At 44.3% G+C, this 144,179-nt stretch overlaps 3 protein-coding genes across 5 annotated transcripts in view; all 3 read left to right on the plus strand.

Annotated features, from left to right (window-relative positions):
• The window catches only part of LOC139402794 (DDB1- and CUL4-associated factor 10-like), a 25,472-nt gene extending 14,010 nt beyond the window's left edge, over nt 1–11,462 (plus strand). Inside the window, exons 6-8 of one of the 2 annotated variants that reach the window (XM_071146710.1) lie at nt 4,802–4,980; nt 9,520–9,686; nt 10,927–11,462. In XM_071146710.1, the coding sequence (XP_071002811.1) occupies nt 4,802–4,980; nt 9,520–9,686; nt 10,927–11,131 (551 nt within the window). In that variant the 3' untranslated portion in view covers nt 11,132–11,462. The remainder of the gene's footprint in view (nt 1–4,801; nt 4,981–9,519; nt 9,687–10,926) is intronic. The other variant, XM_071146711.1, reaches the window with a different exon arrangement.
• Nucleotides 11,463–26,976: 15,514 nt separating this feature from the next.
• Nucleotides 26,977–68,414, plus strand: LOC139402796 (ubiquitin-conjugating enzyme E2 D2-like). Its single transcript, XM_071146713.1, has 7 exons — nt 26,977–27,098; nt 39,681–39,744; nt 39,955–39,986; nt 40,127–40,204; nt 63,883–63,988; nt 64,302–64,395; nt 66,885–68,414. Exons 1-7 carry the CDS (start codon nt 27,075–27,077, stop codon nt 66,928–66,930), a joined length of 444 nt encoding a protein of 147 aa, XP_071002814.1. The 5' UTR covers nt 26,977–27,074; the 3' UTR covers nt 66,931–68,414.
• A 7,850-nt stretch (nt 68,415–76,264) lies between these two features.
• LOC139402798 (beta-mannosidase-like) lies at nt 76,265–111,646 on the plus strand. Of its 2 annotated transcripts, XM_071146714.1 has the most exons (17): nt 76,265–76,694; nt 79,284–79,378; nt 79,721–79,826; nt 80,165–80,338; nt 82,568–82,691; nt 83,332–83,501; nt 85,035–85,148; nt 87,837–87,988; nt 89,037–89,154; nt 89,254–89,340; nt 89,660–89,827; nt 97,197–97,415; nt 97,508–97,672; nt 98,678–98,822; nt 103,158–103,300; nt 107,314–107,577; nt 110,187–111,646. In XM_071146714.1, the coding sequence occupies exons 1-17, from the start codon at nt 76,479–76,481 to the stop codon at nt 110,412–110,414; spliced, it is 2,688 nt and encodes an 895-aa protein (XP_071002815.1). In that variant the 5' UTR covers nt 76,265–76,478; the 3' UTR covers nt 110,415–111,646. The 2 variants fall into 2 exon arrangements, with proteins under 2 accessions (XP_071002815.1, XP_071002816.1); XM_071146715.1 differs by lacking the exons at nt 103,158–103,300; nt 107,314–107,577 and having other exon boundaries at nt 76,283–76,694.
• The last annotated feature ends 32,533 nt before the right edge of the window (nt 111,647–144,179 follow it).

The raw sequence follows: 144,179 nt of genomic DNA on the forward strand, positions 1-144,179 counted from the left end.
TGGTGGTTCTACAAGGCTGCTATAAGGAGGAGATCCAGGCAAAAGAGGGTGAAGGAGCTGACCTCCAGCTCCATGGTGGTTCTACAAGGCTGCTATAAGGAGGAGATCCAGACAAAGGAGGGTGAAGGAGCAGGCCTCCAGCTCCATGGTGGTTCTACAAGGCTGCTATAAGGAGGAGATCCAGACAAAGGAGGGTAAAGGAGCAGGCCTCCAGCTCCATGGTGGTTCTACAAGGCTGCTATAAGGAGGAGATCCAGACAAAGGAGGGTAAAGGAGCAGGCCTCCAGCTCCATGGTGGTTCTACAAGGCTGCTATAAGGAGGAGATCCAGACAAAGGAGGGTAAAGGAGCAGGCCTCCAGCTCCATGGTGGTTCTACAAGGCTGCTGTAAGGAGGAGATCCAGACAAAGGAGGGTAAAGGAGCAGGCCTCCAGCTCCATGGTGGTTCTACAAGGCTGCTATAAGGAGGAGATCCAGACAAAGGAGGGTAAAGGAGCAGGCCTCCAGCTCCATGGTGGTTCGGTACTAAGTCTACTAATGATAATGACATATTATTATAATGATGATCGTAACAATAATTGTAATACCAAGAAGACGATCAAGGAAATGGAGGATATCGGAGTGAGAGCTGTGTGGATACTGTGTGACGAGCTTCTGCCCAGTTTGGAACAGTGTAAACAACAATAAATAAATATATATAAGTAATACCAGTCCGTTCTCACGAAAAAACAAAGTGCAAAGCCTTTATTACACCAAACCAAGAGATTTAAAACAGCCGAATCGGTGAAATGACTTTATCCAACATTTTGCCGTTACATGAGGATCAGAGCTCCACGTAATCATTATTATTAACCTAATACTCTATTCATATAATATTAACCTAATACTCTATTCATATAATATTAACCTAATACTCTATTCATATAATATTATTAACCTAATACTCTATAATATTACTAACCTAATACTCTATTCATATAATATTAACCTAATACTCTATTCATATAATATTATTAACCTAATACTCTATTTATATAATATTAACCTAATACTCTATTCATATAATATTATTAACCTAATACTCTATTCATATAATATTAACCTAATACTCTATTCATATAATATTATTAACCTAATACTCTATTCATATAATATTAACCTAATACTCTAGTCATATAATATTAACCTAATACTCTATTCATATAATATTATTAACCTAATACTCTATAATATTACTAACCTAATACTATATTCATATAATATTAACCTAATACTCTATTCATATAATATTATTAACCTAATACTCTATAATATTACTAACCTAATACTCTATTCATATAATATTATTAACCTAATACTCTATTCATATAATATTATTAACCTAATACTCTATTCATATAATATTAACCTAATACTCTATTCATATAATATTATTAACCTAATACTCTATAATATTACTAACCTAATACTCTATTCATATAATATTAACCTAATACTCTATAATATTACTAACCTAATACTCTATTCATATAATATTATTAACCTAATACTCTATTCATATAATATTAACCTAATACTCTATAATATTACTAACCTAATACTCTATTCATATAATATTATTAACCTAATACTCTATTCATATAATATTAACCTAATACTCCATTCATATAATATTATTAACCTAATACTCTATAATATTACTAACCTAATACTCTATTCATAGAATATTAACCTAATACTCTATTAATATATTATTAACCTAATACTCTATAATATTATTAACCTAATACTCTATTCATATAATATTACTAACCTAATACTCTATAATATTACTAACCTAATACTCTATTCATATAATATTATTAACCTAATACTCTATTCATATATTATTAACCTAATACTCTATTCATATAATATTATTAACCTAATACTCTATTCATATAATATTAACCTAATACTCTATTCATATAATATTAACCTAATACTCTATTCATATATTATTATTAACCTAATACTCTATAATATTACTAACCTAATACTCTATTTATATATTATTAACCTAATACTCTATTCATATAATATTATTAACAAACAGGCAACAGAAGTAAGATCTGTCTTTCTGTTGATTTATAAATGGATCATTTATAAAACCAGGCACGTTGAACAGTATTGATTATATATGGATCATTTATAAAACCAGGCACGTTGAACAGTATTGATTATATATGGATCATTTATAAAACCAGGCACGTTGAACAGTATTGATTATATATGGATCATTTATAAAACCAGGCACGTTGAACAGTATTGATTATATATGGATCATTTATAAAACCAGGCACGTTGAACAGTATTGATTATATATGGATCATTTATAAAACCAGGCATGTTGAACAGTATTGATTATATATGGATCATTTATAAAACCAGGCATGTTGAACAGTATTGATTATATATGGATCATTTATAAAACCAGGCACGTTGAACAGTATTGATTATATATGGATCATTTATAAAACCAGGCACGTTGAACAGTATTGATTATAGACCTCATTAAGATGGGGTTTCCTCTCTCCCCAGTTGTTGTTGTTGTTGTTGTTGATAATTAGGCTACTGTAAAGGGCTGTTTCCTCATCTCTGCTGCCCCCGCTGCCACATTGTTCCCAATCTGCTGGGGAACTTTGCTACTATGCACGTGACAAAGAGAAAGGTGCCAACAGCGCACTGGAGATTACGTTTCAGAACCGCAGACGGCGCCTGTATCCAACGCAGGAGAAAGCGCATTTGTTATAAAATAATATACATTTATTTGTGTTGTACCGTTGTTCTTACGTAATGTAAATATGTGCAATTTCAGTATCACTTGTCTTAGAGTGAGGGGCTGTGCCTTCCCCGTGGCCTCGGCAATGGATCAGTCCATTGAGACAGGAGCCAATCGGCCTCCGCAATAGGTTAGTTCAACTGAGACAGGAGCCAATCGGCCTCCGCAATGGATCAGTCCACTGAGACAGGAGCCAATCGGCCTCCGCAACGGATCAGTCCACTGAGACAGGAGCCAATCGGCCTCCGCAATGGATCAGTCCACTGAGACAGGAGCCAATCGGCCTCCGCAATGGATCAGTCCACTGAGACAGGAGCCAATCGGCCTCCGCAATGGATCAGTCCACTGAGACAGGAGCCAATCGGCCTCCGCAACGGATCAGTCCACTGAGACAGGAGCCAATCGGCCTCCGCAATGGATCAGTCCACTGAGACAGGAGCCAATCGGCCTCCGCAATGGATCAGTCCACTGAGACAGGAGCCAATCGGCCTCCGCAACGGATCAGTCCACTGAGACAGGAGCCAATCGGCCTCCGCAACGGATCAGTCCACTGAGACAGGAGCCAATCGGCCTCCGCAACGGATCAGTCCACTGAGACAGGAGCCAATCGGCCTCCGCAACGGATCAGTCCACTGATACAGGAGCCAATCGGCCTCCGCAACGGATCAGTCCACTGAGACAGGAGCCAATCGGCCTCCGCAACGGATCAGTCCACTGAGACAGGAGCCAATCAGACCTCCGTCTTGTGCACCTTGAACATGTTTCGTAATCGACTAATGAAATCTGTCGACCAAACAATTTACCAGTCGACTAAATGGGGTCAGCCCTAGTTGACTGTCAGTGTGTTACGTTGTGTTGACTGTCAGTGTGTAACGTTGTGTTGACTGTCAGTGTGTTGTGTTGACTGTCAGTGTGTTGTGTTGACTGTCAGTGTGTTGTGTTGACTGTCAGTGTGTTGTGTTGACTGTCAGTGTGTTACATTACCCCTCTATGTTAAGTAATGTGATGTGTAGACTAAGGCTTTACGACAGCGGTCACAGCAATGACAGCGGTCACAGCAATGACAGCGGTCACAGCAATGACAGCGGTCACAGTAATGACAGCGGTTACATTTTATTGGTTATGACTGTCTTTACCCATAACTACACATAACTAACCTACGCGGTTAGGAGGTTGTGGTGCCAGCCCTCGTGTTAACACTAACCTACACAGTTAGGAGGTCGTGGTGCCAGCCCTCGTGTTAACACTAACCTACACGGTTAGGAGGACGTGGTGCCAGCCCTCGCGTTAACACTAACCTACGCGGTTAGGAGGTCGTGGTGCCAGCCCTCGTGTTAACACTAACCTACGCGGTTAGGAGGTCGTGGTGCCAGCCCTCGTGTTAACACTAACCTACGCGGTTAGGAGGTCGTGGTGCCAGCCCTCGTGTTAACACTAACCTACGCGGTTAGGAGGTCGTGGTGCCAGCCCTCGTGTTAACACTAACCTACACGGTTAGGAGGTCGTGGTGCCAGCCCTCGTGTTAACACTAACCTACACGGTTAGAAGGTTGTGGTGCCAGCCCTCGTGTTAACACTAACCTACGCGGTTAGGAGGTTGTGGTGCCAGCCCTCGTGTTAACACTAACCTACGCGGTTAGGAGGTCGTGGTGCCAGCCCTCGTGTTAACACTAACCTACGCGGTTAGGAGGTCGTGGTGCCAGCCCTCGTGTTAACACTAACCTACGCGGTTAGGAGGTCGTGGTGCCAGCCCTCGTGTTAACACTAACCTACGCGGTTAGGAGGTCGTGGTGCCAGCCCTCGTGTTAACACTAACCTACGCGGTTAGGAGGTCGTGGTGCCAGCCCTCGTGTTAACACTAACCTACGCGGTTAGGAGGTCGTGGTGCCAGCCCTCATGTTAACACTAACCTACGCGGTTAGGAGGTCGTGGTGCCAGCCCTCGTGTTAACTTCATGTTGCTGCCCCTCTTCCCTCTCCCAGGTCTCTCCCCCAGGAATAGTTTGGAGGTGTTGACTCCAGAGATCCCAGGAGAGAGAGACAGGGGGAACTGCATCACGTCTCTCCAGCTTCACCCTAAAGGCTGGGCTGCCCTCATACGCTGCTCCTCCAACATGGATGACCAGGAGGTGAGTCACCTGACCCCCCAAAACCCCCAGGAGGTAACTTTCACCACACTGCACCCCGACATCTACACGCACCTCTCCCTACATTTACACACCTCTCCCTACATCAACACACACCTCTCCCCTACATCAACACACACCTCTCCCCTACATCAACACACACCTCTCCCTACATCAACACACACCTCTCCCCTACATCAACACACACCTCTCCCCTACATCAACACACACCTCTCCCCTACATCAACACACACCTCTCCCCTACATCAACACACACCTCTCCCTACATCAACACACACCTCTCCCTACATCAACACACACCTCTCCCCTACATCAACACACACCTCTCCCCTACATCAACACACACCTCTCCCCTACATCAACACACACCTCTCCCCTACATCAACACACACCTCTCCCTACATCAACACACACCTCTCCCCTACATCAACACACACCTCTCCCCTACATCAACACACACCTCTCCCCTACATCAACACACACCTCTCCCCTACATCAACACACACCTCTCCCCTACATCAACACACACCTCTCCCCTACATCAACACACACCTCTCCCCTACATCAACACACACCTCTCCCTACATCAACACACACCTCTCCCCTACATCAACACACACCTCTCCCCTACATCAACACACACCTCTCCCCTACATCAACACACACCTCTCCCTACATCAACACACACCTCTCCCCTACATCAACACACACCTCTCCCTACATCAACACACACCTCTCCCCTACATCAACACACACCTCTCCCCTACATCAACACACACCTCTCCCTACATCAACACACACCTCTCCCCTACATCAACACACACCTCTCCCTACATCAACACACACCTCTCCCCTACATCAACACACACCTCTCCCTACATCAACACACACCTCTCCCCTACATCAACACACACCTCTCCCTACATCAACACACACCTCTCCCCTACATCAACACACACCTCTCCCTACATCAACACACACCTCTCCCCTACATCAACACACACCTCTCCCCTACATCAACACACACCTCTCCCCTACATCAACACACACCTCTCCCTACATCAACACACACCTCTCCCCTACATCAACACACACCTCTCCCCTACATCAACACACACCTCTCCCCTACATCAACACACACCTCTCCCTACATCAACACACACCTCTCCCTACATCAACACACACCTCTCCCCTACATCAACACACACCTCTCCCCTACATCAACACACACCTCTCCCTACATCAACACACACCTCTCCCCTACATCAACACACACCTCTCCCTACATCAACACACACCTCTCCCCTACATCATCTACTTCATGATTCTTCTTTCTCGTAACGCCAAAGTCTTGTGTGTTACAACCTGAATGTAAAATGTATTAAGTTGAGGTTGTGTTTCTCTCTGGTCGACACACAATAACCCCATAATGTCATGTTCTCCAAACTCATTCAAATTATACCATGGCTTCTTGGACACTTGTTTCTGATTGGCCTGAAGGGCGTTCTAGAACCTGCATTCTTTCCCTATAGAACATTTACTCCAGTAAAAGTGAAAATCACCCAGTTAAATAATACTTCAGTAAAAGTCTATAAAGTATTTGGTTCTAAATATACTTAAGTATGAAAAGTAAAAGTAAATTATTTCACTTTTCTTATATTATGCAAAGCAGATGGCGTGATTTTTAATTTTTAATTTAATTTAATTTACAAATAGACAGGGGCACGTTCCAACCCTCAGACATCATTTACAAACTAAGCATTTGTGTCTTCCAGATCAGAGGCAGTAGGGATGACCAGGGATGTTCTCTGTTTAGTGAGTCCTCCAAATCAGAGGCAGTAGTGATGACCAGGGATGTTCTCTGTTTAGTGAGTCCTCCAGATCAGAGGCAGTAGAGATGACCAGGGATGTTCTCTGTTTAGTGAGTCCTCCAGATCAGAGGCAGTAGGGATGACCAGGGATGTTCTCTGTTTAGTGAGTCCTCCAGATCAGAGGCAGTAGGGATGACCAGGGATGTTCTCTGTTTAGTGAGTCCACCAGATCAGAGGCAGTAGGGATGACCAGGGATGTTCTCTGTTTAGTGAGTCCTCCAGATCAGAGGCAGTAGTGATGACCAGGGATGTTCTCTGTTTAGTGAGTCCTCCAGATCAGAGGCAGTAGTGATGACCAGGGATGTTCTCTGTTTAGTGAGTCCTCCAGATCAGAGGCAGTAGGGATGACCAGGGATGTTCTCTGTTTAGTGAGTCCTCCAGATCAGAGGCAGTAGAGATGACCAGGGATGTTCTCTGTTTAGTGAGTCCTCCAGATCAGAGGCAGTAGGGATGACCAGGGATGTTCTCTGTTTAGTGAGTCCACCAGATCAGAGGCAGTAGGGATGACCAGGGATGTTCTCTGTTTAGTGGGTCCACCAGATCAGAGGCAGTAGGGACGACCAGGGATGTTCTCTGTTTAGTGAGTCCTCCAGATCAGAGGCAGTAGTGATGACCAGGGATGTTCTCTGTTTAGTGAGTCCTCCAGATCAGAGGCAGTAGAGATGACCAGGGATGTTCTCTGTTTAGTGAGTCCTCCAGATCAGAGGCAGTAGGGATGACCAGGGATGTTCTCTGTTTAGTGAGTCCTCCAGATCAGAGGCAGTAGGGATGACCAGGGATGTTCTCTGTTTAGTGAGTCCACCAGATCAGAGGCAGTAGGGATGACCAGGGATGTTCTCTGTTTAGTGAGTCCTCCAGATCAGAGGCAGTAGTGATGACCAGGGATGTTCTCTGTTTAGTGAGTCCTCCAGATCAGAGGCAGTAGTGATGACCAGGGATGTTCTCTGTTTAGTGAGTCCTCCAGATCAGAGGCAGTAGGGATGACCAGGGATGTTCTCTGTTTAGTGAGTCCTCCAGATCAGAGGCAGTAGTGATGACCAGGGATGTTCTCTTGATAAGTTTGTGAATTGGATCAATTTCCTGTCCTGCTGGCCATTCAAAATGTAACTAATACTTTTGAGTGTCAGGGACAATGTAACTAATACTTTTGAGTGTCAGGGACAATGTCTGGAGTAAAAAGTAATTTTATTTTCTTTAGGAATGTAAAAGTAGTGAAAAATATAAATAGTAAAGTACAGATATCCCCCAAAAAACTACTGAAGTAGTACTACTAAAGTATCTTTACACCACTGAATATCCCTTTGAGCATGGTAGAGTTATGAATCACACATTGGACGGTGGCCGAGTTTCAGTGTTGACTTAAGTCTAGTTAAGTCTATGGTAAGACCTGAAAATGGTTGTCTTAACAATGATCAACAACCAATTTGACAAAGAGTTTCAACAATTTAAAAAAAGAAAAATAGTAATTGGTAAATGTTTCAGAATCCAGGTGTGGAAATGTCTTAAAGAAACGTACCCAGAAAGACTCTCAAACGTACCCAGAAAGACTCTCAAACGTACCCAGAAAGACTCTCAAACGTACCCAGAAAGACTCTCAAACGTACCCAGAAAGACTCTCAAACGTACCCAGAAAGACTCTCAAACGTACCCAGAAAGACTCTCAAACGTACCCAGAAAGACTCTCAAACGTACCCAGAAAGACTCTCAAACGTACCCAGAAAGACTCTCAAACGTACCCAGAAAGACTCTCAAACTTACCCAGAAAGACTCTCAAACGTACCCAGAAAGACTCTCAAACGTACCCAGAAAGACTCTCAAACGTACCCAGAAAGACTCTCAAACGTACCCAGAAAGACTCTCAAACTTACCCAGAAAGACTCTCAAACTTACCCAGAAAGACTCTCAAACTTACCCAGAAAGACTCTCAGCTGTTTTAGCTGCCAAAGGGGCTTGACAGAGTATTGACTGAGCTGTGTGAATACTTATGTAAATTCGATATTTCTGGATTTCGTTTTCAATAAATTTGCTAACATTTCTAAAAAACAGGTTTTCACTTTGTCATTATTATGTGTAGATGGGTGAGTTTATTTTTTAATTCCGGCTGTAACAACAAAATGTGGAATAAGTCGAGGGGTGTGAATACTTTCTGAAGGCCCTGTATCTCCACCTTGCCCTTTGATTGGCTCGGTGGACGTTTCATTATTGCTTGTACCAATCAAATCCTCTCAGATCTCCACAAGGGCTTTGGGGTCCATTTAAGATTGCACTTGGACATGCTCTGTCTGTCAGCATTGATGAGCAGGTTACGTTTAGTCTCTAACCCTCTTCTGTTTCTCCACTCTTCCTCTGTCTTCCTGTTATCCTCCCTCTCTTCTCCCCCTCCCTCCCCCTCTCTTCTCTTCCCTCCCCCTCTCTCCTCTTCTCTCCCCCTCTCTCCTCTTCTCTCCCCCTCTCTCCTCTTCCCTCCCCCTCTCTCCTCTTCCCTCCCCCTCTCTCCTCTTCCCTCCCCCTCTCTCCTCTTCCCTCCCCCTCTCTCCTCTTCTCTCCCCCTCTCTCCTCTTCTCTCCCCCTCTCTCCTCTTCTCTCCCCCTCTCTCCTCTTCTCTCCCCCTCTCTCCTCTTCTCTCCCCCTCTCTCCTCCTCCCTCCTTTTCTCCCCTCCCCCCCTCTCTCTCTCCTCTCCAGTGGACATGTGTGTATGAGTTCCAGGATGGCTCCCCTACACGTCCCCCCGTCTCCCCGCGCTGTTCTCTACGTCTGACCCACTACATCGAGGAGGCTAACGTGGGGAGGGGCTACATCAAGGAGTTGTGCTTCAGTCCTGACGGGCGGCTCATCTGCTCCCCCTACGGGTAGAGAGTATTATGACATCTGCTCCCCCTACGGGTAGAGAGTATTATGACATCTGCTCCCCCTACGGGTAGAGAGTATTATGACATCTGCTCCCCCTACGGGTAGAGAGTATTATGACATCTGCTCCCCCTACGGGTAGAGAGTATTATGACATCTGCTCCCCCTACGGGTAGAGTATTATGACATCTGCTCCCCCTACGGGTAGAGTATTATGACATCTGCTCCCCCTACGGGTAGAGAGTATTATGACATCTGCTCCCCCTACGGGTAGAGAGTATTATGACATCTGCTCCCCCTACGGGTAGGGGGTATTATGACATCTGCTCCCCCTACGGGTAGAGGGCAAGGTGCAAGGTGCACTTATTGTCATATTGCTTAGCCTATCAGAGGGAAAGGTGCACTTATTGTCATATTGCTTAGCCTATCAGAGGGCACGGTGCACTTATTGTCATATTGCTTAGCCTATCAGAGGGCACGGTGCACTTATTGTCATATTGCTTAGCCTATCAGAGGGCACGGTGCACTTATTGTCATATTGCTTAGCCTATCAGAGGGCACGGTGCACTTATTGTCATATTGCTTAGCCTATCAGAGGGCACGGTGCACTTATTGTCATATTGCTTAGCCTATCAGAGGGCACGGTGCACTTATTGTCATATTGCTTAGCCTATCAGAGGGCACGGTGCACTTATTGTCATATTGCTTAGCCTATCAGAGGGCACGGTGCACTTATTGTCATATTGCTTAGCCTATCAGAGGGCACGGTGCACTTATTGTCATATTGCTTAGCCTATCAGAGGGCACGGTGCACTTATTGTCATATTGCTTAGCCTATCAGAGGGCACGGTGCACTTATTGTCATATTGCTTAGCCTATCAGAGGGCACGGTGCACTTATTGTCATATTGCTTAGCCTATCAGAGGGCACGGTGCACTTATTGTCATATTGCTTAGCCTATCAGAGGGCACGGTGCACTTATTGTCATATTGCTTAGCCTATCAGAGGGCACGGTGCACTTATTGTCATATTGCTTAGCCTATCAGAGGGCACGGTGCACTTATTGTCATATTGCTTAGCCTATCAGAGGGCACGGTGCACTTATTGTCATATTGCTTAGCCTATCAGAGGGCACGGTGCACTTATTGTCATATTGCTTAGCCTATCAAATCCCCGGGATTGGGGTCTATTTGGAGCTCGGACACAATTTTCCACTTTTGTAATCAAGTTTTGTCCCAGCAGGTACGGAGTACGGCTGCTGTCCTTCGATGAGAACTGTATGGAGCTGTCTGACTGCCTTCCCGTCCAGACCAGCTGTCTCCGAGAGGTGCGGTCCATCTACTCCCACAGTGATGTGGTCCTGACCACCAAGTTCTCCCCAACCCACTGCCAGCTGGCGTCAGGCTGTCTCAGTGGCCGCGTCGCCTTATACCAGCCCAGGTTCTAACAGCGGGGCTGTCCCGAATGGCCCCCCCCCCCCTATTCCCTATGGGCTCTGGTCAAAAGTAGTGCACTATTTTAGGGAATAGGGTGCCATTTTTTGGGGGGGACACTCCGGTAATCAAGTAGACCTTTATTCATTAGGCGCCAAACGGAAGAAACCGGAAACGAAGGGACTACCTTGAACTTGGTTTTGCTACCGTTATACCCCGATGCAATGGGCACCAACCTTTTCTGAGTCAAGAACACTTTGTCAAAACCAACCCGAGCTCAACCGCCACAACGTTTATTTTAAAAAATGTAACATTAACCTAATAAAAAGTTACATTTTCACAGCATATTGTCTCTCTGGCTTGACCTGGCTGTATTGTTCACACCATATTATGTCTCCCAACTCAAGCTTTGATGAGAAATTAGATCAGTCGGTGTAGCGCTGAGCAGGAACTCTGAAATGATTATCCTTATTGTACTGGATTTATGGTATCTGATGGTTTCAAGACAACTGGCGGCTCTGGGGGGGGGTTCGAATCATGATGTGGGGGAGGGACAAGGTCAAATCATGGTGTGGTGGGGGAAACAAGGTCAAATCATGATGTGGTGTGGGGGGGACAAGGTCAAATCGTGGTGGGGGAAACAAGGTCAAATCATGATGTGGTGGGGGAAACAAGGTCAAATCATGATGTGGTGGGGGAAACAAGGTCAAATCATGATGTGGGGGGGGGGGGAACAAGGTCAAATCATGATGTGGGGGGGGGGGGGAACAAGGTCAAATCATGATGTGGTGGGGGAAACAAGGTCAAATCATGACGTGGGGGGGAAACAAGGTCAAATCATGATGTGGGGGGGGGGGAACAAGGTCAAATCATGATGTGGTGGGGGAAACAAGGTCAAATCATGATGTGGGGGGGGGGGGGGACAAGGTCAAATCGTGATGTGGGGGGGGGGAACAAGGTCAAATCATGATGTGGTGGGGGAAACTAGGTCAAATCATGATGTGGTGGGGGAAACAAGGTCAAATCATGATGTGGTGGGGGAAACAAGGTCAAATCATGATGTGGGGGGGGGGGGAACAAGGTCAAATCATGATGTGGGGTGGAAACAAGGTCAAATCATGATGTGGGGGGGAACAAGGTCAAATCATGATGTGGGGGGAAACAAGGTCAAATCATGATGTGGTGGGGGGGGGGGAAACAAGGTCAAATCATGATGTGGGGGGGGAACAAGGTCAAATCATGATGTGGGGGGGGGGGAAACAAGGTCAAATCATGATGTGGGGGGGGGGAACAAGGTCAAATCATGATGTGGTGGGGGAAACAAGGTCAAATCATGACGTGGGGGGGAAACAAGGTCAAATCATGATGTGGGGGGGGGGGGGAACAAGGTCAAATCATGATGTGGGAGGGGGGAAACAAGGTCAAATCATGATGTGGTGGGGGAAACAAGGTCAAATCATGATGTGGGGGGGGGGGGAACAAGGTCAAATCATGATGTGGGGGGGGGGGAACAAGGTCAAATCATGATGTGGTGGGGGAAACAAGGTCAAATCATGACGTGGGGGGGAAACAAGGTCAAATCATGATGTGGGGGGGGAACAAGGTCAAATCATGATGTGGTGGGGGAAACAAGGTCAAATAATGATGTGGGGGGGGGGAAACAAGGTCAAATCGTGATGTGGTGGGGGAAACAAGGTCAAATCATGATGTGGTGGGGGAAACAAGGTCAAATCATGATGTGGGGGGGGGGGGGAACAAGGTCAAATCATGATGTGGGGTGGAAACAAGGTCAAATCATGATGTGGGGGGGGACAAGGTCAAATCATGATGTGGGGGGAAACAAGGTCAAATCATGATGTGGTGGGGGGGGGGGAAACAAGGTCAAATCATGATGTGGTGGGGGGGGGGGGAACAAGGTCAAATCATGATGTGGGGGGGGGGGGAAACAAGGTCAAATCATGATGTGGGGGGGGGGGGAAACAAGGTCAAATCATGATGTGGGGGGGGGAACAAGGTCAAATCATGATGTGGGGGGGGGGGAAACAAGGTCAAATCATGATGTGGGGGGGGAACAAGGTCAAATCATGATGTGGGAGGGGGGAAACAAGGTCAAATCATGATGTGGTGGGGGGGGGCAAGGTCAAATCATGGTGTGGGGGGGGGGACAAGGTCAAATCATGATGTCAGTGATCTTCAGGTCGTGAAGTCGGAGCTCGAGAAAGACGTCCGAGTTTCTGATTTGGAGTTCTGAGTTGGGTGACCGTTCAAAGAGAATTTTTTCCAGTCAGATCTCCTTTCCAGTTGTATTCAATGCACTGAAATCGTAAGTCAGAGATTTCCGAGTTCCAAGTTGTTTTGAACACAGCATTTGTCTCAGTGGGAGGGAGACAGCAGCAGATGGTCCACCTCTCACGGTCCCTGCTCTCTCCTTTCCTCCGGTGAGACCGGCCAGAGAGAGGGGACACCCGTCTTCTACCTTATGGCCTTTCCTCCGGTGAGACCGACCAGAGAGAGGGGACACCCGTCTTCTACCTGATGGTCAACTCTAGTGAGACCGACCAGAGAGAGGGGACACCCGTCTTCCACCTGATGGTCAACTCTAGTGAGACCGACCAGAGAGAGGGGACACCCGTCTTCTACCTGATGGTCAACTCTAGTGAGACCGACCAGAGAGAGGGGACACCCGTCTTCTACCTGATGGCCTTTCCTCCGGTGAGGCCGACCAGAGAGAGGGGACACCCGTCTTCCACCTGATGGTCAACTCTAGTGAGACCGACCAGAGAGAGGGGACACCCGTCTTCTACCTGATGGCCTTTCCTCCGGTGAGGCCGACCAGAGAGAGGGGACACCCGTCTTCCACCTGATGGTCAACTCTAGTGAGACCGACCAGAGAGAGGGGACACCCGTCTTCCACCTGATGCCCTTTCCTCCGGTGAGACCGACCAGAGAGAGGGGACACCCGTCTTCTACCTGATGGCCTTTTCTCCGGTGAGGCCGGCCAGAGAGAGGGGACACCCGTCTTCTACCTGGTGGCCTTTCCTCCGGTGAGACCGACCAGAGAGAGGGGACACCCGTCTTCCACCTGATGGCCTTTCCTCCGGTGAGACCGACCAGAGAGAGGGGACACCCGTCTTCCACCTGATGGCCTTTCCTCCGGTGAGACCGACCAGAGAGAGGGGAGACCCGTCTTCCACCTCATGGCCTTTCCTACGGTGAGACCGGCCAGAGAGGGGACACCCGTCTTCCACCTGATGGCCTTTCCTCCGGTGAGACCGACCAGAGAGAGGGGACACCCGTCTTCCACCTGATGGTCAACTCTAGTGAGACCGACCAGAGAGAGGGGACACCCGTCTTCCACCTGATGGCCTTTCCTCCGGTGAGGCCGGCCAGAGAGAGGGGACACCCGTCTTCCACCTGATGGCCTTTCCTCCGGTGAGACACCGACCAGAGAGAGGGGACACCCGTCTTCCACCTGATGGCCTTTCCTCCGGTGAGACCGGCCAGAGAGAGGGGACACCCGTCTTCCACCTGATGGCCTTTCCTCCGGTGAGACTGACCAGAGAGAGGGGACACCCGTCTTCCACCTGATGGCCTTTCCTCCGGTGAGGCCGGCCAGAGAGAGGGGACACCCGTCTTCCACCTGATTGCCTTTCCTCCGGTGAGACACCGACCAGAGAGAGGGGACACCCGTCTTCCACCTGATGGCCTTTCCTCCGGTGAGACACCGACCAGAGAGAGGGGACACCCGTCTTCCACCTGATGGCCTTTCCTCCGGTGAGACCGGCCAGAGAGAGGGGACACCCGTCTTCCACCTGATGGTCAACTCTAGTGAGACCGACCAGAGAGAGGGGACACCCGTCTTCCACCTGATGGCCTTTCCTCCGGTGAGACCGACCAGAGAGAGGGGACACCCGTCTTCCACCTGATGGTCAACTCTAGTGAGACCGACCAGAGAGAGGGGACACCCGTCTTCTACCTGATGGCCTTTCCTCCGGTGAGGCCGACCAGAGAGAGGGGACACCCGTCTTCCACCTGATGGTCAACTCTAGTGAGACCGACCAGAGAGAGGGGACACCCGTCTTCCACCTGATGCCCTTTCCTCCGGTGAGACCGACCAGAGAGAGGGGACACCCGTCTTCTACCTGATGGCCTTTTCTCCGGTGAGGCCGGCCAGAGAGAGGGGACACCCGTCTTCTACCTGGTGGCCTTTCCTCCGGTGAGACCGACCAGAGAGAGGGGACACCCGTCTTCCACCTGATGGCCTTTCCTCCGGTGAGACCGACCAGAGAGAGGGGACACCCGTCTTCCACCTGATGGCCTTTCCTCCGGTGAGACCGACCAGAGAGAGGGGAGACCCGTCTTCCACCTCATGGCCTTTCCTACGGTGAGACCGGCCAGAGAGAGGGGACACCCGTCTTCCACCTGATGGCCTTTCCTCCGGTGAGACCGACCAGAGAGAGGGGACACCCGTCTTCCACCTGATGGTCAACTCTAGTGAGACCGACCAGAGAGAGGGGACACCCGTCTTCCACCTGATGGCCTTTCCTCCGGTGAGGCCGGCCAGAGAGAGGGGACACCCGTCTTCCACCTGATGGCCTTTCCTCCGGTGAGACACCGACCAGAGAGAGGGGACACCCGTCTTCCACCTGATGGCCTTTCCTCCGGTGAGACCGGCCAGAGAGAGGGGACACCCGTCTTCCACCTGATGGCCTTTCCTCCGGTGAGACTGACCAGAGAGAGGGGACACCCGTCTTCCACCTGATGGCCTTTCCTCCGGTGAGGCCGGCCAGAGAGAGGGGACACCCGTCTTCCACCTGATTGCCTTTCCTCCGGTGAGACACCGACCAGAGAGAGGGGACACCCGTCTTCCACCTGATGGCCTTTCCTCCGGTGAGACACCGACCAGAGAGAGGGGACACCCGTCTTCCACCTGATGGCCTTTCCTCCGGTGAGACCGGCCAGAGAGAGGGGACACCCGTCTTCCACCTGATGGTCAACTCTAGTGAGACCGACCAGAGAGAGGGGACACCCGTCTTCCACCTGATGGCCTTTCCTCCGGTGAGACCGACCAGAGAGAGGGGACACCCGTCTTCCACCTGATGGTAACTCTAGTGAGACCGACCAGAGAGAGGGGACACCCGTCTTCTACCTGGTGGCCTTTCCTCCGGTGAGACCGACCAGAGAGAGGGGACACCCGTCTTCCACCTGATGGCCTTTCCTCCGGTGAGACCGACCAGAGAGAGGGGACACCCGTCTTCCACCTGATGGCCTTTCCTCCGGTGAGGCCGACCAGAGAGAGGGGACACCCGTCTTCCACCTGATGGTCAACTCTCGTGAGACTGACCAGAGAGAGGGGACACCCGTCTTCTACCTGGTGGCCTTTCCTCCGGTGAGACCGACCAGAGAGAGGGGACACCCGTCTTCCACCTGATGGCCTTTCCTCCGGTGAGACCGACCAGAGAGAGGGGACACCCGTCTTCCACCTGATGGCCTTTCCTCCGGTGAGACCGACCAGAGAGAGGGGACACCCGTCTTCCACCTGATGGCCTTTCCTCCGGTGAGGCCGACCAGAGAGAGGGGACACCCGTCTTCCACCTGATGGTCAACTCTAGTGAGACCGACCAGAGAGAGGGGACACCCGTCTTCTACCTGGTGGCCTTTCCTCCGGTGAGACCGACCAGAGAGAGGGGACACCCGTCTTCCACCTGATGGCCTTTCCTCCGGTGAGACCGACCAGAGAGAGGGGACACCCGTCTTCTACCTGATGGTCAACTCTAGTGAGACCGACCAGAGAGAGGGGACACCCGTCTTCCACCTGATGGCCTTTCCTCCGGTGAGACCGGCCAGAGAGAGGGGACACCCGTCTTCCACCTGATGGTCAACTCTAGTGAGACCGACCAGAGAGAGGGGACACCCGTCTTCCACCTGATGGCCTTTCCTCCGGTGAGACCGACCAGAGAGAGGGGACACCCGTCTTCCACCTGATGGCCTTTCCTCCGGTGAGGCCGACCAGAGAGAGGGGACACCCGTCTTCCACCTGATGGTCAACTCTAGTGAGACTGACCAGAGAGAGGGGACACCCGTCTTCTACCTGGTGGCCTTTCCTCCGGTGAGACCGACCAGAGAGAGGGGACACCCGTCTTCCACCTGATGGCCTTTCCTCCGGTGAGACCGACCAGAGAGAGGGGACACCCGTCTTCCACCTGATGGCCTTTCCTCCGGTGAGACCGACCAGAGAGAGGGGACACCCGTCTTCCACCTGATGGCCTTTCCTCCGGTGAGGCCGACCAGAGAGAGGGGACACCCGTCTTCCACCTGATGGCCTTTCCTCCGGTGAGGCCGACCAGAGAGAGGGGACACCCGTCTTCCACCTGATGGTCAACTCTAGTGAGACTGACCAGAGAGAGGGGACACCCGTCTTCTACCTGGTGGCCTTTCCTCCGGTGAGACCGACCAGAGAGAGGGGACACCCGTCTTCCACCTGATGGCCTTTCCTCCGGTGAGACCGACCAGAGAGAGGGGACACCCGTCTTCCACCTGATGGCCTTTCCTCCGGTGAGACCGACCAGAGAGAGGGGAGACCCGTCTTCCACCTCATGGCCTTTCCTACGGTGAGACCGGCCAGAGAGAGGGGACACCCGTCTTCCACCTGATGGCCTTTCCTCCGGTGAGACCGACCAGAGAGAGGGGACACCCGTCTTCCACCTGATGGTCAACTCTAGTGAGACCGACCAGAGAGAGGGGACACCCGTCTTCCACCTGATGGCCTTTCCTCCGGTGAGGCCGGCCAGAGAGAGGGGACACCCGTCTTCCACCTGATAACCTTTCCTCCGGTGAGACACCGACCAGAGAGAGGGGACACCCGTCTTCCACCTGATGGCCTTTCCTCCGGTGAGACCGGCCAGAGAGAGGGGACACCCGTCTTCCACCTGATGGCCTTTCCTCCGGTGAGACTGACCAGAGAGAGGGGACACCCGTCTTCCACCTGATGGCCTTTCCTCCGGTGAGGCCGGCCAGAGAGAGGGGACACCCGTCTTCCACCTGATGGCCTTTCCTCCGGTGAGACACCGACCAGAGAGAGGGGACACCCGTCTTCCACCTGATGGCCTTTCCTCCGGTGAGACACCGACCAGAGAGAGGGGACACCCGTCTTCCACCTGATGGCCTTTCCTCCGGTGAGACCGGCCAGAGAGAGGGGACACCCGTCTTCCACCTGATGGTCAACTCTAGTGAGACCGACCAGAGAGAGGGGACACCCGTCTTCCACCTGATGGCCTTTCCTCCGGTGAGACCGACCAGAGAGAGGGGACACCCGTCTTCCACCTGATGGTAACTCTAGTGAGACCGACCAGAGAGAGGGGACACCCGTCTTCTACCTGGTGGCCTTTCCTCCGGTGAGACCGACCAGAGAGAGGGGACACCCGTCTTCCACCTGATGGCCTTTCCTCCGGTGAGACCGACCAGAGAGAGGGGACACCCGTCTTCCACCTGATGGCCTTTCCTCCGGTGAGGCCGACCAGAGAGAGGGGACACCCGTCTTCCACCTGATGGTCAACTCTCGTGAGACTGACCAGAGAGAGGGGACACCCGTCTTCTACCTGGTGGCCTTTCCTCCGGTGAGACCGACCAGAGAGAGGGGACACCCGTCTTCCACCTGATGGCCTTTCCTCCGGTGAGACCGACCAGAGAGAGGGGACACCCGTCTTCCACCTGATGGCCTTTCCTCCGGTGAGACCGACCAGAGAGAGGGGACACCCGTCTTCCACCTGATGGCCTTTCCTCCGGTGAGGCCGACCAGAGAGAGGGGACACCCGTCTTCCACCTGATGGTCAACTCTAGTGAGACCGACCAGAGAGAGGGGACACCCGTCTTCTACCTGGTGGCCTTTCCTCCGGTGAGACCGACCAGAGAGAGGGGACACCCGTCTTCCACCTGATGGCCTTTCCTCCGGTGAGACCGACCAGAGAGAGGGGACACCCGTCTTCTACCTGATGGTCAACTCTAGTGAGACCGACCAGAGAGAGGGGACACCCGTCTTCCACCTGATGGCCTTTCCTCCGGTGAGACCGGCCAGAGAGAGGGGACACCCGTCTTCCACCTGATGGTCAACTCTAGTGAGACCGACCAGAGAGAGGGGACACCCGTCTTCCACCTGATGGCCTTTCCTCCGGTGAGACCGACCAGAGAGAGGGGACACCCGTCTTCCACCTGATGGCCTTTCCTCCGGTGAGGCCGACCAGAGAGAGGGGACACCCGTCTTCCACCTGATGGTCAACTCTAGTGAGACTGACCAGAGAGAGGGGACACCCGTCTTCTACCTGGTGGCCTTTCCTCCGGTGAGACCGACCAGAGAGAGGGGACACCCGTCTTCCACCTGATGGCCTTTCCTCCGGTGAGACCGACCAGAGAGAGGGGACACCCGTCTTCCACCTGATGGCCTTTCCTCCGGTGAGACCGACCAGAGAGAGGGGACACCCGTCTTCCACCTGATGGCCTTTCCTCCGGTGAGGCCGACCAGAGAGAGGGGACACCCGTCTTCCACCTGATGGTCAACTCTAGTGAGACCGACCAGAGAGAGGGGACACCCGTCTTCTACCTGGTGGCCTTTCCTCCGGTGAGACCGACCAGAGAGAGGGGACACCCGTCTTCCACCTGATGGCCTTTCCTCCGGTGAGACCGACCAGAGAGAGGGGACACCCGTCTTCTACCTGATGGTCAACTCTAGTGAGACCGACCAGAGAGAGGGGACACCCGTCTTCCACCTGATGGCCTTTCCTCCGGTGAGACCGACCAGAGAGAGGGGACACCCGTCTTCCACCTGATGGCCTTTCCTCCGGTGAGACCGACCAGAGAGAGGGGACACCCGTCTTCCACCTGATGGTCAACTCTAGTGAGACCGACCAGAGAGAGGGGACACCCGTCTTCCACCTGATGGCCTTTCCTCCGGTGAGGCCGACCAGAGAGAGGGGACACCCGTCTTCCACCTGATGGTCAACTCTAGTGAGACCGACCAGAGAGAGGGGACACCCGTCTTCCACCTGATGGCCTTTCCTCCGGTGAGACCGGCCAGAGAGAGGGGACACCCGTCTTCCACCTGATGGTCAACTCTAGTGAGACCGACCACCGAGAGAGGGGACACCCGTCTTCCACCTGATGGCCTTTCCTCCGGTGAGACCGACCAGAGAGAGGGGACACCCGTCTTCCACCTGATGGTAACTCTAGTGAGACCGACCAGAGAGAGGGGACACCCGTCTTCTACCTGGTGGCCTTTCCTCCGGTGAGACCGACCAGAGAGAGGGGACACCCGTCTTCCACCTGATGGCCTTTCCTCCGGTGAGACCGACCAGAGAGAGGGGACACCCGTCTTCCACCTGATGGCCTTTCCTCCGGTGAGGCCGACCAGAGAGAGGGGACACCCGTCTTCCACCTGATGGTCAACTCTAGTGAGACTGACCAGAGAGAGGGGACACCCGTCTTCTACCTGGTGGCCTTTCCTCCGGTGAGACCGACCAGAGAGAGGGGACACCCGTCTTCCACCTGATGGCCTTTCCTCCGGTGAGACCGACCAGAGAGAGGGGACACCCGTCTTCCACCTGATGGCCTTTCCTCCGGTGAGACCGACCAGAGAGAGGGGACACCCGTCTTCCACCTGATGGCCTTTCCTCCGGTGAGGCCGACCAGAGAGAGGGGACACCCGTCTTCCACCTGATGGTCAACTCTAGTGAGACCGACCAGAGAGAGGGGACACCCGTCTTCTACCTGGTGGCCTTTCCTCCGGTGAGACCGACCAGAGAGAGGGGACACCCGTCTTCCACCTGATGGCCTTTCCTCCGGTGAGACCGACCAGAGAGAGGGGACACCCGTCTTCTACCTGATGGTCAACTCTAGTGAGACCGACCAGAGAGAGGGGACACCCGTCTTCCACCTGATGGCCTTTCCTCCGGTGAGACCGACCAGAGAGAGGGGACACCCGTCTTCCACCTGATGGCCTTTCCTCCGGTGAGACCGACCAGAGAGAGGGGACACCCGTCTTCCACCTGATGGTCAACTCTAGGTTGACCGACCAGAGAGAGGGGACACCCGTCTTCCACCTGATGGCCTTTCCTCCGGTGAGGCCGACCAGAGAGAGGGGACACCCGTCTTCCACCTGATGGTCAACTCTAGTGAGACCGACCAGAGAGAGGGGACACCCGTCTTCTACCTGGTGGCCTTTCCTCCGGTGAGACCGACCAGAGAGAGGGGACACCCGTCTTCCACCTGATGGCCTTTCCTCCGGTGAGACCGACCAGAGAGAGGGGACACCCGTCTTCTACCTGATGGTCAACTCTAGTGAGACCGACCAGAGAGAGGGGACACCCGTCTTCTACCTGATGGCCTTTCCTCCGGTGAGAGGCACACTCGATTTAGCAACAGATAAATAAAATGGGGATGCACACTAATGCACAGGGCCTTCTGAATCAAGTGCACCTGTCTACCAACAACGCAACACTAATGCACAGGGCCTTCTGGATCAAGTGCACCTGTCTACCAACAACGCAACACTAATGCACAGGGCCTTCTGAATCAAGTGCACCTGTCTACCAACAACGCAACACTAATGCACAGGGCCTTCTGGATCAAGTGCACCTGTCTACCAACAACGCAACACTAATGCACAGGGCCTTCTGAATCAAGTGCACCTGTCTACCAACAACGCAACACTAATGCACAGGGCCTATGGAATCAAGTGCACCTGTCTACCAACAACACAAAACTAATGCACAGGGCCTATGGAATCAAGTGCACCTGTCTACCAACAACACAACACTAATGCACAGGGCCTTCTGAATCAAGTGCACCTGTCTACCAACAACGCAACACTAATGCACAGGGCCTATGGAATCAAGTGCACCTGTCTACCAACAACGCAACACTAATGCACAGGGCCTTCTGGATCAAGTGCACCTGTCTACCAACAACGCAACACTAATGCACAGGGCCTATGGAATCAAGTGCACCTGTCTACCAACAACGCAACACTAATGCACAGGGCCTATGGAATCAAGTGCACCTGTCTACCAACAACACAACACTAATGCACAGGGCCTATGGAATCAAGTGCACCTGTCTACCAACAACACAACACTAATACACAGGGCCTATGGAATCAAGTGCACCTGTCTACCAACCACACAACACTAATGCACAGGGCCTTTATCGTTGGCTTTTCTACAGAAATGTTTGTTGATCGACTAGGAAGACCAGTTGGCCACCTCTGTTCTAATGGCTACATCCCCGGATGAGCTGCAGCTGTTCTGTGGGTCTCCTGTCAGACGGACAGACACTGACTGGGGGGTGCTGGAGTCTGGTGGACTGTAGACCTCATGAACAGAGAAGAGAATAGGAGAGGTTAAAGGATGAAGACACTGGCTCTCCTGCACCTGACTTCTACACCAGTAGATCACAACTCTCTGCTCTCCTGCACCTGACTTCTACACCAGTAGATCACAACTCTCTGCTCTCCTGCACCTGACTTCTACACCAGTAGATCACAACTCTCTGGTCTCCTGCACCTGACTTCAACTCCAGTAGATCACAACTCTCTGCTCTCCTGCACCTGACTTCTACACCAGTAGATCACAACTCTCTGCCCTCCTGCACCTGACTTCTACACCAGTAGATCACAACTCTCTGCTCTCCTGCACCTGACTTCTACACCAGTAGATCACAACTCTCTGCTCTCCTGCACCTGACTTCTACACCAGAAGATCACAACTCTCTGCTCTCCTGCACCTGACTTCTACACCAGTAGATCACAAGTCTCTGCTCTCCTGCACCTGACTTCTACACCAGTAGATCACAACTCTCTGCTCTCCTGCACCTGACTTCTACACCAGTAGATCACAACTCTCTGCTCTCCTGCACCTGACTTCTACACCAGTAGATCACAACTCTCTGCTCTCCTGCACCTGACTTCTACACCAGTAGATCACAACTCTCTGGTCTCCTGCACCTGACTTCAACTCCAGTAGATCACAACTCTCTGCTCTCCTGCACCTGACTTCTACACCAGTAGATCACAACTCTCTGCCCTCCTGCACCTGACTTCTACACCAGTAGATCACAACTCTCTGCTCTCCTGCACCTGACTTCTACACCAGTAGATCACAACTCTCTGCCCTCCTGCACCTGACTTCTACACCAGTAGATCACAACTCTCTGCTCTCCTGCACCTGACTTCTACACCAGTAGATCACAACTCTCTGCTCTCCTGCACCTGACTTCTACACCAGAAGATCACAACTCTCTGCTCTCCTGCACCTGACTTCTACACCAGTAGATCACAAGTCTCTGCTCTCCTGCACCTGACTTCTACACCAGTAGATCACAACTCTCTGCTCTCCTGCACCTGACTTCTACACCAGTAGATCACAACTCTCTGCTCTCCTGCACCTGACTTCTACACCAGTAGATCACAACTCTCTGCTCTCCTGCACCTGACTTCTACACCAGTAGATCACAACTCTCTGGTCTCCTGCACCTGACTTCAACTCCAGTAGATCACAACTCTCTGCTCTCCTGCACCTGACTTCTACACCAGTAGATCACAACTCTCTGCCCTCCTGCACCTGACTTCTACACCAGTAGATCACAACTCTCTGCTCTCCTGCACCTGACTTCTACACCAGTAGATCACAACTCTCTGCCCTCCTGCACCTGACTTCTACACCAGTAGATCACAACTCTCTGCTCTCCTGCACCTGACTTCTACACCAGAAGATCACAACTCTCTGCTCTCCTGCACCTGACTTCTACACCAGTAGATCACAAGTCTCTGCTCTCCTGCACCTGACTTCTACACCAGTAGATCACAACTCTCTGCTCTCCTGCACCTGACTTCTACACCAGTAGATCACAACTCTCTGCTCTCCTGCACCTGACTTCTACACCAGTAGATCACAACTCTCTGCTCTCCTGCACCTGACTTCTACACCAGTAGATCACAACTCTCTGCTCTCCTGCACCTGACTTCTACACCAGTAGATCACAACTCTCTGCTCTCCTGCACCTGACTTCTACACCAGTAGATCACAACTCTCTGCTCTCCTGCACCTGACTTCTACACCAGTAGATCACAACTCTCTGCTCTCCTGCACCTGACTTGCAGTTTATCTGGGGTTTATTCACTAGGAACCAAACGGAAGGAAACAGGATGAAACAGGGAGGAACTATCTGAATTTGTCCAATAGAAACTCATGAGAAACTCATTTTACTCATGAGTAACCCTCTAGTGATCGATAGGAGCATGTTTTACTCATGAGTAACCCTCTAGTGATCGATAGGAGCCTGTTTTACTCATGAATAACCCTCTAGTGATCGATAGGAGCCTGTTTTACTCATGAATAACCCTCTAGTGACCGATAGGAGCTTGTTTTACTCATGAATAACCCTCTAGTGATCGATAGGAGCCTGTTTTACTAATGAAAAACCTTCTAGTGATCGATAGGAGCCTGTTTTACTCATGAATAACCCTCTAGTGATCGATAGGAGCCTGTTTTACTCATGAATAACCCTCTAGTGATCGATAGGAGCCTGTTTTACTCATGAGTAACCCTCTAGTGATCGATAGGAGCCTGTTTTACTCATGAGTAACCCTCTAGTGATCGATAGGAGCCTGTTTTACTCATGAATAACCCTCTAGTGATCGATAGGAGCCTGTTTTACTCATGAATAACCCTCTAGTGACCGATAGGAGCTTGTTTTACTCATGAATAACCCTCTAGTGATCGATAGGAGCCTGTTTTACTCATGAAAAACCTTCTAGTGATCGATAGGAGCCTGTTTTACTCATGAATAACCCTCTAGTGATCGATAGGAGCCTGTTTTACTCATGAATAACCCTCTAGTGATCGATAGGAGCCTGTTTTACTCATGAATAACCCTCTAGTGATCGATAGGAGCCTGTTTTACTCATGAGTAACCCTCTAGTGATCGATAGGAGCCTGTTTTACTCATGAGTAACCCTCTAGTGATCGATAGGAGCATGTTTTACTCATGAGTAACCCTCTAGTGATCGATAGGAGCCTGTTTTACTCATGAATAACACTCTAGTGATCGACGCTTAACGTCATCCCATCTAGCTATATTAGGAGGTCGACGCTTAACGTCATCCCATCTAGCTATATTAGGGGGGTCGACGCTTAACGTCATCCCATCTAGCTATATTAGGGGGTCGACGCTTAACGTCATCCCATCTAGCTATATTAGGGGTTTGACGCTTAACGTCATCCCATCGAGCTATATTAGGGGTTCGACGCTTAACGTTATCCCATCTAGCTATATTAGGGGTCGACGCCTAACGTCACCCCATCTAGCTATATTAGTGGTCGACGCCTAACGTCAGCCCATCTAGCTTTTTTAGTGGTCGACGCTTAACGTCACCCCATCTAGCTATATTAGGAGGTTGACGCTTAACGTTATCCCATCTAGCTTTTTTAGTGGTCGACGCTTAACGTCACCCCATCTAGCTATATTAGGAGGTTGACGCTTAACGTTATCCCATCTAGCTATATTAGGGGGTTTGACGCTTAACGTTATCCCATCTAGCTATATTAGGGGTCGACGCCTAACGTCACCCCATCTAGCTATATTAGGAGGTTGACGCTTAACGTTATCCCATCTAGCTATATTAGGGGGTTCGACGCTTAACGTCATCCCATCTAGCTATATTAGGGGGTCGACGCTTAACGTCATCCCATCTAGCTATATTAGGGGGTTCGACGCTTAACGTTATCCCATCTAGCTATATTAGGGGGTCGACGCCTAACGTCATCTCATCTAGCTATATTAGGGGGTCGACGCTTAACGTCATCCCATCTAGCTATATTAGGGGGTCGACGCTTAACGTCATCCCATCTAGCTATATTAGGGGGTTCGACGCTTAACGTTATTCCATCTAGCTATATTAGGAGGTCGACGCTTAACGTCATCCCATCTAGCTATATTAGGGGGTTCGACGCTTAACGTTATCCCATCTAGCTATATTAGGGGTCGACGCTTAACGTCATCCCATCTAGCTATATTAGGGGGTTGACGCTTAACGTCATCCCATCTAGCTATATTAGGGGGTCGACGCTTAACGTCATCCCATCTAGCTATATTAGGGGGTTCGACGCTTAACGTTATCCCATCTAGCTATATTAGGGGGTCGACGCTTAACGTTATCCCATCTAGCTATATTAGGGGGTCGACGCCTAACGTCATCTCATCTAGCTATATTAGGGGGTTCGACGCTTAACGTCATCCCATCTAGCTATATTAGGGGTCGACGCTTAACGTCATCCCATCTAGCTATATTAGGGGGTTCGACGCTTAACGTCATCCCATCTAGCTATATTAGGGGGTTCGACGCTTAACGTCATCCCATCTAGCTATATTAGGGGGTTGACGCTTAACGTCATCCCATCTAGCTATATTAGGGGGTCGACGCTTAACGTCATCCCATCTAGCTATATTAGGGGGTTCGACGCTTAACGTTTTCCCATCTAGCTATATTAGGGGGGTCGACGCTTAACGTCATCCCATCTAGCTATATTAGGGGGGTCGACGCTTAACGTCATCCCATCTAGCTATATTAGGGGGTCGACGCTTAACGTCATCCCATCTAGCTATATTAGGGGGTTCGACGCTTAACGTTTTCCCATCTAGCTATATTAGGGGTCGACGCCTAACGTCACCCCATCTAGCTATATTAGTGGTCGACGCCTAACGTCAGCCCATCTAGCTTTTTTAGTGGTCGACGCTTAACGTCCACCCATCTAGCTTTATTAGGGGGTCGACGCCTAACGTCAGATAACACTGAATTTGTCCTTCCGTCAGGTTATTTACCCTGTTATACAGCGTCAGTTGCCCAGTTGGGGGCAAACTCGGGGAAGATTTGCTTTTTCCAACATTGCTTGTAATTCTCTCGGAGTGAGGATGGCGCTGAAAAGGATCCACAAGGTAACGGGCTCACTAGGTTGCTTTAGTGAAAACCAAAAAAAACGTTCGTTAGCTCGATTGTTGATGTACGTCGTTAGCTATCGCTAGTTAACGTTTTTAATGATGGCTAAAGTTAGCTATAGCTAGCTAACGCCCCGTTCCCATATCCAAATAGTATTTTGTCTTTCCATCTGTACCATCGGTTTGTTGACACTAGACTGGCTAACTCGTTAGGTAGTATGTAGCTACCTAGCTAGTACCATATGTATTACTAGTTATTTGGGTGTCAAACTACTGATTTCAGCACCTAAAGAATAGCCTGTAATTTATACATTATGATTTTTTTTTGTTGATACAATCTAGTTAAGGGGACGTCTAGCTAACGTTAAGGGGACGTCTAGCTAACGTTAAGGGGACGTCTAGCTAACGTTAAGGGGACGTCTAGCTAACGTTAGGGGGACGTCTAGCTATCGTTAGGGGGACGTCTAGCTAACATTAGGGGACGTCTAGCTAATGTTAAGGGACGTCTAGCTAACATTAGGGGAATTTCAGTCGTCGTTGTTGTTGTGCTGCCAGCTAGATGTTAGCTGAACGGTAGATAGCCATCACAACCAGACCTAGTTAACAGTTACCGGTAACGAAACGTTAGTAAAATGTACATGTAAGAGACGGGGTAACTAGCTAGGTGGATAAAACGTTAGCTAGGTGGGTCACTAACAATGTAACTGAATATAAATGTGTGTATCTAATTCTTGTACTCTTATCTGAACCTGCTCCTCTATAAGCCACTAGCCAGCGACACATCAGCCGTTTTGATGAGGTTGGGCCATTGATATCCCAATGGAGAGTCCCCTGGGGTGGGTTTGGGGGGGCACATGAATACAGGCATCACTGGTTATCACTCACTGTTACACATCAGCAGGTGTAGTTAACGGTTCATATTTGATTTAAAGTCATTTTAAAACAGTGTTAAAGGGGCTTAAATTAAGTCACATAAATACAACATAGGTAATGCCACACAAACTCCGTGGTCGGCGGTTGTTTGGACGTACTGCGTTGGAGGCGGCTTATGGTAGAGAAATGAACATTAAATTATCAGGTAACAGCTCTGGTGGACATTCCTGGAGCCAGCATTCCAGTTGTACGCTCCCTCAACTTGATTGGACTGTAGCATTGTGTGCATTTTATTTTCCCCCAGCTGCAAAGAGCTGCAGTTAGTTCCAGAATCGGTGGCAAGATGTTAGTCCCAAATATTCCCAAAACTAAATGCATTGTATTTAGGACTAAACCCTAATAAACCTGAACAAAATCTTGTTATTGAACAAATTGAGGTGACTAAACTGCTTGGAGTAACCCTGGATTGTAAGCTGTCATGGTCAAAAAACATATTGATACAACAGTAGCTAAGATGGGGAGAAGTCTGTCCATAATAATGTGCTGCTCTGCCTTAATAAATTCCTAGTCTGGCCATCAAACCATCACGGTCACCTAATAATCCCCAGTTTCCAATTGGCTCATTCACCCCCCCTCCTCTCCCCTGTAACTATTCCCCAGGTCGTTGCTGCAAATGAGAACGTGTTCTCAGTCAATTTACCTGGTAAAATAACGAATAAATAAAAAAATAACACTAGCAACAAGGCGGGTCCTACAGGCCCTAGTTTTGTCGCACCTAGGCTACTGTTCAGTCGTGTGGTCAGGTGCCACAAAGAGGGACTTAAGAAAATTACAATTGCCTCAGGACAGCACAGCTGGCCCTTAAAAGTACACAGAGAGCTAACATGAATAATATGCATGTCAATCTCTCCTGGCTCAAAGTAGAAGAGATTGACGTCATCACTACTTTTTTTTTTGTAAGAAGTGTTGACAAGCTGAATGCACAGAGCTGTCTGTTTTTAAAATGCTAGCATACAGCTCAAGACACCCATGCATACCCCACGAGACATGCTATCAGAGATCTCTTCACAGTCCCCAAGCTAGAACAGACTATGGGAGGCGCACAGTACTACATAGAGCCATGGTTGCATGGAATTCTATTCCACAGTACTACATAGAACCATGACTACATGGAATTATATTCCACAGTACTACATAGAGCCATGACTACATGGAATTCTATTCCACAGTACTACATAGAACCATGGCTACATGGAATTCTATTCCACAGTACTACATAGAGCCATGGTTACATGGAATTCTATTCCACAGTACTACATAGAGCCATGACTACATGGAATTCTATTCCACAGTACTACATAGAGCCATGGCTACATGGAATTCTATTCCACAGTACTACATAGAACCATGGCTACATGGAATTCTATTCCACAGTACTACATAGAACCATGGCTACATGGAATTCTATTCCACAGTACTACATAGAACCATGGCTACATGGAATTCTATTCCACAGTACTACATAGAACCATGGCTACATGGAATTCTATTCCACATCAAAATATATAAAAAACTGGTATAAATGCACCTTATGGAACAGCTGTGACTGTGAAGAGACCCACACACACAGGTACATACATACGCATACATTGTAGTATTGCTGTATGGTGGTATTATACATGTTGTATTGTAGATATGTAGTGGTGTAATAATGTCATCTGATCTACTGTGTTTGGACCCCAGGAAGAGTAGCTGCTGCCTTGGCAGGACCTAATGGGGATCCATAATAAACCCCAGGAAGAGTAGCTGCTGCCTTGGCAGGAACTACTGGGGATCCATAATAAACCCCAGGAAGAGTAGCTGCTGTCTTGGCAGGACCTAATGGGGATCCATAATAAACCCCAGGAAGAGTAGCTGCTGTCTTGGCAGGAACTAATGGGGATCCATAATAAACCACAGGAAGAGTAGCTGCTGCCTTGGCAGGAACTACTGGGGATCCATAATAAACCCCAGGAAGAGTAGCTGCTGTCTTGGCAGGAACTACTGGGGATCCATAATAAACCCCAGGAAGAGTAGCTGCTGTCTTGGCAGGAACTAATGGGGATCCATAATAAACCCCAGGAAGAGTAGCTGCTGTCTTGGCAGGAACTAATGGGAATCCATAATAAACCCCAGGAAGAGTAGCTGCTGTCTTGGCAGGAACTAATGGGGATCCATAATAAACCCCAGGAAGAGTAGCTGCTGTCTTGGCAGGAACTAATGGGGATCCATAATAAACCACAGGAAGAGTAGCTGCTGTCTTGACAGGAACTAATGGGGATCCATAATAAACCCCAGGAAGAGTAGCTGCTGTCTTGGCAGGAACTAATGGGGATCCATAATAAACCCCAGGAAGAGTAGCTGCTGCCTTGGCAGGAACTAATGGGGATCCATAATAAACCCCAGGAAGAGTAGCTGCTGCCTTGGCAGGAACTTACGGGGATAAGTTCCTGCCAATAAAGTTAGTGCTAATAAATGCAAATTGTCATGCTGAGACAGGAAACGGCCTTCACCAAACTGTTCCCACAATGCTGTAGCGTTAAGATGTCCCTTCATTGTAACTAAAGTGTCAAGCCCGCATCTGCCAAACTCAGATTCATCCTTTCGACTGCCAGGTGGTGAAGTGTGATTCATCACTCGAGAGAACACGTTTCCACTGCTCCAGAGTCCAATGGCAGCAAGCTTTTACAACCCTTCAACAGTGTAGGTACAGCAATAGGTTGTCTTGGATGGCCATGACTAGACTGCAGTGTAGGTACAGCAATAGGTTGTCTTGGATGGCCATGACTAGACTGCAGTGTAGGTACAGCAATAGGTTGTCTTGGATGGCCATGACTAGACTGCAGTGTAGGTACAGCAATAGGTTGTCTTGGATGGCCATGACTAGACTGCAGTGTAGGTACAGCAATAGTTGTCTAGGATGGCCATGACTAAGCTGCAGTGTAGGTACAGCAATAGTTGTCTAGGATGGCCATGACTACAGTATGTAAACATTATTAATAGGGGCAGCAGGTAACCTAGTGGTTAGAGCTTTGGGCCAGTAACCGAAAGGTTGGTGGATCGAATCTCCGAGCTGACAAGGTAAAAATCTGTCTTTCTGCCCCTGAACAAGGCAGTTTAACCCACTGTTCCCCGGTAGGCCGTCATTTTAAATACGAATTTGTTCTTAACTGACTTGCCTAGTTAAATGAAGGTTAAATTTTTTTTTTTATTAACAGAGCTGTCCCCAACTAAAACATTTTGGTAGACCAATGACCAAATGTTCTTTAGAACAATTGATTGGTCATAATTTTCTATCATGTATTTTTCCATATTTACACGTATCCTATGTGTTTTAATCCAATCAACTATATGCACTGAGGTTGTCTGATGCTTTAAGCACACTGTTTGATTAAATAATTAAGACACACAAATGACTAGAGGGAGTCTGACCCGCAATTGATTTGATTGGGCCTGTGGGTCTGGCTCAGACTTGCTGCACCATGTTAAAAAGGACTGCTAGTGACCAGCACCCATTGTCTCCGTCTCTCCTCCCTGCTGCAGCAACCACCACATCCAGCACTTGGATGTTATCGCGCTGGCCGTGTTGCTGAAGCTGCAACACAACTTTTCAGTCAGAAATGGCTCTAATTATCATCCTGAAATCCCTCATTTGTTAAGGAAAAACATTCCGTCAACCCTGACTCTCTTCACGTGTAACGTATGCGTCACATGCCCGTGATCAATAGGGCCTGACCTATAGCCTATCATAATCGTATCAATACATTTGTTATAACAAACTCTGAACATCGTAACATTTTGTTACCTTACAGATTGGTTAAATTGTTTGCGACATGTTGTGGTCGGTGCTCACGGAATCAGTAGGCTATTAAACAAACACTCAAAACAGAAGCAGGTTCTGTCATCTTTCATACAGAGCTTTCAGAAAGCAGTCAGACCCCTTTGGGTTTTTCCCCATTTTGTTACCTTACATTCTTATTCTAAAATGGATTGTGTCAAGGCACAGCTCTGTTGAAGGCAGAGTCAGACAAATGGATTGTGTCAAGGCACAGCTCTGTTGAAGGCAGAGTCTGACAAATGGATTCTGACAAATTGTCAGACGGTTCTGTCTGCTACCGCACGGCAAGTGGTACCGCAACGCCAAGTCGAGGTCCTGCTGCTACTCGCTGTTTATTATCTATGCATGGTCACTTTATCCCTACCGACATGTACATATTGGCTCAACTAATAGTCTCCACATTGACTCTGTACCGGTACCCCCTGTATATAGCCTCCACATTGACTCTGTACCGGTACCCCCTGTATATAGCCTCCACATTGACTCTGTACCGGTACCCCCTGTATATAGCCTCCATATTGACTCTGTACTGTAATAACCTGTATATAGCCTCCACATTGACTCTGTACCGGTACCCCCTGTATATAGCCTCCACATTGACTCTGTACTGTAATAACCTGTATATAGCCTCCACATTGACTCTGTACCGGTACCCCCTGTATATAGCCTCCACATTGACTCTGTACCGGTACCCCCCTGTATATAGTCTCCACATTGACCCTGTACCGGTACCCCCTGTATATAGCCTCCACATTGACTCTGTACCAGTAGCCCCTGTATATAGCCTCCACATTGACTCTGTACCGGTACCCCCTGTATATAGCATCCACATTGACTCTGTACCGGTACCCCCTGTATATAGCCTCCACATTGACCCTGTACCGGTACCCCCTGTATATAGCCTCCATATTGACTCTGTACTGTAATAACCTGTATATAGCCTCCACATTGACTCTGTACCGGTACCCCCCTGTATATAGTCTCCACATTGACCCTGTACCGGTACCCCCTGTATATAGCCTCCACATTGACTCTGTACCAGTAGCCCCTGTATATAGCCTCCACATTGACTCTGTACCGGTACCCCCTGTATATAGTCTCCACATTGACTCTGTACCGGTACCCCCTGTATATAGTCTCCACATTGACTCTGTACCGGTATCCCCTGTATATAGCCTCCACATTGACTCTGTACTGGTACCCCCTGTATATAGCCTCCACATTGACTCTGTACCGTAACACCATGTATATAGCCTCCACATTGACTCTGTACCGTAACACCATGTATATAGCCTCCACATTGACTCAGTACCGGTACCCCCTGTATATAGGTTTCACATTGACTCTGTACCGGTACCCCCTGTATATAGCCTCCACATTGACTCTGTACTGGTACCCCCTGTATATAGCCTCCACATTGACTCTGTACCGTAACATCCTGTATATAGCCTCCACATTGACTCTGTACCGGTACCCCCTGTATATAGCCTCCACATTGACTCTGTACCAGTACCTCCTGTATATAGGTTTCACATTGACTCTGTACCGGTACCCCCTGTATATAGCCTCCACATTGACCCTGTACCGGTACCCCCTGTATATAGCCTCCATATTGACTCTGTACTGTAATAACCTGTATATAGCCTCCACATTGACTCTGTACCGGTACCCCCCTGTATATAGTCTCCACATTGACCCTGTACCGGTACCCCCTGTATATAGCCTCCACATTGACTCTGTACCAGTAGCCCCTGTATATAGCCTCCACATTGACTCTGTACCGGTACCCCCTGTATATAGTCTCCACATTGACTCTGTACCGGTACCCCCTGTATATAGTCTCCACATTGACTCTGTACCGGTATCCCCTGTATATAGCCTCCACATTGACTCTGTACTGGTACCCCCTGTATATAGCCTCCACATTGACTCTGTACCGTAACACCATGTATATAGCCTCCACATTGACTCTGTACCGTAACACCATGTATATAGCCTCCACATTGACTCAGTACCGGTACCCCCTGTATATAGGTTTCACATTGACTCTGTACCGGTACCCCCTGTATATAGCCTCCACATTGACTCTGTACTGGTACCCCCTGTATATAGCCTCCACATTGACTCTGTACCGTAACACCATGTATATAGCCTCCACATTGACTCAGTACCGGTACCCCCTGTATATAGCCTCCACATTGACTCTGTACCGTAACATCCTGTATATAGCCTCCACATTGACTCTGTACCGGTACCCCCTGTATATAGCCTCCACATTGACTCTGTACCAGTACCTCCTGTATATAGCCTCCACATTGACTCTGTACCGGTACACCCTGTATATAGCCTCCACATTGACTCTGTACCGGTACACCCTGTATATAGCCTCCACATTGACTCTGTACTGGTACCCCCTGTATATAGCCTCTACATTGACTCTGTACCGGTACCCCCTGTATATAGCCTCCACATTGACTCCGTACCGGTACCCCCTGTATATAGCCTCCACATTGACTCTGTACCAGTATCCCCTGTATATAGACTCCACATTGACTCTGTACCGTAACACCCTGTATATAGCCTCCACATTGACTCTGTACCGGTACCCCCTGTATATAGCCTCCACATTGACTCTGTACCAGTACCCCCTGTATATAGCCTCCACATTGACTCTGTACCGGTACTCCCTGTATATAGCCTCCACATTGACTCTGTACCGGTACCCCCTGTATATAAACATTGCACCATCTCTACAGTGAAGCGTGGTGGCAGCATCATGCTGTGGGGATGTTTTTCAGTGGTAGGGACTGGGAGACTAGTCAGGATTGAGGGAAAGATGAACGGAGAAAAGTACAGATCTCCTTGATGAAAACCTGGTCAGGACCTCAGACTGGGATGAAGGTTCATCTTCCAACAGGACAATGACCCTAAGAACACAGCCAAGACAATGCAGGAGTGACTTTGGTACAAGTCTCTGAATGTCCTTGTGTGGCCCAGCCAGAGCCCGGACTTGAAGCCAATCTACTGTCTCTTGATAGACCTGAAAATAGCTGTGCAGCAACGCTCCCCATCCAACCTGACAGATCTTGAGAGGATCTGCAGAGAAGAATGGAAGAAACTCCCCAAATACAGGTGTGCCAAACTTGTAGCGTCATACCCAAGAAGACTCGAGGCTGTAATCGCTTTTTTTTAAATTGCGCGTGTTTGTAAAACCCTGTTTCTGGCTGTAACGTAACAAAATGTGGTCTGAATACTTTCCAAATGCATTGTATATATGGATGATTTCTAAAGCCAGGCACATTTAACAGTTAGGCTGTTGATTCTAGACTTCATTCATTTGGTGTCCTCTCTCCTCAGTTTTCTTAGACAGTTAAAAGTCGTGTTTTCTCATCTCCTAACTCCGCTGCTTCCTCCATCACATTGTTGTCAACAGTCAAAATGGTGGTTGGCTTTGCACTGCTCTACTGTTGACCAGGACCCATAGGGTAGTGCTCTACTGTTGACCAGGACCCATAGGGTAGTGCTCTACTGTTGACCAGGACCCATAGGGTAGTGCTCTACTGTTGACCAGGACCCATAGGGTAGTGTACTACTGTTGACCAGGGCCCATAGGGTAGTGCTCTACTGTTGACCAGGACCCATAGGTAGGACCCATAGGGTAGTGGACTACTGTTGACCAGGGCCCATAGGGTAGTGTACTACTGTTGACCAGGGCCCATAGGGTAGTGGTCTACTGTTGACCAGGACCCATAGGGTAGTGAACTACTGTTGACCAGGACCCATAGGGTAGTGTACTACTGTTGACCAGGACCCATAGGGTAGTGCTCTACTGTTGACCAGGACCCATAGGGTAGTGAACTACTGTTGACCAGGACCCATAGGGTAGTGTACTACTGTTGACCAGGGCCCATAGGGTAGTGTACTACTGTTGACCAGGGCCCATAGGGTAGTGTACTACATTGACCAGGGCCCATAGGGTAGTGCTCTACTGTTGACCAGGGCCCATAGGGTAGTGTACTACTGTTGACCAGGACCCATAGGGTAGTGTACTACTGTTGACCAGGACCCATAGGGTAGTGTACTACTGTTGACCAGGACCCATAGGGTAGTGTACTACTGTTGACCAGGACCCATAGGGTAGTGTACTACTGTTGACCAGGACCCATAGGGTAGTGTACTACTGTTGACCAGGACCCATAGGGTAGTGGACTACTGTTGACCAGGACCCATAGGGTAGTGTACTACTGTTGACCAGGACCCATAGGGTAGTGCTCTACTGTTGACCAGGGCCCATAGGGTAGTGTACTACTGTTGACCAGGACCCATAGGGTAGTGTACTACTGTTGACCAGGAACCATAGGGTAGTGTACTACTGTTGACCAGGACCCATAGGGTAGTGTACTACATTGACCAGGGCCCATAGGGTAGTGTACTACTGTAGACCAGGGTCTATAGGGTAGTGTACTACTGTTGACCAGGACCCATAGGGTAGTGGACTACTGTTGACCAGGACCCATAGGGTAGTGTACTACTGTTGACCAGGACCCATAGGGTAGTGAACTACTGTTGACCAGGGCCCATGGGGTAGTGTACTACTGTTGACCAGGGCCCATAGGGTAGTGTACTACTGTTGACCAGGACCCATAGGGTAGTGTACTACATTGACCAGGGCCCATAGGGTAGTGTACTACTGTTGACCAGGGCCCATAGGGTAGTGTACTACTGTTGACCAGGACCCATAGGGTAGTGAACTACTGTTGACCAGGACCCATAGGGTAGTGCTCTACTGTAGACCAGGGTCTATAGGGTAGTGTACTACTGTTGACCAGGGCCCATAGGGTAGTGTACTACTGTTGACCAGGACCCATAGGGTAGTGTACTACTGTTGACCAGGGCCCATAGGGTAGTGTACTACTGTTGACCAGGACCCATAGGGTAGTGTACTACTGTTGACCAGGACCCATAGGGTAGTGTACTACTGTTGACCAGGACCCATAGGGTAGTGTACTACTGTTGACCAGGACCCATAGGGTAGTGGACTACTGTTGACCAGGACCCATAGGGTAGTGTACTACTGTTGACCAGGACCCATAGGGTAGTGCTCTACTGTTGACCAGGGCCCATAGGGTAGTGTACTACTGTTGACCAGGACCCATAGGGTAGTGTACTACTGTTGACCAGGACCCATAGGGTAGTGTACTACTGTTGACCAGGACCCATAGGGTAGTGTACTACATTGACCAGGGCCCATAGGGTAGTGTACTACTGTTGACCAGGGCCCATAGGGTAGTGTACTACTGTTGACCAGGACCCATAGGGTAGTGCTCTACTGTTGACCAGGGCCCATAGGGTAGTGTACTACTGTTGACCAGGACCCATAGGGTAGTGTACTACTGTTGACCAGGACCCATAGGGTAGGGGACTACTGTTGACCAGGACCCATAGGGTAGTGTACTACTGTTGACCAGGGCCCATAGGGTAGTGTACTACTGTTGACCAGGACCCATAGGGTAGTGTACTACTGTTGACCAGGACCCATAGGGTAGTGCTCTACTGTTGACCAGGGCCCATAGGGTAGTGTACTACTGTTGACCAGGACCCATAGGGTAGTGTACTACTGTTGACCAGGACCCATAGGGTAGTGCTCTACTGTTGACCAGGACCCATAGGGTAGTGTACTACTGTTGACCAGGACCCATAGGGTAGTGTACTACTGTTGACCAGGACCCATAGGGTAGTGCTCTACTGTTGACCAGGACCCATAGGGTAGTGGACTACTGTTGACCAGGACCCATAGGGTAGTGTACTACGGTTGACCAGGACCCATAGGGTAGTGGACTACTGTTGACCAGGACCCATAGGGTAGTGAACTACTGTTGACCAGGACCCATAGGGTAGTGCTCTACTGTTGACCAGGACCCATAGGGTAGTGCTCTACTGTTGACCAGGACCCATAGGGTAGTGTACTACTGTTGACCAGGACCCATAGGGTAGTGCTCTACTGTTGACCAGGACCCATAGGGTAGTGGACTACTGTTGACCAGGACCCATAGGGTAGTGCTCTACTGTTGACCAGGACCCATAGGGTAGTGTACTACTGTTGACCAGGACCCATAGGGTAGTGTACTACGGTTGACCAGGACCCATAGGGTAGTGGACTACTGTTGACCAGGACCCATAGGGTAGTGTACTACTGTTGACCAGGACCCATAGGGTAGTGGACTACTGTTGACCAGGACCCATAGGGTAGTGTACTACTGTTGACCAGGACCCATAGGGTAGTGTACTACTGTTGACCAGGACCCATAGTGTAGTGTACTACTGTTGACCAGGACCCATAGGGTAGTGTACTACTGTTGACCAGGACCCATAGGGTAGTGTACTACTGTTGACCAGGACCCATAGGGTAGTGAACTACTGTTGACCAGGACCCATAGGGTAGTGTACTACTGTTGACCAGGACCCATAGGGTAGTGTACTACTGTTGACCAGGACCCATAGGGTAGTGTACTACTGTTGACCAGGGCCCATGGGGTAGTGTACTACTGTTGACCAGGGCCCATAGGGTAGTGTACTACTGTTGACCAGGACCCATAGGGTAGTGTACTACTGTTGACCAGGGCCCATAGGGTAGTGTACTACTGTTGACCAGGACCCATAGGGTAGTGAACTACTGTTGACCAGGACCCATAGGGTAGTGCTCTACTGTTGACCAGGGCCCATAGGGTAGTGTACTACTGTTGACCAGGACCCATAGGGTAGTGTACTACTGTTGACCAGGGTCTATAGGTCTGTTTTCTGTAAATGTGAACAGCACAACAACTTTCCGTCATGGTAGAGGTCATGGTAGAGGTCATGGTATGCTTTACCTCATTGTATAGGTGGTGTTGAATGACCGTCTGACTGGTTCTTGGAGAAATGGCATCTTCCTTTCACAAGTACACCCAGTTGGGTTGTATTCACTACTAGTATGCACCAAATGGAAGAAAACAAACAGCAACGGGAGGAGGGACTACCTGAACTTTCAAATACAAAACACTTGTTTTCCTTTTGCCAAACGTTTTGCTACTGAGTATGTAGTAGGTGTAGGTTACTTTGGGCTGATAGCCTGTCACTGGGATTATAGCCTGTCACTGGGATTATAGCCTGTCACTGGGTTTATAGCCTGTCACTGGGATTATAGCCTGTCACTGGGTTTATAGCCTGTCACTGGGATTATAGCCTGTCACAGGGCTGATAGCCTGTCACTGGGCTGATAGCCTGTCACTGGGATTATAGCCTGTCACTGGGCTGATAGCCTGTCACTGGGCTGATAGCCTGTCACTGGGATTATAGGCTGTCATTCATTCTTCTTTGTTCTCAGACTGGAGCTCACCGTGTTGCTTTAATCATTCAAAATGTCTGCCTCTGGTTTAGAGCTAAGTGTTCCTGGTCTCTCTTGTTGCTTGGTTTAGAGCTCAGTGTTCCTGGTCTCTCTTGTTGCTTGGTTTAGAGCTAAGTGTTCCTGGTCTCTCTTGTTGCTTGGTTTAGAGCTAAGTGTTCCTGGTCTCTCTTGTTGCTTGGTTTACAGCTAAGTGTTCCTGGTCTCTCTTGTTGCTTGGTTTACAGCTAAGTGTTCCTGGTCTCTCTTGTTGATTGGTTTAGAGCTAAGTGTTCCTGGTCTCTCTTGTTGATTGGTTTAGAGCTAAGTGTTCCTGGTCTCTCTTGTTGCTTGGTTTAGAGCTAAGTGTTCCTGGTCTCTCTTGTTGATTGGTTTAGAGCTAAGTGTTCCCGGTCTCTCTTGTTGATTGGTTTCGAGCTAAGTGTTCCCGGTCTCTCTTGTTCCATTGCAGGAGCTGAATGATCTGGCTCGTGACCCTCCAGCGCAGTGCTCAGCAGGACCAGTGGGAGATGACAGTAGGTGTCTTAGACTTTATAATTTTATGGAACTGTTGAAGGCAGTTATTCTTCATCTTGGTCCTGGAGAACCAAAGGGCTGAATATTTTAGTTTTTTGCCCAAAAGCACTAATACACCTGATCAAAGGTGCGTTAAGAGACACTGGTTAAAGATTTACAATGACCCTGAATGTGTACTAACTCTCCTTCTCCCCCTCTCCTTCCGCCAGTGTTTCACTGGCAAGCCACGATCATGGGACCTGTGAGTACCAGTCACGTATCCCACTAGAACGGGAGAACTCTAAAGTCTTGAATGTCTGTTTTGACGAAGGTATAACATTTTCCTGGACGTACAGGTGGTTGGATCAGTCGTCATGACAGACGCTCTTTCTCTCCTTTCAGAATGACAGTCCATATCAGGGGGGCGTTTTCTTCCTCACCATTCATTTCCCCACAGACTATCCTTTCAAACCCCCTAAGGTAAGGGTCCATGTCCCTTCACATAGGTTTGGAAAGGGGCTCGTTCCTAAGTCCCTGTCAGTGGTTACACTTAGGGACATTTTTATTGTTCTGGACTGCAGCCTCGTGATGCTGCATGTAGTTAATGTTGTGTGGTAGGAGGGGGTGATTTACTAGTTAATGTGTGGTAGGAGGTGTGATTTACTAGTTAATGTGTGGTAGGAGGGGTGATTTACTAGTTAATGTGTGGTAGGAGGGGTGATTTACTAGTTAATGTGTGGTAGGAGGGGTGATTTACTAGTTAATGTGTGGTAGGAGGGGTGATTTACTAGTTAATATGTGATAGGAGGGGTGATTTACTAGTTAATATGTGGTAGGAGGGGTGATTTACTAGTTAATGTTGTGTGGTAGGAGGGGTGATTTACTAGTTAATGTGTGGTAGGAGGGGTGATTTACTAGTTAATGTTGTGTGATAGGAGGGGTGATTTACTAGTTAATGTTGTGTGGTAGGAGGGGTGATTTACTAGTTCATGTGTGGTAGGAGGGGTGATTTACTAGTTAATGTGTGGTAGGAGGGGTGATTTACTAGTTAATGTGTGGTAGGAGGGGTGATTTACTAGTTAATATGTGATAGGAGGGGTGATTTACTAGTTAATATGTGGTAGGAGGGGTGATTTACTAGTTAATGTTGTGTGGTAGGAGGGGTGATTTACTAGTTAATGTGTGGTAGGAGGGGTGATTTACTAGTTAATGTTGTGTGATAGGAGGGGTGATTTACTAGTTAATGTTGTGTGGTAGGAGGGGTGATTTACTAGTTAATGTGTGGTAGGAAGGGGTGATTTACTAGTTAATGTTGTGTGGTAGGAGGGGTGATTTACTAGTTAATGTGTGGTAGGAGGGGTGATTTACTAGTTAATGTGTGGTAGGAAGGGGTGATTTACTAGTTAATGTTGTGTGGTAGGAGGGGTGATTTACTAGTTAATGTGTGGTAGGAGGGGTGATTTACTAGTTAATGTTGTGTGGTAGGAGGGGTGATTTACTAGTTAATATGTGATAGGAGGGGTGATTTACTAGTTAATGTGTGGTAGGAAGGGGTGATTTACTAGTTAATGTGTGATAGGAGGGGTGATTTACTAGTTAATGTGTGGTAGGATGGGTGATTTACTAGTTAATGTGTGGTAGGAAGGGGTGATTTACTAGTTAATGTGTGGTAGGAGGGGTGATTTACTAGTTAATGTGTGGTAGGAAGGGGTGATTTACTAGTTAATGTGTGGTAGGAGGGGGTGATTTACTAGTTAATGTGTGGTAGGAGGGGTGATTTACTAGTTAATGTGTGGTAGGAGGGGTGATTTACTAGTTAATGTGTGGTAGGAAGGGGTGATTTACTAGTTAATGTGTGGTAGGAAGGGGTGATTTACTAGTTAATGTGTGGTAGGAGGGGTGATTTACTAGTTAATGTTGTGTGGTAGGAGGGGTGATTTACTAGTTAATGTGTGGTAGGAGGGGTGATTTACTAGTTAATGTGTGGTAGGAAGGGGTGATTTACTAGTTAATGTTGTGTGGTAGGAGGGGTGATTTACTAGTTAATTTTGTGTGGTAGGAGGGGTGATTTACTAGTTAATGTGTGGTAGGAAGGGGTGATTTACTAGTTAATGTTGTGTGGTAGGAGGGGTGATTTACTAGTTAATGTTGTGTGGTAGGAGGGGTGATTTACTAGTTAATGTTGTGTGGTAGGAGGGGTGATTTACTAGTTAATGTGTGGTAGGAGGGGTGATTTACTAGTTAATGTTGTGTGGTAGGAGGGGTGATTTACTAGTTAATATGTGGTAGGAAGGGGTGATTTACTAGTTAATGTTGTGTGGTAGGAGGGGTGATTTACTAGTTAATATGTGATAGGAGGGGTGATTTACTAGTTAATATGTGATAGGAGGGGTGATTTACTAGTTAATGTGTGGTAGGAAGGGGTGATTTACTAGTTAATGTGTGGTAGGAGGGGTGATTTACTAGTTAATGTGTGGTAGGAGGGGTGATTTACTAGTTAATGTGTGGTAGGAAGGGGTGATTTACTAGTTAATATGTGATAGGAGGGGTGATTTACTAGTTAATATGTGATAGGAGGGGTGATTTACTAGTTAATATGTGATAGGAGGGGTGATTTACTAGTTAATGTGTGGTAGGAAGGGGTGATTTACTAGTTAATGTGTGGTAGGAGGGGTGATTTACTAGTTAATGTGTGGTAGGAGGGGTGATTTACTAGTTAATGTGTGGTAGGAAGGGGTGATTTACTAGTTAATATGTGATAGGAGGGGTGATTTACTAGTTAATATGTGATAGGAGGGGTGATTTACTAGTTAATATGTGATAGGAGGGGTGATTTACTAGTTAATGTTTGGTAGGAGGGGTGATTTACTAGTTAATGTGTGGTAGGAGGGGTGATTTACTAGTTAATGTGTGGTAGGAGGGGTGATTTACTAGTTAATATGTGATAGGAGGGGTGATTTACTAGTTAATGTGTGGTAGGAGGGGTGATTTACTAGTTAATGTGTGGTAGGAGGGGTGATTTACTAGTTAATGTGTGGTAGGAGGGGTGATTTACTAGTTAATGTGTGGTAGGAGGGGTGATTTACTAGTTAATGTTGTGTGGTAGGAGGGGTGATTTACTAGTTAATATGTGATAGGAGGGGTGATTTACTAGTTAATGTGATAGGAGGGGTGATTTACTAGTTAATGTGTGGTAGGAAGGGGTGATTTACTAGTTAATGTGTGGTAGGAGGGGTGATTTACTAGTTAATGTGTGGTAGGAAGGGGTGATTTACTAGTTAATATGTGATAGGAGGGGTGATTTACTAGTTAATATGTGATAGGAGGGGTGATTTACTAGTTAATGTGTGTTAGGAGGGGTGATTTACTAGTTAATGTGTGGTAGGAGGGGTGATTTACTAGTTAATGTGTGGTAGGAGGGGTGATTTACTAGTTAATATGTGATAGGAGGGGGTGATTTACTAGTTAATGTGTGGTAGGAGGGGTGATTTACTAGTTAATGTTGTGTGGTAGGAGGGGTGATTTACTAGTTAATGTTGTGTGGTAGGAGGGGTGATTTACTAGTTAATATGTGGTAGGAGGGGTGATTTACTAGTTAATGTGTGGTAGGAGGGGTGATTTACTAGTAAATGTGTGATAGGAGGGGTGATTTACTAGTTAATGTGTGGTAGGAGGGGTGATTTACTAGTTAATATGTGGTAGGAGGGGTGATTTACTAGTTAATGTGTGGTAGGAGGGGTGATTTACTAGTTAATGTGTGGTAGGAAGGGGTGATTTACTAGTTAATGTTGTGTGGTAGGAGGGGTGATTTACTAGTTAATGTGTGGTAGGAGGGGTGATTTACTAGTTAATATGTGATAGGAGGGGTGATTTACTAGTTAATGTTGTGTGGTAGGAGGGGTGATTTACTAGTTAATATGTGATAGGAGGGGTGATTTACTAGTTAATATGTGGTAGGAGGGGTGATTTACTAGTTAATGTGTGGTAGGAGGGGGTGATTTACTAGTTAATGTTGTGTGGTAGGAGGGGTGATTTACTAGTTAATGTTGTGTGGTAGGAGGGGTGATTTACTAGTTAATGTTGTGTGGTAGGAGGGGTGATTTACTAGTTAATGTTGTGTGGTAGGAGGGGTGATTTACTAGTTAATGTTGTGTGGTAGGAGGGGTGATTTACTAGTTCATGTGTGGTAGGAGTGGTGATTTACTAGTTAATGTGTGGTAGGAGGGGTGATTTACTAGTTAATATGTGGTAGGAGGGGTGATTTACTAGTTATTGTGTGGTAGGAGGGGTGATTTACTAGTTAATGTGTGGTAGGAGGGGTGATTTACTAGTCAATGTGTGGTAGGAGGGGGTGATTTACTAGTTAATGTGTGGTAGGAGGGGGTGATTTACTAGTTAATGTGTGGTAGGAGGGGGTGATTTACTAGTTAATGTGTGGTAGGAGGGGGTGATTTACTAGTTAATGCGTGGTAGGAGGGGGTGATTTACTAGTTAATGTGTGGTAGGAGGGGTGATTTACTAGTTAATGTGTGGTAGGAGGGGTGATTTACTAGTTAATGTGTGGTAGGAGGGGTGATTTACTAGTTAATGTGTGGTAGGAGGGGGTGATTTACTAGTTAATGTGTGGTAGGAGGGGTGATTTACTAGTTAATGTGTGGTAGGAAGGGGTGATTTACTAGTTAATGTGTGGTAGGAGGGGTGATTTACTAGTTAATGTGTGGTAGGAGGGGGTGATTTACTAGTTAATGTGTGGTAGGAGGGGGTGATTTACTAGTTAATGCGTGGTAGGAGGGGGTGATTTGCTAGTTAATGTGTGGTAGGAGGGGTGATTTACTAGTTAATGTGTGGTAGGAGGGGTGATTTACTAGTTAATGTGTGATAGGAGGGGTGATTTACTAGTTAATATGTGGTAGGAGGGGTGATTTACTAGTTAATGTGTGGTAGGAGGGGGTGATTTACTAGTTAATGTTGTGTGGTAGGAGGGGTGATTTACTAGTTAATGTTGTGTGGTAGGAGGGGTGATTTACTAGTTCATGTGTGGTAGGAGTGGTGATTTACTAGTTAATGTGTGGTAGGAGGGGTGATTTACTAGTTAATATGTGGTAGGAGGGGTGATTTACTAGTTAATGTGTGGTAGGAGGGGTGATTTACTAGTTAATGTGTGGTAGGAGGGGTGATTTACTAGTTAATGTGTGGTAGGAGGGGGTGATTTACTAGTTAATGTGTGGTAGGAGGGGGTGATTTACTAGTTAATGTGTGGTAGGAGGGGGTGATTTACTAGTTAATGTGTGGTAGGAGGGGGTGATTTACTAGTTAATGCGTGGTAGGAGGGGGTGATTTACTAGTTAATGTGTGGTAGGAGGGGTGATTTACTAGTTAATGTGTGGTAGGAGGGGTGATTTACTAGTTAATGTGTGGTAGGAGGGGTGATTTACTAGTTAATGTGTGGTAGGAGGGGGTGATTTACTAGTTAATATGTGATAGGAGGGGTGATTTACTAGTTAATGTGATAGGAGGGGTGATTTACTAGTTAATGTGTGGTAGGAAGGGGTGATTTACTAGTTAATGTGTGGTAGGAGGGGTGATTTACTAGTTAATGTGTGGTAGGAAGGGGTGATTTACTAGTTAATATGTGATAGGAGGGGTGATTTACTAGTTAATATGTGATAGGAGGGGTGATTTACTAGTTAATGTGTGTTAGGAGGGGTGATTTACTAGTTAATGTGTGGTAGGAGGGGTGATTTACTAGTTAATGTGTGGTAGGAGGGGTGATTTACTAGTTAATATGTGATAGGAGGGGGTGATTTACTAGTTAATGTGTGGTAGGAGGGGTGATTTACTAGTTAATGTTGTGTGGTAGGAGGGGTGATTTACTAGTTAATGTTGTGTGGTAGGAGGGGTGATTTACTAGTTAATATGTGGTAGGAGGGGTGATTTACTAGTTAATGTGTGGTAGGAGGGGTGATTTACTAGTAAATGTGTGATAGGAGGGGTGATTTACTAGTTAATGTGTGGTAGGAGGGGTGATTTACTAGTTAATATGTGGTAGGAGGGGTGATTTACTAGTTAATGTGTGGTAGGAGGGGTGATTTACTAGTTAATGTGTGGTAGGAAGGGGTGATTTACTAGTTAATGTTGTGTGGTAGGAGGGGTGATTTACTAGTTAATGTGTGGTAGGAGGGGTGATTTACTAGTTAATATGTGATAGGAGGGGTGATTTACTAGTTAATGTTGTGTGGTAGGAGGGGTGATTTACTAGTTAATATGTGATAGGAGGGGTGATTTACTAGTTAATATGTGGTAGGAGGGGTGATTTACTAGTTAATGTGTGGTAGGAGGGGGTGATTTACTAGTTAATGTTGTGTGGTAGGAGGGGTGATTTACTAGTTAATGTTGTGTGGTAGGAGGGGTGATTTACTAGTTAATGTTGTGTGGTAGGAGGGGTGATTTACTAGTTAATGTTGTGTGGTAGGAGGGGTGATTTACTAGTTAATGTTGTGTGGTAGGAGGGGTGATTTACTAGTTCATGTGTGGTAGGAGTGGTGATTTACTAGTTAATGTGTGGTAGGAGGGGTGATTTACTAGTTAATATGTGGTAGGAGGGGTGATTTACTAGTTAATGTGTGGTAGGAGGGGGTGATTTACTAGTTAATGTGTGGTAGGAGGGGGTGATTTACTAGTTAATGTGTGGTAGGAGGGGGTGATTTACTAGTTAATGCGTGGTAGGAGGGGGTGATTTACTAGTTAATGTGTGGTAGGAGGGGTGATTTACTAGTTAATGTGTGGTAGGAGGGGTGATTTACTAGTTAATGTGTTGTAGGAGGGGTGATTTACTAGTTAATGTGTGGTAGGAGGGGGTGATTTACTAGTTAATGTGTGGTAGGAGGGGTGATTTACTAGTTAATGTGTGGTAGGAGGGGGTGATTTACTAGTTAATGTTGTGTGGTAGGAGGGGTGATTTACTAGTTCATGTGTGGTAGGAGTGGTGATTTACTAGTTAATGTGTGGTAGGAGGGGTGATTTACTAGTTAATATGTGGTAGGAGGGGTGATTTACTAGTTAATGTGTGGTAGGAGGGGTGATTTACTAGTTAATGTGTGGTAGGAGGGGTGATTTACTAGTTAATGTGTGGTAGGAGGGGGTGATTTACTAGTTAATGTGTGGTAGGAGGGGGTGATTTACTAGTTAATGTGTGGTAGGAGGGGGTGATTTACTAGTTAATGTGTGGTAGGAGGGGGTGATTTACTAGTTAATGCGTGGTAGGAGGGGGTGATTTACTAGTTAATGTGTGGTAGGAGGGGTGATTTACTAGTTAATGTGTGGTAGGAGGGGTGATTTACTAGTTAATGTGTGGTAGGAGGGGTGATTTACTAGTTAATGTGTGGTAGGAGGGGGTGATTTACTAGTTAATGTGTGGTAGGAGGGGTGATTTACTAGTTAATGTGTGGTAGGAAGGGGTGATTTACTAGTTAATGTGTGGTAGGAGGGGTGATTTACTAGTTAATGTGTGGTAGGAGGGGGTGATTTACTAGTTAATGTGTGGTAGGAGGGGGTGATTTACTAGTTAATGCGTGGTAGGAGGGGGTGATTTACTAGTTAATGTGTGGTAGGAGGGGTGATTTACTAGTTAATGTGTGATAGGAGGGGTGATTTACTAGTTAATATGTGGTAGGAGGGGTGATTTACTAGTTAATGTGTGGTAGGAGGGGGTGATTTACTAGTTAATGTTGTGTGGTAGGAGGGGTGATTTACTAGTTAATGTTGTGTGGTAGGAGGGGTGATTTACTAGTTAATGTTGTGTGGTAGGAGGGGTGATTTACTAGTTAATGTTGTGTGGTAGGAGGGGTGATTTACTAGTTCATGTGTGGTAGGAGTGGTGATTTACTAGTTAATGTGTGGTAGGAGGGGTGATTTACTAGTTAATGTGTGGTAGGAGGGGGTGATTTACTAGTTAATGTGTGGTAGGAGGGGGTGATTTACTAGTTAATGTGTGGTAGGAGGGGGTGATTTACTAGTTAATGTGTGGTAGGAGGGGGTGATTTACTAGTTAATGCGTGGTAGGAGGGGGTGATTTACTAGTTAATGTGTGGTAGGAGGGGTGATTTACTAGTTAATGTGTGGTAGGAGGGGTGATTTACTAGTTAATGTGTGGTAGGAGGGGTGATTTACTAGTTAATGTGTGGTAGGAGGGGTGATTTACTAGTTAATGTGTGGTAGGAGGGGGTGATTTACTAGTTAATGTGTGGTAGGAGGGGTGATTTACTAGTTAATGTGTGGTAGGAAGGGGTGATTTACTAGTTAATGTGTGGTAGGAGGGGTGATTTACTAGTTAATGTGTGGTAGGAGGGGTGATTTACTAGTTAATGTGTGGTAGGAGGGGGTGATTTACTAGTTAATATGTGGTAGGAGGGGGTGATTTACTAGTTAATATGTGGTAGGAGGGGTGATTTACTAGTTAATGTGTGGTAGGAGGGGTGATTTACTAGTTAATGTGTGGTAGGAAGGGGTGATTTACTAGTTAATGTTGTGTGGTAGGAGGGGGTGATTTACTAGTTAATGTGTGGTAGGAGGGGTGATTTACTAGTTAATGTGTGGTAGGAGGGGTGATTTACTAGTTAATGTGTGGTAGGAGGGGTGATTTACTAGTTAATGTGTGGTAGGAAGGGGTGATTTACTAGTTAATGTGTGGTAGGAGGGGTGATTTACTAGTTAATGTGTGATAGGAGGGGTGATTTACTAGTTAATATGTGGTAGGAAGGGGTGATTTACTAGTTAATGTGTGGTAGGAGGGGTGATTTACTAGTTAATATGTGATAGGAGGGGTGATTTACTAGTTAATGTTGTGTGGTAGGAGGGGTGATTTACTAGTTAATGTGTGGTAGGAGGGGTGATTTACTAGTTAATGTGTGGTAGGAAGGGGTGATTTACTAGTTAATGTGTGATAGGAGGGGTGATTTACTAGTTAATGTGTGATAGGAGGGGTGATTTACTAGTTAATGTGTGGTAGGAGGGGTGATTTACTAGTTAATGTGTGGTAGGAAGGGGTGATTTACTAGTTAATTTTGTGTGGTAGGAGGGGTGATTTACTAGTTAATGTGTGGTAGGAAGGGGTGATTTACTAGTTAATGTTGTGTGGTAGGAGGGGTGATTTACTAGTTAATGTTGTGTGGTAGGAGGGGTGATTTACTAGTTAATGTTGTGTGGTAGGAGGGGTGATTTACTAGTTAATGTGTGGTAGGAGGGGTGATTTACTAGTTAATGTTGTGTGGTAGGAGGGGTGATTTACTAGTTAATATGTGGTAGGAAGGGGTGATTTACTAGTTAATGTTGTGTGGTAGGAGGGGTGATTTACTAGTTAATATGTGATAGGAGGGGTGATTTACTAGTTAATATGTGATAGGAGGGGTGATTTACTAGTTAATGTGTGGTAGGAGGGGTGATTTACTAGTTAATGTGTGGTAGGAAGGGGTGATTTACTAGTTAATGTGTGGTAGGAGGGGTGATTTACTAGTTAATGTGTGGTAGGAAGGGGTGATTTACTAGTTAATGTGTGATAGGAGGGGTGATTTACTAGTTAATGTGTGGTAGGAGGGGTGATTTACTAGTTAATGTGTGGTAGGAAGGGGTGATTTACTAGTTAATGTGTGGTAGGAGGGGTGATTTACTAGTTAATGTGTGGTAGGAAGGGGTGATTTACTAGTTAATGTGTGGTAGGAGGGGGTGATTTACTAGTTAATGTGTGGTAGGAGGGGTGATTTACTAGTTAATGTGTGGTAGGAGGGGTGATTTACTAGTTAATGTGTGGTAGGAAGGGGTGATTTACTAGTTAATGTGTGGTAGGAAGGGGTGATTTACTAGTTAATGTGTGGTAGGAGGGGTGATTTACTAGTTAATGTTGTGTGGTAGGAGGGGTGATTTACTAGTTAATGTGTGGTAGGAGGGGTGATTTACTAGTTAATATGTGATAGGAGGGGTGATTTACTAGTTAATGTGTGGTAGGAAGGGGTGATTTACTAGTTAATGTGTGGTAGGAGGGGTGATTTACTAGTTAATGTGTGGTAGGAAGGGGTGATTTACTAGTTAATATGTGATAGGAGGGGTGATTTACTAGTTAATATGTGATAGGAGGGGTGATTTACTAGTTAATGTTGTGTGGTAGGAGGGGTGATTTACTAGTTAATGTTGTGTGGTAGGAGGGGTGATTTACTAGTCAATATGTGGTAGGAGGGGTGATTTACTAGTTAATGTGTGGTAGGAGGGGTGATTTACTAGTAAATGTGTGATAGGAGGGGTGATTTACTAGTTAATGTGTGGTAGGAGGGGTGATTTACTAGTTAATATGTGGTAGGAGGGGTGATTTACTAGTTAATGTGTGGTAGGAAGGGGTGATTTACTAGTTAATGTTGTGTGGTAGGAGGGGTGATTTACTAGTTAATGTGTGGTAGGAGGGGTGATTTACTAGTTAATATGTGATAGGAGGGGTGATTTACTAGTTAATGTTGTGTGGTAGGAGGGGTGATTTACTAGTTAATATGTGATAGGAGGGGTGATTTACTAGTTAATATGTGGTAGGATGGGTGATTTACTAGTTAATGTGTGGTAGGAGGGGGTGATTTACTAGTTAATGTTGTGTGGTAGGAGGGGTGATTTACTAGTTAATGTTGTGTGGTAGGAGGGGTGATTTACTAGTTAATGTTGTGTGGTAGGAGGGGTGATTTACTAGTTAATGTTGTGTGGTAGGAGGGGTGATTTACTAGTTAATGTTGTGTGGTAGGAGGGGTGATTTACTAGTTCATGTGTGGTAGGAGTGGTGATTTACTAGTTAATGTGTGGTAGGAGGGGTGATTTACTAGTTAATATGTGGTAGGAGGGGTGATTTACTAGTTAATGTGTGGTAGGAGGGGTGATTTACTAGTTAATGTGTGGTAGGAGGGGTGATTTACTAGTTAATGTGTGGTAGGAGGGGGTGATTTACTAGTTAATGTGTGGTAGGAGGGGGTGATTTACTAGTTAATGTGTGGTAGGAGGGGGTGATTTACTAGTTAATGCGTGGTAGGAGGGGGTGATTTACTAGTTAATGTGTGGTAGGAGGGGTGATTTACTAGTTAATGTGTGGTAGGAGGGGTGATTTACTAGTTAATGTGTGGTAGGAGGGGTGATTTACTAGTTAATGTGTGGTAGGAGGGGGTGATTTACTAGTTAATGTGTGGTAGGAGGGGTGATTTACTAGTTAATGTGTGGTAGGAAGGGGTGATTTACTAGTTAATGTGTGGTAGGAGGGGTGATTTACTAGTTAATGTGTGGTAGGAGGGGTGATTTACTAGTTAATGTGTGGTAGGAAGGGGTGATTTACTAGTTAATGTGTGGTAGAAGGGGTGATTTACTAGTTAATGTGTGGTAGGAGGGGTGATTTACTAGTTAATGTGTGATAGGAGGGGTGATTTACTAGTTAATATGTGGTAGGAAGGGGTGATTTACTAGTTAATGTGTGGTAGGAGGGGTGATTTACTAGTTAATATGTGGTAGGAGGGGTGATTTACTAGTTAATGTGTGGTAGGAGGGGTGATTTACTAGTTAATGTGTGGTAGGAGGGGTGATTTACTAGTTAATGTGTGGTAGGAGGGGTGATTTACTAGTTAATGTGTGGTAGGAGGGGTGATTTACTAGTTAATGTGTGGTAGGAAGGGGTGATTTACTAGTTAATGTTGTGTGGTAGGAGGGGTGATTTACTAGTTAATATGTGATAGGAGGGGGTGATTTACTAGTTAATGTGTGGTAGGAGGGGTGATTTACTAGTTAATGTGTGGTAGGAGGGGTGATTTACTAGTTAATGTGTGGTAGGAGGGGTGATTTACTAGTTAATATGTGATAGGAGGGGTGATTTACTAGTTAATATGTGATAGGAGGGGTGATTTACTAGTTAATGTTGTGTGGTAGGAGGGGTGATTTACTAGTTAATGTGTGGTAGGAGGGGTGATTTACTAGTTAATGTGTGGTAGGAAGGGGTGATTTACTAGTTAATGTGTGATAGGAGGGGTGATTTACTAGTTAATGTGTGGTAGGAGGGGTGATTTACTAGTTAATGTGTGGTAGGAAGGGGTGATTTACTAGTTAATGTGTGGTAGGAGGGGTGATTTACTAGTTAATGTGTGGTAGGAAGGGGTGATTTACTAGTTAATGTGTGATAGGAGGGGTGATTTACTAGTTAATGTGTGGTAGGAGGGGTGATTTACTAGTTAATGTGTGGGAGGAAGGGGTGATTTACTAGTTAATTTTGTGTGGTAGGAGGGGTGATTTACTAGTTAATGTGTGGTAGGAAGGGGTGATTTACTAGTTAATGTTGTGTGGTAGGAGGGGTGATTTACTAGTTAATGTTGTGTGGTAGGAGGGGTGATTTACTAGTTAATGTTGTGTGGTAGGAGGGGTGATTTACTATTTAATGTGTGGTAGGAGGGGTGATTTACTAGTTAATGTTGTGTGGTAGGAGGGGTGATTTACTAGTTAATATGTGGTAGGAAGGGGTGATTTACTAGTTAATGTTGTGTGGTAGGAGGGGTGATTTACTAGTTAATATGTGATAGGAGGGGTGATTTACTAGTTAATATGTGATAGGAGGGGTGATTTACTAGTTAATGTGTGGTAGGAGGGGTGATTTACTAGTTAATGTGTGGTAGGAAGGGGTGATTTACTAGTTAATGTGTGGTAGGAGGGGTGATTTACTAGTTAATGTGTGGTAGGAAGGGGTGATTTACTAGTTAATGTGTGATAGGAGGGGTGATTTACTAGTTAATGTGTGGTAGGAGGGGTGATTTACTAGTTAATGTGTGGTAGGAAGGGGTGATTTACTAGTTAATGTGTGGTAGGAGGGGTGATTTACTAGTTAATGTGTGTTAGGAAGGGGTGATTTACTAGTTAATGTGTGGTAGGAGGGGGTGATTTACTAGTTAATGTGTGGTAGGAGGGGTGATTTACTAGTTAATGTGTGGTAGGAGGGGTGATTTACTAGTTAATGTGTGGTAGGAAGGGGTGATTTACTAGTTAATGTGTGGTAGGAGGGGTGATTTACTAGTTAATGTTGTGTGGTAGGAGGGGTGATTTACTAGTTAATGTTGTGTGGTAGGAGGGGTGATTTACTAGTTAATGTGTGGTAGGAAGGGGTGATTTACTAGTTAATGTTGTGTGGTAGGAGGGGTGATTTACTAGTTAATTTTGTGTGGTAGGAGGGGTGATTTACTAGTTAATGTGTGGTAGGAAGGGGTGATTTACTAGTTAATGTTGTGTGGTAGGAGGGGTGATTTACTAGTTAATGTTGTGTGGTAGGAGGGGTGATTTACTAGTTAATGTTGTGTGGTAGGAGGGGTGATTTACTAGTTAATGTGTGGTAGGAGGGGTGATTTACTAGTTAATGTTGTGTGGTAGGAGGGGTGATTTACTAGTTAATATGTGGTAGGAAGGGGTGATTTACTAGTTAATGTTGTGTGGTAGGAGGGGTGATTTACTAGTTAATATGTGATAGGAGGGGTGATTTACTAGTTAATATGTGATAGGAGGGGTGATTTACTAGTTAATGTGTGGTAGGAAGGGGTGATTTACTAGTTAATGTGTGGTAGGAGGGGGTGATTTACTAGTTAATGTTGTGTGGTAGGAGGGGGTGATTTACTAGTTAATGTTGTGTGGTAGGAGGGGTGATTTACTAGTTAATGTGTGGTAGGAGGGGTGATTTACTAGTTAATGTGTGGTAGGAGGGGTGATTTACTAGTTAATGTGTGGTAGGAAGGGGTGATTTACTAGTTAATGTGTGGTAGAAGGGGTGATTTACTAGTTAATGTGTGGTAGGAGGGGTGATTTACTAGTTAATGTGTGATAGGAGGGGTGATTTACTAGTTAATATGTGGTAGGAAGGGGTGATTTACTAGTTAATGTGTGGTAGGAGGGGTGATTTACTAGTTAATATGTGGTAGGAGGGGTGATTTACTAGTTAATGTGTGGTAGGAGGGGTGATTTACTAGTTAATGTGTGGTAGGAGGGGTGATTTACTAGTTAATGTGTGGTAGGAGGGGTGATTTACTAGTTAATGTGTGGTAGGAGGGGTGATTTACTAGTTAATGTGTGGTAGGAAGGGGTGATTTACTAGTTAATGTTGTGTGGTAGGAGGGGTGATTTACTAGTTAATATGTGATAGGAGGGGGTGATTTACTAGTTAATGTGTGGTAGGAGGGGTGATTTACTAGTTAATGTGTGGTAGGAGGGGTGATTTACTAGTTAATGTGTGGTAGGAGGGGTGATTTACTAGTTAATATGTGATAGGAGGGGTGATTTACTAGTTAATATGTGATAGGAGGGGTGATTTACTAGTTAATGTTGTGTGGTAGGAGGGGTGATTTACTAGTTAATGTGTGGTAGGAGGGGTGATTTACTAGTTAATGTGTGGTAGGAAGGGGTGATTTACTAGTTAATGTGTGATAGGAGGGGTGATTTACTAGTTAATGTGTGGTAGGAGGGGTGATTTACTAGTTAATGTGTGGTAGGAAGGGGTGATTTACTAGTTAATGTGTGGTAGGAGGGGTGATTTACTAGTTAATGTGTGGTAGGAAGGGGTGATTTACTAGTTAATGTGTGATAGGAGGGGTGATTTACTAGTTAATGTGTGGTAGGAGGGGTGATTTACTAGTTAATGTGTGGGAGGAAGGGGTGATTTACTAGTTAATTTTGTGTGGTAGGAGGGGTGATTTACTAGTTAATGTGTGGTAGGAAGGGGTGATTTACTAGTTAATGTTGTGTGGTAGGAGGGGTGATTTACTAGTTAATGTTGTGTGGTAGGAGGGGTGATTTACTAGTTAATGTTGTGTGGTAGGAGGGGTGATTTACTAGTTAATGTGTGGTAGGAGGGGTGATTTACTAGTTAATGTTGTGTGGTAGGAGGGGTGATTTACTAGTTAATATGTGGTAGGAAGGGGTGATTTACTAGTTAATGTTGTGTGGTAGGAGGGGTGATTTACTAGTTAATATGTGATAGGAGGGGTGATTTACTAGTTAATATGTGATAGGAGGGGTGATTTACTAGTTAATGTGTGGTAGGAGGGGTGATTTACTAGTTAATGTGTGGTAGGAAGGGGTGATTTACTAGTTAATGTGTGGTAGGAGGGGTGATTTACTAGTTAATGTGTGGTAGGAAGGGGTGATTTACTAGTTAATGTGTGATAGGAGGGGTGATTTACTAGTTAATGTGTGGTAGGAGGGGTGATTTACTAGTTAATGTGTGGTAGGAAGGGGTGATTTACTAGTTAATGTGTGGTAGGAGGGGTGATTTACTAGTTAATGTGTGGTAGGAAGGGGTGATTTACTAGTTAATGTGTGGTAGGAGGGGGTGATTTACTAGTTAATGTGTGGTAGGAGGGGTGATTTACTAGTTAATGTGTGGTAGGAGGGGTGATTTACTAGTTAATGTGTGGTAGGAAGGGGTGATTTACTAGTTAATGTGTGGTAGGAAGGGGTGATTTACTAGTTAATGTGTGGTAGGAGGGGTGATTTACTAGTTAATGTTGTGTGGTAGGAGGGGTGATTTACTAGTTAATGTGTGGTAGGAGGGGTGATTTACTAGTTAATGTGTGGTAGGAAGGGGTGATTTACTAGTTAATGTTGTGTGGTAGGAGGGGTGATTTACTAGTTAATTTTGTGTGGTAGGAGGGGTGATTTACTAGTTAATGTGTGGTAGGAAGGGGTGATTTACTAGTTAATGTTGTGTGGTAGGAGGGGTGATTTACTAGTTAATGTTGTGTGGTAGGAGGGGTGATTTACTAGTTAATGTTGTGTGGTAGGAGGGGTGATTTACTAGTTAATGTGTGGTAGGAGGGGTGATTTACTAGTTAATGTTGTGTGGTAGGAGGGGTGATTTACTAGTTAATATGTGGTAGGAAGGGGTGATTTACTAGTTAATGTTGTGTGGTAGGAGGGGTGATTTACTAGTTAATATGTGATAGGAGGGGTGATTTACTAGTTAATATGTGATAGGAGGGGTGATTTACTAGTTAATGTGTGGTAGGAAGGGGTGATTTACTAGTTAATGTGTGGTAGGAGGGGTGATTTACTAGTTAATGTGTGGTAGGAGGGGTGATTTACTAGTTAATGTGTGGTAGGAAGGGGTGATTTACTAGTTAATGTGTGGTAGGAGGGGTGATTTACTAGTTAATGTGTGGTAGGAGGGGTGATTTACTAGTTAATGTGTGGTAGGAAGGGGTGATTTACTAGTTAGTATGTGATAGGAGGGGTGATTTACTAGTTAATATGTGATAGGAGGGGTGATTTACTAGTTAATATGTGATAGGAGGGGTGATTTACTAGTTAATGTGTGGTAGGAAGGGGTGATTTACTAGTTAATGTTGTGTGGTAGGAGGGGTGATTTACTAGTTAATATGTGATAGGAGGGGTGATTTACTAGTTAATATGTGATAGGAGGGGTGATTTACTAGTTAATGTGTGGTAGGAAGGGGTGATTTACTAGTTAATGTGTGGTAGGAGGGGTGATTTACTAGTTAATGTGTGGTAGGAAGGGGTGATTTACTAGTTAATATGTGATAGGAGGGGTGATTTACTAGTTAATATGTGATAGGAGGGGTGATTTACTAGTTAATGTGTGTTAGGAGGGGTGATTTACTAGTTAATGTGTGGTAGGAGGGGTGATTTACTAGTTAATGTGTGGTAGGAGGGGTGATTTACTAGTTAATATGTGATAGGAGTGGGTGATTTACTAGTTAATGTGTGGTAGGAGGGGTGATTTACTAGTTAATGTTGTGTGGTAGGAGGGGTGATTTACTAGTTAATGTTGTGTGGTAGGAGGGGTGATTTACTAGTTAATATGTGGTAGGAGGGGTGATTTACTAGTTAATGTGTGGTAGGAGGGGTGATTTACTAGTAAATGTGTGATAGGAGGGGTGATTTACTAGTTAATGTGTGGTAGGAGGGGTGATTTACTAGTTAATATGTGGTAGGAGGGGTGATTTACTAGTTAATGTGTGGTAGGAGGGGTGATTTACTAGTTAATGTGTGGTAGGAAGGGGTGATTTACTAGTTAATGTGTGATAGGAGGGGTGATTTACTAGTTAATGTGTGGTAGGAGGGGTGATTTACTAGTTAATGTGTGGTAGGAAGGGGTGATTTACTAGTTAATGTGTGGTAGGAGGGGTGATTTACTAGTTAATGTGTGGTAGGAAGGGGTGATTTACTAGTTAATGTGTGTTAGGAGGGGGTGATTTACTAGTTAATGTGTGGTAGGAGGGGTGATTTACTAGTTAATGTGTGGTAGGAGGGGTGATTTACTAGTTAATGTGTGGTAGGAAGGGGTGATTTACTAGTTAATGTGTGGTAGGAAGGGGTGATTTACTAGTTAATGTGTGGTAGGAGGGGTGATTTACTAGTTAATGTTGTGTGGTAGGAGGGGTGATTTACTAGTTAATGTGTGGTAGGAGGGGTGATTTACTAGTTAATGTGTGGTAGGAAGGGGTGATTTACTAGTTAATGTTGTGTGGTAGGAGGGGTGATTTACTAGTTAATTTTGTGTGGTAGGAGGGGTGATTTACTAGTTAATGTGTGGTAGGAAGGGGTGATTTACTAGTTAATGTTGTGTGGTAGGAGGGGTGATTTACTAGTTAATGTTGTGTGGTAGGAGGGGTGATTTACTAGTTAATGTTGTGTGGTAGGAGGGGTGATTTACTAGTTAATGTTGTGTGGTAGGAGGGGTGATTTACTAGTTAATATGTGGTAGGAAGGGGTGATTTACTAGTTAATGTTGTGTGGTAGGAGGGGTGATTTACTAGTTAATATGTGATAGGAGGGGTGATTTACTAGTTAATATGTGATAGGAGGGGTGATTTACTAGTTAATGTGTGGTAGGAAGGGGTGATTTACTAGTTAATGTGTGGTAGGAGGGGTGATTTACTAGTTAATGTGTGGTAGGAGGGGTGATTTACTAGTTAATGTGTGGTAGGAAGGGGTGATTTACTAGTTAATGTGTGGTAGGAGGGGTGATTTACTAGTTAATGTGTGGTAGGAGGGGTGATTTACTAGTTAATGTGTGGTAGGAAGGGGTGATTTACTAGTTAGTATGTGATAGGAGGGGTGATTTACTAGTTAATATGTGATAGGAGGGGTGATTTACTAGTTAATATGTGATAGGAGGGGTGATTTACTAGTTAATGTGGGGTAGGAAGGGGTGATTTACTAGTTAATGTTGTGTGGTAGGAGGGGTGATTTACTAGTTAATATGTGATAGGAGGGGTGATTTACTAGTTAATATGTGATAGGAGGGGTGATTTACTAGTTAATGTGTGGTAGGAAGGGGTGATTTACTAGTTAATGTGTGGTAGGAGGGGTGATTTACTAGTTAATGTGTGGTAGGAAGGGGTGATTTACTAGTTAATATGTGATAGGAGGGGTGATTTACTAGTTAATATGTGATAGGAGGGGTGATTTACTAGTTAATGTGTGTTAGGAGGGGTGATTTACTAGTTAATGTGTGGTAGGAGGGGTGATTTACTAGTTAATGTGTGGTAGGAGGGGTGATTTACTAGTTAATATGTGATAGGAGTGGGTGATTTACTAGTTAATGTGTGGTAGGAGGGGTGATTTACTAGTTAATGTTGTGTGGTAGGAGGGGTGATTTACTAGTTAATGTGTGGTAGGAGGGGTGATTTACTAGTTAATATGTGATAGGAGGGGTGATTTACTAGTTAATGTTGTGTGGTAGGAGGGGTGATTTACTAGTTAATATGTGGTAGGAGGGGTGATTTACTAGTTAATGTGTGGTAGGAGGGGTGATTTACTAGTAAATGTGTGATAGGAGGGGTGATTTACTAGTTAATGTGTGGTAGGAGGGGTGATTTACTAGTTAATATGTGGTAGGAGGGGTGATTTACTAGTTAATGTTGTGTGGTAGGAGGGGTGATTTACTAGTTAATGTGTGGTAGGAGGGGTGATTTACTAGTTAATGTGTGGTAGGAGGGGTGATTTACTAGTTAATATGTGGTAGGAGGGGTGATTTACTAGTTAATGTGTGGTAGGAAGGGGTGATTTACTAGTTAATGTTGTGTGGTAGGAGGGGTGATTTACTAGTTAATGTGTGGTAGGAGGGGTGATTTACTAGTTAATATGTGATAGGAGGGGTGATTTACTAGTTAATGTTGTGTGGTAGGAGGGGTGATTTACTAGTTAATGTTGTGTGGTAGGAGGGGTGATTTACTAGTTAATGTTGTGTGGTAGGAGGGGTGATTTACTAGTTAATGTTGTGTGGTAGGAGGGGTGATTTACTAGTTCATGTGTGGTAGGAGTGGTGATTTACTAGTTAATGTGTGGTAGGAGGGGTGATTTACTAGTTAATATGTGGTAGGAGGGGTGATTTACTAGTTAATGTGTGGTAGGAGGGGTGATTTACTAGTTAATGTTTGGTAGGAGGGGTGATTTACTAGTTAATGTGTGGTAGGAGGGGGTGATTTACTAGTTAATGTGTGGTAGGAGGGGGTGATTTACTAGTTAATGTGTGGTAGGAGGGGTGATTTACTAGTTAATATGTGATAGGAGGGGTGATTTACTAGTTAATGTTGTGTGGTAGGAGGGGTGATTTACTAGTTAATATGTGATAGGAGGGGTGATTTACTAGTTAATATGTGGTAGGAGGGGTGATTTACTAGTTAATGTGTGGTAGGAGGGGGTGATTTACTAGTTAATGTTGTGTGGTAGGAGGGGTGATTTACTAGTTAATGTTGTGTGGTAGGAGGGGTGATTTACTAGTTAATGTTGTGTGGTAGGAGGGGTGATTTACTAGTTAATGTTGTGTGGTAGGAGGGGTGATTTACTAGTTAATGTTGTGTGGTAGGAGGGGTGATTTACTAGTTCATGTGTGGTAGGAGTGGTGATTTACTAGTTAATGTGTGGTAGGAGGGGTGATTTACTAGTTAATATGTGGTAGGAGGGGTGATTTACTAGTTAATGTGTGGTAGGAGGGGTGATTTACTAGTTAATGTGTGGTAGGAGGGGTGATTTACTAGTTAATGTGTGGTAGGAGGGGGTGATTTACTAGTTAATGTGTGGTAGGAGGGGGTGATTTACTAGTTAATGTGTGGTAGGAGGGGGTGATTTACTAGTTAATGCGTGGTAGGAGGGGGTGATTTACTAGTTAATGTGTGGTAGGAGGGGTGATTTACTAGTTAATGTGTGGTAGGAGGGGTGATTTACTAGTTAATGTGTGGTAGGAGGGGTGATTTACTAGTTAATGTGTGGTAGGAGGGGGTGATTTACTAGTTAATGTGTGGTAGGAGGGGTGATTTACTAGTTAATGTGTGGTAGGAAGGGGTGATTTACTAGTTAATGTGTGGTAGGAGGGGTGATTTACTAGTTAATGTGTGGTAGGAGGGGTGATTTACTAGTTAATGTGTGGTAGGAGGGGGTGATTTACTAGTAAATATGTGGTAGGAGGGGTGATTTACTAGTTAATGTGTGGTAGGAGGGGTGATTTACTAGTTAATGTGTGGTAGGAAGGGGTGATTTACTAGTTAATGTGTGGTAGGAAGGGGTGATTTACTAGTTAATGTGTGGTAGGAGGGGTGATTTACTAGTTAATGTGTGGTAGGAGGGGTGATTTACTAGTTAATGTGTGGTAGGAGGGGTGATTTACTAGTTAATGTGTGGTAGGAGGGGTGATTTACTAGTTAATGTGTGGTAGGAAGGGGTGATTTACTAGTTAATGTTGTGTGGTAGGAGGGGTGATTTACTAGTTAATATGTGATAGGAGGGGGTGATTTACTAGTTAATGTGTGGTAGGAGGGGTGATTTACTAGTTAATGTGTGGTAGGAGGGGTGATTTACTAGTTAATGTGTGGTAGGAGGGGTGATTTACTAGTTAATATGTGATAGGAGGGGTGATTTACTAGTTAATATGTGATAGGAGGGGTGATTTACTAGTTAATGTTGTGTGGTAGGAGGGGTGATTTACTAGTTAATGTGTGGTAGGAGGGGTGATTTACTAGTTAATGTGTGGTAGGAGGGGTGATTTACTAGTTAATGTTGTGTGATAGGAGGGGTGATTTACTAGTTAATGTGTGGTAGGAGGGGTGATTTACTAGTTAATGTGTGGTAGGAGGGGGTGATTTACTAGTTAATGTGTGGTAGGAGGTGTGATTTACTAGTTAATGTTGTGTGATAGGAGGGGGTGATTTACTAGTTAATGTGTGGTAGGAGGGGTGATTTACTAGTTAATGTGTGGTAGGAAGGGGTGATTTACTAGTTAATGTGTGGTAGGAAGGTTGATTTACTAGTTAATGTGTGGTAGGAGGGGTGATTTACTAGTTAATGTGTGGTAGGAGGGGTGATTTACTAGTTAATGTGTGGTAGGAGGGGTTATTTGCTAGTTAATGTGTGGTAGGAGGGGGTGATTTACTAGTTAATGTGTGGTAGGAGGGGTGATTTACTAGTTAATGTGTGGTAGGAGGGGGTGATTTACTAGTTAATGTGTGATAGGAGGGGTGATTTACTAGTTAATGTGTGGTAGGAGGGGTGATTTACTAGTTAATGTGTGGTAGGAGGGGGTGATTTACTAGTTAATATGTGGTAGGAGGGGTGATTTACTAGTTAATGTGTGGTAGGAGGGGTGATTTACTAGTTAATGTGTGGTAGAAGGGGTGATTTACTAGTTAATGTGTGGTAGGAAGGGGTGATTTACTAGTTAATGTGTGGTAGGAGGGGTGATTTACTAGTTAATGTGTGGTAGGAGGAGGTGATTTACTAGTTAATGTGTGGTAGGAGGGGGTGATTTACTAGTTAATGTGTGGTAGGAGGGGTGATTTACTAGTTAATGTGTGGTAGGAGGGGTGATTTACTAGTTAATGTGTGGTAGGAGGGGTGATTTACTAGTTAATGTGTGGTAGGAGGGGTGATTTACTAGTTAATGTGTGGTAGGAAGGGGTGATTTACTAGTTAATGTGTGGTAGGAAGGGGTGATTTACTAGTTAATGTGTGGTAGGAGGGGGTGATTTACTAGTTAATGTGTGGTAGGAGGGGTGATTTACTAGTTAATGTGTGGTAGGAGGGGTGATTTACTAGTTAATGTGTGGTAGGAGGGGTGATTTACTAGTTAATGTGTGGTAGGAGGGGTGATTTACTAGTTAATGTGTGGTAGGAGGGGTGATTTACTAGTTAATGTGTGGTAGGAGGGGGTGATTTACTAGTTAATGTGTGGTAGGAAGGGGGTGATTTACTAGTTAATGTTGTGTGGTAGGAGGGGTGATTTACTAGTTAATGTGTGGTAGGAGGGGGTGATTTACTAGTTAATGTGTGGTAGGAGGGGTGATTTACTAGTTAATGTGTGGTAGGAGGGGTGATTTACTAGTTAATGTGTGGTAGGAGGGGTGATTTACTAGTTAATGTGTGGTAGGAAGGGGTGATTTACTAGTTAATGTGTGGTAGGAGGGGGTGATTTACTAGTTAATGTGTGGTAGGAGGGGTGATTTACTAGTTAATGTGTGGTAGGAGTGGTGATTTACTAGTTAATGTTGTGTGGTAGGAGGGGTGATTTACTAGTTAATGTGTGGTAGGAGGGGTGATTTACTAGTTAATGTGTGGTAGGAGGGGGTGATTTACTAGTTAATGTGTGGTAGGAGGGGGTGATTTACTAGTTAATGTGTGGTAGGAGGGGGTGATTTACTAGTTAATGTGTGGTAGGAAGGGGTGATTTACTAGTTAATGTGTGGTAGGAGGGGTGATTTACTAGTTAATGTGTGGTAGGAGGGGTGATTTACTAGTTAATGTGTGGTAGGAAGGGGTGATTTACTAGTTAATGTGTGGTAGGAAGGGGTGATTTACTAGTTAATGTGTGGTAGGATGGGGTGATTTACTAGTTAATGTGTGGTAGGAGGGGTGATTTACTAGTTAATGTGTGGTAGGAGGGGTGATTTACTAGTTAATGTGTGGTAGGAAGGGGTGATTTACTAGTTAATGTGTGGTAGGAGGGGTGATTTACTAGTTAATGTGTGGTAGGAGGGGTGATTTACTAGTTAATGTGTGGTAGGAGGGGTGATTTACTAGTTAATGTGTGGTAGGAGGGGTGATTTACTAGTTAATGTGTGGTAGGAGGGGGTGATTTACTAGTTAATGTGTGGTAGGAAGGGGGTGATTTACTAGTTAATGTTGTGTGGTAGGAGGGGTGATTTACTAGTTAATGTGTGGTAGGAGGGGGTGATTTACTAGTTAATGTGTGGTAGGAGGGGTGATTTACTAGTTAATGTGTGGTAGGAGGGGTGATTTACTAGTTAATGTGTGGTAGGAGGGGTGATTTACTAGTTAATGTGTGGTAGGAAGGGGTGATTTACTAGTTAATGTGTGGTAGGAGGGGGTGATTTACTAGTTAATGTGTGGTAGGAGGGGTGATTTACTAGTTAATGTGTGGTAGGAGTGGTGATTTACTAGTTAATGTTGTGTGGTAGGAGGGGTGATTTACTAGTTAATGTGTGGTAGGAGGGGTGATTTACTAGTTAATGTGTGGTAGGAGGGGTGATTTACTAGTTAATGTGTGGTAGGAGGGGTGATTTACTAGTTAATGTGTGGTAGGAGGGGTGATTTACTAGTTAATGTGTGGTAGGAAGGGTGATTTACTAGTTAATGTGTGGTAGGAGGGGTGATTTACTAGTTAATGTGTGGTAGGAGGGGTGATTTACTAGTTAATGTGTGGTAGGAGGGGTGATTTACTAGTTAATGTGTGGTAGGAGGGGTGATTTACTAGTTAATGTGTGGTAGGAGGGGTGATTTACTAGTTAATGTGTGGTAGGAGGGGGTGATTTACTAGTTAATGTGTGGTAGGAGGGGTGATTTACTAGTTAATGTGTGGTAGGAGGGGGTGATTTACTAGTTAATGTGTGGTAGGAGGGGTGATTTACTAGTTAATGTGTGGTAGGAGGGGTGATTTACTAGTTAATGTGTGGTAGGAAGGGTGATTTACTAGTTAATGTGTGGTAGGAGGGGTGATTTACTAGTTAATGTGTGGTAGGAGGGGTGATTTACTAGTTAATGTGTGGTAGGAGGGGTGATTTACTAGTTAATGTGTGGTAGGAGGGGTGATTTACTAAATATATTAGTATTTTGTTGAATTAATATTTGTCTCTCTCTCTCTCCCCCAGTTAGCGTTTACCACAAGAATTTACCACCCCAATATTAACAGTAACGGCAGTATCTGTTTGGATATTCTCCGATCACAGTGGTCGCCGGCTTTAACCATTTCTAAAGGTGAGTTAGGACCACTCTGTGAAGGACAGATTCACTGAAGGTGCATTATGGGGCAGTTTACCGGACACAGATTAAGCCTGGTCTCGGACTACAAAGTTATTTCAATGAAGATTGTGGAGATGTTTTCTACAATGTTTAATGTGCCTCTGTGTGTGTGTGTATCATAAGAAATCAGACGTCACTACATCACATGGCCTAGATGTCTACGTGAGAGTCGTCTGTAATGGGGATCCAACTCCCCCCATTGCTCCTGTTCCTAGTTACACTGCTGAGAAACGGGGTTTCTAACTCTTGTAACTGTCTTCCTCTGCAGTTCTGCTCTCCATTTGCTCCCTGTTATGTGATCCCAACCCAGACGACCCTCTAGTACCAGAGATCGCACGCATCTATAAAGCAGATAGTGACAAGTAAGTATCCTGTACTGCCGTCTGTTGGAGACATCCCTTCAGTGTCATTTTATATACTGCAGATGTCAGGACATTTTTCATTCTGTATAACCCAGTGAAAATACGTTATTTTTATATTTTATTGTTTTTTGGCTCACTGGGAAGTTGATAAACATAACATGTTCCTGTCTGCTTTCAGTCGGGGACGATCATTGTCTACAGCCGAGACAAAGCAGAATAATGTCCCGTGTCTCTTACGAAGCCACTCCTTCGTTGCCCGGGCGGTGTGTTTGGGATCATTGTCATGCTGAAAGACCCAGCCACGTTTCATCTTCAATGCCCTTGCTGATGGAAGGAGGTTTTCACTCAAAATCTCACGATACATGGCCCCATTCATTCTTTCCTTTACACGGATCAGTCGTCCTGGTCCCTTTGCAGAAAAACAGCCCCAAAGCATGATGTTTCCACCCCCATGCTTCACAGTAGGTATGGTGTTCTTTGGATGCAACTCAGCATTCTTTGTCCTCCAAACACGACGAGTTGAGTTTTTACCAAAAAGTTATATTTTGGTTTCATCTGACATTCTCCCAATCTTCTTCTGGATCATCCAAATGCTCTCTAGCAAACTTCAGACGGGCCTTGACATGTACTGGCTTAAGCAGGGGGACACGTCTGGCACTGCAGGATTTGAGTCCCTGGCGGCGTAGTGTGTTACTGATGGTAGGTTTTGTTACTTTGGTCCCAGCTCTCTGCAGGTCATTCACTAGGTTCCCCCGTGTGGTTCTGGGATTTTCACCGTTCTTGTGATCATTTTGACCCCACGGGGTGAGATCTTGCGTGGAGCCCCAGATCGAGGGAGATTATCAGTGGGCTTGTATGTCTTCCATTTCCTAATAATTGCTCCCACAGTTGATTTCTTCAAACCAAGCTGCTTACCTTTTGCAGATTCAGTCTTCCCAGCCTGGTGCAGGTCTACAATTTTGTTTCTGGTGTCCTTTGACAGCTCTTTGGTCTTGGCCATAGTGGAGTTTGGAGTGTGACTGAGGTTGTGGACAGGTGTCTTTTATACTGATAACAAGTTCAAACAGGTGCCATTAATACAGGTAACGAGTGGAGGACAGAGGAGCCTCTTAAAGAAGAAGTTACAGGTCTGTGAGAGCCAGAAATCTTGCTTGTTTGTAGGTGACCAAATACTTATTTTCCACCATAATTTGCAAATAAATTCATTAAAAATCCTACAATGTGATTTTCTGGATTTGTTTTCTCATTTTATCTGTCATAGTTGATGAAAATTACAGGCCTCTCTCATCTTTTTAAGTGGGAGAACTTGCACAATTGTTGGCTGACTAAATACTTTTTTGCCCCACTGTATATATATTTAACATTTATTTAACCTGGCAAGTCAGTTAAGAACAAATTCTTATTTACAGTGACTGTCTACCCTGGCCAAACCCTCCCCTAACCCGGACGGCGCTGGGCCAATTGTGCGCTGCCCTATGGGATTCCCGATCGCGGCCGGTTGTGATACAGCCTGGGATCGAACCAGGGTCTGTAGTGATGCCTCATTTAGGCAGATTACCTTGACATTCTTGTGCGCAGGCACTATGGTGTTCTGCTTGAAACATGTAGGTCTTACAGACTCGGTCAGGGACGTAGGGATCCGCAGGGACGTTCCCCTGGCAGACCAGGATCCGTAGGGACGTTCCCCTGGCAGACCAGGATCCGTAGGTACGTTCCCCTGGCAGACCAGGATCCGCAGGGACGTTCCCCTGGCAGACCAGGATCCGTAGGGACGTTCCCCTGGCAGACCAGGATCCGCAGGGACGTTTCCCTGGCAGACCAGGATCCGCAGGGACGTTCCCCTGGCAGACCAGGATCCGCAGGGACGTTCCCCTGGCAGACCGGGATCCGTAGGGACGTTCCCCTGGCAGACCGGGATCCGTAGGGACGTTCCCCTGGCAGACCGGGATCCTTAGGGACGTTCCCCTGGCAGACCAGGATCCGCAGGGACGTTCCCCTGGCAGACCAGGATCCGCAGGGACGTTCCCCTGGCAGACCAGGATCCGTAGGGACGTTCCCCTGGCAGACCAGGATCCGCAGGGACGTTCCCCTGGCAGACCAGGATCCGCAGGGACGTTCCCCTGGCAGACCAGGATCCGCAGGGACGTTCCCCTGGCAGACCAGGATCCGCAGGGACGTTCCCCTGGCAGACCAGGATCCGCAGGGACGTTCCCCTGGCAGACCAGGATCCGCAGGGACGTTCCCCTGGCAGACCAGGATCCGCAGGGACGTTCCCCTGGCAGACCAGGATCCGCAGGGACGTTCCCCTGGCAGACCAGGATCCGCAGGGACGTTCCCCTGGCAGACCAGGATCCGTAGGGACGTTCCCCTGGCAGACCAGGAAACATGGTGACTGTACCCTAGTACGGCTTTGGTGAAAAGTAGTGCAGCCGATAGGGTGCCGTTTGGGAAGCTGCCTCTATTGTTTTTGTTTGTTTTCCCTCTTACAGATACAGCAGAATAGCAAGAGAATGGACGCAGAAATACGCCATGTGATGACTGGTCTGAACGGATCATCGGAAGGAGAACGTCGTCGTAGCTGGAGTCAACTTCAATTGCTTGTTTTCATTATTTTGTTCATTTTGTTATTGAATTAGACTCATTTTGCCCCCATTTTCACTCCTTCATTTATGTGCTATTAAAAAGATAGTGTTTGTTGCTCGGACAGTCAACGTGTGTACTAGTTTAATTTAAGTGCGGGAAAAAACACAACATTTTAATGTAAGTCTTTCATGGGTTCTGAACTCTTCATGTTGAGCATGCAACAACAGTATACGGCCGTGCCGACTGGCCTTTTGGTTATCAGACTAAACCACTAGACTGCGTTCCATCCATGTTGTTCTGAGGACGTTGAAGACACCTGACCAAACCGGACAGACGTGTCTCTTCAGGATACACCAACTGGTGTGTGATGTTGTTGGCTGTGTCTGAAATGGCAGTCTATTCCCTATATACACTACTTTTAACCAGAGATTTTCTAGGGGAATATCCCTGTGGATCCTGTTCTACTAGGGGAATATCCCTGTGGATCCTGTTCTACTAGGGGAATATCCCTGTGGATCCTGGTCTACTAGGGGAATATCCCTGTGGATCCCGGTCTACTAGGGGAATATCCTGGTCTACTATGGGAATATCCCGGTCTACTAGGGGAATATCCCTGTGGATCCTGGTCTACTTGAGGAATATCCCTGTGGATACCGGTCTACTAGGGGAATATCCCTAGTAGACCGGTCTACTAGGGGAATATCCTGGTCCACTAGGGGAATATCCCTGTGGATCCCGGTCTTCTAGGGGTGGATCCCGGTCTACTAGGGGAATATCCTGGTCTACTAGGGGAATATCCCTGTGGATCCCGGTCTACTAGGGGAATATCCCTGTGGATCCCGGTCTACTAGGGGTGGATCCCGGTCTACTTGGGGAATATCCTGGTCTACTAGGGGAATATCCCTGTGGATCCCGGTCTTCTAGGGGAATATCCTGGTCTACTAGGGGAATATCCTGGTCTACTAGGGGAATATCCCTGTGGATCCCGGTCTACTAGGGGAATATCCTGGTCTACTAGGGGAATATCCCTGTGGATCCTGGTCTTCTAGGGAAATATCCTGGTCTACTAGGGGAATATCCTGGTCTACTAGGGGAATATCCCTGTGGATCCCGGTCTACTAGGGGAATATCCTGGTCCACTAGGGGAATATCCCTGTGAATCCCAGTCTTCTAGGGGTGGATCCCGGTCTACTAGGGGAATATCCTGGTCTACTAGGGGAATATCCCTGTGGATCCCGGTCTACTAGGGGAATATCCCTGTGGATCCCGGTCTGCTAGGGGTGGATCCCGGTCTACTTGGGGAATATCCTGGTCTACTAGGGGAATATCCCTGTGGATCCCGGTCTTCTAGGGGAATATCCTGGTCTACTAGGGGAATATCCTGGTCTACTAGGGGAATATCCCTGTGGATCCCGGTCTACTAGGGGAATATCCTGGTCTACTAGGGGAATATCCCTGTGGATCCCGGTCTACTTGGGAATATCCCTGTGGATCCTGGTCTACTAGGGGAATATCCCTGTGGATCCTGGTCTACTAGGGGAATATCCCTGTGGATCCTGGTCTACTAGGGGAATATCCCTGTGGATCCCGGTCTACTAGGGGAATATCCTGGTCTACTATGGGAATATCCCGGTCTTCTAGGGGAATATCCCTGTGGATCCTGGTCTACTTGAGGAATATCCCTGTGGATACCGGTCTACTAGGGGAATATCCCTAGTAGACCGGTCTACTAGGGGAATATCCTGGTCCACTAGGGGAATATCCCTGTGGATCCCGGTCTTCTAGGGGTGGATCCCGGTCTACTAGGGGAATATCCTGGTCTACTAGGGGAATATCCCTGTGGATCCCGGTCTACTAGGGGAATATCCCTGTGGATCCCGGTCTACTAGGGGTGGATCCCGGTCTACTTGGGGAATATCCTGGTCTACTAGGGGAATATCCCTGTGGATCCCGGTCTTCTAGGGGAATATCCTGGTCTACTAGGGGAATATCCTGGTCTACTAGGGGAATATCCCTGTGGATCCCGGTCTACTAGGGGAATATCCTGGTCTACTAGGGGAATATCCCTGTGGATCCTGGTCTTCTAGGGAAATATCCTGGTCTACTAGGGGAATATCCTGGTCTACTAGGGGAATATCCCTGTGGATCCCGGTCTACTAGGGGAATATCCTGGTCCACTAGGGGAATATCCCTGTGAATCCCAGTCTTCTAGGGGTGGATCCCGGTCTACTAGGGGAATATCCTGGTCTACTAGGGGAATATCCCTGTGGATCCCGGTCTACTAGGGGAATATCCCTGTGGATCCCGGTCTACTAGGGGTGGATCCCGGTCTACTTGGGGAATATCCTGGTCTACTAGGGGAATATCCCTGTGGATCCCGGTCTTCTAGGGGAATATCCTGGTCTACTAGGGGAATATCCTGGTCTACTAGGGGAATATCCCTGTAGATCCCGGTCTACTAGGGGAATATCCTGGTCTACTAGGGGAATATCCCTGTGGATCCCGGTCTACTAGGGGATTATCCCTGTGGATCCCGGTCTACTAGGGGAATATCCCTGTGGATCCTGATCTACTAGGGGAATATCCCTGTGGATCCCGGTCTACTAAGGGAATATCCCTGTGGATCCCGGTCTACTAGGGGAATATCCCTGTGGATCCCGGTCTACTAGGGGAATATCCCTGTGGATCCCGGTCTACTAGGGGAATATCCCTGTGGATCCCGATCTACTAGTGGAATATCCTGGTCTACTAGGGGAATATCCTGGTCTACTAGGGGAATATCCCTGTGGATCCCGGTCTTCTAGGGGAATATCCTGGTCTACTAGGGGAATATCCTGGTCTACTAGGGGAATATCCCTGTGGATCCCGGTCTACTAGGGGAATATCCTGGTCTACTAAGGGAATATTCCTGTGGATCCTGGTCTACTAGGGGAATATCCCTGTGGATCCCGGTCTACTAGGGGAATATCCCTGTGGATCCCGGTTTACTAGGGGAATATCCCTGTGGATCCTGGTCTACTAGGGGAATATCCCTGTGGATCCCGGTCTACTAGGGGATTATCCCTGTGGATCCCGGTCTACTAGGGGAATATCCCTGTGGATCCTGATCTACTAGGGGAATATCCCTGTGGATCCCGGTCTACTAAGGGAATATCCCTGTGGATCCCGGTCTACTAGGGGAATATCCCTGTGGATCCCGGTCTACTAGGGGAATATCCCTGTGGATCCCGGTCTACTAGGGGAATATCCCTGTGGATCCCGATCTACTAGTGGAATATCCCTGTGGATCCCGGTCTACTAGGGGAATATCCCTGTGGATCCCGGTCTACTAGGGGAATATCCCTGTGGATCCCGGTCTACTAGGGGAATATCCCTGTGGATCCCGGTCTTCTAGGGGAATATCCCTGTGGATCCCGGTCTAAAGTAGTGCATTTTATCAAGAATTTGATGCCATTTCGATGGCAAGCACTGTTATGCTTTTTAATATTGTTTGCGACACATGGGCCTGAGAGGAATGTTTACCACCTCATATCCAAATGTGTGAACATACAAACAAACGCTGCTCGGTATGTCAACAAACAGCAACAAACAAACAAAAGAAATGTAATGTATTTTATGCATGTTATAGGAATAGGTTGGATGTTACCCATAGGAAGTGGCTACAAAGAGCAAATGGGGAAATGATTCAATGAAAGCTTTCTATCTTTGATGATGATTCTTTTTTCTTTTTTGAAGTTGAGAGCTTATAGTTAGGTCACCTACCTAAACACTGTCTTGTAGCCCTGAGACGCGACGCAGAGCTATTGGTTCAACTATCTACTGGTGCCTCTGGCGTCTTGGTTTTTTTGTTGTTGAGTTTCCCCTTCAATAAAGGTAAATCATAAACACTTTCTAGGTTCTTATCAATTTTTTTTGTTGGCTACTGTAAATGTTCTACATACTTGTGTTTTGATCTGTTGAGTTTATAATGTAGTGATTAATGGGTAGGTCCAGGATTCTGTGCAATAAAGGTTCAGACCTCTTGGCACTCTGTTTTGGGGGCCACGGGTGGAAAAGAAGACTACCGGGATACTATGATAGTGGCAGCATATTGAGTTGGATAAAGTAGTGGTTATGGCTGTTTTAACGTACTGTATATTAATGACTTTTAAAAAAAATCAATAATTGTATTATTTTATCAATAATTACATTTTTCATATAAAAAAATATGATCAATATCAATGATTTTAATTTTTGAAAAGTGATAATTTCATTTTTTATATAAAAAAATCAAATAATGACCATGGGGGTGGGATTGCATTTGCATGCTCCTTCCTACATACAGTGACTCGAAAGTCTACACCCACCTTGCACAGCCTTCACATTTTTCTGCCTTAAAATACACGAGACAATTATTGATATAAAAAAAATATATTATTGATATAAAAAAATAATTGTTTATATACACAAATTAGAATTATTAATATATTTTTTTAAACATTTTGTATCAAGCTATTTTTTATATATATATTTTTTTTAATGATTTATATCAATAATGTCATTTATCAATGTCATTTTTTTTCCATTATCGATATCAAAAATGTCATTATCATAACCGAGAATTGTGCGACAAACAAAAAACATCCAGCTAGAAAGCGGGCCGCAAACAGGCAAGTAACAGAACAACAGTGGTGCGCAGAACGGCATCTCGGAAACACACAACTCCTCGATCCTTGTCACGGATTGGCTATTGCAGCAGACGGCCACACCGGGTTCCACTCCTATCGGCTAAAAACAAGAAGTGGCTCCAGTGGGCACAATTGAGGAGTGGAAAAGCATTGCCTGGTATGATGAATAACGGTTTCTGTTGCGTCGTGCTGATGTCAGAGTTAGGATTTGGCGAAAGAAGCATGAGTTCATGGACCTATCTTGCCCGGTGACAACGGTACAGGCTGGTGACGGGGGTGTAAAGGTTTGGGGAATGTTTTCCTGGCACATGTTAGGTCCCTTGATACCAATTGAGCAACGTTTCCATGCCTGGAGGGAATTCAGGCTGTTCTGGAGGCAAAGTGGGGGGTTGGCCCGACTAGATGGGTGTGCCTAATAAACTGTGTATATATTAAAAACAGCTTTACACAATTGTTTCATACAATTTTCTATTTTGACTGGAATTGTGTTTGTCATTGTTAATAAATACAGCATTTATTTTGAGTTCAAAATAGTTTAGAAAAATACTTTTCTCATCAGATAGTGCTACTTTCCCCTCTTCTTGTAAGAAGAGGCTGGGACCAGGGTTGCAGGAAATATTTATTTGGTGTCACATCCCTGGTAGTATCAATATCCCATCCCTGGTAGTATCAATATCCCATCCCTGGTAGTATCAATATCCCATCCCTGGTAGTATCAATATCCCATCCCTGGTAGTATCAATATCGCATCCCTGGTAGTATCAATATCCTATCCCTGGTAGTATCAATAACACATCCCTGGTAGTATCAATATCACATCCCTGGTAGTGTCAATATCACTATCAATATCCCATCCCTGGTAGTGTCAATATCCCATCCCTGGTAGTATCAATATCCCATCCCTGGTAGTGTCAATATCCCATCCCTGGTAGTGTCAATATCCCATCCCTGGTAGTATCAATATCCCATCCCTGGTAGTGTCAATATCCCATCCCTGGTAGTATCAATATCCCATCCCTGGTAGTGTCAATATCCCATCCCTGGTAGTATCAATATCCCATTCCTGGTAGTATCAATATCCCATCCCTGGTAGTATCAATATCCCATCCCTGGTAGTGTCAATATCCCATCCCTGGTAGTGTCAATATCCCATCCCTGGTAGTATCAATATCCCATCCCTGGTAGTGTCAATATCCCATCCCTGGTAGTATCAATATCCCATCCCTGGTAGTATCAATATCCCATCCCTGGTAGTATCAATATCCCATCCCAGGTAGTATCAATATCCCATCCCTGGTAGTATCAATATCCCATCCCTGGTAGTGTCAATATCCCATCCCTGGTAGTATCAATATCCCATCCCTGGTAGTATCAATATCCTATCCCTGGTAGTATCAATAACCCATCCCTGGTAGTATCAATATCACATCCCTGGTAGTGTCAATATCACTATCAATATCCCATCCCTGGTAGTGTCAATATCCCATCCCTGGTAGTATCAATATCCCATCCCTGGTAGTATCAATATCCCATCCCTGGTAGTATCGATATCACATCCCTGGTAGTATCAATATCCCATCCCTGGTAATGTCGATATCCCATCCCTGGTAGTGTCGATATCCCATCCCTGGTAGTATCAATATCCCATCCCTGGTAGTGTCAATATCCCATCCCTGGTAGTATCAATATCCCATCCCTGGTAGTGTCAATATCCCATCCCTGGTAGTATCAATATCCCATCCCTGGCAGTGTCAATATCCCATCCCTGGCAGTGTCAATATCCCATCCCTGATAGTGTCAATATCCCATCCCTGGTAGTATCAATATCCCATCCCTGATAGTGTCAATATCCCATACCTGGTAGTATCAATATCCCATCCCTGATAGTGTCAATATCCCATCCCTGGTAGTATCAATATCCCATACCTGGTAGTGTCAATATCCCATCCCTGGTAGTATCGATATCACATCCCTGGTAGTATCAATAACCCATCCCTGGTAGTATCGATATCACATCCCTGGTAGTGTCAATATCACTATATATATCCCATCCCTGGTAGTATCAATATCCCATCCCTGGTAGTATCAATATCCCATCCCTGGTAGTATCAATATCCCATCCCTGGTAGTTTCAATATCCTATCCCTGGTAGTATCAATAACCCATCCCTGGTAGTATCAATATCACATCCCTGGTAGTGTCAATATCACTATCAATATCCCATCCCTGGTAGTGTCAATATCCCATCCCTGGTAGTATCAATATCCCATCCCTGGTAGTATCAATATCCCATCCCTGGCAGTGTCAATATCCCATCCCTGGTAGTATCAATATCCCATCCCTGGTAGTGTCAATATCCCATCCCTGGTAGTATCAATATCCCATCCCTGGTAGTATCAATATCACATCCCTGGTAGTGTCAATATCCCATCCCTGGTAGTGTCAATATCCCATCCCTGGTAGTGTCAATATCCCATCCCTGGTAGTGTCAATATCCCATCACTGGTAGTGTCAATATCCTATCCCTGGTACTGTCAATATCCCATCCCTGGTAGTATCAATATCCTATCCCTGGTACTGTCAATATCCCATCTCTGGGAGTATCGGTAGGATAGTCAGTTTTACTAGGGTAAGTTTGGCGGCGTGAGTGAAGGATGCTTTGTTGCGGAATAGAAAGCCGACTCTAGATTTGATTTTAGATTGGAGATGTTTGATATGAGTCTGGAAGGAAAGTTTGCAGTCTAGCCAGACACCTAGGTACTTATAGATGTCCACATATTCTAGGTCGGAACCATCCAGGGTGGTGATGCTAGTCGGACGTGCGGGTGAATATCCCACGTAGAGTCACATTTTCATGAATAAAGTGAGGAAGTGAGTGAGGAAGACCCAAGTCATTGAAACGAATCCCTGCCATCAGAAAAGAGTTGTGTAAATTCCATAGTCTGACAAGTATATCATGTAAATTCCATAGACTGACAGGTATATCATTAAATTCCTAATGGATATTCTTGCATAGTGTAAAGCACAGATTATTACGAATCACAATCCATCTGACCAATGCGAGGAAGGAGATCATTTTGCGCCAAACCTGTTTTGATGTTGTCACGTGGGGAAAAGATGGCGGAAGTGGATGATGAGTTAAAATCAAGCAGCGCGTCAAGTAAAGTTGGCGAATACGATTGTTCTGAAGTATCAAAAAACTGTAACTAAAAGGAAATAGTCTCAAGTGGAGGATACGTTTATGAATCATAATGAATCACTTCCTGTTTGGGATGCATTTGTTGGGTAAAGATGCATATGTAGGATACCTGTTTGAAGTGTCTAATGGTGAAGTATGCGCTGGGGAAAGTGGATTCTGTCAGAGTGACCAGGAGTGGTCTTTATTTGGATTCATTGTATTTCTGAAGAACAGAGGAAGATTGCAGTGAGCCTCAAAAGAATCCGGACAACAGAAGTTTTGAACTTTCGGAGCAGAGACACCCGTCAAAGGAGTCATCTCAGGGGTGACGACTGATGTTCAGGTTGAATCCTTGAAGAGACTTCCTGGTGCGGTTGACGCCCCGGGCGTCTGACCCGCTGGGTGACTGAAGGAAAAGAAGAACGTCTGTTGTATCTATGATCGTACGCTATCCATTTGTTTTTTTTTGTATGTTATTTTAATATATGAGAATTGACCAATGATATCAGGCCACACCTGGCCATGATTACAGACACCTGTGTGTCTTTTGACACTATTTAAATGAGTCACCCCGCAGTGTTTTGTCGTTACACCCTGATGAAGACAGCTTGTCTGTCGATACGTTGGACAAAAATCATTTTTGCATCTGAGCTCCTAGAGTGTGCTGCTCTCCTTTATATTTGTTTAAGAGGACGCACCACACTGTAGTAAATGTTTTCTGCCAGTCACAAGATACCCTGTGTGTTAAAAGGTGTATTAGGGTGTGTTAAAGGTGTGTTAAAGAGGTGTATTTTGTGACTTTCACCAAATCAAATTGTATTTGTCACATTCTCTGAATACAACAGGTGTAGGTAGACCTTACAGTGAAATTCTTACTTTACAAGCCCTTAACCAACAATGCAGTTTTAAGAAAAATAAGTGTAAAATTAAATAATAGATAAGAGTAAAATAAGTCATATTTGAAGAGCAGCGGTAACATAACAGTAGCAAGGCTATCTATAAGGTGTACCCTTACAGAGTCAATGGCATTGCCACAGTTATAAACTGCACAAGTCTCAAAGAAATTAAAGAAACTGGGTATTATTGTGGCTGCAGCAGAAACGTTTTTGTGACTAAAGGATTTTACATCTGAAAGACTTGCAAGGGGTACTGGCACCAGAAGACCAGTCCTCCCAGGTTCCCCTTCAGCCTATGTTGGGATCAGATCTGTTTTATATATTTTTTTAAACAGAAACATTGTTTGATTTAGTTTATATATGTATTTTTGGTAGTTTGGTGTTTTTTTGTGGGTTTTTTGTTCCATTTTGGGAATCCTGTTTCCATCGCGCACAGCAGGTGGCAGAATGCACATTCAATTGTGCGATCTCCAATAGAAGAAGATGTTGCCACGTGATGTGTCCTGGATCAGCTGATATATGGTCACGTGATTTTTTTTAACAACAAGGAAGAAGTCGTTTGCACCGAAGAACATACAGCGGTTTTTTTACAACGTTTATAATCAGTGATTATTATGTTTAACGTTCTTTATTCTTCTTTTAAGTTTTCCTTGTCTTGAATGCAGTATTACGTGTTAATAGATCATTTGGTTGTTTTTAAATGTTCGGAACCTAACTAGATACTTTTATCTGGCAACAATTCCTGCAGAAGCCACAACAATGAGCGCGTTTAGAAAAAGAGGAAGCGTTCTTGTTGTCCTTTATTACGTCGGGAGTTTTCACGTCCTTTTCGGATACAATGTATCCAGAGGAGAGCAGCACGATCTCAGCCTGAACAGGAAATGGACCATACAGAACTCAAATGGGTCTCTGTCGCTTCCTGCAGAGGTACCGGGGTGTGTACACTCTGCTCTCCTGAAACAGGGCTTTATCAAGGTGAGAAGAGTCGTGATGTTTTCTGTCTTTTTTTTAAAGATTAGCTAGGTGAGCGAGAAGGGGGTAGCTGCAGCCCAATATGGCGAACGGAGTACACGCGAGTGGTAATCGACTGGGAAAGCAGTCATCCCTCACTTAAACAATACTATCGCCATCTACTGGCCAGTTTACCTACAGCAATCACAACAAGTGGTCCCTCACTAAAACCAATATGGTCGCCTTCTATTAGCCGGTGTATGTTTGGCCAAACTGTTGTCTGGTATAATCATCATGAAACACAGAATTCAGGTTCCTTTACTAATGTATTTACTACAACTTTGAACCGACACTTCACTTCTTATTCTCCTTTACTCCTTCGTCTGCATCTCGGTTATCAAATATAATTATTGAATTGATGTCCAAAATATCATATCATATATGTCTTTTTCAAATGTCACAGTATTTTATCTTTTTGAATAATACAAATTTCGAAATGTACTGAATGAGTGGTGGGTGACCCTAGGGTGGCAACACATACAGCTCTGGAAAAAAATAGGAGACCACTGCAAAATGATCCGTTTCTCTTATTGTACTATTGGGCTACAGCTACCCATACTCCAGTCACCATACTGGGGGACAGCTACCCATACTCCAGTCACCATATTGGGGGACAGCTACCCATACTCCAGTCACCATATTGGGGGACAGCTACCCATACTCCAGTCACCATATTGGGGGACAGCTACCCATACTCCAGTCACCATACTGGGGGACAGCTACCTGTATTCCAGTCACCATATTGGGGGACAGCTACCCATACTCCAGTCACCATATTGGGGGACAGCTACCCATACTCCAGTCACCATATTGGGCTACAGCTACCCATACTCCAGTCACCATACTGGGGGACAGCTACCCATACTCCAGTCACCATACTGGGCTACAGCTACCCATACTCCAGTCACCATATTGGGCTACAGCTACCCATACTCCAGTCACCATATTGGGCTACAGCTACCCATACTCCAGTCACCATACTGGGCTACAGCTACCCATACTCCAGTCACCATACTGGGCTACAGCTACCCATACTCCAGTCACCATATTGGGCTACAGCTACCCATACTCCAGTCACCATATTGGGCTACAGCTACCCATACTCCAGTCACCATACTGGGGGACAGCTACCCATACTCCAGTCACCATATTGGGCTACAGCAACCCATACTCCAGTCACCATATTGGGCTACAGCTACCCATACTCCAGTCACCATATTGGGGAACAGCTACCCATACTCCAGTCACCATATTGGGGGACAGCTACCCATACTCCAGTCACCATACTGGGGGACAGCTACCCATACTCCAGTCACCATACTGGGGGACAGCTACCCATACTCCAGTCACCATACTGGGGACAGCTACCCATACTCCAGTCACCATACTGGGCTGCAGCTAACCATACTCCAGTCACCATATTGGGCTACAGCTACCCATACTCCAGTCACCATATTGGGCTGCAGCTACCCATACTCCAGTCACCATATTGGGCTACAGCTACCCATACTCCAGTCACCATACTGGGGGACAGCTACCCATACACCAGTCACCATATTGGGCTACAGCTACCCATACTCCAGTCACCATATTGGGCTACAGCTACCCATACTCCAGTCACCATACTGGTGGACAGCTACCCATACTCCAGTCACCATATTGGGCTACAGCTACCCATACTCCAGTCACCATACTGGTGGACAGCTACCCATATTCCAGTCACCATACTGGGGGACAGCTACCCATACTCCAGTCACCATACTGGGCTACAGCTACCCATACTCCAGTCACCATACTGGGCTACAGCTACCCATACTCCAGTCACCATACTGGTGGACAGCTACCCATATTCCAGTCACCATACTGGGGGACAGCTACCCATACTCCAGTCACCATACTGGGCTGCAGCAACCCATACTGCAGTCACCATACTGGGGGACAGCTACCCATACTGCAGTCACCATACTGGGGGACAGCTACCCATACTCCAGTCACCATATTGGGGGACAGCTACCCATACTCCAGTCACCATACTGGGCTACAGCTACCCATACTCCAGTCACCATACTGGTGGACAGCTACCCATATTCCAGTCACCATATTGGGGGACAGCTACCCATACTCCAGTCACCATATTGGGGGACAGCTACCCGTATGCCAGTCACCATATTGGGGGACAGCTACCCATACTCCAGTCACCATACTCGGGGGACAGCTACCCATATTCCAGTCACCATATTAGGGGACAGCTACCTGTACTCCAGTCACCATATTGGGCTACAGCTACCCGTATTCCAGTCACCATATTGGGGGACAGCTACCCGTATTCCAGTCACCATACTGGGGGACAGCTACCCATACTCCAGTCACCATATTGGGCTACAGCTACCCGTTCTTGAGATCAGCTGACTGAAGAATTACCAAATTTTTTACATGAAAATGCCTGGTTCTCTCTCTCTTTTGTCTCTCTCTCCTGTCTCTCTCTCTCTCTCCTGTCTCTCTCCCTCTCTCCTGTCTCTCTCTCTCTCTCTCCTGTCTCTCTCTGTCTTTCAGGATCTCTACTTCAGGTTCAATGATGTAGCATACAGGTGGATCGCTCTTGACAACTGGACATACACGACTACATTTTCTGCCTCAACAGAGCTAAGGTACTGTTTACACAGCTTACAATTCCAGCCCCATGGTGTCACTGTATTCACTACTCCCAGGGCTGCTGCCCCGGACACTGGACAAGCCTTGTCTTTCAGGGCCTGTTCCCTGGACTCAGAACAAGCCTCGACTTTCAGGGCCGGTTCCCCGGACTCAGAACAAGCCTTGTCTTTCAGGGCCGGTTCCCCGGACACTAGACAAGCCTTGTCTCGGACTAAAAATAACCTTCGATAGAGATTCTCCCTTGAGCTGTCTTTTTAGTCTAGAACTAGGCTTAATTTGTGTCCGGGGAGCCACCCCTTCAGTTTTACTAAGATAGACCTTCCTGTCCTCTGCTCCAGGGCTAAACAAAGAGTCCAGCTGGTGTTTGAAGGAGTGGACACTGTAGCGTCCATCTCTCTGAATGGAGTTGTTGTGGGAAAGACAGACAACATGTTCCGCAGATATGTATGGAAAAAGTATATTATTTACCTTATGAATGTTGTTCATGTTGCACATTTTGTAGCATATAATTCAAGGTGTGTCTAATCATGTATGATAGTTTAGTTAAATGGTCAAATCTGTTTTATCATTTACGTAGTATGTATGTATAGTGATTATGTTTGATCTGGCCCAAACATAACGACCATAAGCCATTTAGCAGACACCTTTATCCAAAGAGACATCCTCCAGAGCGTGCACACATTTTACCCAGAGGGCATCGAACCCCGAATCCCGGCATTGCAAGCACTATGCTTTACCAACTGAGGCTGGGCCACTTGATAACATGATTCCCTGATGTTCAGGACTTCAGCGTAGGCCAGTTGTTGAGGGAGGGGGAGAACGTTGTGAAGGTGAGCCTCCTCTCCCCTGTCTTGTACGCCTCAGAGAGGAGTCAGGCTCACTCCTCCTACAGCGTGCCCCCTGACTGTCCTCCACCCGTTCAGAAGGGAGAATGTCACGTCAACTTTATCAGAAAGGTGAGTGGCTTTTCATCTTTTCAGTTAATAGTACTTATTGTGTGTTGACAGAAAATATTCAATTTTTTAACAATATTAGCTTAGTAACGTTAAGCTAATTTTCTAGCTAGCTAGCACAAACAATGTTATCTTGTCTAGTAGACCTAGCTAGCTACGTCAGTAACCAACTTTAATGTCCTTCTCTGGACTGACATTTGCAATTGCTTATTTCAATTTACCTCGGTGTTTCATGTCCACACCATAACGCAACGCTGGCATCCTGCACATTGAGACACTTTTTACTCTGTCATTCACCACATTCTTATTGGCAGGCTCGACAGCCTTGGTTTCTCTAATGACTGCCTCGCCTGGTTCACCAACTACTTCTCTGATAGAGTTCAGTGTGTCAAATCGGAGGGCCTGTTGTCTGGACCTCTGGTAGTCTCTATGGGGGTGCCACAGGGTTCAATCCTCGGGCCAACTCTCTTCTCTGTATACATCAATGATGTCGCTCTCGCTGCTGGTGATTCTTTGATCCACCTCTACGCAGATGACACCATTCTGTATACTTCTGGCCCCTCTTTGGACACTGTGTTAACTAACCTCCAGACGAGCTTCAATGCCATACAACTCTCCTTCTGTGGCCTCCAACTGCTCTTATATGCAAGTAAAACTAAATGCATGCTTTTCAATCGATCGCTGCCCGCACCTGCCTGCCCGTCCAGCATCACTACTCTGGACGGTTCTGACTTAGAATACGTGGACAACTACAAATACCTGGGTGTCTGGTTAGACTGTAAACTCTCCTTCCAGACTCACATTAAACATCTCCAATCCAAAATTAAATATAGAATCAGCTTCCTATATCGCAAAAAGCATCCTTCACTCATGCTGCCAAGTCTCTGCTAGGTAAAGCCTCGACTTATCTCAGCTCACTGATCACCATAGCAGCACCCACTCGTAGCACGTGCTCCAGCAGGTATATTTCACTGGTCACCCCCAAAGCCAATTTCTCCTTTGGTCGCCTTTCCTTCCAGTTCTCTGCTGCCAATGACTGGAACGAACTGCAAACATCTCTGAAGCTGGAGATTCATATCTCCCTCACTAGCTTTAAGCACCAGTTGTCAGAGCAGATCACTGCACCTGTACATAGCCCATCTGTAAACTGCCCATCTATCTACCTACCTCATCCCCATACACTATTTATTTATTTATCTTGCTCCTTTGCACCCCAGTATCTCTACCTGCACATTCATCTTCTGCTGATCTACCATTCCAGTGTTTAATTGCTATATTGTAATTACTTCGCCACCATGGCCTATTTATTTCCTTATCTTACCTCATTTGCACTCACTGTATATAGACTTTTTGTTTTCTTTTGTTCTACTGTATCATTGACTGTATGTTTTGTTTATTCCATGTGTAACTCTGTGTTGTTGTTTGTGTCGAACTGCTTTGCTTTATCTTGGCCAGGTCGCAGTTGTAAATGATAACTTGTTCTCAACTAGCCTACCTGGTTAAATAAAGGTTAAATAAAAATGTAATAAAAAAAAATATGTCCACTGGTTTCTAGTGGTGTTGATGTTCTTCTTCCGGCTCCATTTATTTTATTTTTATTTTTTTTATTTTACCAGGCAAGTCAGTTAAGAACAAATTCTTATTTTCAATGACGGCCTGGGAACAGTGGGTTAACTGCCTGTTCAGGGGCAGAACGACAGATTTGTACCTTGTCAGCTCGGGGGTTTGAACTCACAACCTTCCGGTTACTAGTCCAACGCTCTAACCACTAGGCTACCCTGCCGCCCCATCATGACGGACACATTATCTATGACATTATCCATCACATTATCCAGATAATGTAGCTGCCGCTCTCACAACCAAAATAAACGTCTTCAGAAATAGAAGGCATTTCGGAGGAGGCAAAAATCAGGTTGAACCATTCTAGCCAATCAGAGGGCAGATCTCACTGTGAACAACAGGCACAACTGTTTCCGCTAGTTACCACAGCCACAAAGACGATAGTCTACATCGTAGACATTCATGAAAACTAAAATTCGCTTTGTGGTTTTCATTTAAGGTTAGGGATAAGTTTAACACTGTGGTTAAGGTTTCAAATCACCATCCAACATACAGATGCTTATGACGTTGGAGTCATTATTGTGTGTCCTAGAAAATAACAGTCAATTATATTTGTTTTCACCATTCACCCGTTGGATAACTCTCCTGTCTGATGGTCTTTTACCCCACCAGGCTCAGAGTTCCTTCAGCTGGGACTGGGGACCGTCATTCCCAACCCTGGGGCTGTGGAAGGGTGTTCATCTGGAGGCCTTTGATGTGCTGCGCCTAATCCATCTCTCTACTGTACCAGTCTATAGTATGTCTCTGTGTCTCTCTCTGTGTCTCTCTCTGTGTCTTTCTCTGTGTCTCTCTCTGTGTCTCTCTCTCTCTGTCTCTGTCTCTCACTCTCTCTCCATGTGTCTGACTCTCTGTTTGTCTCTCTCTGTGTCTCTCTCTGTGTCTCTCTCTGTGTCTCTCTGTGTCTCTGTCTCTCTGTGTCTCTGTCTCTCTGTGTCTCTGTCTCTCTATCTCTCTGTCTCTCTATCTCTCTATCTCTATCTCTCTCTCTCACTCTCTCCAACTCTGTCTCTCTGTGTCTCTGTTTCTCTCTCTCTCTCTCTCTCTCTCTCTCTCTCTCTCTCTCTCTCTCTCTGCATGGGTATCTAACTATTCTGAACTTATCTATACAGCTACTCTGTGAACTCTCCTAGGCTGAATCCCAAATCACCCCCTTGCGCCTCTGGCCTCCATTTGTGCGTTCTGCCTTCGCCATATGCACAAGTGTCCCAAATCTGAGGGAGTTAAAATGATGGAAGGTGTATTAGACTCTTCGATAGCCACTTTGACCGAGTCTTGCTTCGCTGCTGCGAGTTGATAGGGGCGAGGGGGTGGTTTGGGATTCACCGCTAGTCATGGAAAGCCGTCTTCTTCCTCTTCTTCCTCTTCCTGTCTCCCAGACTCCTCTCTGTCTCAGTGGGTGGTAACGGTGGAAGTGTTGGTTGATGCTGTGGAGGAGACTAAAGTCCAGGTCAACCTCTCTCTGATGGAGCTGTCTACAGAACAAACCTTCATGGTGTTGTTTCCATCTGGGCAGAGCAAGAACACCTTGAGCCTCCATGTCAACACAGTTAGTATGGGCTGCTGGGTGGGAAGGTGACTTATGGTTCTGGAACTAATGGCTCCCTGTTCCCTTTATAGTGCCTTACTGTTGACCAGAGTCCTTTACAGTATAGTGCCCTACTGTTGACCAGAGTCCTCTACAGTATAGTGCCCTACTGTTGACCAGAGTCCTCTACAGTATAGTGCCCTACTGTTAACCAGTCCTTTACAGTATAGTGCCCTACTGTTGACCAGAGTCCTCTACAGTATAGTGCCCTACTGTTAACCAGTCCTTTACAGTATAGTGCCCTACTGTTGACCAGAGTCCTCTACAGTATAGTGCCCTACTGTTGACCATCCCTTTACAGTATAGTGCCCTACTGTTAACCAGAGTCCTTTACAGTATAGTGCCCTACTGTTGACCAGAGTCCTATACAGTATAGTGCCCTACTGTTGACCAGAGTCCTCTACAGTATAGTGCCCTACTGTTGACCAGAGTCCTCTACAGTATAGTGCCCTACTGTTGACCAGAGTCCTCTACAGTATAGTGCCCTACTGTTGACCAGAGTCCTCTACAGTATAGTGCCCTACTGTTAACCAGTCCTTTACAGTATAGTGCCCTACTGTTGACCAGAGTCCTCTACAGTATAGTGCCCTACTGTTAACCAGTCCTTTACAGTATAGTGCCCTACTGTTGACCAGAGTCCTCTACAGTATAGTGCCCTACTGTTGACCAGAGTCCTCTACAGTATAGTGCCCTACTGTTGACCAGAGTCCTTTACAGTATAGTGCCCTACTGTTGACCAGAGTCCTCTACAGTATAGTGCCCTACTGTTGACCAGAGTCCTTTACAGTATAGTGCCCTACTGTTGACCAGAGTCCTATACAGTATAGTGCCCTACTGTTAACCAGTCCTTTACAGTATAGTGCCCTACTGTTGACCAGAGTCCTTTACAGTATAGTGCCCTACTGTTGACCAGAGTCCTTTACAGTATAGTGCCCTACTGTTGACCAGAGTCCTCTACAGTATAGTGCCCTACTGTTGACCAGAGTCCTCTACAGTATAGTGCCCTACTGTTAACCAGTCCTCTACAGTATAGTGCCCTACTGTTGACCAGAGTTCTTTACAGTATAGTGCCCTACTGTTGACCAGAGTCCTCTACAGTATAGTGCCCTACTGTTAACCAGTCCTCTACAGTATAGTGCCCTACTGTTGACCAGAGTTCTTTACAGTATAGTGCCCTACTGTTGACCAGAGTCCTCTACAGTATAGTGCCCTACTGTTGACCAGAGTCCTCTACAGTATAGTGCCCTACTGTTGACCAGAGTCCTCTACAGTATAGTGCCCTACTGTTGACCAGAGTCCTCTACAGTATAGTGCCCTACTGTTGACCAGAGTCCTCTACAGTATAGTGCCCTACTGTTGAGAAGGGCCCTTGGGGTTATAAAGGTAATAGGATGCCATTTGGGACACATCTTATCTCTACTGGAATGTCCGGGTTTTAGCATGTCTCTATTTTTCATCGTGCTGAGGTAAATGTTTAGTGTGTGTGTGTTGTAGAGTAACCAGGTGAAGCTGTGGTGGCCCAGTGGCCATGGTGAGCAGCACTCCTATCATCTCAGTGTGAGAGGAACCATGCTGGAGGGAACAGCCATACTCAGGACAGACACACAGGTCAGACCTCAACATCTCTACTCCTCTACTATCCCCTCTTTTCTCTCTGTCTCCAGTCCTCTCTTTTCTCTCTGTCTCCAGTCTTTTCTCTCTGTCTCCAGTCCTCTCTCTTCTCACGGTCTCCAGTCCTCTCTTCTCACGGTCTCCAGTCCTCTCTCTTCTCACGGTCTCCAGTCCTCTCTCTTCTCACGGTCTCCAGTCCTGTCTCTTCTCACGGTCTCCAGTCCTGTCTCTTCTCACGGTCTCCAGTCCTGTCTCTTCTCACGGTCTCCAGTCCTCTCTCTTCTCACGGTCTCCAGTCCTGTCTCTTCTCACGGTCTCCAGTCCTCTCTCTTCTCACGGTCTTCTGTCTTCTGTCTTCTCTCTGTCTCCAGTCCTCTGTCCTCTCCCTCAAAGTGTCAATGAATCTGATTTAATGTAAGTAGTAGTATTTAGTTCACCTGTTTACACTAGACAGAATGCTAAAATCTTCACTGGTGATCTTAGCCTTTCAGTGTTACTAATCAAATCAAATCAAATGTATTTATATAGCCCTTCGTACATCAGCTGATATCTCAAAGTGCTGTACAGAAACCCAGCCTAAAACCCCAAACAGCAAGCAATGCAGGTGTAGAAGCACGGTGGCTAGGAAAAACTCCCTAGAAAGGCCAAAACCTAGGAAGAAACCTAGAGAGGAACCAGGCTATGTGGGGTGGCCAGTCCTCTTCTGGCTGTGCTGGGTGAAGATTATAACAGAACACGCCAAGATGTTCAAATGTTCATAAATAACCAGCATGGTCAAATAATAATAATCACAGGCAGAACAGTTGAAACTGGAGCAGCAGCACGGCTAGGTGGACTGGGGACAGCAAGGAGTCATCATGTCAGGTAGTCCTGAGGCATGGTCCTAGGGCTCAGGTCCTCCAAGAAGGAGAGAGAGAGAGAATTAGAGAGGGCATACTTACATTCACACAGGACACCGGATAGGACAGGAGAAGTACTCCAGATATAACAAACTGACCCTAGCCCCCCGACACAAACTACTGCAGCATAAATACTGGAGGCGGAGACAGGAGGAGTCAGGAGACACTGTGGCCCCATCCGAGGACACCCCTGGACAGGGCCAAACAGGAAGGTTATAACCCCACCCACTTTGCCAAAGCACAGCCCCCACACCACTAGAGGGATATTTTCAACCACCAACTTACCATCCTGAGACAAGGCCGAGTATAGCCCACAAAGACCTCAGCCACGGCACAACCCAAAGGGGGGTGGGGAGGGGCGCCAACCCAGACAGGAAGACCACGTCAGTGACTCAACCCACTCAAGTGACGCACCCCTCCCAGGGACGGTATGAAAGAGCATCAGTAAGCCAGTGACTCAGCCCCTGTAATAGGGTTAGAGGCAGAGAATCCCCGTGGAAAGAGGGGAACCGGCCAGGCAGAGACAGCAAGGGCGGTTCGTTGCTCCAGAGCCTTTCCGTTCACCTTCCCACTCCTGGGCCAGACTACACTCAATCATATGACCTACTGAAGAGATGAGTCTTCAGTAAAGACTTAAAGGTTGAGACAGAGTCTGCGTCTCTCACATGGGTAGGCAGACCATTCCATAAAAATGGAGCTCTATAGGAGAAAGCCCTGTCTCCAGCTGTTTGCTTAGAAATTCTAGGGACTATTAGGAGGCCTGCGTCTTGCTATATTTAATAGCCTCTCTGTCTCCAGGTGTATTTAACATCCTCTCGGTCTCCAGGTGTATTTAACAGCCTCTCTGTCTCCAGGTGTATTTAACAGCCTCTCTGTCTCCAGGTGTATTTAACAGCCTCTCTGTCTCCAGGTGTATTTAACAGCCTCGTTGTCTCCAGGTGTATTTAACAGCCTCTCTGTCTCCAGGTGTATTTAACAGCCTCTCTGTCTCCAGGTGTATTTAACAGCCTCTCTGTCTCCAGGTGTATTTAACAGCCTCTCTGTCTCCAGGTGTATTTAACAGCCTCTCGGTCTCCAGGTGTATTTAACAGCCTCTCGGTCTCCAGGTGTATTTAACATCCTCTCTGTCTCCAGGTGTATTTAACATCCTCTCTGTCTCCAGGTGTATTTAACATCCTCTCTGTCTCCAGGTGTATTTAACATCCTCTCTGTCTCCAGGTGTATTTAACATCCTCTCTGTCTCCATCCTCTCTGTCTCCGGGTGTATTTAACAGCCTCTCTGTCTCCGGGTGTATTTAACAGCCTCTCTGTCTCCAGGTGTATTTAACAGCCTCTCTGTCTCCAGGTGTATTTAACAGCCTCTCTGTCTCCAGGTGTATTTAACAGCCTCTCTGTCTCCAGGTGTATTTAACAGCCTCTCTGTCTCCAGGTGTATTTAACAGCCTCTCTGTCTCCAGGTGTATTTAACATCCTCTCTGTCTCCAGGTGTATTTAACAGCCTCTCTGTCTCCAGGTGTATTTAACAGCCTCTCTGTCTCCAGGTGTATTTAACAGCCTCTCTGTCTCCAGGTGTATTTAACAGCCTCTCTGTCTCCAGGTGTATTTAACATCCTCTCTGTCTCCAGGTGTATTTAACATCCTCTCTGTCTCCAGGTGTATTTAACATTCTCTCTGTCTCCAGGTGTATTTAACATCCTCTCTGTCTCCATCCTCTCTGTCTCCGGGTGTATTTAACAGCCTCTCGGTCTCCAGGTGTATTTAACATCCTCTCTGTGTTAATCCCAAGGTGTATTTCCGTACAGTAGAGCTGGTCCAGGAGCCAATCGCTGGTTCCCCTGGGCTGAGTTTCTACTTCCGGGTCAACAAGAAGCCCATCTTCCTGAAGGGGTCAAACTGGATCCCAGCTCACGCCCTTCAGGACCTGGTCAGCCCTGCTGAGTGAGACACACATACATACACACACACACACTTGTGTCTTTGGTCTTAATCATGATATCAACCTTTCACTCATTAAATACTTCTAAGATGGGATGTGTTTTGTATATTTGAAACGGCCACATTATAATGTCATTATGTTTACATTATGATTCAAACAAGACTTTAGTGTTCTGATTGAACACACCGGTGCGTCAGTCTAAGTTACTTCACACAACAAATCCCCATCAAAATCTGTCAGTTTAAACAAGAGATGTGTCTCAATCCACCGCATCTGCCAGTGTCTCACTTCCCCATCTGAGGTGAAAGGTGACAGAGTGGTGTTTATCAGACGAGGAGACATCCCATCTGTGGTGACAGAGCTAGAGTGGTGTTTATCAGACCAGGAGACATCCCCTCTGAGGTGACAGAGAGGTGTTTATCAGACCAGGAGACATCCCATCTGTGGTGAGAGTGGTGTTTATCAGACCAGGAGACATCCCATCTGAGGTGACAGAGTGGTGTTTATCAGACCAGGAGACATCCCATCTGTGGTGAGAGTGGTGTTTATCAGACCAGGAGACATCCCATCTGAGGTGACAGAGTGGTGTTTATCAGACCAGGAGACATCCCATCTGAGGTGACCGAGTGGTGTTTATCAGACCAGGAGACATCCCATCTGAGGTGAAAGGTGACAGAGCTAGAGAGATGTTTATCAGACCAGGAGACATCCCGAAAATCAGTCTTGTCATGTAAACGTCTGTAGCGTCTGAACCGTTTGGGAGCCCACTGTGGAGCATTAGATATTAAACCTTAGTCTGAAGGTAGCCCATACATATATTATATATATTTTTAAATATTTTATTTTATTCCTAAAGAGTTCGTAAAATTCTAAATCAAATTAGCAAAATGATCCATGTTATGACCATCTTAAACCAATATGTCAGCTCCCGTCTTAGACTGGAGTTAAAACCCTCACTGTAACCTGATAGATTTGAACAGACCCTAGTTAGTCGTTACTGTCTTGTTCGGTCTTTGCCTAACCATTGACAACAGTTGTGTTCTGTTTCAGTGTGAGGAACCTTCTACAGTCGTCTGTCAGCGCTAATATGAACGCTCTCAGGGTCTGGGGGGGAGGAGTCTATGAGCAGGACATGTTCTACTCTCTCTGTGATGAGATGGGGATCATGGTAACTGACTGACTAGTACTCTTTCTCGTTGTCTTCGTCACAAACTCCCAATTCCCTTTATACCGCTGTACTTTTGACCAATACCTTGTCTGTTCTTAGATCTGGCAGGACTTCATGTTTGCCTGTGCCATGTACCCCACTGAGCCTGACTTCATAGAGACGGTTAGAGAGGAGGTTGTCCAACAGGTGAGCTACACCTACAGGGTTGACTTTAGGATCTTTGTCCAGACCTCGACGGCCCGTAGAGCACACTACAGGGTTGACTTTAGGATCTTTGTCCATCCTGCCCGTAGAGCACACTAAACGGTTGACTTTGGTATCTTTGTCCAGGCCTCGACGGCCCGTAGAGCGCTCTGCAAATCTCCTGTTTCTGTAGCGTGAGGCAGCTTGATGCAGCATCCCCTGGACAAGGCCTTGATGTATGTTAATATTGATAAGGATGACTCATTTCCTGGTTATAGCATGTAATAACACGTGTTCCTTCCTGTTTCCTCGCCCCAATCAGGTGAGGCGCTTAAAGTCCCACCCCTCGGTCATCGTGTGGAGTGGGAACAACGAGAATGAGGCTGCCCTGGCCACTAACTGGTTCGGCATCCCCGTTGCCCAGCAACCCCGGTACCATAGAGACTATGTGACTCTGTATGTGGACAACATCAGGGCTATTGTTCAGAAGGTGAGAGACATATCTGAGACATTGAACTAAGAAATACTGAGTCATAATCTGTGTCTAATGCCACCCTAAACCCTATTACCTATGTGGGTCATTCTACAGAAGTCTAAATTGGGGATTGATTGTTTTTCTTGTAATTTGAATCTTATTTTAATTTCCCCCAAACTTTCAGTAGACATTTACAGAATATACAGTACACTAACCTTATATACAGTCCACTAACCTTATATACAGAATATACAGTACACTAACCTTATATACAGTATATTAACCTTATATACAGTCCACTAACCTTATATACAGTATATTAACCTTATATACAGAATATACAGTATATTAACCTTATATACAGAATATACAGTATATTAACCTTATATACAGAATATACAGTATATTAACCTTATATACAGAATATACAGTATATTAACCTTATATACAGAATATACAGTACACTAACCTTATATACAGTCCACTAACCTTATATACAGAATATACAGTACACTAACCTTATATACAGTATATTAACCTTATATACAGTCCACTAACCTTATATACAGTATATTAACCTTATATACAGAATATACAGTATATTAACCTTATATACAGAATATACAGTATATTAACCTTATATACAGAATATACAGTATATTAACCTTATATACAGCACACTAACCTTATATACAGTCCACTAACCTTATATACAGTATATTAACCTTATATACAGAATATACAGTATATTAACCTTATATACAGTCCACTAACCTTATATACAGAATATACAGTATATTAACCTTATATACAGTATATTAACCTTATATACAGAATATACAGTACACTAACCTTATATACAGTATATTAACCTTATATACAGTATATTAACCTTATATACAGTATATTAACCTTATATACAGAATATACAGTATATTAACCTTATATACAGTCCACTAACCTTATATACAGAATATACAGTATATTAACCTTATATACAGTATATTAACCTTATATACAGAATATACAGTACACTAACCTTATATACAGTATATTAACCTTATATACAGAATATACAGTATATTAACCTTATATACAGTACACTAACCTTATATACAGAATATACAGTACACTAACCTTATATACAGTACACTAACCTTATATACAGTACACTAACCTTATATACAGTACACTAACCTTATATACTGTATATTAACCTTATATACAGTATATTAACCTTATATACAGTATATTAACCTTATATACAGAATATACAGTATATTAACCTTATATACAGAATATACAGTATATTAACCTTATATACAGAATATACAGTATATTAACCTTATATACAGTATATTCACTTTATATATAGTACACTAACCTTATATACAGTATATACAGTATACTAACCTTGTACAGTATACAAACCTTATATACAGTATATATAGTATACTAACATTATATAGTTTACTAACCTTATATACAGTATATACAGTACACTAACCTTATATACAGTATATATAGTATACTAACCTTATATACAGTATACTAACCTTATATACAGTATATATAGTATACTAACATTATACAGTATACTAACCTTATATATAGTATACTAACCTTATATACAGTACACAAACCTTATATATCAAATCAAATTTATTTATATAGCCCTTCGTACATCAGCTGATATCTCAAAGTACTGTACAGAAACCCAGCCTAAAACCCCAAACAGCAAGCAATGCAGGTGTAGAAGCACGGTGGCTAGGAAAAACTCCCTAGAAAGGCCAAAACCTAGGAAGAATCCTAGAGAGGAACCAGGCTATGTGGGGTGGCCAGTCCTCTTCTGGCTGTGCCGGGTGGAGATTATAACAGAACATGGCCAAGATGTTCAAATGTTCATAAATGACCAGCATGGTCGAATAATAATAAGGCAGAACAGTTGAAACTGGAGCAGCAGCACGGCCAGGTGGACTGGGGACAGCAAGGAGTCATCATGTCAGGTAGTCCTGGGGCATGGTCCTAGGGCTCAGGTCCTCCGAGAGAGAGAAAGAAAGAGAGAAGGAGAGAATTAGAGAGAGCACATGTGGGTGGCCAGTCCTCTTCTGGCTGTGCCGGGTGGAGATTGTAACAGAACATGGCCAAGATGTTCAAATGTTCATAAATGACCAGCATGGTCGAATAATAATAAGGCAGAACAGTTGAAACTGGAGCAGCAGCTTAGAAATTCTAGGGACAATTAGGAGGCCTGCGTCTTGTGACCGTAGCGTACGTGTAGAGAGATAGGCAAGCCCATGTAATGCTTTGTTGGTTAGCAGTAAAACCTTGAAATCAGCCCTTGCCTTTACAGGAAGCCAGTGTAGGGAGGCTAGCACTGGAGTAATATGATCACATTTTTTGGTTCTAGTCAGGATTCTAGCAGCCGTATTTAGCACTAACTGAAGTTTATTTAGTGCTTTATCCGGGTAGCCGGAAAATAGAGCATTGCAGTAGTCTAATCTAGAAGTGACAAAAGCATGGATTCATTTTTTTGCCTCATTTTTGGACAGAAAGTTTCTGATTTTTGCAATGTTACGTAGATGGAAAAAAGCTGTCCTTGAATCAGTCTTGATATGTTCTTCAAAAGAGAGATCAGGGTCCCGAGTAACGCCAAGGTCCTTCAGTTTTATTTGAGACGACTGTACAACCATTAAGATTAATTGTCAGATTCAACAGAAGATCTCTTTGTTTCTTGGGACCTAGAACAAGCATATCTGTTTTGTCCGAGTTTAAAAGTAAAAAGTTTGCAGCCATCCACTTCCTTATGTCTGAAACACATTCTTCTAGCAAGGGCAATTTTGGGGCTTTACCATGTTTCATTGAAATGTACAGCTGTGTGTCATCCGCATAGCAGTGAAAGTTAACATTATGTTTTCGAATGACATCCCCAAGAGGTAAAATATATAGTGAAAACAATAGTGGTCCTAAAACGGAACCTTGAGGAACACTGACATTTACAGTTGATTTGTCAGAGGACAAACCATTCAGAGACAAACTGATATCTTTCCGACAGATAAGATCTAAACCAGGCCAGAACTTGTCCGTGTAGACCAATTTGGGTTTCCAATCTCTCCAAAAGAATGTGGTGATCGATGGTATCAAAAGCAGCACTAAGGTCTAGGAGCACGAGGACCGATGCAGAGCCTCGGTCTGATGCCATTAAAATGTCATTTACCACCTTCACAAGTGCCGTCAGTGCTATGATGGGGTCTAAAACCAGACTGAAGCATTTCGTACACATTGTTTGTCTTCAGGAAGGCAGTGAGTTGCTGCGCAACAGCCTTTTCTAAACATTTTGAGAGGAATGGAAGATTCGATATAGGCCGATAGTTTTTTATATTTTCTGGGTCAAGGTTTGGCTTTTTCAATAGAGGCTTTATTACTGCCACTTTTAGTGAGTTTGGTACACATCTGGTGGATAGAGAGCCGTTTATTATGTTCAACATAGGAGGGCCAAGCACAGGAAGCAGCTCTTTCAGTAGTTTAGTTGGAATAGGGTCCAGTATGCAGCTTGAAGGTTTAGAGGCAATGATTATTTTCAACAAAGCCTCCTTTGTTGAAAATGATTTCAATTTTCAACAAAGCCTCCTTCACTCACGCCGCCAAACATACCCTAGTAAAACTGACTATCCTACCGATCCTCGACTTCGGCGACGTCATCTACAAAATAGCTTCCAACACTCTACTCAGCAAACTGGATGCAGTTTATCACAGTGCCATCCGTTTTGTTACTAAAGCACCTTATACCACCCACAACTGCGACCTGTATGCTCTAATCGGCTGGCCCTCGCTACATATTCGTCGCCAGACCCACTGGCTCCAGGTCATCTACAAGTCCATGCTAGGTAAAGCTCCGCCTTATCTCAGTTCACTGGTCACGATGGCAACACCCACCCGTAGCACGCGCTCCAGCGCCTTTCGTTCCAGTTCTCTGCTGCCTGTGACTGGAACGAATTGCAAAAATCGCTGAAGTTGGAGACTTTTATCTCCCTCACCAACTTCAAACATCTGCTATCTGAGCAGCTAACCGATCGCTGCAGCTGTACATAGTCTATCGGTAAATAGCCCACCCAATTTTACCTACCTCATCCCCATACTGTTTTTATATTTATTTACTTTTCTGCTCTTTTGATCTCACCCATGGGGTCAAAATTATCACAAGATCGGTGAGCAAAAATCCCAGAACCACACGGGGGAACCTAGTGAATGACCTGCAGAGAGCTGGGACCAAAGTAACAAAGCCTACCATCAGTAACACACTACGCCGCCAGGGACTCAAATCCTGCAGTGCCAGACGTGTCCCCCTGCTTAAGCCAGTACATGTCCAGGCCCGTCTGAAGTTTGCTAGAGAGCATTTGGATGATCCAGAAGAAGATTGGGAGAATGTCATACGGTCAGATCCAACCAAAATATAACTTTTTGGTAAAAACTCAACTCGTCGTGTTTGGAGGACAAAGAATGCTGAGTTCCATCCAAAAGAACACCATACCTACTGTGAAGCATGGGGGTGGAAACATCATGCTTTGGGGCTGTTTTTCTGCAAAGGGACCAGGACGACTGATCCGTGTAAAGGAAAGAATGAATGGGGCCATGTATCGTGAGATTTTGAGCGAAAACCTCCTTCCACCAGCAAGGGCATTGAAGATGAAACGTGGCTGGGTCTTTCAGCATGACAATGATCCCAAACACACCGCCCGGGCAACGAAGGAGTGGCTTCGTAAGAAGCACCGAGTCAATGTTGAGGCTATATACAGGTGGGTACCGGTACCGAGTCAATGTGGAGGCTATATACAGGGGGTACCGGTACAGAGTCAATGTGGAGGCTATATACAGGGGGCACCGGTACAGAGTCAATGTGCGGGGGCACCGGTGTCGAAGTAATTATGGACATGTAGGTAGCGTTATTAAAGTGGCTATGCATAGATAATAACAGGGAGTAGCAGGTAGCCATTTGAATAGCTGTTCAGTAGTCTTATGGCTTGGGGGTAGAGGCTGTTTAGAAGCATCTTGGACCTAGACTTGGCACTCCGGTACCGCTTGGCGTGCGGTAGTAGAGAGAACAGTCTATGACTGGGGTGGCTGGGCCTTCCTCTGACACCGCCTGGTATAGAGGTCCTGGATGGCAGGAAGCTTGGCCCCAGTGATGTACTGGGCCGTACACACTACCCTCTGTAGCGCCTTGGCCCCAGTGATGTACTGGACCGTACATACCACCCTCTGTAGGGCCTTCCTCTGACACCGCCAGGTATAGAGGTCCTGGATGGCAGAAAGCTTGGCTCCAGTGGTGTACTGGGCCGTACACACTACCCTCTGTAGTATCTTACGGTCGGAGCCGAGCAGTTTCCATACCAGGTGCACTACTAGTGCACTACTTTAGACCAGAGCCCTATTCCCTATATAGTGCACTACTTTAGACCAGAGCCCTATTCCCTATATGGTGCACTACTTTAGACCAGAGCCCTATTCCCTATATAGTGTACTACTTTAGACCAGGGCCCTATTCCCTACAGACTGAACCCTATCTCTCCCTAGCCTGGTAGAACCAGACTGAACCCTATCTCTCCCTAGCCTGGTAGAATCAGACTGAACCCTATCTCTCCCTAGCCTGGTAGAACCAGACTGACCCCTATCTCTCCCTAGCCTGGTAGAACCAGACTGAACCCTATCTCTCCCTAGCCTGGTAGAACCAGACTGAACCCTTTCTCTCCCTAGCCTGGTAGAACCAGACTGAACCCTTTCTCTCCCTAGCCTGGTAGAACCAGACTGAACCCTTTCTCTCCCTAGCCTGGTAGAACCAGACTGAACCCTTTCTCTCCCTAGCCTGGTAGAACCAGACTGAACCCTATCTCTCCCTAGCCTGGTAGAACCAGACTGAACCCTATCTCTCCCTAGCCTGGTAGAACCAGACTGAACCCTATCTCTCCCTAGCCTGGTAGAACCAGACTGAACCCTATCTCTCCCTAGCCTGGTAGAACCAGACTGAACGCTATCTCTCCCTAGCCTGGTAGAACCAGACTGAACCCTATCTCTCCCTAGCCTGGTAGAACCAGACTGAACCCTTTCTCTCCCTAGCCTGGTAGAACCAGACTGAACCCTTTCTCTCCCTAGCCTGGTAGAACCAGACTGAACCCTTTCTCTCCCTAGCCTGGTAGAACCAGACTGAACCCTTTCTCTCCCTAGCCTGGTAGAACCAGACTGAACCCTATCTCTCCCTAGCCTGGTAGAACCAGACTGAACCCTTTCTCTCCCTAGCCTGGTAGAACCAGACTGAACCCTATCTCTCCCTAGCCTGGTAGAACCAGACTGAACCCTATCTCTCCCTAGCCTGGTAGAACCAGACTGAACCCTATCTCTCCCTAGCCTGGTAGAACCAGACTGAACCCTATCTCTCCCTAGCCTGGTAGAACCAGACTGAACCCTATCTCTCCCTAGCCTGGTAGAACCAGACTGAACCCTATCTCTCCCTAGCCTGGTAGAACCAGACTGAACCCTTTCTCTCCCTAGCCTGGTAGAACCAGACTGAACCCTTTCTCTCCCTAGCCTGGTAGAACCAGACTGAACCCTTTCTCTCCCTAGCCTGGTAGAACCAGACTGAACCTTTTCTCTCCCTAGCCTGGTAGAACCAGACTGAACCCTATCTCTCCCTAGCCTGGTAGAACCAGACTGAACCCTATCTCTCCCTAGCCTGGTAGAACCAGACTGAACCCTTTCTCTCCCTAGCCTGGTAGAACCAGACTGAACCCTTTCTCTCCCTAGCCTGGTAGAACCAGACTGAACCCTTTCTCTCCCTAGCCTGGTAGAACCAGACTGAACCCTTTCTCTCCCTAGCCTGGTAGAACCAGACTGAACCCTTTCTCTCCCTAGCCTGGTAGAACCAGACTGAACCCTTTCTCTCCCTAGCCTGGTAGAACCAGACTGAACCCTTTCTCTCCCTAGCCTGGTAGAACCAGACTGAACCCTATCTCTCCCTAGCCTGGTAGAACCAGACTGAACCCTATCTCTCCCTAGCCTGGTAGAACCAGACTGAACCCTATCTCTCCCTAGCCTGGTAGAACCAGACTGAACCCTATCTCTCCCTAGCCTGGTAGAACCAGACTGACCCCTATCTCTCCCTAGCCTGGTAGAACCAGACTGAACCCTTTCTCTCCCTAGCCTGGTAGAACCAGACTGAACCCTTTCTCTCCCTAGCCTGGTAGAACCAGACTGAACCCTTTTGACGTAACTCCGGTTCTGTTTCTCTCAGGCCCCTAGTTTGGGAAACGCTCCTTCAGGGTATCGCCATACTGGTATTGTGACAACCCTAGCCTAATTTAACCAGGTTAACCAACCATCTCCACCTCAGGAAGACGGTACCCGCCCGTTCCTAGTCTCCAGTCCCACTAACGGAGTAGAGTCTCAGCAGGAGGGCTGGGTGGCCCACGACCCCTACGACCTACACTATGGAGACACACACTACTATAGCTACAGCCATGACTGCTGTGACTGGACGGCCCTGCCACGCACACGCTTCGCCTCCGAGTACGGCTTCCAGTCCTGGCCCTCCTTCTCCACCTTGCAGAAGGTACTGTACCCTGGTTGGGGAGAAACGACATGTGCATTCCTGTATTGTACTGCCTTCAGGTCATCCAGTGATTTGATGCTCTCTGCTCTCAGGTGTCTGTGTCAGAAGACTGGAGTTATGGGAGTAACTTCTCGTCTCACCGTCAGCACCACCAGACGGGCAACCAGCAGATGCTGCAACAGGCTGGACTACACTACCATCTCCCAGCCTCAGCAGATCCACTGAAGAGATACAAGGACACACTGTACATCACACAGGTACGCCAGACAGGTACGCCAGACAGGTACGCCAGACACTACATCACACAGGTACGCCAGACACTACATCGCACAGGTACGCCAGACTACATCGCACGGGTACGCCAGACACTACATCGCACGGGTACGCCAGACACTACATCGCACGGGTACGCCAGACACTACGTCGCACGGGTACGCCAGACACTACGTCGCACGGGTACGCCAGACACTACATCGCACGGGTACGCCAGACACTACATCGCACGGGTACGCCAGACACTACATCGCACGGGTACGCCAGACACTACATCGCACGGGTACGCCAGACACTACATCGCACGGGTACGCCAGACACTACATCGCACGGGTACGCCAGACACTACATCGCACGGGTACGCCAGAGACTACATCGCACTGGTTCGCCAGACACTACATCTCACGGGTTCGCCAGACACTACATCGCACGGGTACGCCAGACACTACATTGCACGGGTACGCCAGACACTACATCGCACGGGTACGCCAGACACTACATCGCACGGGTACGCCAGACGGGTATGCCAGACGGGTACGCCAGACACTACATCGCACAGGTACGCCAGACACTACATCGCACAGGTACGCCAGACACTACATCGCACAGGTACGCCAGACACTACATCGCACAGGTACGCCAGACACTACATCACACAGGTACGCCAGACACTACATCACACAGGTACGCCAGACACTACATCACACAGGTACGCCAGACACTACATCACACAGGTACGCCAGACACTACATCACACAGGTACGCCAGACACTACATCACAGAGGTACGCCAGACAGGTACACCAGACACTACATCACACAGGTACGCCAGATACTACATCACACAGGTACGCCAGATGCTACATCACACAGGTACACCAGACGCTACATCACACAGGTACACCAGACGCTACATCACACAGGTACGCCAGATACCACATACCACATGAGTGGTCTTCCTCCAGGTCACTATGAGTGGTCTTCCTCCAGGTCATGCAGTCCCAGTGTGTTAAGGTCCAGACAGAGTTCTACCGCCGCAGCCAGAGTGAGGTCATCGAGGGCAAAGGTCACACCATGGGAGCTCTCTACTGGCAACTCAATGATATCTGGCAGGGCCCTTCCTGGTCCTCTCTAGGTAGGTGCTGTTACAGGACGTCATGTTCCTCTATAGGTAGGTGCTGTTACAGGAAGTACTGGTCCTCTCTAGGTAGGTGCTGTTACAGGATGTCCTGTTCCTCTATAGGTAGGTGCTGTTACAGGAAGTCCCGGTCCTCTATAGGTAGGTCCTGTTACAGGATGTCCTGGTCCTCTATAGGTAGGTCCCGGTCCTCTCTAGGTAGGTCCTGTTACAGGATGTCCTGGTCCTCTCTAGGTAGGTGCTGTTACAGGATGTCCCGGTCCTGCAGTCTACCAGCTCAATTTCGAGTCTCATGGCAAAGGGTCTGAATACTTATATAAATTAAGTATTTCTGTTTTTAGTTATACATTTGCTAAAAATTCCGAAAATCATTTTGGTGTTGTCATTATGGGGTATTGTGTGTAGATTGATGAGGGAAACACAATTTAATCAGTTTTAGAATAAGGCTGTAATGTAATAAAATGTGGAATAAGTCAAGGGGTCTGAATACTTTCCGACTTCATTGTAAATCGTATTTATCCCGAGAGTCCTGGGAAATACAGCATAAATTGGAAGTGACCATTTTTAAAGCGTTTAAAACCCAGATCTGGTCACTATGCCAGGGTTCTCCCCCAGATCTGGTCACTATGCCAGGGTTCTCCCCCAGATCTGGTCACTATGCCAGGGTTCTCCCCAAGAGCCAGGGTTCTCCCCCAGATCCGGTCACTATGCCAGGGTTCTCCCCAAGAGCCAGGGTTTTCCCCCAGAGCCGGTCACTATGCCAGGGTTCTCCCCAAGAGCCAGGGTTCTCCCCCAGAGCCGGTCACTATTCCAGGGTTCTCCCCAAGATCTAGTCACTATTCCAGGGTTCTCCCCAAGATCTAGTCACTATGCCAGGGTTCTCCCCCAGAACCGGTCACTATGCCAGGGTTCTCCCCCAGATCTGGCCACTAGCCAGGGCTCTCCCCAAGATCCAGTCACCATGCCAGGGTTCTCCCCAAGATCTGGACACCATGCCAGGGTTCTCCCCCAGATCTGGTCACTATGCCAGGGTTCTCCCCCAGATCTGGTCACTATGCCAGGGTTCTTCCCCAGATCTGGTCACTATGCCAGGGTTCTCCCCCAGATCCGGGCACTATGCCAGGGTTCTCCCCAAGAGCCAGGGTTCTCCCCCAGATCTGGTCACTATGCCAGGGTTCTCCCCAAGAGCCAGGGTTCTCCCCCAGAGTCGGTCACTATGCCAGGGTTCTCCCCCAGAGCCGGTCACTATGCCAGGGTTCTCCCCAAGATCTGGTCACTATGCCAGGGTTCTCCCCAAGATCTGGTCACTATGCCAGGGTTCTCCCCCAGAGCTGGTCACTATGCCAGGGTTCTCTCCCAGATCTGGTCACTATGCCAGGGTTCTCCCCCAGATCTGGTCACTATGCCAGGGTTCTCCCCCAGAGCTGGTCACTTATTTTATTTATTTTTATTCCACCTTTATTTAACCAGGTAGGCAAGTTGAGAACAAGTTCTCATTTACAATTGTGACCTGGCCAAGATAAAGCAAGATAAAGCAGTTTGACACATACAACAACACAGAGTTACACATGGAGTAAAGCAAACATACAGTCAATAATACTGTAGAAAAATAAGTCTATATACAATGTGAGCAAATGAGGTGAGAAGGGAGGTAAAGGCAAAAAAAAGGCCATGGTGGCAAAGTAAATACAATATAACAAGTAAAACACTGTAATGGTTGATTTGCAGTGGAAGAATGTGCAACGTAGAGATATAAATAATGGGGTGCAAAGGAGCAAAATAAATAAATACAGTAGGGAAAGAGGTAGTTGTTTGGGCTAAATTATAGATGGGCTATGTACAGGTGCAGTAATCTGTGAGCTGCTCTGACAGTTGGTGCTTAAAGCTAGTGAGGGAGATAAGTGTTTCCAGTTTCAGAGATTTTTGCAGTTCGTTCCAGTCATTGGCAGCAGAGAACTGGAAGGAGAGGCGGCCAAAGAAAGAATTGGTTTTGGGGGTGACCTGCTGGAGCACGTGCTACGAGTGAGTACTGCTATGGTGACCAGCGAGCTGAGATAAGGGGGGACTTTACCTAGCAGGGTCTTGTAGATGACATGGAGCCAGTGGGTTTGGCGACGAGTATGAAGCGAGGTCCAACCAACGAGAGGATACAGGTCGCAGTGGTGGATAGTATATGGGGCTTTGGTGACAAAACGGATGGCACTGTGATAGACTGCATCCAATTTATTGAGTAGGGTATTGAAGGCTATTTTGTAAATGACATAGCCGAAGTTGAGGATTGGTAGGATGGTCAGTTTTACGAGGGTATGATTGGCAGCATGAGTGAAGGAGGCTTTGTTGTGAAATAGGAAGCCAATTCTAGATTTAACTTTGGATTGGAGATGTTTGATGTGAGTCTTGAAGGAGAGTTTACAGTCTAACCAGACACCTAGGTATTTGTAGTTGTCCACATATTCTAAGTCAGAGCCGTCCAGAGTAGTGATGTTGGACAGGTGGGCAGGTGCAAGCAGGTGATCGGTTGAAGAGCATGCATTTAGTTTTACTTGTATTTAAGAGCAATTGGAGGCCACGGAAGGAGAGTTGTATGGCATTGAAGCTCGCCTGGAGTGTTGTTAACACAGTGTCCAAAGAAGGGCCAGAAGTATACAGAATGGTGTCGTCTGCGTAGAGTTGGATCAGAGACTCACCAGCAGCAAGAGCGACATCATTGATGTAAATAGAGAAGAGAGTCGGTCCAAGAATTGAACCCTGTGGCACCCCCATAGAGACCGCCAGAGGCCCGGACAACAGGCCCTCTGAGTTCAGTGTGTCAAATCGATCAGAGAAGTAGTTGGTGAACCAGGTGAGGCAATCATTTGAGAAACCAAGGCTGTTGAGTCTGCCAATAAGAATGTGGTGATTGACAGAGTCGAAAGCCTTAGCCAGGTTGATGAATACGGCTGCACAGTATTGTCTCTTATCGATAGCGGTTATGATATCGTTTAGGACCTTGAGCATGGCTGAGGTGCACCCATGACCAGATCTGAAACCAGATTGCATAGCGGAGAAGGTATGGTGGGATTCGAAATGATCGGTAATCTGTTTGTTGACTTGGCTTTCGAAGACCTTAGAACGGCAGGGTAGGGTAGATATAGGTCTGTAGCAGTTTGGGTCAAGAGTGTCCCCCCTTTTGAAGAGGGGGATGACCGCAGCTGCTTTCCAATCTTTGTGTTCTCCCCCAGATTTGGTCACTATGCCAGGGTTCTCCCCCAGATCTGGCCACTATGCCAGGGTTCTCCCCAAATAAGAGGGGTGCTGTGCCACCTTGTTGGCGTGGATGCGCCACTATGTAAAGATTTCACAGCAAATTAAACTGATATTTAGTAACGATAGTAACTTCGCCAATGGCATTGATGTGAATTGCGCAAATGGCCGTTCATAAATTCTGAGCATGATCACGTTCCTCAAATAATTAAGGGCATTCAGCAGTAGGCCTAAACTATCTCGCCACAGAGCACGCTCAGGACGCGCAGAGTGCACCCCGAGTAGGCTACAGCTTTGTCAAATCATACCAACTTTGTAGCGACAGTCAAACAAAAGTCAAATTACCAAAGTTGCTTACCTTGCTAGATAACCTCCTGCTATAGATAATCCTCCTGCTAGATAATCCTCCTGCTAGGAACCTCCTGCTATATATCCTCCTGCTAGATAACCTCCTGCTATAGATAACCTCCTGCTAGATAATCCTCCTGCTAGATAATCCTCCTGCTAGGAACCTCCTGCTATATATCCTCCTGCTAGATAACCTCCTGCTATAGATAACCTCCTGCTAGATAATCCTCCTGCTAGATAAACCTCCTGCTAGACAAACTCCTTCAACGAATGACATATCTCCTATAGTTGATAATTATACAAATAGCATACCAGCTCATAAATATGGGTGACGAGTGGAAATAGTTTAAATATCAAGGTATCTACCCTCATACCATTCAGGGCTTACTCCAATTAGTCGATTGGTTGATTGTTTGGTAGATAGGCTTGTTGCCAACCAATATTTTTCTTTTTGTAGAGGAGTAGCAAATACTCAGTCACCCTCGGCGATGGGGAAATTGCACCGCGGAAGGGGAAATTGCTCCGCGGAAGGGGACATTGCACCGCGGAAGGGGACATTGCACCGCGGAAGGGGACATTGCACCGCGGAAGGGGAAATTGCACCGCGGAAGGGGAAATTGCACCGCGGAAGGGGAAATTGCACCGCGGAAGGGGAAATTGCCTCTTGGTCTCACTGTCAAGACGTTGGTTTCTCCCATGGGAGACCAGGTTTCACATCTGTTCTTCTTCTTCCGTCTGCAGAGTTTGGTGGGAAGTGGAAGATGCTCCATTACTTTGCCAAGGACTTCTTCTCTCCTGTGCTTCCGGTGGGCTTTGAGGACCAGGGTAGTCTGGTGGTCTATGCTGTGTCTGACCTGAGCCACGACCTTCACCTCAGGACTGTGGTACGTTGACCCCTCTCGTCATTTTTAACACATCAAATAACTATTTCTCAATACCACATTGAGTTAATTAAAAACCCAATACACAGAAACATGCCTGTTTATGCATGTACAGTCAGATCCATAATTATTGGCAGCCTAAAGATTAGCAAAAAATTCTGTATAAAATAAATCATTCCAATATTGATCTACAGTGCATTCGGAAAGTATTCAGACTCCTTGACTTTATCCACATTTTGTTACGTTACAGCCTTATTCTAAAATGGATTACATGTATTTTTTCCCCTCATCAATCTACACACAATAACCCATAATGACATCACAATAACCCATAATGACATCACAATAACCCATAATGACATCACAATAACCCATAATGACATCACAATAACCCATAATGACAAAGCAAAAACACATTTAAAAATATTAGCTAATTAATGAAAAAGAAATAATAATAGATACCTTATTTACATAAGTATTCAGACCCTTTGCTATGAGACTTGAAATTGAGCTCAGGTGCATCCTGTTTCCATTGATCATCCTTGAGATGTTTCTACAACTTGATTGGAGTCCACCTGTGGTAAATTAATTTGATTGGACATGATTTGGAAAGGCACACACCTGTCTATATAAAGGTCCCACAGTTGACAGTGCATGTCTGAGCAAAAACCAAGCCATGAGGTCGAAGGAATTGTCCGTAGAGGTCTGAGACAGGATTGTGTCGAGGCACAGATCTGGGGAAGGGTACCAAAAAATGTCGGTCCCGATATAACACAGTGGCCTCAATCATTCTTAAATGGAAGAAGTTTGGAACCACCAAGACTCTTCCTAGAACTGGCTGCCTGGCCAAACTGAGCAATCGGGGGAGGAGGGCCTTCCTTGGTCAGGGATGGTCACTCTGACAGAGCTCCAGAGTTCTTCTGTGGAGATGGGGAAAACCTTCCAAAAGAACAACCATCTCTGCAGCACTCCACCAATCAGGTCTTTATGGTAGAGTGGCCAGACGGAAGCCACTCCTAAGTAAAAAGCACATGACAGCCCGCTTGGAGTCCCCTGGCAGGCTAAGTGGATAACTGTGTTCCTCTGTAGTCCCCAGGCAGGCTAAGTGGATAACTGTGTTCCTCCGTAGTCCCCAGGCAGGCTACATGGATAACTGTGTTCCTCCGTAGTCCCCAGGCAGGCTACATGGATAACTGTGTTCCTCTGTAGTCCCCAGGCAGGCTACATGGATAACTGTGTTCCTCTGTAGTCCCCAGGCAGGCTACATGGATAACTATGTTCCACTGTAGTCCCCAGGCAGGCTACATGGATAACTGTGTTCCTCTGTAGTCCCCAGGCAGGCTACATGGATAACTGTGTTCCTCTGTAGTCCCCAGGCAGGCTAAGTGGTTATAACTGTGTTCCTCCGTAGTCCCCAGGCAGGCTACATGGATAACTGTGTTCCTCCGTAGTCCCCAGGCAGGCTACATGGATAACTGTGTTCCTCCGTAGTCCCCAGGCAGGCTAAGTGGATAACTGTGTTCCTCTGTAGTCCCCAGGCAGGCTACATGGATAACTGTGTTCCTCTGTAGTCCCCAGGCAGGCTACATGGATAACTATGTTCCTCCATAGTCCCCAGGCAGGCTACATGGATAACTGTGTTCCTCTGTAGTCCCCAGGCAGGCTACATGGATAACTATGTTCCTCTGTAGTCCCCAGGCAGGCTACATGGATAACTGTGTTCCTCTGTAGTCCCCAGGCAGGCTACATGGATAACTGTGTTCCTCTGTAGTCCCCAGGCAGGCTACATGGATAACTGTGTTCCTCCGTAGTCCCCAGGCCGGCTACATGGATAACTGTGTTCCTCTGTAGTCCCCAGGCAGGCTACATGGATAACTGTGTTCCTCTGTAGTCCTCTGGCAGGTGGATAACTGTGTTCCTCTGGCAGGTGGATAACTGTGTTCCTCTGGCAGGTGGATAACTGTGTTCCTCTGTAGTCCTCTGGCAGGTGGATAACTGTGTTCCTCTGTAGTCCTCTGGCAGGTGGATAACTGTGTTCCTCTGTAGTCCTCTGGCAGGTGGATAACTGTGTTCCTCTGTAGTCCCCAGGCAGACTACATGGATAACTGTGTTCCTCTGTAGTCCCCAGGCAGGCTACATGGATAACTATGTTCCTCTGTAGTCCCCAGGCAGGCTACATGGATAACTGTGTTCCTCTGTAGTCCCCAGGCACGCTACATGGATAACTGTGTTCCTCTGTAGTCCTCTGGCAGGTGGATAACTGTGTTCCTCCGTAGTCCCCAGGCAGGCTACATGGATAACTGTGTTCCTCTGTAGTCCTCTGGCAGGTGGATAACTGTGTTCCTCTGTAGTCCCCAGGCAGGCTACATGGATAACTGTGTTCCTCTGTAGTCCCCAGGCAGGCTACATGGATAACTGTGTTCCTCCGTAGTCCCCAGGCAGGCTAAGTGGATAACTGTGTTCCTCTGTAGTCCCCAGGCAGGCTACATGGATAACTGTGTTCCTCTGTAGTCCTCTGGCAGGTGGATAACTGTGTTCCTCTGTTGTCCTCTGGCAGGTGGATAACTGTGTTCCTCCGTAGTCCCCAGGCAGGCTACATGGATAACTGTGTTCCTCTGTAGTCCTCTGGCAGGTGGATAACTGTGTTCCTCTGTAGTCCCCAGGCAGGCTACATGGATAACTGTGTTCCTCTGTAGTCCCCAGGCAGGCTACATGGATAACTATGTTCCTCTGTAGTCCCCAGGCAGGCTACATGGATAACTGTGTTCCTCTGTAGTCCTCTGGCGGGTGGATAACTATGTTCCTCTGTAGTCCCCAGGCAGGCTACATGGATAACTATGTTCCTCTGTAGTCCCCAGGCAGGCTACATGGATAACTGTGTTCCTCTGTAGTCCCCTGGCAGGCTAAGTGGATAACTGTGTTCCTCTGTAGTCCCCAGGCAGGTTACATGGATAACTATGTTCCTCTGTAGTCCCCATTCAGGCTACATGGATAACTGTGTTCCTCTGTAGTCCCCAGGCAGGTGCATAACTGTGTTCCTCTGTAGTCCCCAGGCAGGCTACATGGATAACTGTGTTCCTCTGTAGTCCCCAGGCAGGCTACATGGATAACTGTGTTCCTCTGTAGTCCTCTGGCAGGTGGATAACTGTGTTCCTCTGTAGTCCCCAGGCAGGCTACATGGATAACTGTGTTCCTCTGGCACATGGATAACTTTGTTCCTTTGTTGTCCTCTGGCAGGTGGATAACTGTGTTCCTCTGTAGTCCTCTGGCAGGTGGATAACTGTGTTCCTCTGTAGTCCTCTAAGAGGTGGATAACTGTGTTCCTCTGTAGTCCTCTGGCAGGTGGATAACTGTGTTCCTCTGTAGTCCTCTGGCAGGTGGATAACTGTGTTCCTCTGTAGTCCCCAGGCAGGCTACATGGATAACTGTGTTCCTCTGTAGTCCCCAGGCAGGCTACATGGATAACTGTGTTCCTCTGTAGTCCCCAGGCAGGCTACATGGATAACTGTGTTCCTCTGTAGTCCCCAGGCAGGCTACATGGATAACTGTGTTCCTCTGTAGTCCCCAGGCAGGCTATATGGATAACTGTGTTCCTCTGTAGTCCTCTGGCAGGTGGATAACTGTGTTCCTCTGTAGTCCTCTGGCAGGTGGATAACTGTGTTCCTCTGTAGTCCTCTGGCAGGTGGATAACTGTGTTCCTCTGTAGTCCTCTGGCAGGTGGATAACTGTGTTCCTCTGTAGTCCCCAGGCAGGCTACATGGATAACTGTGTTCCTCTGTAGTCCTCTGGCAGGTGGATAACTGTGTTCCTCTGTAGTCCTCTGGCAGGTGGATAACTGTGTTCCTCTGTAGTCCTCTGGCAGGTGGATAACTGTGTTCCTCTGTAGTCCTCTGGCAGGTGGATAACTGTGTTCCTCTGGCAGGTGGATAACTGTGTTCCTCTGGCAGGTGGATACCTGTGTTCCAACACCATCAGTGACAGAGTACTGATTGTAGACTGATGTATCTTGTCGTCAGGTTTCAGTCTATGAGTGGAGCAGTCTGGATCCTGTGTGCACTGTGGCTTCCGGATTGGTGCTTGTGGAAGGAGGAAGTGCTGAGGTCATCCACAAACAGACAATCTCAGCCCTGCTGGCGGGGTGTGGGCGCGGGAGCTGTACCCGCCTCACCTGTCTCCTGACCTTTCACCTTGAGGACGTCAACAGCCAGCAAGGTCCCATTAACCACCTCTTCCTCAGCTCACCCAAAAATGCCCAGCGGATGCTGAGACCCAACATCACAGTAAGATGGACTGACTGGACACAACTAGTGACAATGACATCACCACAACTGACCTGACCGCATCATCATGAGTTCTGCTTCTAATTCTGTCAATCAATCATCAATCATATTTGTCCGCTGGATCTCCTACAGGGTAGTCTGGGTTCATATACAGCTTGTTATTGAATAGATAAGGAGTGCTATGTTTCACCCTCCCTGTCTCTCTGGGACGGCAGGAGGACTAATGTATATGCTCTTAGGGTAGTCTGGGTTAATATACAGATTGTTATTGAATAGATAAGGAGTGCTATGTTTCACCCTCCCTGTCTCTCTGGGACGGCAGGAGGACTAATGTATATGCTCTTAGGGTAGTCTGGGTTAATATACAGATTGTTATTGAATAGATAAGGAGTGCTATGTTTCACCCTCCCTGTCTCTCTGGGACGGCAGGAGGACTAATGTATATGCTCTTAGGGTAGTCTGGGTTCATATACAGATTGTTATTGAATAGATAAGGAGTGCTATGTTTCACCCTCCCTGTCTCTCTGGGACGGCAGGAGGACTAATGTATATGCTCTTAGGGTAGTCTGGGTTAATATACAGATTGTTATTGAATAGATAAGGAGTGCTATGTTTCACCCTCCCTGTCTCTCTGGGACGGCAGGAGGACTAATGTATATGCTCTTAGGGTAGTCTGGGTTAATATACAGATTGTTATTGAATAGATAAGGAGTGCTATGTTTCACCCTCCCTGTCTCTCTGGGACGGCAGGAGGACTAATGTATATGCTCTTAGGGTAGTCTGGGTTCATATACAGATTGTTATTGAATAGATAAGGAGTGCTATGTTTCCCCCTCCCTGTCTCTCTGGGATGGCAGGAGGACTAATGTATATGCTCTTAGGGTAGTCTGGGTTAATATACAGATTGTTATTGAATAGATAAGGAGTGCTATGTTTCCCCCTCCCTGTCTCTCTGGGACGGCAGGAGGACTAATGTATATGCTCTTAGGGTAGTCTGGGTTAATATACAGATTGTTATTGAATAGATAAGGAGTGCTATGTTTCACCCTCCCTGTCTCTCTGGGACGGCAGGAGGACTAATGTATATGCTCTTAGGGTAGTCTGGGTTCATATACAGATTGTTATTGAATAGATAAGGAGTGCTATGTTTCACCCTCCCTGTCTCTCTGGGACGGCAGGAGGACTAATGTATATGCTCTTAGGGTAGTCTGGGTTAATATACAGATTGTTATTGAATAGATAAGGAGTGCTATGTTTCACCCTCCCTGTCTCTCTGGGACGGCAGGAGGACTAATGTATATGCTCTTAGGGTAGTCTGGGTTAATATACAGATTGTTATTGAATAGATAAGGAGTGCTATGTTTCACCCTCCCTGTCTCTCTGGGACGGCAGGAGGACTAATGTATATGCTCTTAGGGTAGTCTGGGTTAATATACAGATTGTTATTGAATAGATAAGGAGTGCTATGTTTCCCCCTCCCTGTCTCTCTGGGACGGCAGGAGGACTAATGTATATGCTCTTAGGGTAGTCTGGGTTAATATACAGATTGTTATTGAATAGATAAGGAGTGCTATGTTTCACCCTCCCTGTCTCTCTGGGACGGCAGGAGGACTAATGTATATGCTCTTAGGGTAGTCTGGGTTAATATACAGATTGTTATTGAATAGATAAGGAGTGCTATGTTTCACCCTCCCTGTCTCTCTGGGACGGCAGGAGGACTAATGTATATGCTCTTAGGGTAGTCTGGGTTAATATACAGATTGTTATTGAATAGATAAGGAGTGCTATGTTTCACCCTCCCTGTCTCTCTGGGACGGCAGGAGGACTAATGTATATGCTCTTAGGGTAGTCTGGGTTAATATACAGATTGTTATTGGTTGTGCATTATAATGCATTACGCATAGTTCACACGGTGTTTATAACACATTATGAATAGGGTATTATTAGTAATGGACCAGGAATGCTCTATTTTCAGCCCCCTGTCTCTCTGAATGGTCAGTATGACTTCCATAGTGACCTCTCTCTCTCTCTGAATGGTCAGTATGACTTCCATAGTGACCTCTCTCTCTCTCTGAATGGTCAGTATGACTTCCATAGTGACCTCTCTCTCTCTCTGAATGGTCAGTATGACTTCCATAGTGACCTCTCTCTCTCTCTGAATGGTCAGTATGACTTCCATAGTGACCTCTCTCTCTCTCTGAATGGTCAGTATGACTTCCATAGTGACCTCTCTCTCTCTCTGAATGGTCAGTATGACTTCCATAGTGACCTCTCTCTCTCTGAATGGTCAGTATGACTTCCATAGTGACCTCTCTCTCTCTGAATGGTCAGTATGACTTCCATAGTGACCTCTCTCTCTCTGAATGGTCAGTATGACTTCCATAGTGACCTCTCTCTCTCTGGGTGGTCAGTATGACTTCCATAGTGACCTCTCTCTCTCTGGGTGGTCAGTATGACTTCCATAGTGACCTCTCTCTCTCTGAATGGTCAGTATGACTTCCATAGTGACCTCTCTCTCTCTGGGTGGTCAGTATGACTTCCATAGTGACCTCTCTCTCTCTGGGTGGTCAGTATGACTTCCATAGTGACCTCTCTCTCTCTCCTCTCAGGCCGAGGTGCAGCAGGACGAGATGGGAGGATACACCGTGACCCTGCAGTCCTCTGCCGTAGCAGCTTTCGTATGGCTGGATGTGGGGGACGTCCCAGGACGATTCGACACCAACGGATTCCTCATGGTCACCAGGAACAGAACAGTCACCTTTAACCCCTGGGGTCCCACCAGTACCCAGCAGCTAGCCCAGGCACTGACTGTTACGTCATTGAGAGATGTGTACTGACTATCTTGTGTATCAAGTGGCATCCTATACCCTACATAGTGCACAACTTTAGACCAGAGCTCTATGTGTTGTACACTATATAAGGAATAGGGTGCCATTTTGGACGTACTTACTGAACCACTACCCAGTACCCAGCAGTTAACCCAATACCCTCTCCCTAACCTCTCTGAGATGAGTACTGTGACCTTCTCCCTAACCTCTCTCTGAGATGAGTATACCGCCAGAAGTCAGGCTAATTACTGAGGATACCGCCAGAAGTCAGGCTAATTACTGAGGATACCTCCAGACATCAGGCTAATTACTGAGGATATCTCCAGAAGTCAGGCTAATTACTGAGGATACCTCCAGAAGAGGCTAATTACTGAGGATACCGCCAGAAGTCAGGCTAATTACTGAGGATACCTTCAGAAGTCAGGCTAATTACTGAGGATACCTCCAGACATCAGGCTAATTACTGAGGATACCTCCAGACATCAGGCTAATTACTGAGGATATCTCCAGAAGTCAGGCTAATTACTGAGGATACCTCCAGAAGTCAGGCTAATTACTGAGGATACCTCCAGACATCAGGCTAATTACTGAGGATATCTCCAGAAGTCAGGCTAATTACTGAGGATACCTCCAGAAGAGGCTAATTACTGAGGATACCTCCAGACATCAGGCTAATTACTGAGGATACCTCCAGAAGTCAGGCTAATTACTGAGGATACCGCCAGACATCAGGCTAATTACTGAGGATACCGCCAGACGTCAGGCTAATTACTGAGGATACCTCCAGACGTCAGGCTAATTACTGAGGATACCTCCAGACGTCAGGCTAATTACTGAGGATACCAACTAACTACATGGGAGTAACGGGAGTACCTTACATCTGTACCCTAAACGGAGGTGTGGTCACATTTAGCCACGCTTCGCCTGCAACTCAATCAATTTTACAAAAATCAAATTTTCTGGTGCACCTAAATTTCATGTGGTGCTCCTAATTGTTTAAAGTAGGGAGCACCAGTGCTACCAATGATTAATTTAAAAAAGATGTAAAGCCCTGACTGAGACCCTCTCCCTAACCTCTCTGAGATGAGTACTGAGACCCTCTCCCTAACCTCTCTGAGATGAGTACTGAGACCCTCTCCCTAACCTCTCTGAGATGAGTACTGAGACCCTCTCCCTAACCTCTCTGAGATGAGTACTGAGACCCTCTCCCTAACCTCTCAGAGATGAGTACTGAGACCCTCTCCCTAACCTCTCAGAGATGAGTACTGAGACCCTCTCCCTAACCTCTCTCTGAGATGAGTACTGAGACCCTCTCCCTAACCTCTCTCTAGGATGAGTACTGAGACCCTCTCCCTAACCTCTCTCTGAGATGAGTACTGAGACCCTCTCCCTAACCTCTCTCTGAGATGAGTACTGAGACCCTCTCCCTAATCTCTCTCTGAGATGAGTACTGAGACCCTCTCCCTAACCTCTCTCTGAGATGAGTACTGAGACCCTCTCCCTAACCTCTCTCTGAGATGAGTACTGAGACCCTCTCCCTAACCTCTCTCTGAGATGAGTACTGAGACCCTCTCCCTAACCTCTCTCTGAGATGAGTACTGAGACCCTCTCCCTAACCTCTCTCTGAGATGAGTACTGAGACCCTCTCCCTAATCTCTCTCTGAGATGAGTACTGAGACCCTCTCCCTAACCTCTCTCTGAGATGAGTACTGAGACCCTCTCCCTAACCTCTCTCTGAGATGAGTACTGAGACCCTCTCCCTAACCTCTCTCTGAGATGAGTACTGAGACCCTCTCCCTAACCTCTCTCTGAGATGAGTACTGAGACCCTCTCCCTAACCTCTCTCTGAGATGAGTACTGAGACCCTCTCCCTAACCTCTCTCTGAGATGAGTACTGAGACCCTCTCCCTAACCTCTCAGAGATGAGTACTGAGACATGAGAAACCCCAAAATTCTCTGTCAGTTGGATTCGACAATGTTGTGTGTGGGATTTGTTGTAAATAAGATACAAGTGAAGGAATTTGCATTAATAAAGTAAATGGAGATATATTTTGTACGGTTTTATTTTGCTACAATTTAGATTTGTCTATTTCAGACTACAAGGAAAGTCCAATGTTGTGGGTAAGGCTTTACATACACTAACTAATGTAGATCAATGGGTCTAGGAGCCTATAGTAAATAGGACTAATGTAGATCATTGGGTCTAGGAGCCTACAGTAAATAGGACTACTGTAGGTCTAAGAGCCTACAGTAAATAGGACTACTGTAGGTCATTGGGTCTAGGAGCCTACAGTAAAACGGACTACTGTAGGTCATTGGGTCTAGGAGCCTACGGTAAATAGGACTACTGTAGGTCTAAGAGCCTACGGTAAATAGGACTACTGTAGGTCATTGGGTCTAGGAGCCTACAGTAAATAGGACTACTGTAGATCATTGGGTCTAGGAGCCTACAGTAAATAGGACTACTGTAGGTCTAAGAGCCTACAGTAAATAGGACTACTGTAGATCATTGGGTCAGGAGCCTATAGCAAATAGGACTACTGTAGATCATTGGGTCTAGGAGCCTACAGGAAATAGGATTACTGTAGATCATTGGGTCTAGGAGTGTTAAGTAATGTTGTAATCAATGTTCATACATTCCAATGATCTTTATCTGTCTGATACCCAGAGGTTGTAATGTTCTGGTCTTAAATAAAGTGTGTGGGTGGTCAGCTCCATATCTGTGAGCTTTGAACTGCTACAGTGTTTTCTGTCACTGCAACTACTGAGAGGACAGGACAGGATAGAATAGGACAGGACAGAATAGGACAGGATAGGATAGCCCGACTAGTGTTGATTCAGTGAACATCACAGGACGAACGAAGTAACCTCTACAGAATCACTTTCTCGAAATAGGGACAGTTGCTCCTCAATATGCGAAATGTGACTAGAATGGCGTTGTAAACAACAGCCAACTTTCCGGGACATAGACATGTTTTATATCGTCAGAAAACTTAAATGATTGTTAATCTAACTGAAGTGTCCAATTTACAGTAGCTGTTACAGCGAAAAAATACCATGCTATTGTTTGAGGTTACTGTAAAACAACAAAACACTTTTATCAAGGCAACTACAATTTACAGTCACTTCTGACTTCTGACTGACTACATTCAGTAATCTTGCTCTGATTTGTCACCCTGAGGGTCCCAGAGATAAAATGTTGCATAGTTGTGTTTGATAAAATAAATGTTTATATTCAAACATGATCCATGTAGTATACAGTGTTTTGCATGAATTCCGACTCTATCAACTTGCAACAAAATCTAATCGGGAATTATTTTTTATTTTTTTAACCCGGTCAAGTTCGGTTTCTGTGCAATCCTAAGCCACTCTAGAAGGCAACCAAACGTGTTTCATCATTCTACATTATGTATTGGCTACACAACACGTCAATTAGAAGGTCAGTCATCATTACGCACCAATGAGACGAGCAGTGTTCACCTGCACCACCAAGTCAGAACAGTAGTCTTAAATTTTGAGGGGAAAGGGGACCAAATTATTAGGGTGAGGCACATGGGCTACTAACAGCTTACAACACAACATAGACTTAGTATTAGTTTCTTAGCTACAGTATATATATCTCCCTGGCATATTACATCATTTATGCAGCAGCACACAAGGCATATTGTGGACTCACCTTGTTGTGCTGTGCTGACTTGAACAGGATGGTGGCGCGGCGGTCCTTCGTCGGCAAACTTTGTCATCAAAGTCTGGCATTCTCTGGATATATGATGCTTTCAATACAACAGGGAACTCAGAGGCCTGAGTTCTGAGTTGGGTTGACTGTTCAAAACGTATTTTCTCGTCATAATTTCTCTTCATATGACAAGGATGGAAAAGGATTTGCCAGTAGATTGTCAACTTGATTCATGATGATGACTGCTAGCTAAGATTGTGAAAGTAAGATGTTCAGTCAAATCAAAGCTACATTATATATACACTGCTCAAAAAAATAAAGGGAACACTAAAATAACACATCCTAGATCTGAATGAATGAAATATTCTTATTAAATACTTTTTTATTTACATAGGTGAATGTGCTGACAACAAAATCACACAAATTATTAATGGAAATCAAATGTATCAACCCATGGAGGTCTGGATTTGGAGTCACACTCAAAATTAAAGTGGAAAACCACACTACAGGCTGATTCAACTTTGATGTAATGTCCTTAAAACAAGTCAAAATGAGGCTCAGTAGTGTGTGTCCTCCACGTGCCTGTATAACCTCCCTACAACGTCTGGGCATGCTCCTGATGAGGTGGCGGATGGTCTCCTGAGGGATCTCCTCCCAGACCTGGACTAAAGCATCCGCCAACTCCTGGACAGTCTGTGGTGCAACGTGGCGTTGGTGGATGGAGCGAGACATGATGTCCCAGATGTGCTCAATTGGATTCAGGTCTGGGGAACGGGCGGGCCAGTCCATAGCATTCCTCTTGCAGGAACTGCTGACACACTCCAGCCACATGAGGTCTAGCATTGTCTTGCATTAGGAGGAACCCAGGGCCAACCGCACCAGCATATGGTCTCACAAGGGGTCTGAGGATCTCATCTCGGTACCTAATGGCAGTCAGGCTACCTCTGGCGAGCACATGGAGGGCTGTGCAGCCCCCCAAAGAAATGCCACCCCACACCATGACTGACCCACTGCCAAACCGGTCATGCTGGAGGATGTTGCAGGCAGCAGAACGTTCGCCACGGCATCTCCAGACTGTCACGTCTGTCAGTGTGAACCTGCTTTCATCTGTGAAGAGCACAGGGCGCCATTGGCGAATTTGCCAATCTTGGTGTTCTCTGGCAAATGCCAAACGTCCTGCACGGTGTTGGGCTGTAGCCCAACCCCCACCTGTGGACGTCGGGCCCTCATACCACCCTCATGGAGTCTGTTTCTGACAGAGCAGATACATAATATAATAGAGACAGTAGATCTAGCTGGTCTGTCATAATATAATAGAGATAGTAGATCTAGCAGGTCTCTCATAATATAATAGAGACAGTAGATCTAGCTCGTCTGTCATATTATAATATCGACAGTAGATCTAGATGGTCTGTCATAATATAATAGAGTCAGTAGATCTAGCTAGTCTGTCATAATATAATAGAGATAGTAGATCTAGCTGGTCTCTCATAATATAATAGAGACAGTAGATCTAGCTCGTCTGTCATATTATAATATCGACAGTAGATCTAGCTGGTCTCTCATAATATAATAGAGACAGTAGATCTAGCTCGTTTGTCATATTATAATATCGACAGTAGATCTAGCTGGTTTGCCATAATATAATAGAGACAGTAGATCTAGCTGGTCTGTCATATTATAATAGAGACAGTAGATCTAGATGGTCTGTCATAATATAATAGAGTCAGTATATCTAGCTGGTCTGTCACAATATAATAGAGACCGTAGATCTAGCTGGTCTGTCATAATATAATAGAGACAGATCTAGCTGGTCTGTCTTAATATAATAGAGACAGTAGATCTAGCTGGTCTGTCATATTATAATAGAGACAGTAGATTTAGCTGGTCTGTCATAATATAATAGAGACAGTAGATCTAGCTGGTCTGTCATAATATAATAGACACAGTAGATCTAGCTGGTCTGTCATAATATAATAGAGACAGTAGATCTAGCTGGTCTGTCATATTATAATATAGACAGTAGATCTCGATGGTCTGTCATAATATAATAGAGACAGTAGATCTAGCTGGTCTGTCATATTATAATAGAGACAGAAGATCTCGATGGTCTGTCTTAATAGAGATAGTAGCTCAAGCTGGTCTGTCATAATATAATTGAGACAGTAGATCTAGCTGGTCTGTCACAATATAATAGAGACAGTAGATCAAGCTGGTCTGTCATAATATAATAGAGACAGTAGATCTAGCTGGTCTGTCATATTATAATAGAGACAGTAGATCTAGATGGTCTGTCATAATATAATAGAGTCAGTATATCTAGCTGGTCTGTCACAATATAATAGAGACCGTAGATCTAGCTGGTCTGTCATAATATAATAGAGACAGATCTAGCTGGTCTGTCTTAATATAATAGAGACAGTAGATCTAGCTGGTCTGTCAAAATATAATAGAGACAGTAGATCTAGCTGGTCTGTCATAATATAATAGAGACAGTAGATCTAGCTGGTCTGTCATATTATAATAGAGACAGTAGATTTAGCTGGTCTGTCATAATATAATAGAGACAGTAGATCTAGCTGGTCTGTCATAATATAATAGACACAGTAGATCTAGCTGGTCTGTCATAATATAATAGAGACAGTAGATCTAGCTGGTCTGTCATATTATAATATAGACAGTAGATCTCGATGGTCTGTCATAATATAATAGAGACAGTAGATCTAGCTGGTCTGTCATATTATAATAGAGACAGACGATCTCGATGGTCTGTCTTAATAGAGATAGTAGCTCAAGCTGGTCTGTCATAATATAATTGAGACAGTAGATCTAGCTGGTCTGTCACAATATAATAGAGACAGTAGATCAAGCTGGTCTGTCATAATATAATAGAGACAGTAGATCTAGCTGGTCTGTCATAATATAATAGAGAAATTATATCTAGCTGGTCTGTCATAATATAATAGAGACAGTAGATCTAGCTGGTCTGTCATATTATAATAGAGACAGTAGATCTAGCTGGTCTGTCATAATGTAATAGAGACAGTAGATCTAGCTGGTCTGTCATAATGTAATAGAGACAGTAGATCTAGCTGGTCTGTCATAATATAATAGAGACAGATCTAGCTGGTCTGTCATTATAATAGAGCCAGTAGATCTAGCTGGTCTGTCATAATATAATAGAGACAGATCTAGCTGGTCTGTCATATTATAATAGAGAGAGTAGATCTAGCTGGTCTGTCATAATATAATAGAGACAGTAGATCTAGCTGGTCTGTCATAATATAATAGAGACAGTAGATCTAGCTGGTCTGTCATATTATAATAGAGACAGTAGATCTAGCTGGTCTGTCATAATGTAATAGAGACAGTAGATCTAGCTGGTCTGTCATAATATAATAGAGACCGATCTAGCTGGTCTGTCATATTATAATAGAGACAGTAGATCTAGCTGGTCTGTTATAATATAATAGAGACAGTAGATCTAGCTGGTCTGTCATAATATAATAGAGACAGTAGATCTAGCTGGTCTGTCATAATGTAATAGAGACAGTAGATCTAGCTGGTCTGTCATAATATAATAGAGACAGATCTAGCTGGTCTGTCATTATAATAGAGACAGTAGATCTAGCTGGTCTGTCATAATATAATAGAGACAGATCTAGCTGGTCTGTCATATTATAATAGAGAGAGTAGATCTAGCTGGTCTGTCATAATATAATAGAGACAGTAGATCTAGCTGGTCTGTCATAATATAGTAGAGACAGTACATCTAGCTGGTCTGTCATATTATAATAGAGACAGTAGATCTAGCTGGTCTGTTATAATATAATAGAGACAGTAGATCTAGCTGGTCTGTCATATTATAATAGAGACAGTAGATCTAGCTGGTCTGTTATAATATAATAGAGACAGTAGATCTAGCTGGTCTGTCATAATATAATAGAGACAGTAGATCTAGCTGGTCTGTCATAATATAATAGAGACAGTAGATCTCGATGGTCTGTCATAATATAATAGAGACAGTAGATCTAGCTGGTCTGTCATATTATAATAGAGACAGTAGATTTAGCTGGTCTGTCATAATATAATAGAGACAGTAGATCTAGCTGGTCTGTCATAATATAATAGAGACAGTAGATCTAGCTGGTCTGTCATAATATAATAGAGACAGTAGATCTAGCTGGTCTGTCATATTATAATATAGACAGTAGATCTAGCTGGTCTGTCATAATATAATAGAGACAGTAGATCTAGCTGGTCTGTCATAATATAATAGAGACAGTAGATCTAGCTGGTCTGTCATATTATAATATAGACAGTAGATCTCGATGGTCTGTCATTATATAATAGAGACAGTAGATCTAGCTGGTCTGTCATATTATAATAGAGACTGAAGATCTCAATGGTCTGTCATAATAGAGACAGTAGCTCAAGCTGGTCTGTCATAATATAATTGAGACAGTAGATCTAGCTGGTCTGTCATAATATAATAGAGACAGTAGATCTAGCTGGTCTGTCATAATATAATAGAGACAGTAGATCTAAATGGTCTGTCATATTATAATAGAGACAGTAGATCTGGCTGGTCTCTCATAATATAATAGAGACATTATATGTAGCTGGTCTCTCATAATATAATATAGACAGTAGATCTAGCTGGTCCGTCATAATATAATAGAGACAGTAGATCTAGCTGGTCTGTAATCTTATAATAGAGACAGTAGATCTAAATGGTCTGTCATATTATAATAGAGACCGTAGATCTGAAAGGTCTCTCATAATATAATAGAGACGTTAGATCTAGCTGGTCTCTTATAATATAATAGAGACAGTAGATCTAGCTGGTCCGTCATAATATAATAGAGACAGTAGATCTAGCTGGTCTGTAATATTATAATAGAGACAGTAGATCTAAATGGTCTGTCATATTATAATAGAGACAGTAGATGTGGCTGGTCTCTCATAATATAATAGAGACAGTAGATCTGGCTGGTCTCTCATAATATAATAGAGACATTAGATCTAGCTGGTCTGTCATAATATAATAGAGACAGTAGATCTAGCTGGTCCGTCATAATATAATAGAGACAGTAGATCTAGCTGGTCTGTAATATTATAATAGAGACAGTAGATCTAGCTGGTCTGTAATATTATAATAGAGACAGAAGATCTAAAAAGTCTGTCATATTATAATAGAGACAGTAGATCTGGCTGGTCTCACATAATATAATAGAGACAGTAGATCTGGCTGGTCTCTCGTAATATAATAGAGACATTAGATCTAGCTGGTCTGTCATAATATAATAGAGACAGTAGATCTAGCTGGTCTGTCATATTATAATAGAGACAGTAGATCTAGCTGGTCTGTCAAAATATAATAGAGACAGTAGATCTAGCTGGTCTGTCATAATATAATAGAGACAGTAGATCTAGCTGGTCTGTCATAATATAATAGAGACAGTAGATCTAAATGGTCTGTCATATTATAATAGAGACAGCAGATCTGGCTGGTCTCTCATAATATAATAGAGACATTATATGTAGCTGGTCTCTCATAATATAATATAGACATTAGATCTAGCTGGTCTGTCATAATATAATAGAGACAGTAGATCTAGCTGGTCTGTTATAACATGATAGAGACAGTTGATGTAGCTCGTCTGTCACAATATAATAGAGACAGTAGATTTAGCTGGTCTGTCATTATATAATAGAGGCAGTAGATCTAGCTGGTCTGTCATAATATAATAGAGACAGTAGATCTAGCTGGTCTGTCATAATATAATAGGGACATTAGATCTAGCTGGTCTGTCATAATATAATAGAGACAGTAGATCTAGCTGCTCTGTCAAAATATAATAGAGACAGTAGATCTAGATGGTCTGTCATAATATAATAGAGACAGTAGATCTAGCTGGTCTGTCATAATATAACAGAGACAGTAGATCTATGTGGTCCGTCATAATATAATAGAGACATTAGATCTAGCTGGTCTGTCATAATATAATAGAGACAGTAGATCTAGCTGGTCCGTCATAATATAATAGAGACAGTAGATCTAGCTGGTCTGTAATATTATAATAGAGACAGTAGATCTAGCTGGTCTGTAATATTATAATAGAGACAGAAGATCTAAAAAGTCTGTCATATTATAATAGAGACAGTAGATCTGGCTGGTCTCACATAATATAATAGAGACAGTAGATCTGGCTGGTCTCTCGTAATATAATAGAGACATTAGATCTAGCTGGTCTGTCATAATATAATAGAGACAGTAGATCTAGCTGGTCTGTCATATTATAATAGAGACAGTAGATCTAGCTGGTCTGTCAAAATATAATAGAGACAGTAGATCTAGCTGGTCTGTCATAATATAATAGAGACAGTAGATCTAGCTGGTCTGTCATAATATAATAGAGACAGTAGATCTAAATGGTCTGTCATATTATAATAGAGACAGCAGATCTGGCTGGTCTCTCATAATATAATAGAGACATTATATGTAGCTGGTCTCTCATAATATAATATAGACATTAGATCTAGCTGGTCTGTCATAATATAATAGAGACAGTAGATCTAGCTGGTCTGTTATAACATGATAGAGACAGTTGATGTAGCTCGTCTGTCACAATATAATAGAGACAGTAGATTTAGCTGGTCTGTCATTATATAATAGAGGCAGTAGATCTAGCTGGTCTGTCATAATATAATAGAGACAGTAGATCTAGCTGGTCTGTCATAATATAATAGGGACATTAGATCTAGCTGGTCTGTCATAATATAATAGAGACAGTAGATCTAGCTGCTCTGTCAAAATATAATAGAGACAGTAGATCTAGATGGTCTGTCATAATATAATAGAGACAGTAGATCTAGCTGGTCTGTCATAATATAACAGAGACAGTAGATCTATGTGGTCCGTCATAATATAATATAGACAGTAGATCTAGCTGGTCTGTCATAACGTAATAGAGACAGTAGTTCTAGCTGGTCTGTCATAACATAATAGAGACAGTAGATCTGGCTGGTCTCTCATAACGTAATAGAGACAGTAGATCCGGCTGGTCTCTCATAACGTAATAGAGACAGTAGATCTGGCTGTTCTCTCATAGCGTAATAGAGACAGTAGATCTAGCTGGTCTGTCATAATATAATAGAGACAGTAGATCTAGCTGGTCTCTCATAACGTAATAGAGACAGTAGATCTAACTGGTCTCTCATAACGTAATAGAGACAGTAGATCTAGCTGGTCTGTCATAATATAATAGAGACAGTAGATCTAGCTGGTCTCTCATAACGTAATAGAGACAGTAGATCTGGCTGGTCTGTCATAACATAATAGAGACAGTAGATCTGGCTGGTCTCTCATAACATAATAGAGACAGTAGATCTGGCTGGTCTCTCTTAATATAATAGAGACAGTAGATCTGGCTGGTCTGTCATAACATAATAGAGACAGTAGATCTGGCTTGTCTGTCATAATATAATAGAGACAGTAGATCTAGCTGGTCCGTCATAATATAATAGAGACAGTAGATCTGGCTGGTCTCTCATAATATAATAGAGACAGTAGATCTAGCTGGTCTGCCATAATATAATAGAGACAGTAGATCTGGCTGGTCTCTCATAATATAATAGAGACAGTAGAACTAGCTGGTCTGCCATAATATAATAGAGACAGTAGATCTGGCTGGTCTCTCATAACATAATAGAGACAGTAGATCTGGCTGGTCTCTCATAATATAATAGAGACAGTAGATCTGGCTGGTCTGTCATAATATAATAGAGACAGTAGATCTGGCTTGTCTGTCATAATATAATAGAGACAGTAGATCTAGCTGGTCCGTCATAATATAATAGAGACAGTAGATCTGGCTGGTCTCTCATAACGTAATAGAGACAGTAGATCTAGCTGGTCCGTCATAATATAATAGAGACAGTAGATCTAGCTGGTCTGTAATATTATAATAGAGACAGTAGATCTAAATGGTCTGTCATATTATAATAGAGACAGTAGATCTGAAAGGTCTCTCATAATATAATAGAGACGTTAGATCTAGCTGGTCTCTTATAATATAATAGAGACAGTAGATCTAGCTGGTCCGTCATAATATAATAGAGACAGTAGATCTAGCTGGTCTGTAATATTATAATAGAGACAGTAGATCTAAATGGTCTGTCATATTATAATAGAGACAGTAGATGTGGCTGCTCTCATAATATAATAGAGACAGTAGATCTGGCTGGTCTCTCATAATATAATAGAGACATTAGATCTAGCTGGTCCGTCATAATATAATAGAGACAGTAGATCTAGCTGGTCTGTAATATTATAATAGAGACAGTAGATCTAGCTGGTCTGTAATATTATAATAGAGACAGTAGATCTAAATGGTCTGTCATATTATAATAGAGACAGTAGATCTGGCTGGTCTCTCATAATATAATAGAGACAGTAGATCTGGCTGGTCTCTCATAATATAATAGAGACATTAGATCTAGCTGGTCTGTCATAATATAATAGAGACAGTAGATCTAGCTGGTCTGTCATATTATAATAGAGACAGTAGATCTAGCTGGTCTGTCAAAATATAATAGAGACAGTAGATCTAGCTGGTCTGTCATAATTTAATAGAGACAGTAGATCTAGCTGGTCTGTCATAATATAACAGAGACAGTAGATCTAAATGGTCTGTCATATTATAATAGAGACAGTAGATCTGAAAGGTCTCTCATAATATAATAGAGACGTTAGATCTAGCTGGTCTCTTATAATATAATAGAGACAGTAGATCTAGCTGGTCCGTCATAATATAATAGAGACAGTAGATCTAGCTGGTCTGTAATATTATAATAGAGACAGTAGATCTAAATGGTCTGTCATATTATAATAGAGACAGTAGATGTGGCTGCTCTCATAATATAATAGAGACAGTAGATCTGGCTGGTCTCTCATAATATAATAGAGACATTAGATCTAGCTGGTCCGTCATAATATAATAGAGACAGTAGATCTAGCTGGTCTGTAATATTATAATAGAGACAGTAGATCTAGCTGGTCTGTAATATTATAATAGAGACAGTAGATCTAGCTGGTCTGTCAAAATATAATAGAGACAGTAGATCTTGCTGGTCTGTCATATTATAATAGAGACAGTAGATCTGGCTGGTCTCTAATAATAATATAGAGACAGTAGATCTGGCTGGTCTCTCATAATATAATAGAGACATTAGATGTAGCTGGTCTGTCATAATATAATAGAGACAGTAGATCTAGCTGGTCTCTTATAATATAATAGAGACAGTAGATCTAGCTGGTCTGTCATATTATAATAGAGACAGTAGATCTGGCTGGTCTCTAATAATAATATAGAGACAGTAGATCTGGCTGGTCTCTCATAATATAATAGAGACATTAGATGTAGCTGGTCTGTCATAATATAATAGAGACAGTAGATCTAGCTGGTCTGTCATATTATAATAGAGACAGTAGATCTAGCTGGTCTGTCAAAATATAATAGAGACAGTAGATCTTGCTGGTCTGTCATAATATAATAGAGACAGTAGATCTAGCTGGTCTGTCATAATATAATAGAGACAGTAGATCTAAATGGTCTGTCATATTATAATAGAGACAGTAGATCTGGCTGGTCTTTCATAATATAATAGAGACATTATATGTAGCTGGTCTCTCATAATATAATATAGACATTAGATCTAGCTGGTCTGTCATAATATAATAGAGACAGTAGATCTAGCTGGTCTGTTATAACATGATAGAGACAGTTGATGTAGCTGGTCTGTCACAATATAATAGAGACAGTAGATTTAGCTGGTCTGTCATTATATAATAGAGGCAGTAGATCTAGCTGGTCTGTCATAATATAGTAGGGACATTAGATCTAGCTGGTCTGTCATAATATAATAGAGACAGTAGATCTAGCTGCTCTGTCAAAATATAATAGAGACAGTAGATCTAGATGGTCTGTCATAATATAATAGAGACAGTAGATCTAGCTGGTCTGTAATATTATAATAGAGACAGTAGATCTAGCTGGTCTGTAATATTATAATAGAGACAGTAGATCTAAATGGTCTGTCATATTATAATAGAGACAGTAGATCTGGCTGGTCTCTCATAATATAATAGAGACAGTAGATCTGGCTGGTCTCTCATAATATAATAGAGACATTAGATCTAGCTGGTCTGTCATAATATAATAGAGACAGTAGATCTAGCTGGTCTGTCATATTATAATAGAGACAGTAGATCTAGCTGGTCTGTCAAAATATAATAGAGACAGTAGATCTAGCTGGTCTGTCATAATTTAATAGAGACAGTAGATCTAGCTGGTCTGTCATAATATAATAGAGACAGTAGATCTAAATGGTCTGTCATATTATAATAGAGACAGTAGATCTGAAAGGTCTCTCATAATATAATAGAGACGTTAGATCTAGCTGGTCTCTTATAATATAATAGAGACAGTAGATCTAGCTGGTCCGTCATAATATAATAGAGACAGTAGATCTAGCTGGTCTGTAATATTATAATAGAGACAGTAGATCTAGCTGGTCTGTCATAATATAATAGAGACAGTAGATCTAGCTGGTCTGCCATAATATAATAGAGACAGTAGATCTGGCTGGTCTGTCATAATATAATAGATACAGTAGATTTACCTGGTCTGTCATAATATAATAGAGACAGTAGGTCTGGCTGGTCTCTCATAACGTAATAGAGACAGTAGATCTAGCTGGTCCGTCATAACGTAATAGAGACAGTAGATCTGGCTGGTCTCTCATATTGTAATAGAGACAGTAGATCTAGCTGGTCTCTCATAACGTAATAGAGACAGTAGATCTAGCTGGTCTCTCATAACGTAATAGAGACAGTAGATCTGGCTGGTCTCTCATAACGTAATAGAGACAGTAGATCTAGCTGGTCTGTCATATTATAATATAGACATTAGATCTAGCTGGTCTCTCATAATATAATAGAGACAGTAGATCTAGCTGGTCCGTCATAATATAATAGAGACAGTAGATCTAGCTGGTCTGTAATATTATAATAGAGACAGTAGATCTAGCTGGTCCGTCATAATATAATAGAGACAGTAGATCTAGCTGGTCTGTAATATTGTAATAGAGACAGTAGATCTAAATGGTCCGTCATACTATAATAGAGACATTAGATCTAGCTGGTCTCTCGTAATATAATAGAGACATTAGATCTAGCTGGTCTGTCATAATATAATAGAGACAGTAGATCTAGCTGGTCTGTCATAATGTAATAGAGACAGTAGATCTAGCTGGTCCGTCATAATATAATAGAGACAGTAGATCTAGCTGGTCTGTAATATTATAATAGAGACAGTAGCTCTAAATGGTCTGTCATATTATAATAGAGACAGTAGATCTGAAAGGTCTCTCATAATATAATAGAGACGTTAGATCTAGCTGGTCTCTTATAATATAATAGAGAATTAGATCTAGCTGGTCTGTCATAATATAATAGAGACTGTAGATCTAGCTGGTCTGTAATATTATAATAGAGACAGTAGATGTGGCTGGTCTCTCATAATATAATAGAGACAGTAGATCTGGCTGGTCTCTCATAATATATTAGAGAATTAGATCTAGCTGGTCTGTCATAATATAATAGAGACAGTAGATCTAGCTGGTCCGTCATAATATAATAGAGACAGTAGATCTAGCTGGTCTGTAATATTATAATAGAGACAGTAGATCTAGCTGGTCTGTAATATTATAATAGAGACAGTAGATCTAAATGGTCTGTCATATTATAATAGAGACAGTAGATCTGGCTGGTCTCTCATAATATAATAGAGACAGTAGATCTGGCTGGTCTCTCATAATATAATAGAGACATTAGATCTAGCTGGTCTGTCATAATATAATAGAGACAGTAGATCTAGCTGGTCTGTCATATTATAATAGAGACAGTAGATCTAGCTGGTCTGTCAAAATATAATAGAGACAGTAGATCTAGCTGGTCTGTCATAATATAATAGAGACAGTAGATCTAGCTGGTCTGTCATAATATAATAGAGACAGTAGATCTAAATGGTCTGTCATATTATAATAGAGACAGTAGATCTGGCTGGTCTCTCATAATATAATAGAGAGATTATATGTAGCTGGTCTCTCATAATATAATATAGACATTAGATCTAGCTGGTCTGTCATAATATAATAGAGACAGTAGATCTAGCTGGTCTGTTATAACATGATAGAGACAGTTGATGTAGCTCGTCTGTCACAATATAATAGAGACAGTAGATTTAGCTGGTCTGTCGTTATATAATAGAGGCAGTAGATCTAGCTGGTCTGTCATAATATAATAGAGACCGTAGATCTAGCTGGTCTGTCATAATATAATAGGGACATTAGATCTAGCTGGTCTGTCATAATATAATAGAGACAGTAGATCTAGCTGCTCTGTCAAAATATAATAGAGACAGTAGATCTAGATGGTCTGTCATAATATAATAGAGACAGTAGATCTAGCTGGTCTGTCATAATATAACAGAGACAGTAGATCTATCTGGTCCGTCATAATATAATATAGACAGTAGGTCTAGCTGGTCTGTCATAACGTAATAGAGACAGTAGATCTAGCTGGTCTGTCATAACATAATAGAGACAGTAGATCTGGCTGGTCTCTCATAACATAATAGAGACAGTAGATCCGGCTGGTCTCTCATGACGTAATAGAGACAGTAGATCTGGCTGGTCTCTCATAACGTAATAGAGACAGTAGATCTAGCTGGTCTGTCATAATATAATAGAGACAGTAGATCTAGCTGGTCTCTCATAACGTAATAGAGACAGTAGATCTAACTGGTCTCTCATAACGTAATAGAGACAGTAGATCTAGCTGGTCTGTCATAATATAATAGAGACAGTAGATCTAGCTGGTCTCTCATAACGTAATAGAGACAGTAGATCTGGCTGGTCTCTCTTAACGTAATAGAGACAGTAGATCTGGCTGGTCTGTCATAACATAATAGAGACAGTAGATCTGGCTGGTCTCTCATAACATAATAGAGACAGTAGATCTGGCTGGTCTCTCTTAATATAATAGAGACAGTAGATCTGGCTGGTCTGTCATAACATAATAGAGACAGTAGATCTGGCTTGTCTGTCATAATATAATAGAGACAGTAGATCTAGCTGGTCCGTCATAATATAATAGAGACAGTAGATCTGGCTGGTCTCTCATAATATAATAGAGACAGTAGATCTAGCTGGTCTGCCATAATATAATAGAGACAGTAGATCTGGCTGGTCTCTCATAATATAATAGAGACAGTAGATCTAGCTGGTCTGTCATAATATAATAGAGACAGTAGATCTGGCTGGTCTCTCATAATATAATAGAGACAGTAGATCTAGCTGGTCTGTCATAATATAATAGAAACAGTAGATGTAGCTGGTCTGTCATAATATAATAGAGACAGTAGATCTAGCTGGTCTGTCATAATATGATAGAGACTATAGATCTGGCTGGTCTCTCATAATATAATAGAGACACTAGATCTGGCTGGTCTCTCATAATATAATAGAGACACTAGATCTAGCTGGTCTGCCATAATATAATAGAAACAGTAGATCTGGCTGGTCTGTCATAATATAATAGACAAAGTAGATCTGGCTGGTCTTTCATAATATAATAGAGACAGTAGATCTAGCTGGTCTGTCATAATATAATAGAGACAGTAGATCTAGCTGGTCTGTCATAATATAATAGAGACAGTAGATCTAGCTGGTCTGTCATAATATAATAGAGACAGTAGATCTAGCTGGTCTGTCATAATATAATAGAGACAGTAGATCTAGCTGGTCTGCCATAATATAATAGAGACAGTAGATCTGGCTGGTCTGTCATAATATAATAGATACAGTATATTTACCTGGTCTGTCATAATATAATAGAGACAGTAGATCTGGCTGGTCTCTCATAACGTAATAGAGACAGTAGATCTAGCTGGTCCGTCATAACGTAATAGAGACAGTAGATCTGGCTGGTCTCTCATATTGTAATAGAGACAGTAGATCTAGCTGGTCTCTCATAACGTAATAGAGACAGTAGATCTGGCTGGTCTCTCATAACGTAATAGAGACAGTAGATCTAGCTGGTCTGTCATAATATAACAGAGACATTATATCTAGCTGGTCTGTCATAATATAATAGAGGCAGTAGATCTAGCTGGTCTGTCATAATATAATAGAGACAGTAGATCTAGCTGGTCTGTCATAATATAATAGAGACAGTAGATCTAGCTGGTCTGTCATAATATAATAGAGACAGTAGATCTGGCTGGTCTCTCATAACGTAATAGAGACAGTAGATCTGGCTGGTCTCTCATAACGTAATAGAGACAGTAGATCTGGCTGGTCTCTCATAACGTAATAGAGACAGTAGATCTGTCTGGTCTCTCATAACGTAATAGAGACAGTAGATCTGGCTGGTCTCTCATAACGTAATAGAAACAGTAGATCTGTCTGGTCTCTCATAACGTAACAGAGACAGTAGATCTGGCTGTCTCTCATAACGTAATAGAGACAGTAGATCTAGCTGGTCTCTCATAACGTAATAGAGACAGTAGATCTGTCTGGTCTCTCATAACGTAATAGAGACAGTAGATCTGGCTGGTCTCTCATAACGTAATAGAGACAGTAGATCTAGCTGGTCTGTCATAATATAATAGAGACAGTAGATCTAAATGGTCTGCCATATTATAATAGAGACAGTAGATCTGGCTGGTCTCTCATAATATAATAGAGACATTATATGTAGCTGGTCTCTCATAATATAATATAGACATTAGATCTAGCTGGTCTGTCATAATATAATAGGGACATTAGATCTAGCTGGTCTGTCATAATATAATAGAGACAGTAGATCTAGCTGCTCTGTCAAAATATAATAGAGACAGTAGATCTAGATGGTCTGTCATAATATAATAGAGACAGTATATCTAGATGGTCTGTCATAATATAACAGAGACAGTAGATCTATCTGGTCCGTCATAATATAATATAGACAGTAGATCTAGCTGGTCTGTCATAACATAATAGAGACAGTAGATCTGGCTGGTCTCTCATAACATAATAGAGACAGTAGATCTGGCTGGTCTCTCTTAATATAATAGAGACAGTAGATCTGGCTGGTCTGTCATAACATAATAGAGACAGTAGATCTGGCTTGTCTGTCATAATATAATAGAGACAGTAGATCTAGCTGGTCCGTCATAATATAATAGAGACAGTAGATCTGGCTGGTCTCTCATAATATAATAGAGACAGTAGATCTAGCTGGTCTGCCATAATATAATAGAGACAGTAGATCTGGCTGGTCTCTCATAATATAATAGAGACAGTAGATCTAGCTGGTCTGTCATAATATAATAGAGACAGTAGATCTGGCTGGTCTCTCATAATATAATAGAGACAGTAGATCTAGCTGGTCTGTCATAATATAATAGAGACAGTAGATGTAGCTGGTCTGTCATAATATAATAGAGACAGTAGATCTAGCTGGTCTGTCATAATATGATAGAGACTATAGATCTGGCTGGTCTCTCATAATATAATAGAGACACTAGATCTAGCTGGTCTGCCATAATATAATAGAGACAGTAGATCTGGCTGGTCTGTCATAATATAATAGATAAAGTAGATCTGGCTGGTCTTTCATAATATAATAGAGACAGTAGATCTAGCTGGTCTGTCATAATATAATAGAGACAGTAGATCTAGCTGGTCTGTCATAATATAATAGAGACAGTAGATCTAGCTGGTCTGTCATAATATAATAGAGACAGTAGATCTAGCTGGTCTGTCATAATATAATAGAGACAGTAGATCTAGCTGGTCTGTCATAATATAATAGAGACAGTAGATCTGGCTGGTCTCTCATAACGTAATAGAGACAGTAGATCTAGCTGGTCCGTCATAACGTAATAGAGACAGTAGATCTGGCTGGTCTCTCATATTGTAATAGAGACAGTAGATCTAGCTGGTCTCTCATAACGTAATAGAGACAGTAGATCTAGCTGGTCTCTCATAACGTAATAGAGACAGTAGATCTGGCTGGTCTCTCATAACGTAATAGAGACAGTAGATCTAGCTGGTCTGTCATAATATAACAGAGACATTATATCTAGCTGGTCTGTCATAATATAATAGAGGCAGTAGATCTAGCTGGTCTGTCATAATATAATAGAGACAGTAGATCTAGCTGGTCTGTCATAATATAATAGAGACAGTAGATCTAGCTGGTCTGTCATAATATAATAGAGACAGTAGATCTGGCTGGTCTCTCATAACGTAATAGAGACAGTAGATCTGGCTGGTCTCTCATAACGTAATAGAGACAGTAGATGTAGCTGGTCTGTCATAATATAATAGAGACAGTAGATCTAGCTGGTCTGTCATAATATGATAGAGACTATAGATCTGGCTGGTCTCTCATAATATAATAGAGACACTAGATCTAGCTGGTCTGCCATAATATAATAGAGACAGTAGATCTGGCTGGTCTGTCATAATATAATAGATAAAGTAGATCTGGCTGGTCTTTCATAATATAATAGAGACAGTAGATCTAGCTGGTCTGTCATAATATAATAGAGACAGTAGATCTAGCTGGTCTGTCATAATATAATAGAGACAGTAGATCTAGCTGGTCTGTCATAATATAATAGAGACAGTAGATCTAGCTGGTCTGTCATAATATAATAGAGACAGTAGATCTAGCTGGTCTGCCATAATATAATAGAGACAGTAGATCTGGCTGGTCTGTCATAATATAATAGATACAGTATATTTACCTGGTCTGTCATAATATAATAGAGACAGTAGATCTGGCTGGTCTCTCATAACGTAATAGAGACAGTAGATCTAGCTGGTCCGTCATAACGTAATAGAGACAGTAGATCTGGCTGGTCTCTCATATTGTAATAGAGACAGTAGATCTAGCTGGTCTCTCATAACGTAATAGAGACAGTAGATCTAGCTGGTCTCTCATAACGTAATAGAGACAGTAGATCTGGCTGGTCTCTCATAACGTAATAGAGACAGTAGATCTAGCTGGTCTGTCATAATATAACAGAGACATTATATCTAGCTGGTCTGTCATAATATAATAGAGGCAGTAGATCTAGCTGGTCTGTCATAATATAATAGAGACAGTAGATCTAGCTGGTCTGTCATAATATAATAGAGACAGTAGATCTAGCTGGTCTGTCATAATATAATAGAGACAGTAGATCTGGCTGGTCTCTCATAACGTAATAGAGACAGTAGATCTGGCTGGTCTCTCATAACGTAATAGAGACAGTAGATCTGGCTGGTCTCTCATAACGTAATAGAGACAGTAGATCTGTCTGGTCTCTCATAACGTAATAGAGACAGTAGATCTGGCTGGTCTCTCATAACGTAATAGAGACATTAGATCTGTCTGGTCTCTCATAACGTAACAGAGACAGTAGATCTGGCTGTCTCTCATAACGTAATAGAGACAGTAGATCTAGCTGGTCTCTCATAACGTAATTGTGACAGTAGATCTGTCTGGTCTCTCATAACGTAATAGAGACAGTAGATCTGGCTGGTCTCTCATAACGTAATAGAGACAGTAGATCTAGCTGGTCTGTCATAATATAATAGAGACAGTAGATCTAGCTGGTCTGTCATAATATAATAGAGACAGTAGATCTAGCTGGTCTGTCATAATATAATAGAGACAGTAGATCTAGCTGGTCTGTCATAATATAATAGAGACAGTAGATCTAGCTGGTCTGCCATAATATAATAGAGACAGTAGATCTGGCTGGTCTGTCATAATATAATAGATACAGTATATTTACCTGGTCTGTCATAATATAATAGAGACAGTAGATCTGGCTGGTCTCTCATAACGTAATAGAGACAGTAGATCTAGCTGGTCCGTCATAACGTAATAGAGACAGTAGATCTGGCTGGTCTCTCATATTGTAATAGAGACAGTAGATCTAGCTGGTCTCTCATAACGTAATAGAGACAGTAGATCTAGCTGGTCTCTCATAACGTAATAGAGACAGTAGATCTGGCTGGTCTCTCATAACGTAATAGAGACAGTAGATCTAGCTGGTCTGTCATAATATAACAGAGACATTATATCTAGCTGGTCTGTCATAATATAATAGAGACAGTAGATCTAGCTGGTCTGTCATAATATAATAGAGACAGTAGATCTAGCTGGTCTGTCATAATATAATAGAGACAGTAGATCTGGCTGGTCTCTCATAACGTAATAGAGACAGTAGATCTGGCTGGTCTCTCATAACGTAATAGAGACAGTAGATCTGGCTGGTCTCTCATAACGTAATAGAGACAGTAGATCTTTCTGGTCTCTCATAACGTAATAGAGACAGTAGATCTGGCTGGTCTCTCATAACGTAATAGAGACAGTAGATCTGTCTGGTCTCTCATAACGTAACAGAGAGAGTAGATCTGGCTGTCTCTCATAACGTAATAGAGACAGTAGATCTAGCTGGTCTCTCATAACGTAATTGTGACAGTAGATCTGTCTGGTCTCTCATAACGTAATAGAGACAGTAGATCTGGCTGGTCTCTCATAACGTAATAGAGACAGTAGATCTAGCTGGTCTGTCATAATATAATAGAGACAGTAGATCTAAATGGTCTGTCATATTATAATAGAGACAGTAGATCTGGCTGGTCTCTCATAATATAATAGAGACATTATATGTAGCTGGTCTCTCATAATATAATATAGACATTAGATCTAGCTGGTCTGTCATAATATAATAGAGACAGAAGATCTAGCTGGTCTGTTATAACATGATAGAGACAGTTGATGTAGCTGGTCTGTCACAATATAATAGAGACAGTAGATTTAGCTGGTCTGTCATTATATAATAGAGGCAGTAGATCTAGCTGGTCTGTCATAATATAATAGAGACAGTAGATCTAGCTGGTCTGTCATAATATAATAGGGACATTAGATCTAGCTGGTCTGTCATAATATAATAGAGACAGTAGATCTAGCTGCTCTGTCAAAATATAATAGAGACAGTAGATCTAGATGGTCTGTCATAATATAATAGAGACAGTATATCTAGCTGGTCTGTCATAATATAACAGAGACAGTAGATCTATCTGGTCCGTCATAATATAATATAGACAGTAGATCTAGCTGGTCTGTCATAACGTAATAGAGACAGTAGATCTAGCTGGTCTGTCATAACATAATAGAGACAGTAGATCTGGCTGGTCTCTCATAACGTAATAGAGACAGTAGATCCGGCTGGTCTCTCATAACGTAATAGATACAGTAGATCTGGCTGGTCTTTCATAATATAATAGAGACAGTAGATCTAGCTGGTCTGTCATAATATAATAGAGACAGTAGATCTAGCTGGTCTGTCATAATATAATAGGGACATTAGATCTAGCTGGTCTGTCATAATATAATAGAGACAGTAGATCTAGCTGCTCTGTCAAAATATAATAGAGACAGTAGATCTAGATGGTCTGTCATAATATAATAGAGACAGTATATCTAGCTGGTCTGTCATAATATAACAGAGACAGTAGATCTATCTGGTCCGTCATAATATAATATAGACAGTAGATCTAGCTGGTCTGTCATAACGTAATAGAGACAGTAGATCTAGCTGGTCTGTCATAACATAATAGAGACAGTAGAACTAGCTGGTCTGCCATAATATAATAGAGACAGTAGATCTGGCTGGTCTGTCATAATATAATAGATACAGTAGATCTGGCTGGTCTTTCATAATATAATAGAGACAGTAGATCTAGCTGGTCTGTCATAATATAATAGAGACAGTAGATCTAGCTGGTCTGTCATAATATAATAGAGACAGTAGATCTAGCTGGTCTGTCATAATATAATAGAGACAGTAGATCTAGCTGGTCTGTCATAATATAATAGAGACAGTAGATCTAGCTGGTCTGCCATAATATAATAGAGACAGTAGATCTGGCTGGTCTGTCATAATATAATAGATACAGTAGATTTACCTGGTCTGTCATAATATAATAGAGACAGTAGATCTGGCTGGTCTCTCATAACGTAATAGAGACAGTAGATCTAGCTGGTCCGTCATAACGTAATAGAGACAGTAGATCTGGCTGGTCTCTCATATTGTAATAGAGACAGTAGATCTAGCTGGTCTCTCATAACGTAATAGAGACAGTAGATCTAGCTGGTCTCTCATAACGTAATAGAGACAGTAGATCTGGCTGGTCTCTCATAACGTAATAGAGACAGTAGAACTAGCTGGTCCGTCATAATATAATAGAGACAGTAGATCTAGCTGGTCTGTAATATTATAATAGAGACAGTAGATCTAGCTGGTCCGTCATAATATAATAGAGACAGTAGATCTAGCTGGTCTGTAATATTGTAATAGAGACAGTAGATCTAAATGGTCCGTCATACTATAATAGAGACATTAGATCTAGCTGGTCTCTCGTAATATAATAGAGACATTAGATCTAGCTGGTCTGTCATAATATAATAGAGACAGTAGATCTAGCTGGTCCGTCATAATATAATAGCGACAGTAGATCTAGCTGGTCTGTAATATTATAATAGAGACAGTAGATCTAAATGGTCTGTCATATTATAATAGAGACAGTAGATGTGGCTGGTCTCTCATAATATCATAGAGACAGTAGATCTGGCTGGTCTCTCATAATATAATAGAGACATTAGATCTAGCTGGTCTGTCATTATATAATAGAGACATTAGATCTAGCTGGTCCGTCATAATATAATAGAGACAGTAGATCTAGCTGGTCTGTAATATTATAATAGAGACAGTAGATCTAGCTGGTCTGTAATATTATATAATAGAGACAGTATATCTAAATGGTCTGTCATATTATAATAGGGACAGTAGATCTGGCTGGTCTCTCATAATATAATAAAGACAGTAGATCTGGCTGGTCTCTCATAATATAATAGAGACATTAGATCTAGCTGGTCTGTCATAATATAATAGAGAAAGTAGATCTAGCTGGTCTGTCATATTATAATAGAGACAGTAGATCTAGCTGGTCTGTCATAATATAATAGAGACAGTAGATCTAGCTGGTCTCTCATAACGTAATAGAGACAGTAGATCTGGCTGGTCTCTCATAACGTAATAGAGACAGTAGATCTGGCTGGTCTCTCATAACGTAGTAGAGACAGTAGATCTAGCTGGTCTGTCATAACGTAATAGAGACAGTAGATCTAGCTGGTCTGTCATAATATAATAGAGACAGTATATCTAGCTGGTCTCTCATAACGTAATAGAGACAGTAGATCTGGCTGGTCTCTCATAACATAATAGAGACAGTAGATCTGGCTGGTCTTTCATAACATAATAGAGACAGTAGATCTGGCTGGTCTCTCATAACATAATAGAGACAGTAGATCTGGCTGGTCTCTCATAATATAATAGAGACAGTAGATCTGGCTGGTCTGTCATAACATAATAGAGACAGTAGATCTGGCTTGTCTGTCATAATATAATAGAGACAGTAGATCTAGCTGGTTCGTCATAATATAATAGAGACAGTAGATCTGGCTGGTCTCTCATAACGTAATAGAGACAGTAGATCTAGCTGGTCTGTCGTAATATAATAGAGACAGTAGATCTGGCTGGTCTGTCATAATATGATAGAGACAGTAGATCTGGCTGGTCTCTCATACTATAATAGAGACAGTAGATCTAGCTGGTCTGCCATAATATAATAGAGACAGTAGATCTGGCTGGTCTCTCATAATATAATAGAGACAGTAGATCTAGCTGGTCTGTCATAATATAATAGAGACAGTAGATCTAGCTGGTCTGCCATAATATAATAGAGACAGTAGATCTAGCTGGTCTGCCATAATATAATAGAGACAGTAGATCTGGCTGGTCTGTCATAATATAATAGATACAGTAGATTTACCTGGTCTGTCATAATATAATAGAGACAGTAGATCTGGCTGGTCTCTCATAACGTAATAGAGACAGTAGATATAGCTGGTCCGTCATAACGTAATAGAGACAGTAGATCTGGCTGGTCTCTCATATTGTAATGGAGACAGTAGATCTAGCTGGTCTCTCATAACGTAATGGAGACAGTAGATCTGTCTGGTCTCTCAAAACGTAATAGAGACAGTAGATCTGGCTGGTCTCTCATAACGTAATTGAGACAGTAGATCTAGCTGGTCTGTCATATTATAATATAGACATTAGATCTAATTGGTCTCTCATAATATAATAGAGACAGTAGATCTAGCTGGTCCGTCATAATATAATAGAGACAGTAGATCTAGCTGGTCTGTAATATTATAATAGAGACAGTAGATCTAGCTGGTCCGTCATAATATAATAGAGACAGTAGATCTAGCTGGTCTGTAATATTGTAATAGAGACAGTAGATCTAAATGGTCCGTCATACTATAATAGAGACATTAGATCTAGCTGGTCTCTCGTAATATAATAGAGACATTAGATCTAGCTGGTCTGTCATAATATAATAGAGACAGTAGATCTAGCTGGTCTGTCATAATATAATAGAGACAGTAGATCTAGCTGGTCCGTCATAATATAATAGAGACAGTAGATCTAGCTGGTCTGTAATATTATAATAGAGACAGTAGATCTAAATGGTCTGTCATATTATAATAGAGACAGTAGATCTGAAAGGTCTCTCATAATATAATAGAGACGTTAGATCTAGCTGGTCTGTTATAATATAATAGAGACAGTAGATCTAGCTGGTCCGTCATAATATAATAGAGACAGTAGATCTAGCTGGTCTGTAATATTATAATAGAGACAGTAGATCTAAATGGTCTGTCATATTATAATAGAGACAGTAGATCTAAATGGTCTGTCATATTACAATAGAGACAGTAGATGTGGCTGGTCTCTCATAATATAATAGAGACAGTAGATCTGGCTGGTCTCTCATAATATAATAGAGACATTAGATCTAGCTGGTCTGTCATAATATAATAGAGACAGTAGATCTAGCTGGTCCGTCATAATATAATAGAGACAGTAGATCTAGCTGGTCTGCAATATTATAATAGAGACAGTAGATCTAGCTGGTCTGTAATATTATAATAGAGACAGTATATCTAAATGGTCTGTCATATTATAATAGGGACAGTAGATCTGGCTGGTCTCTCATAATATAATAAAGACAGTAGATCTGGCTGGTCTCTCATAATATAATAGAGACATTAGATCTAGCTGGTCTGTCATAATATAATAGCGAAAGTAGATCTAGCTGGTCTGTCATATTATAATAGAGACAGTAGATCTAGCTGGTCTGTCATAATATAATAGAGACAGTAGATCTAGCTGGTCTCTCATAACGTAATAGAGACAGTAGATCTGGCTGGTCTCTCATAACGTAATAGAGACAGTAGATCTGGCTGGTCTCTCATAACGTAGTAGAGACAGTAGATCTAGCTGGTCTGTCATAACGTAATAGAGACAGTAGATCTAACTGGTCTGTCATAATATAATAGAGACAGTATATCTAGCTGGTCTCTCATAACGTAATAGAGACAGTATATCTGGCTGGTCTCTCATAACATAATAGAGACAGTAGATCTGGCTGGTCTTTCATAACATAATAGAGACAGTAGATCTGGCTGGTCTCTCATAACATAATAGAGACAGTAGATCTGGCTGGTCTCTCATAATATAATAGAGACAGTAGATCTGGCTGGTCTGTCATAACATAATAGAGACAGTAGATCTGGCTTGTCTGTCATAATATAATAGAGACAGTAGATCTAGCTGGTTCGTCATAATATAATAGAGACAGTAGATCTGGCTGGTCTCTCATAACGTAATAGAGACAGTAGATCTAGCTGGTCTGTCGTAATATAATAGAGACAGTAGATCTGGCTGGTCTGTCATAATATGATAGAGACAGTAGATCTGGCTGGTCTCTCATACTATAATAGAGACAGTAGATCTAGCTGGTCTGCCATAATATAATAGAGACAGTAGATCTGGCTGGTCTCTCATAATATAATAGAGACAGTAGATCTAGCTGGTCTGTCATAATATAATAGAGACAGTAGATCTAGCTGGTCTGCCATAATATAATAGAGACAGTAGATCTAGCTGGTCTGCCATAATATAATAGAGACAGTAGATCTGGCTGGTCTGTCATAATATAATAGATACAGTAGATTTACCTGGTCTGTCATAATATAATAGAGACAGTAGATCTGGCTGGTCTCTCATAACGTAATAGAGACAGTAGATCTAGCTGGTCCGTCATAACGTAATAGAGACAGTATATCTGGCTGGTCTCTCATATTGTAATGGAGACAGTAGATCTAGCTGGTCTCTCATAACGTAATAGAGACAGTAGATCTAGCTGGTCTCTCATAACGTAATAGAGACAGTAGATCTGGCTGGTCTCTCATAACGTAATAGAGACAGTAGATCTAGCTGGTCTGTCATATTATAATATAGACATTAGATCTAGCTGGTCTCTCATAATATAATAGAGACAGTAGATCTAGCTGGTCCGTCATAATATAATAGAGACAGTAGATCTAGCTGGTCTGTAATATTATAATAGAGACAGTAGATCTAGCTGGTCCGTCATAATATAATAGAGACAGTAGATCTAGCTGGTCTGTAATATTATAATAGAGACAGTAGATCTAAATGGTCTGTCATATTATAATAGAGACAGTAGATCTGAAAGGTCTCTCATAATATAATAGAGACGTTAGATCTAGCTGGTCTGTTATAATATAATAGAGACAGTAGATCTAGCTGGTCCGTCATAATATAATAGAGACAGTAGATCTAGCTGGTCTGTAATATTATAATAGAGACAGTAGATCTAAATGGTCTGTCATATTATAATAGAGACAGTAGATCTAAATGGTCTGTCATATTATAATAGAGACAGTAGATGTGGCTGGTCTCTCATAATATAATAGAGACAGTAGATCTGGCTGGTCTCTCATAATATAATAGAGACATTAGATCTAGCTGGTCTGTCATAATATAATAGAGACAGTAGATCTAGCTGGTCCGTCATAATATAATAGAGACAGTAGATCTAGCTGGTCTGTAATATTATAATAGAGACAGTAGATCTAGCTGGTCTGTAATATTATAATAGAGACAGTATATCTAAATGGTCTGTCATATTATAATAGGGACAGTAGATCTGGCTGGTCTCTCATAATATAATAAAGACAGTAGATCTGGCTGGTCTCTCATAATATAATAGAGACATTAGATCTAGCTGGTCTGTCATAATATAATAGCGAAAGTAGATCTAGCTGGTCTGTCATATTATAATAGAGACAGTAGATCTAGCTGGTCTGTCATAATATAATAGAGACAGTAGATCTAGCTGGTCTCTCATAACGTAATAGAGACAGTAGATCTGGCTGGTCTCTCATAACGTAATAGAGACAGTAGATCTGGCTGGTCTCTCATAACGTAGTAGAGACAGTAGATCTAGCTGGTCTGTCATAACGTAATAGAGACAGTAGATCTAACTGGTCTGTCATAATATAATAGAGACAGTATATCTAGCTGGTCTCTCATAACGTAATAGAGACAGTAGATCTGGCTGGTCTCTCATAACATAATAGAGACAGTAGATCTGGCTGGTCTTTCATAACATAATAGAGACAGTAGATCTGGCTGGTCTCTCATAACATAATAGAGACAGTAGATCTGGCTGGTCTTTCATAATATAATAGAGACAGTAGATCTGGCTGGTCTGTCATAACATAATAGAGACAGTAGATCTGGCTTGTCTGTCATAATATAATAGAGACAGTAGATCTAGCTGGTTCGTCATAATATAATAGAGACAGTAGATCTGGCTGGTCTCTCATAACGTAATAGAGACAGTAGATCTAGCTGGTCTGTCGTAATATAATAGAGACAGTAGATCTGGCTGGTCTGTCATAATATGATAGAGACAGTAGATCTGGCTGGTCTCTCATACTATAATAGAGACAGTAGATCTAGCTGGTCTGCCATAATATAATAGAGACAGTAGATCTGGCTGGTCTCTCATAATATAATAGAGACAGTAGATCTAGCTGGTCTGTCATAATATAATAGAGACAGTAGATCTAGCTGGTCTGCCATAATATAATAGAGACAGTAGATCTAGCTGGTCTGCCATAATATAATAGAGACAGTAGATCTGGCTGGTCTGTCATAATATAATAGATACAGTAGATTTACCTGGTCTGTCATAATATAATAGAGACAGTAGATCTGGCTGGTCTCTCATAACGTAATAGAGACAGTAGATCTAGCTGGTCCGTCATAACGTAATAGAGACAGTATATCTGGCTGGTCTCTCATATTGTAATGGAGACAGTAGATCTAGCTGGTCTCTCATAACGTAATAGAGACAGTAGATCTAGCTGGTCTCTCATAACGTAATAGAGACAGTAGATCTGGCTGGTCTCTCATAACAAAATAGAGACAGTAGATCTAGCTGGTCTGTCATATTATAATATAGACATTAGATCTAGCTGGTCTCTCATAATATAATAGAGACAGTAGATCTAGCTGGTCCGTCATAATATAATAGAGACAGTAGATCTAGCTGGTCTGTAATATTATAATAGAGACAGTAGATCTAGCTGGTCCGTCATAATATAATAGAGACAGTAGATCTAGCTGGTCTGTAATATTGTAATAGAGACAGTAGATCTAAATGGTCCGTCATACTATAATAGAGACATTAGATCTAGCTGGTCTCTCGTAATATAATAGAGACATTAGATCTAGCTGGTCTGTCATAATATAATAGAGACAGTAGATCTAGCTGGTCTGTCATAATATAATAGAGACAGTAGATCTAGCTGGTCCGTCATAATATAATAGAGACAGTAGATCTAGCTGGTCTGTAATATTATAATAGAGACAGTAGATCTAAATGGTCTGTCATAATATAATAGAGACAGTAGATCTAGCTGGTCTGTAATATTGTAATAGAGACAGTAGATCTAAATGGTCCGTCATACTATAATAGAGACATTAGATCTAGCTGGTCTCTCGTAATATAATAGAGACATTAGATCTAGCTGGTCTGTCATAATATAATAGAGACAGTAGATCTAGCTGGTCTGTCATAATATAATAGAGACAGTAGATCTAGCTGGTCCGTCATAATATAATAGAGACAGTAGATCTAGCTGGTCTGTCATAATATAATAGGGACATTAGATCTAGCTGGTCTGTCATAATATAATAGAGACATTAGATCTAGCTGCTCTGTCAAAATATAATAGAGACAGTAGATCTAGATGGTCTGTCATAATATAATAGAGACAGTATATCTAGCTGGTCTGTCATAATATAACAGAGACAGTAGATCTATCTGGTCCGTCATAATATAATATAGACAGTAGATCTAGCTGGTCTGTCATAACGTAATAGAGACAGTAGATCTAGCTGGTCTGTCATAACATAATAGAGACAGTAGAACTAGCTGGTCTGCCATAATATAATAGAGACAGTAGATCTGGCTGGTCTGTCATAATATAATAGATACAGTAGATCTGGCTGGTCTTTCATAATATAATAGAGACAGTAGATCTAGCTGGTCTGTCATAATATAATATTGACAGTAGATCTAGCTGGTCTGTCATAATATAATAGAGACAGTAGATCTAGCTGGTCTGTCATAATATAATAGAGACAGTAGATCTAGCTGGTCTGTCATAATATAATAGAGACAGTAGATCTAGCTGGTCTGCCATAATATAATAGAGACAGTAGATCTGGCTGGTCTGTCATAATATAATAGATACAGTAGATCTAGCTGGTCTGTCATAATATAATAGAGACAGTAGATCTGGCTGGTCTCTCATAACGTAATAGAGACAGTAGATCTAGCTGGTCCGTCATAACGTAATAGAGACAGTAGATCTGGCTGGTCTCTCATATTGTAATAGAGACAGTAGATCTAGCTGGTCTCTCATAACGTAATAGAGACAGTAGATCTAGCTGGTCTCTCATAACGTAATAGAGACAGTAGATCTGGCTGGTCTCTCATAACGTAATAGAGACAGTAGAACTAGCTGGTCCGTCATAATATAATAGAGACAGTAGATCTAGCTGGTCTGTAATATTATAATAGAGACAGTAGATCTATAACGTAATAGAGACAGTAGATCTGGCTGGTCTCTCATATTGTAATAGAGACAGTAGATCTAGCTGGTCTCTCATAACGTAATAGAGACAGTAGATCTAGCTGGTCTCTCATAACGTAATAGAGACAGTAGATCTGGCTGGTCTCTCATAACGTAATAGAGACAGTAGAACTAGCTGGTCCGTCATAATATAATAGAGACAGTAGATCTAGCTGGTCTGTAATATTATAATAGAGACAGTAGATCTAGCTGGTCCGTCATAATATAATAGAGACAGTAGATCTAGCTGGTCTGTAATATTGTAATAGAGACAGTAGATCTAAATGGTCCGTCATACTATAATAGAGACAGTAGATCTGAAAGGTCTCTCATAATATAATAGAGACGTTAGATCTAGCTGGTCTGTTATAATATAATAGAGACAGTAGATCTAGCTGGTCCGTCATAATATAATAGCGACAGTAGATCTAGCTGGTCTGTAATATTATAATAGAGACAGTAGATCTAAATGGTCTGTCATATTATAATAGAGACAGTAGATGTGGCTGGTCTCTCATAATATAATAGAGACAGTAGATCTGGCTGGTCTCTCATAATATAATAGAGACATTAGATCTAGCTGGTCTGTCATTATATAACAGAGACAGTAGATCTAGCTGGTCCGTCATAATATAATAGAGACAGTAGATCTAGCTGGTCTGTAATATTATAATAGAGACAGTAGATCTAGCTGGTCTGTAATATTATATAATAGAGACAGTATATCTAAATGGTCTGTCATATTATAATAGGGACAGTAGATCTGGCTGGTCTCTCATAATATAATAAAGACAGTAGATCTGGCTGGTCTCTCATAATATAATAGAGACATTAGATCTAGCTGGTCTGTCATAATATAATAGAGAAAGTAGATCTAGCTGGTCTGTCATATTATAATAGAGACAGTAGATCTAGCTGGTCTGTCATAATATAATAGAGACAGTAGATCTAGCTGGTCTCTCATAACGTAATAGAGACAGTAGATCTGGCTGGTCTCTCATAACGTAATAGAGACAGTAGATCTGGCTGGTCTCTCATAACGTAGTAGAGACAGTAGATCTAGCTGGTCTGTCATAACGTAATAGAGACAGTAGATCTAACTGGTCTGTCATAATATAATAGAGACAGTATATCTAGCTGGTCTCTCATAACGTAATAGAGACAGTAGATCTGGCTGGTCTCTCATAACATAATAGAGACAGTAGATCTGGCTGGTCTTTCATAACATAATAGAGACAGTAGATCTGGCTGGTCTCTCATAACATAATAGAGACAGTAGATCTGGCTGGTCTGTCATAACATAATAGAGACTGTAGATCTGGCTTGTCTGTCATAATATAATAGAGACAGTAGATCTAGCTGGTTCGTCATAATATAATAGAGACAGTAGATCTGGCTGGTCTCTCATAACGTAATAGAGACAGTAGATCTAGCTGGTCTGTCGTAATATAATAGAGACAGTAAATCTGGCTGGTCTGTCATAATATGATAGAGACAGTAGATCTGGCTGGTCTCTCATACTATAATAGAGACAGTAGATCTAGCTGGTCTGCCATAATATAATAGAGACAGTAGATCTGGCTGGTCTCTCATAATATAATAGAGACAGTAGATCTAGCTGGTCTGTCATAATATAATAGAGACAGTAGATCTAGCTGGTCTGCCATAATATAATAGAGACAGTAGATCTAGCTGGTCTGCCATAATATAATAGAGACAGTAGATCTGGCTGGTCTGTCATAATATAATAGATACAGTAGATTTACCTGGTCTGTCATAATATAATAGAGACAGTAGATCTGGCTGGTCTCTCATAACGTAATAGAGACAGTAGATCTAG

The sequence above is a fragment of the Oncorhynchus clarkii genome, unplaced genomic scaffold (assembly GCF_045791955.1).
Source record: "Oncorhynchus clarkii lewisi isolate Uvic-CL-2024 unplaced genomic scaffold, UVic_Ocla_1.0 unplaced_contig_2450_pilon_pilon, whole genome shotgun sequence".
Taxonomy (NCBI): Eukaryota; Metazoa; Chordata; class Actinopteri; order Salmoniformes; family Salmonidae; genus Oncorhynchus; species Oncorhynchus clarkii.

Excerpts from the sequence above, each read along its gene's own strand:
- LOC139402796 (XM_071146713.1), top strand. The coding sequence starts at position 27,075 with ATGGCGCTGAAAAGGATCCACAAG. Across the intron at positions 39,745-39,954 it reads AGGACCAGTGGGAGATGACA|TGTTTCACTGGCAAGCCACG; the intron begins GTAGGTGTCTTA and ends TCCTTCCGCCAG. Across the intron at positions 63,989-64,301 it reads GGCTTTAACCATTTCTAAAG|TTCTGCTCTCCATTTGCTCC; the intron begins GTGAGTTAGGAC and ends CTTCCTCTGCAG.
- LOC139402798 (XM_071146714.1), top strand. The coding sequence starts at position 76,479 with ATGAGCGCGTTTAGAAAAAGAGGAAGCGTTCTTGTTGTCCTTTATTAC. Across the intron at positions 79,827-80,164 it reads ACAACATGTTCCGCAGATAT|GACTTCAGCGTAGGCCAGTT; the intron begins GTATGGAAAAAG and ends CCTGATGTTCAG. Across the intron at positions 89,155-89,253 it reads GTGATGAGATGGGGATCATG|ATCTGGCAGGACTTCATGTT; the intron begins GTAACTGACTGA and ends GTCTGTTCTTAG.